A 130,395-nucleotide genomic window follows, 5' to 3' on the forward strand; every position below is an offset into this window, starting at 1 on the left:
TTAGGTTCTTCTTTTGGGAGACCTGGTGGAAAATGAGCCAGTGACTTTATTTCCTATATACAATAGAATTTCATATATATATGAAATATATGAAATATATGAAATATATGAAATATATGTATATATATACATCTGAGGGGTGCAAGGAGACATTGGGAAGTTCTGGCCCAGCATGCGCAGGCAAAGCCCCCAGGTTTTATATTTTGCACACACCTCTCACTTCTGGCAAAGTACCTCCAGCAGGCCTCCTGACTCTCCTCACTGCACTTCCCATAGAATGCACCAGATGCAAAGACACCTGGCTCAAGGGGACCTTAAGTGCACTCCCAAAATTTCCAATGGCTCCCATTGGACTAACTGGGGAGTGGAAAGGGGAAGATTCAGGACCTGAATGGCCAGCATAGCCAGAAATGGGGCAAGCAAAATCTGTTCCCCCATTTCCCCTCATCTGCTTCTCAACAGCCTCTTTTCCTGCCCCTCTCTCCCTCCTGCAGCAAGAGGCACCCTCCCTCTCCCTGTGTCTCTGCACACCCACCTCCATCATATTACTTCACTTCCTCTGTCTTCCTCTGTCTTCTGTCCATTTCTCTACTCCCTGCTCCACTCTGTTTCTCTCCCTCTGATTTCAGTTGGGCTTTGCCAATTCTTCTCCATCTCAGTCTTTCTCTAACTCACATCTTGTTTCTGTTCTCCCCCGTCCACCTCCACTGCTCAGAGCAGTCCTGCAGAGGGAGAGGTGTGGGGTCTCCTGTCTCCCCAAAGAGGCTGGTCTGGGATGAAACAACCCTGTGGGGAGGTGGGGAGGTGGTCAGTGAGTGATTTTTAGGGTGACTTTGTGTCTCTCTTGTTTTAAGTACAATGAACGTATTCCATGCAACCATCTTCTTCACAGGAGCACTTACAACTGCTGCTGCAGGTGCCTGGTCACCTGGCATCCTCTGTGGGGATTGGCTTCACAGCCTGCAGCACAGCCCTGAGCATCCTCACCAGAGACACATGTTTGTCCTTTAGGGTGGATCCAATTTTTTTAAAACTGCCAAGTTTTTTTTCTGAGTCTGTAGAATAAAGTGAGAACCCAGCTGGGAACCAGTATTTCCAGTTAACATAAGGTGAGTGTGAGAAGACACAGTGGAGGATGTGTCCTCTTCCAAAATGGCTCTGAAAAGTCATTCTGAAGGGGCAGTTTGCAGGATGTGACAGAAGGAGTCATTCCTGGTGTTTGCTGGAGCCCCAGTTTAATATTCCTGTCTGTGAAAAACAGGTAGTAGTGCTCCCAGGAGCATTCCCAGCCTGGTACTGGAGGGTGAGGCCTGCATTTTCCTGAGATACTCAGTCCAAAGGTCCTGCCCTTGGGGGTCTTATAGACACCCTCCCTGCAACTAATATGCAGAATTACCTGGTGACACTCAGCTCAGACCAACAAGTGCAAAGTACCAAGGCAAATTCAGAATCAGATCCAGTTAGTTGATTAGGGAAAGCTACCTGGAAGAGGACTGTTATGAGTGGGATGTAGAAGGAGAAACCCAACAGGGCATGGGATGGAGGAGGAAAAGAGGAAGAGAACCTTTCTCTGTTGTTTCTGAAGCAAAATGAGCAAAACTTAAGCCAGGCAGGAGAGAGCTTCGCTTGCCTGGAATAAACAGTTCTATTGGGGAACCAGCAAGAAGGGGAATAGAGGCAAGCAGATGTGGACAGCCAGGCTGGGTTTGTGTGTCTCTATTCTCACATGCCAGAGAACAGGGCCTTGTCTTCTCCTCTTTTGGGATGCTTTCCTTCCCCCTGAGGTGGTTTCACAGGGGGAGTCTAAAGAATGGACACTGAGAGGTGTTGAAAGTTTGAGATCAAACAGGAGAGGGAGGCCTCGGGGGATAGGACAGCAAACTAGGATTCTGATGTGTATCTCTTACCTACAAGCTGTGTAATCCTTTTTGAGAGTGCCATGGCTGAGGAAGGAAATAATCATCTCCTTCCTGGAGCTGAGGGTTAGAGGGGAATTAACCTCCTAATGTTTAGATCTTTTATTCTCTTATGTGAGGCACATCATCTGGATTTCAATCCAACGGGCAAAGAAATAACAGCAAAGAGAAGACTTACCTTTTTCTGTTTGGGGTGTGTGTGTGTTTCTCTGTTTTTAGCATTTACCTACTGTAGCTCTAAGGAAATCCTTTCCAGAGTGTCTGATGAATTTGTTTTGCTGAAATTAAACCCATCTCTTTAGTGGAGGTAGTTTCTGAAGCTCAGGATCTGGTTCACTCTTTCATAAAAGATGTGTGTCTGTGGGGGAGGAAGAGGGTAAACTTGGAGAAGAAGTTTAATTACCCAGTTCCTGGTTTTAATTACATGTAAATCCTGGACACACTGAAATTTATTAAACTTCTAATTGTCCATGGGAGTGGGATAGACCTGGTGGGTGTTGCTCTCTTGTCTTCTCTGCAAGACTTTTCTGGAAGTTTCCCTCTTCACTCACCCTCCCTCCTGCTCCTAAAGAGACTCCTTGGGTTCTGGATATAACCAAACATCTTACCTCTGAGACCTTCAAATGTGGCTGGCAGGGATGGAGGCAGAGAGAAAAATTCCCTTTAGATTGCTTGTGTTAATGTTCTTAGGGTCTCCCCTGGCCCTGAGAGGAGCTGGGGAGCTAGTCTTTGCAGAGTCCCAGGAAAGCCTGGGGAAGAAGGCAGGGTCCAGATTGCCATGCTAAGTCTCAGGTCTTCACACACATGTTTGTTTGCTTCATTGCTTTTCCCTTGAAACCTAGATTCAAGCATGTATACTGGCCTGAAGGTTTCTAAACTCTGCCTCAGTTTCCCCTTTTGTAGGCTGCATATGCATATTTTGGGGGGTTCTTTAGCGAAAAGCTGCTTGAAGGCATTGATGGTGATGCTCAGAAGGTGATTACATTGTTGACTCAAATTAATTGACCATCACTAATACATTATTTGCTTATATTTTGCATGGTGCTTATTTAGCTCTCAATGCAGACATAGTCCCAGTCCTTACCCTCTCCTCCCTCTTCTCCATGTGATCCCTAACCTTTCTGTTCCCAGCACTTTCTCCAGACCTTGTCAGCCTGGCTTGCCTGCCTGCCTCTGTTTCTCTTTCTCCTTGCCCCCCACTTTCCTTTGCACTAGTTGTGTCAGGCTGCATTCACTTTGAAACATTTAGGGCTGATCTTTAGGGTCTTTTGATTGCAGCATTGTGGAGGACATGGTAGGGAAAGCAATTTGCATATCCATGTAGGGGTCTCTGGGATCCCCAGGTGGCACAGGGAGGGAGCAGGGGGCAGCAATGGCAGCAACTTCATCCTGTGAGCTTTATGGGTGCACCCCTCACCCAGCAGCACCTGAAAAGGGACCAGGCTCAGCAGAAAGACAGGTGGTATGGAAGAGGATCCCAAAGCAGGAAATTCTCTAGGCAAGGACTGTTTTCCTTTATTTCCTCTAGCACAAGCTGAATATGTTATTCAGTTACAATGTGCTAAGAACGTTGAGTGAGTGTCTCTGGAAATCCCTGTTGGTAAACCTTAAGCCAGTTCCCTTTTAGTTTTATTCCCGGAGTGATGGGAAACAGGTGAGGGAGCAGGGGTGGATGGTGGTGGTAGAGGAAACTAGTAGGAGATTTCTCAGTGGGCCATTGGGGGTTGCTTCTGTCAGTGTTTAAAGGGCTGCTGAGGAGGCTCTTTAGCTGGATCAGGGACTGGCCTCCAAATTACCACAGGCTGGACTCCACTTAGCTCCCCACATTCTCCTCCTGCCAACCAGTACAACCTCTATACCCAGGAGTCTGGAGAATTTATTTACTTCTAAATTCACATCTTGCTGCCACAAAGTCTCCAACAAAGTCCCAATTAAGCCCTCACTCCACCAACTCACCCAGATATGGCCCCACTAGTCTTCCATTCCCCACCTCCTGCTTTCCTTCTGAATTCTGTCTAATCCAACTCCTTCACTATTTCTCAACCTGCTGGTGTTCCCCTAAATGCCCAGCCTACCCAAGGGCCCTATCTCTAGAGGGCCCCTGCCAAGCTCCACTTCAAGTGCTGACTCTGCTTAGCCAAGCCTTTCCCTGTCCCTGGGTTTGGCTTGCACTTTCTTCTCAGGTCTTTCTCCTTTGAGAAATAAAAAGCTCATGGGTAAGTGATTTCTCATTTTTATAGAGTTGACAAGGAAACTAACACAGAGCCAGAGAGGAAAAAAGACTGGGCTTGGAGTTCTGCTATGGGGGTTGCATATTTCATGGCTGACTTTGCTTTGGGGGGTATAGATAGACCAGAAGCCCTGCAAATTTGGGAAAAGCAGGTAGGTTTGCTGGGGTCAGAGTGATTTGGAGGCCTACACTCAGCTCTCCTGAGGAAAATATGAGCTAGGAGAGGTTATTCTTTGGCACTTCTCCTACTTAGTCCTTCCCACCTCTTTGCCCTGCCCTCCTTCCTGGCCTTTCCTTCCTGTTATGGTACAGAGCTTGCTTTATTCATCTTTGTCTTTCCCACAGGGTCCAGCACATAGTATGCTTAGACATGTTCTTTGAATGAAGATTCTTTCATCTGGCTCTGCTGCCTCCTTCATGTTTTGACACACTTTCTCACTTGAGATTCTGAAAGTCTCTATATCATATCTTCTTAGGGAGGATATTGGTGTGGACTTTGCAGAATATCAGATCCAGTTTTATAAGGTGGTCCACCATCACCAGAGAGGAGTTGAAGATATTCTTCCCTCATGCTAAAGGAGCAAGTTATCTATTTCTTACAGCTATGAAGGTATCTCTGTGCCTTTCTTATCTAATTTTAAAAAAGTTGTGGTAGGATTGATTATAAGCCAGGTCAGGCTGTAGGAGGAAAGATTACCAAGATCCCCTGGGGTGTGGCTGCCTACTGGTCTTTAAAACACTGTATGAAGACTTGTCTGAGTTCCCAAGTATATTGTAAATGAGCCAGGGCTAAATAAACCTTGAAACTTGATGGCTCTGTTCTTTCTCTTGGAATCTATCAATTTTATGTACATGAATTTATTAATTTATAAAACCTTGGTGGAGAAGCCTGAAATAGGTCTGGCTTCCTGGGTCTCCAACAGGCCATTTGTTCTTATCAAAGTACATATTTGCAACTCTTTAATCTAAGGCCTTAGGGTCTTAAACTCTTCTCCACCCTTCTCTGCTCCCAAGACCATGTACACTGTGGGCAGTACTCCAACACCAGAAGCCCAGACAATGCTTATCCATGCATGACACCTATTTTATTGCTTATATGTGCCAAATGTTGATTTCAAGGTTGTCTTTCTCTTGCCCTCTAGAGTTTCTTGGGAATGATTCTCCATTATCAATTAATATGTGTTATATGCCCTCAAATGCAGATTCATTTTAACCTTAGTTTAAGCAAAATCATGTGGAAAGTCCAGTATCTTTAACCAAGTATATTTCAAATTGATAAATATGATTTTTGGATTATATCTTTTGGTTTATCCTTGTCCCTTTTTTCTTTTATTAGCACAGAAATCACAAAGCAAAGTGGGGATTAAAAAGAACTAGTGAAGAGGGATAAAGAATATTCCTTAAGAATTGGTGCCCAATGTTCTTTGTGTAGACTATGTTGCCTGAGCTGGGGTGAGGCAGATGGATCTTGGTGGAAAAGCCATATTGATCTATATTTGGGTAAGAACTCAGGACATTGTGGCATAATACAACTTTAATATGACTCAGATGATCTGTTCTCTTTCCTACAGCAAAACAAACACAACAATTAACTTTCCAAGGCAGATGGTAGTGGTATAGAACAGCTACCTAGGGCTATGACAGGAACCAAGCACACTCTGGTGAGAGAGGACACAAGAAAGAGACAGCCAAGTAATTTCATGGGAGGACAGAAGGACACAGTTAAATATATGAAGGAAGATAACCAGGGACATAGTCGGCCTTTCCTAAGATACATTATGTGTAGCATATTACTGAAGGTGTATATTGGGAGGAGGTACATGGCAGAAGGAGCCATGAGCTCCAACAATCCCTAGCTGCAATTCTAAATGTGGAGACGGGGTATAGTGATGGATGGGGCACTGAATGGATTTCTAGAATATGTGCTGACAAGGAAAGGAAGGACTTGAGGGGGCAAACAAAACTGTTTGCAAGGCTTCTTGGGAAAAAAAGGAGCATGGATCAGTGTTCATTGTAGACAAAGGCCGTCATATGTTATAGTTTGGAAAATAAGGTGGACAGGATTTCCTTCTACTGCTTTCTCCTGAGGATTTTTATTAGGTGTTCATTGTTGGCAAGATTCAGGGTTAAGAAAAGGGAGTTGAAAATCATAGGGGGAAATAGGGAGGAAACTGATTTTCACTGTTGACATCAATGTATCACATCACTTTCTAATCCCTTAATTGCACATCTTTCCTGGTTTTTCCCAGCCTTTTCTGATTCGTGTTTGAAAAATGTCATTTTTATTTTTTTCTGGTAGCCCATCTAGTTTCTGAAGGTCTCTAGATGCAGAAGCTTATGCTTTTCTGACTTGTCGGGTTGATCATCATGTTTTGATGTGATGATAGAAATGTTAAGAATTTCCAAACTGGATTCTGACTTAAAATAAAGATGTAAATGTGTCAAATCATGAGTGACAAGTTTTGCATTTCCCTGTCTTCTCTGAAATTATGCCAGAGGGACTAGGAAAAACCACCTTGTTCACAACCATACCAGAATGATACTAGATAATATGGAGTCTATACAGCCTCTAAAGAAAAGCTGGCTACCTGATTGTTTACCCAAATAATGGTGTAATGATACTAGTGTAGAGTGTGAGTATAGCAAGAACTCTATAGATATTGTGAGAAGGAAGCAAAAATGTTTTGGTCCACATTTACATAGATTTTGGTCAACATTTCAGTGGATGGATTTGGTCTATACACAGTTGGTGTGAAACATGAAGTTTACATCAGGATGGGTTTTTACTGACTTGGAATTCAGCCTCTGCCAGACTGGGAATGAATTTGAGAGGTGTAGGGCTCGGGGTGGTCATGTAGGTAGGAGAGCTGGAGGAGGTGACTGTGTTTCCTCTTGGTCTAAGGAGCAGACAGTTTGGGGGCTGCCATGCCTTCAAGTCTTGGTTAGTAATATTTACTTATAGAATTAGGGTTTCTAGTCTCATTGACAGACATGAAGCAGGTCCTACCCTAGAGTGACTTTATTTTAGAAGGGGAGACAAAGCCTTCTTCCAAGTAACATGCAAACAGAATATAGTACAAAGTAAGATCATGGGTGGGAGGATGCCTGGTAAGTGGTCTATTTGGTGAGGTTGTTCTCAAAAGACCCCTAGTATACAAGTTTGGATATTTATTTTCTTTACTATAAGCTGAATTTGGTTAGTCCAGCTTTCTTTCCAACTTTTCAGGGTAGCTATCTGACTTTTACTTCTCCTTCCCTAGGGGAGAATTTACATATTTATTATTACTGCAATGATATTTCTCTCTTTTCCTTTCCTTTACAGACCATGGTTGAGAATAATAATAATAATTATATTTTTATAATATATTATATTTAACTGGATCTGTCTAGTTGGGTAAACTGAATTTACTGATTCAAGGTGTGGGTGGAGCTTGTTTTGTGTTTTTGGTGGGGGGCATGGAAGAAAGGCATAGATACGCTGTATTTATTGGGTAATGTCCAAAGTTGAAGATGTAGCTTGAACCATGTTTTGCTGGGAAACAGTTATACACAATGCCAAGGTGGGGATATCCATGCAAGCTTCATCATCCATGCAACTTTCTCAAGCTGACCCATGGAGTATACAGAAAGATACTCACTAGTTTTACCAACCTGGAAAATTAGGTCCTTACTACTCTTACTACTACTCTTTCCATCAACTAGGAAGATATCTGGGATGTTGACATGCCTTTGCCTTGACTATTCATTTCTGACTTAGGAATACCCTTCCTCATTTATACTTTATGTATTTTTTTTAACTTATTTTGGCAGGTGGGTAAGTATTGATGAAATGCCCTTAGTTGTATGTTCCCAGAGAGGACTATTTTGTATTTGCCACCATTGTGCACTGTGTGTAACTGACTGTGTGATGATTTGGGGGTAATGGTGGTGGTGTATATTATTTATGGGAGGTAAAAATGTTGATTTTGCTTGAGTTCTTTTGCACAAAGAATCACTGTGGTGCCTGAATTTTATAATTTGGAATTTGCCTTTATTTTCTTTTACATGTAGTTGAAATCTTATCTTTAATAGATTGAATCCAGTCTTTCACACTTAGAAACTTTTTGTGGTTTTTACTTGAGGGATCTTCCAATAGCTCATGTTAGACCCAACCCAAAGTACACAGAACCATTCTGTGTAGTTATTTACAGATAGTACAGGAAAATTATGATAAATACAGAAAATTATTTTCTCTGGAAGCTTATATTATAAGGGCATTTCAGGGATACTTCCTTATCTTCCTGAAACAAGAGAAGTCCTATTCTAGACACCATTTAATCCTTTGACTATGGTATCCCTCCTCCCTTCTTCAGGCTACCTTTAAATGAAGCCACTGCAGTTTGAGTATCATGTTATGTTGCCTAATGACAAAGCTTTAGGTGACTTATTTTACAAATAAAGTAAAACAGTGGAAGTAATAAAACTCTGGATTGTCTGTTCAGTTGTGACATGTTCAGGGAGAAGACACTGGAGGAAATCATGTATCTCACAGATATTGTACTTTATCCAGATGAGTGGGTTTCTTCGTTTATACTTTTACTCTGTTGTGATGAAAGAGACCTAGACCTCAGTTCTTGTGTCAGATCTCTGATATCACCAAAGTGGGCTACAGAGTGTGGGGTACTTCCTTGGCTGTAGCCCAGTAACTCTTTGTACCTCAGGTTTTAGCTGGGGAAGGAAATGCAAGCTGAAAGCATTATCAAGCAGAAGTTCTGCTCCTCACAACACTCCCACCCCCACTTATTACTTCTGCCCTCTTCTCTACCTGAGTGTTCTTGTGCAAAGTTCTAGGCCTGTGAGTTATGCCACTGGACATTAATGAGGGGAGAGTAGGAGGCAAGGAAGGAATACTGGAAAGACCAGATATCTATCTATAGGTGTGACCAGAAGCTTCCAGAAGGAAAGTCATGCTGGACAGGGTTTGAAAAAGAACGTGTTCTAGGCAGAGAGGGACAGATTATATGAGGGCTAATGTCAATGCCAGCAACATGTGCAAGTGTTGGCAAAGATTTGTCCTGTTCATGAAAAGAGCCACAGAAAAGTTTAATAGTAGGAGTAAGTGATAGAACAACAGTGAAAATAAAGACTTATAAATACAATGTTAAAAGTTTCAACTTAATAGAGAACAGAAAATTGCAAGTCTGTTGGGAGAGAGAGAGAGAGAGAGAGAGAGAGAGAGAGTTCGTGCATGTGCACGTGCGCACGCTCACGAGTGTCTTTTTAAGACTTGAGAAAAGTGTCATTTTCCAGAAGGAGGGTAGAGAATACCCACACTTCAGGTATCTAATGCAGTGTAGTGATCAGGAAGGATGTAATTTAGGTCTTTATCCTGCTTTAAGGGCAGTACTCTCTGATGGCTGCTTAGTGAATCTGAGTGAGAGCTGATAGGATCTCTGTTTAGAATTACCAATTTTATGGACAGGAGGGTGGACCAGGGAGTGTGCAGGAAGCTGGCCCTGGATATGCTGTATTTGCAAAGTGTAGGAACATACTAGATAGAGGTCTGTTGTGGACAAGGTGCTAAAAGTCTAAGGGACTTCGTATCATCTGAATTGAATTGAAGGCTAGTTTGGCTATCCCCCAAAATCTGAAACCAATGATTTCAGTTGGAATTTCTTAGATTTGTTCTAAACTTTTTATGGAATTTCTCTAATAAAGTCAGGATCCTTTGAGTCTTCTTTGTCAACCCTTTATTTCTGGACATATTTGGTGTTTCCCTTTGAAACTGAAATAGGAAGGCAATCCTTTATCTTCTCTGTTTATCTTCCTATGCTACTAGCATGTTCAGAATACTGATTATTCCTTATTTCAAGTCCATATTCATTAATAAGTTTAAAACAATAATGACAAAATCATAAAATACACAAAGATATCTGTGTTGATGCCTGATGTCCATTCTTCTTTGTGCTTATTTCTACGGATGATTAATAAATACTAACAATGTTCTAGGTGCTGTGAGCTCAGAGCTGGCCACAGACATGGCTCACAATGGGGAACACTGATGTCCATTTTTTTTTTTAACGTTTATTTATTTTTGAGACAGAGAGAGACATAGCATGAGCAGGGGAGGGTCAGAGAGAGAGGGAGACACAGAATCTGAAACGGGCTCCAGGCTCTGAGCTGTCAGCACAGAGCCCGACGCGGGGCTCGAACTCACGGACTGTGAGATCATGACCTGAGCCGAAGTCAGCCGCTTAACCGACTGAGCCACCCAGGCGCCCCTTCATTTTTATATGTTCTACTAGGTTAGGTCTCTAGTTGTCAATGACAACCAAACAAGAATGATCAATCAGACATAACTGAAGTCCTTTTCACTAGAATCACCCTCCTATTTTAGATCTGGAATAGGGTTAATCATACTTTGGAGTGGCATGAAAGCTGAAATTTTTCTGGTACTTGTTCTTCTGAATTAAGAATAAAAAGGAGATGTCTGTTCTCTGGAAAACATTCCCATTCTGCTTGTGATTGGCAGCTAAGTCTGGGGAGCAAATGGCCAAATGAATTAGGAGGCTTGAAAAGATGTTTTGTTAGGGCCACCTGGGTGGCTCAGTTGGTTAAGCGTGTGACTTTTGGTTTCAGCTTAGGTCATGATCTCATGGTTCCTGAGTTCAAACCTCACGTTGTGATCTTCACTGACAGTGCAGAGCCTGCTTGGCATTCTCTCTCGCTCTCTTTCTCTCTCTCTCAAAATAAATAAACTTTTAAAAAGATGTTTTGTTAAACCATCCTCATTAAACTGGCACCATCTGCCTTCCTACCCTCTTTTGTCCCAGTTGGAGCTGTCCTTTTTGACAGATGTTTCCTAATGGTGTGGGCCAGCAGCAACCGGAAGCCTCAGTGATGGCTGAAGTTTGGGAAGGCCAAATCTGTAGGTATTTAGCTGTCAGGAATATTACAACCATCTTCTTACCATTTGGGTCCCATTTTAGAAAATGTCTGCTCCCCACCCCCATCTTCCTTTACACAATAAGAGTAAAGGTTTCATTTTCTTCTTTACCACTCCCTAACTGTACTGAAGATTGTTCTTTTTCTTCCTAAGAATGAGGCAGTGACCAGAAAAGATTTAGAATAGAATGGTGAAAGAATAATATGATGAAAGTATTCCTATGAGGATGACTTCTATTTCCTGTTGAGATCCATTATCCTATAATTCCACTAAAAGCCAAGCAAAAGGAGACGGGCTAACGTTGTGGGCAGGAATTACAATTAGCTATTAAATCATATCTGGGAACTACTGGGGTAGGTATAGCAATTCTTTGAAATCTTTCTTGGCATCCAAAAGGACAATCCAAAGACATTTTGGCCCTAGATTAAATTAAGTTTGGATTTTATCAGGACAATGTTTATTTGGAGATTTTAGTTTTGATGGTCCCACTACTTCCAGTTCTGGCTCATCAATATCTATTTGTGAGGAAAAGAAAGACGTTAGCAGAGGGTAGCCTTGGAGCAAATAAAAGAGCATGGCTCAAATACTCCTTTTATAGCAATTGCTATAAAATTCAAATTCAATTTCTAGCTCTCCTTTTTACTGGCTATATGAGTTTGGGACAGTTATCTAAACTGTCTATAAAGTGGAATAATTATGCTTATGTCATTGGGGTGACATGGGGGATAAATGAAATAACATATGTGCCTTACCTGCAGCTCAAAAAATTCTGGTTCACTTTCACCCCCCTCTTAACGCATCCCTAAATCTTGCACATATACCTGGTACTAATACTTGCCAGATACCATTTTTCTCTTCTTCCAGTTTCTTCCCATGTTCCCAAATATCTCTAGAATTGAAGTCTAGGGCCCTGGTTTATTAGTTTGTGTTAATCCCACAAAATGATAATAAGAATATGGAATTTTTATAACTGTACTAACATGAACCATGGTTGTGGTTACTTTTAAGGTTTTTTGGCTGGCTGACAATTTTGGTTATAAAGCAAAGTCAAAAGAGTTCTATCTTCCATCCACTCCTTTGATCTAAAGTTTCTGATTTGGGGCTAGATCATTCTGGGTGGAATGATCCAACCAAAATGATGGCAAGTTTGTTTATAAAGAGTATTTAGGGGAGGAGAATCCATAACCTTTACTGCTGGGATATTCTTATTTTCCTCATATCTTTTTGGTTTGAAAAAATATGAAAACTACATAAAATTGCAAGAATAGAATATTTAATACCCATTTATTTTTCACCAGGATTGACCAAGTGTTTTAATATTTTCCCACTACTTCCTCCCTCCAATGTGTGTGTTTGTGTTTGTGTGCTTGTGTGTATAAGATATGGTCCATATTCTAAGTATACTAATTGTCTGATTTTTTTATAGCAAAATATTTCTCCCTGATGCAGATGCAGCTCAGGGTTCTGCATTACGTTTCATTGTCATGTCTCTTTATTCTCCATTAATCTGCAACAGTTCCTCAGACTGTCATTCCTAATATTAACAGTTTTGAACAGCATGGGTCAGTTGTTTTATAGAAAGTCAACTTACTGAGGAAAGTTCTTTTGTAGACTGATCATTTTATCATTAGGTTCAGGTTACACATTTTGGGCAAGAATATTATATACAAATATTCTTAATGATAATGAGTGCCATGCAGGCAGGGAACACATCTTTTTCCTCCCTATTGTGTTCCTCCCTATTGTGTTCCTCCGTATTTGTGTTTCCTCCCTATTGTGTTCCAGTCCCAATTCCCTAGGACTGGCCTTTAAAAGGTGCTTAATATTTTTGAATGGATGAATGTGTCAGTGAATGAATGAATGAATGACGTAAGATGTACACTGCCATTAAGGTCTATTATTTTTCTACTTGAGAGGAGGAAGAACACCCTTCTCCTATATCCTAGTCCCATTTTTACTGTACATGTTTGAAGGCTTAAAGGTAACCCAGGACCTCTGTCAAGATCCACAGAGAAAGGAAATGAGATGGGACTATAAGGTGAGGCAAGCTGTAAAGTCTCTTTACCCCGGGGGTGGGTGATAATCATAATATTTTGAGAGTGGACAATGAATAAGATGGTTTTTAGATGGAAAGAAACACAGGACACAGAAGCTAGGAATACATGGTATGTTTCCTTGCCGAAAGAAATTAGTCATTTGGATTTCAAGATTTTATTATACTTTCCTCCCCTAACTCCCATTTGAAAATATAGAATGCCATTATGTAAATTGATTTCTGTCTCTTTTCCTTTACCAGAAGGACAACCCCACAATTCTCTCCTTCTCCACCATCCATCCCCATCCCTACTCACACACAGAAGTCTGTATCTTATAGCATTTATAAAAAGTGGTTGGGCGGTGATTCTCTCCAGATTATTTGTTGTTGGGAAACTGTAGAACTCCTTGGAATACTCATATGGATGTAGAGATTTTATCTCTGTCACCCAGGGGAAGTGAGATTATGAGAAGTACTCTTTACTTCTCAGAAATGTGTTTTCAGGCTTCCCTTGGGGCCCTTTCTCCAGCTCTGAGCATCTCAGAAATTTCTGACAGTCCTTTCTGAGGCATATGGGCCTTGGGATTGAATTCACCTATTTAATTCTGCAAGGCTTCAGAGTGCCTGATGTATATGGTTCTTATCCCCCTTCTGAGACTCTACCTACCCTTGTCTTTGTAATCATTAATATCATCAGTTCCAAGAAAACACCCTTTATCTCCATGTCAACTCTTCATCATCCTGAATTATAGTGGGAATAATCTAAAATAGTGAAAGGTACTAAAGTGACTTAGTTTTCAGTGGTGGAGTCCTGCCTAGAGATAATCCATAAAGTGAAAGTCTTCAGGGAAAGCAATCTGCCATTGTCCTCCCCCATGGGTGGCTGTATGGCATCTCTGCTTTGGCATCTAGAGAGGGAGGCAGAGGCAAGAACACAGCTTGTTCAGGCCTCATTGTGTTATCAGAGGCACCAGGCATCTATTGAGAGCTCTGCAAAACTTATCTCCATGACTTGTTTTCAAACTCTGGAGGAGGGCTTTCCTTATTAGAGTATCCAATACTTAGTTCAAAAACACCAATCTGTAGAAAACTTGTGAAACTATAATTTTTTCTAGGGTTTCCATCTCACCCAGAGTAACAGCCAAAGTTCTCACAGTGACTCTCAGACCCTACAGAAGGATCTGGCTTCCTGCTTTTTCTCTGACCTCATCCCTTACTGCTTCCCCCTCATTCACTCTGTCCTGGCCCCACAGACCTCCTTACTATCCTCAAAAATAGCCACGTACCACTTCACACCCATTAGGATGATTGATATAAAAAAAAAAAAAAAACAGAGGATAACAAGAGTTGGCAAGCATATGTAGAAATTGGGATGCTTGTGCATTGTTAGTGGGAATGTAAAATTGTGTAGCCACTGTGGAAAAAAGTATTGTGGGTTACAAAAAAACTACATATACACTTCTGGGTATATATCTCACAGAATTTAAAGGAGGAACTCAAAAAAACATCTGTATACCCGTATTCGTAACACCATTATTCACAACAGCTAAAGGTGAAACATCCACATGACCATCAGTGGATGGATGGATAAACAAGATGTGGGATATACAGACAATGGAATATTATGCAGCCTGGAAGAGGAGGGACATTCTGACATATGCTATAAAATGGATGAACCTTGAAGACGTAATGTTAAATGAAATAAGCTGGTCACAAAAGTACAAATTGAATGATTCTACTTATATGAGGTATCCAGAGTAGTCAAATTCATGAAGACAGAAAGCGCACAGAGACAGAAAGTACAGGAGCTACAGGGAGTTACTGTTTAGTGGGTACAGAGTTTCAGGTGAGGAAGATTAACAAGTTTTGGAGATGGATGGTGGTGATGGTTACACAAAAGTGTGAAGGTGAGGCTCTCTTGGACCATCCATTTTAAAATTACCACCTACTCTGAACACATCCTAGCCTTTGCTTTGCTTCCATTTTTTTTATCTGATTTTGTTAACTAATCCCTTTTACCATTGGGTAAGAGACATGGCCCCAGTGTTCATGGTGGCTTTTCTCTGTTTACTTTTCTTATGTATTCTGGACTGTTTCCAGTTTAGAAGTGTTGGTGTGCACAGACACTACATTATTATTATTTAAAGTTCTCACCCTCAACTCAAACCCCTACTGTTGTTCATGACTGCCCCCTATCAGAGTTGTAGGGTTGCTGAGTTAGAAGTTCAGAACCTCTGGGGAAGCTAAGCTATAAAAAAAGCTGTATACTTGTTTGTTTATTTGGGAGCCACTGGTTTGATTGGTTCCAGAGTTTTTGTTGTCTGGAAATTCTAAGTAGGACAAGAGAATTTACATACTTTGAGATCAGGAAGGAGCTGTGCTTGGATACAAAGGGTTTGATATAATCTCTGGAGAGGAATGTTGCATTTAAAGTCCACTTCTCCAAAACTTTGAGCACTTGAAAATAATTATTTAACATCCTCTGTAGCCTTCCTCTAAAGTCTTATCAAACTTCTAGCAAAGCAACTGATATCTAAACTATCTTTGAGGCTATTCAGGAGAAGCCACAAGGCCAACATACTGATTGGCAAAAGTGTTAATGCACAAGCATGGGAAACAGTGGGACTTACTGACTTTAAAATTTTTTTGAAAAGGAAAGGTCTAGAGTGAAGGCAGTACCCTTCCTAGAGACAGAGGAATGAACACAATGACCCTCCAGGACAAAGGAGAGCAGGTGAGGCTGGCTGGGAAAGTAAGACAGCCTGCAATTTACTGGGTATATATTGTTAGATTTAGCAGGCGTTCTTTTTGGCCATTTGTGATGGATATTTTGTTTTGGAGTTTTTAAGGAGCTCAGAAACTGAGATAAACACAGAGAAGAAGTAGAAAGAGAGAGCCAGGGGTATTTTGGAATTCATACAAGCTGAATTCATGTCCCCTGCCCCCTGCTCTGTATTTCTTTAAGCACATCCCCTGTGTAAGCACCTTCTTAGGGAGGGATTGTTTATTAATTAAAGTAAGATTCACAGACACAGAACCCACATTAGGAAATGTCCTCAGGGAATGCACTTGAAATAGATGATGGTGCCTGTTCTAGTTTATTTACAACTTACACCTTTGTTTGGCCCATTCTATCTTTCCAAGCAAACAAACAAACAAACCTTCTAGGAATCTCAAGATATATTAGTCATTCAATACATCTCTATATGCATTTTCTCTGTCCCAAATGCCTCTTAAGTTTCCTTGCTACAATTATGAGAAGATCCTTATCCTGGGTAGTGAGAGTTAGAAGGGGAGTGTGGAATTCAGAAGGAGGTATATGGATCCTGGCCCTTCCCTCCCAAAGTTTTCGGGAATTTAAGTGACACACCCAGGACACCAGCAGATAGAAAGGGGAAATGTTTCACATGAGCAGCAGGATGCCCTGTAAGTGTTAGTGGGAAGAGGAGGAAGGTTGGAGATGGGGCTCAATCATGATGGCTTAGAAAAGGCCGCCTAGATGTTGAGATGGGGGAGGTTGTAGAATAGGTTTGAGAAAAGCTAGAGCATCAAGACTGGACAGAAAGGAGAAGGGAGGACATCCCTGGCAGGACAGGCACTTAGTCAGGCCAAAGGCTCAACCCAGGAAGGGTAAGTCAGGATGTGAGTAACTGAGTTAGGAAGGAGGTGATGGACCTGAGGGTTGGGAGAGAATTAGGATGGGGCTCTGACAGCTGAGTCAGAGTCTGGACTGAATAAAAACCATTAGAATAACCACAGATTACTGCACAGAGAGAGGGCATTTCTGAAGATTGGTTGTGAAAACAGTGATTCTCTGTGTTGTTATAAACTGGATTTGTGATAGTCTCTCTCAGGATTCCCAATAATGGGTTTGCTTTCTCTTCTGTAAGCTTGCTTGCTTATTTTTTTTTTTCTGCTTGTTGGTGTCATAAAATATGATTATTTATTCCCAGATGTTTTGTTCTTTAGATTATTTCTCTGATATCTTCATAGTTTGTCTGTAGTCCACTTTTGCTCATATTTAGTAAAAGTGGGAAGAGCACAAGGACAACCCTGCACAACACAGCTGAAGGAAACAGAAATTATCAAAAACATTGCCCCTCTCCAACCCTTCCATTCAGATGGTCCTCCTCTGGCATTCCTCCTTAAAGTCCATGGATGGACTTCAGAAGAGTGTAGGACACTTTTTTGAGGTGACCAACCTCAAGGGGTGTGTGATTCAACAAATGAGAGGAACCACTCTTGTGTCTTTGTTAGGAGGTAGGTGGCTCCCCAGAGGGAGAAACATGGTACAAGCATCCTTAGTGCCCAGAAAGGAGCCTCCAGAGACAGTTGAAGGAGCTGATGGAGAAAGAAGAATTGGGAAAAGGGAAATGGGTTCAGAGGGAACTGGTAAGAGGGGTGTCCTGTCTTCCCTTATTCTCTACCCTCTTTCTAGCAGGCATTCTTTCTCTGTGTTCACCATGTCCTGACGATTACAGGATTCTGGTTCCCCTTGAATTTAATTCTATTGAGAGCCTGCTCACAGTGTTATCTCATGCAATTCCTTTGTCGAACCTGAAGTGCACAGAGTGGAAACAACCCTCCTTCAGTCATGGGCTTTTAGCACCATTGCTTCCTGTCAGGCACCTTTACAAAGCATTTTATTTTCCCCTTTCATCCTGATCTCTATTCTCATTTTCTCTCCTCACAGTGGGTGTGTGTGTGGGGGGGAATTACTGTCCTGTATTTAACAAATGATCTTCCAATATATGCTCTACATGTATATTTAGATACATTCATCCACTCAACAACAGTTGCAGATGCGAGGAATACAGCCAGGAGCAAATTTTTTTTTTTTTTTAAAGTCATGTTTTCATGGAGCTTACATTCTTTTGAAGTGAGACAAATCATGAACAAATAAGCAAGACATTTAGTACTTTGGGCAATGGTATGTGTTATAGAAAAAAGAGCAGGGGGATAAGGTATGTTATGTGTGATAAGGAGCAGATTGCAGTTTTATATGGGGTGATTAAGAAGGTCATGCTACACATGTCCTATTTCACTAAATGCAGTGAAGTGAGCAGCCATGTGGATATGTGGGCTATAAGTGCTGCAGTTATAGGGGACATCAAGTACAAAAGCCCTGAGGTAGGGTATCGCCTGGTATGTTAGGAGGCCAGAAGGTTAGGAGACCAGTGGCTAGAGAAAAATGAATGGGAAGAGAGAAACAGAGGCTGAGAGGTAGCTGGGTCAGTGACCAATACTGTAGGACTTTGTAGGCCATTGTAAATGCAGACATTGGCTTTTACTCTGAATAAAAGGGAAACCAATGGAAGGTTTTGAGCAGAGGAATGATGTGATATTTTTAACAGATATGTGTGTATCCTTGACAATTATACAGCATTTTTGTCTGTTTTATAAATGTGCATAAATGGCATTGTGCTTTACACCTCATCCTGCTTTTACTTTTTCTACTTGTCGTTGTTTCTGAGAGGTACCCATGTTGTTAAATGTAAATCTACTTTATTATTTCTGACTTCTGTGCAGCATCTCATTGTGCACATACCACACATTTTATTCATATATCCCTCTAGTAACAGATGCTGGCATAGCTCCAACTACTTGCTGCCACTAATAGTCCTGTGATGAACATGCTCGTATGAGCCTCCTTATGGACTCAGGAGAGAGTTCCTTGGAGTGTTTACCTCAGAGAGGGATTGTAGGGTGGAAGGGTGTGTACATTCTTAACTCCAATAAGATTGTGTTTCAGGATGGTGGCCCCAGTGACACTTCCACTAATGGTGCATGATAGTTTGTATCCTCTCATCAAATTCTCATGTTGATCCAATAAAAGTAAGTTTCCTCATGGATGAGGAAACTGAGGCTTAGAGAGATTAAGCAAATTACCTTGTTTCTATAGTCAAGCAGAAGATCCAGGGCTCATATCCAAAATCTCTAACATAATGTTCATTGCTCTTCCCTCTCTAGTACCCAGCATTGATTGCCTCTTCCAGAAATAAGATGAGGCACCTATGATTACAGATTATTATTATTATTATTATTATTATTATTATTATTATATTAAAGCCTTACATTTTTCAATGCCTTCTCTAACGCAGTAAGCCTAGGACCCCCAAGTGATTAGCAACAGCATGTATGAGGGTATCTAATTAGTGTCCTTAGAGTTTCAAGGCAAAATATATGGAATAAAACCATATTCATTGTCTCACGATGGCTAGCTAACAGGCTTGAGTTTTAGTGGATGATTTTGAAGATAGACATATGCAAAGACTAATTTATTTTCAAAGCTTGAAGACTTTATAGCAGATTTTCATATTAAATATTTGGTAGATTATATTAAGTACATAGTGTTTGCTAGGCACTGAACTAAGTATTTTATACTCATAATTTTATTTACTACTCACAATTATCCTATGCAGTATTTGCTTTTATTCCCATTTGATTGATGTGGAAACTAAAGCCCCTGGAGGTGAACTAATTTGTCCAGAGTCACCTGGTATGAGGTTGAGTTGTGATTTGCACCTGAGAAGTTTACATTCAGAGTCTTACTCCTAACTACTAAACTGTGCTGCCTTTTTGTGAAGAAAGCTTTTAGAATCTCTTCGCTTTCAAATTGAGAACCAGTTCTTCTCAGCTGGGTGGTTGAGACCAGTCATGGGAAGTGGACAAGAATCTCCAGAGTGAGAGGATATGACATTTGAAAATGTCCCCAGGTGTCTTCATTATGCCTCCCTCTGTCTCCCGAAGTCAGAACCTCTGCCTTAGGACATCCCACCTAGATTATAGGACCTGAGCATAATGCCTTCAGAAAAGTAGGGATTCTCTACCTGGGCATGAGTTGTTCATTGCCTGTAACCCAAGGTAGCATGATATTTTTAAACAAGTGTCATCAAAGGCAAATGACCTATGTGTGGCTTATACTTGCCATGAATGATATACAGTCAAGGTTTTATCACTGGTGGTTTTCCCTTCACACTTTTGATTTTGCTTGCCTTCTATAAGGAAAGTAATACCATTTAAATTTTTTACCTGAGCCAGGTTTATAAAGGTTGCTTGCCTACAAAGTATGTATCTCAAAGTCAAGTAGATAGCAATTATAGATTTTGTGTTCTTTCAGGTTTCTCTTCTCAGTTTGTACATGTTCAACAAAATATGTATTGAGTACCTAACTCACAGTCTAATGGAGTTAGGCAGCTGAGCTGGAATTTTGACATATTAGGAAAAATGGCACACGGAGTAACCCTAGTATTATGAGAGCACACAGGAAGGGCAGCATAAGGGTCTGGGGAAGCTTCCTGGGGAAGCAACATCTGAGCTGGGAACTGAAAGAGAAGTGGGGGTTAGCCATGTGAAGGGGACAAGAGGGCATTACAGGCAGGGAACAGGGTGAGTGTGGAATTTCGCAACTGGGAAATTGTGCAGGAACTTGGCAAGGGACGAGGCTGGAGGGATCAGCACAAGTCAGATGATGAAGGAAGGAAGGATTATGAAGGAAAGGCAGTGGGAATCGCTGAAGTGTTGAAGCCTGGGGGTAGGTGGGAGATACGTCAATCACATTTATACTGTAGAAAGTTCCATGAGTGAACAATTGATCCTCCTTATCTATCTCGTGAGCTTGTTGGTAAATCATAACGTTGGAGCTGGTGGGCAGCACAGAAGGAGTTTAGATGGATTTGTAGACAGAAGGTCAGACCCATAAGTCAAGGGTTCCTTTTGATAATCTGTAGAAGAGACTTTTCCATTTTGATTTGATCTTTCCATCTTTAGAAACCTCTGACATTTGCCAAAATTCTCTTAAAACCAAAGCCTGAGTAGGGAGGAGAGAGGGGGCTGCATGGCTTTGTTTTTTTCTGTTCTGCATTACTCATTCCTGGGACATTGCTGTGAATTGTTCACCTGAAGCCTTGTTCTGCTTGAGGAGGGGCCATTTGAATAGCAGCAACAAAGAAAAGGAAAAGAGGAACCAGATATTTGGCATATTCAGACAACGGTTTGAGTGAGTTAAAAACCCCTTGTGAAAACTTAATAGGGAGTTTTAAGTGAGTGTTTTAATACAAGCTCCTAGAGCAGGCAGGGTCTCCAAGCTGCTGGAAGCTGACATCACAGATGAGGCAAAGTGGTTATAGAGCAGTGTGGACAATGAGGAGAATGTCTGCAGAAGTGAACCCACTTTCCTGGAACCCAGAGAGGGAGGAGACAGAGGAATTGTTTGGTTGTGAGCTACTGAGCTAGGTGACTTACTTCTTCTCTCCCTACCCATCATAGTCTCATAGACCATGGTTTATAAAACTTATAAAACTTTACTTAAAACTTTACTACAACTTATAAAAGTTGTAGTAAATTTTGCCTTGTTGCTTTGGGTGAGGGTTAATTAATGTCAGCATTCATAAAACCACCTTTCTGGCTCTTCTCCCTACTTAGTAATGGACCCTTGATTGGCTGCTGCACCTATATCTCCAGTGTTTCCTCACCAGGCAGCCTTGTCCTCTGATTCTTGCTGGTAGTTATGAAGGCCATGCCTCTTTCTCCCTCTTCCTCTCTTCTCACAGCGCCCCCTGTGGGCCTAGATGGGTAAAGTGAAGGATTGGACTGTACATTCTTTGCCATCAGTACAACTAAATGGATGATGCAGAATGAGGAGAAAAGGGGGCAAAGTGCCATCTGACCTTGGGTAGCTTATGTTGGGGCTAAGGGTTTTAAGACTGGGGACCAATATTTGTATTTTAAACTCAGGTGATATTTAAAAATGGGTCTTTAGTTGAGGCCCTCTAGTTTGTGAATTAATGTGTCATAACTCATGCTCAAGCACTGTGCAAACATCCCACATGTAATTATGCACAATAAATTCATGTTCTGTTGTGTCTTACAGCTTTATTTGTTTGTTTGTTTGTTTAGAGAGCATGAGTGAATGAGGCACAGAGGGAGAGAGAGAGAGAGAGAATCTTAAGCCAACTCCATGTCCAGCATGGAGCCTGATGCAGGGCTCGATCTCACAACTGTGAGATAATGACCTAAGCCAAAATCAGAAGTCAGATGCTTAACTCATGAAGCCACCCACGTGCCCCTCTTATAGCTTAATCAGTACATGAAGCTGCATGAGTTAGATGAACCCAAAGGGGCTGGCGTCATGTGGTGTATAAAATAACAGAACGTTGGGAAGTATTTGGCACTTCTTTTGTGGTGGGGGGAGGGAAACAGGGTTGATTTGTCTATGATGTCCTTTGGTGTCGCTCTCTGCAATATCTGTGCTGCAACAGGTGCTATGGGACTTTTGGTCTTTGGTTGGTTGGTTGGAAATGGGTTCAGTAAATAGTTATTGTTTACTTAGGCATTGTGGAGGGACAGCACATACCAGAAGAAATACAGCGTAGCAGCTTTGAAGCCTGAGAAGCTAAACTCAGCAGCCCCAAACCATAAGCTTAACTCAGCCTCACTGAAGATGATACCAGACTCTGTACCCCCTGGACTTGCTACAGCTCTCTGATCCTACAATCCTCTTCAGTTCCAGCCAGAATGCTGCATCGGACACTTCGCAGATTTGGTCAAATGCTGGTACGCAGATGTATGCTGGAGGAAAAGAAAACTGAACCTACCCCTCTCAGATGCCTAAGCACTTTGGATTTAGTGGCCCTGGGTATAGACTACACTCTGGGTGCAGGTGTGTATTTCCTGGCTGGCGAAGTGGCCAGCAATCAAGCAGGACCAGCCACTGTGATCCGCTTTTTGGTGGCTGGCCTATCTTGTGCATTGGCTGGGCTGTGCTATGCAGAGTTTGCTGTCCGGGTTCCCTATTCTGGCTCTGCATATCTCTACAGCTATGTCACTATAGGTGAACTCTGGGCTTTCATCACTGGCTGGAACTTCATCCTTTCCTATGTTGCTGGCACAGCCAGTGTAGCTCGGGCATGGACAAGAGCTTTTGACTACCTGATTGGGAACCAGATCTCTCAGACCCTGCATGAGAGTATCTTACTGCATGTTCAATAGGTACTTGCAGAATATCCAGACTTCTTTGCTATGGGTCTGGTGTTGTTGCTCACTGGAGTGCTGGCTCTGAGGGCTAGGGAGTCAGTACTGTTTACCAAAATGATCACATTGGTGAGGCTTTTGATTCTTGTCTTTGTCATCATCTCTGGCTTCATTAAAGGGGACCTGCACAACTGGAAGCTCACAGAAGAGGACTACGTAAAGGCTGGACTCAATGACACCTCAAGCTTGGGCCCTCTGGGCTATGGAGGATTTGTGCCTTTTGGCTTTGAGGGGATTCTCCGTGGAGCAGCTACCTGTTTCTATGCATTTATAGGTTTTGACAATATTGTTACCAGAGCTGAGGAAGCCCAGAATCCCCAGCGTTCCATCTTCATGGGCATTGTGATTTCACTGTTTATCTGCTTTTTGATGTATTTTTGTGTCACTTCAGCACTTACACTTATGGTGCCTTACTACCAGCTCCAACCTGGGATCCCTTTGCCTGAGGCATTTCTATATATTGGCTGGGACCCTGCCTGCTATGTTGTGGCTATTGGAGCTCTCTGTACTCTTTTCACTACAATCTTGAATGATATGTTCTCTGCACGTTGGGTGATCTCTGTGATGGCAAAGGATGGCCTCCTGTTCCATGTCCTTGCCAGGACCCACACCAGCAGACATATCCCCATTGTGGCCACTGTGGTCTTGGGCATTATGGCAGCAGTCATTGCATTCTTCTTTGAACTCATTCATCTTGTGGAATTCATGTCCATTGGGACCCTGTTTACTCACTCCCTGGTAGCTATTTGTATCCTCATCCTCAGGTATAAGCCTGAGGTGAAGAATGGGGGAAATGAAGCAGAGGTGCAGGAGGAGAATGGACCTGCAGCAGAGCAGCTGACTCTACAGGAACTACTTTTCACAGGCAGCTCCTCCCCCACTCCACTCTCTGGCTGGGTTGTCTATGTTTGCTCCTCACTGCTTGTTCTGCTGCTCACTCTTCTTTGCCTGGTGCTGGCCCAGTGGCCAGTTCTGCTTTCTGGAGACCCAGTGTGGATTTCAGTGGTTGTGGTGCTCCTGGTGCTCATCATTGGGATCACTGGTGTCATCTGGAGACAGCCACAGAGCTCCAGTCGCCTTCCCTTTAAGGTCCCTGCTCTGCCTCTCCTCCCACTACTGAGCATCTTTGTGAATGTTTGCCTTATGATGCAGATGACAGCTGACACCTGGGCCCGATTTGGTGTCTCCATGCTGATTGGGTTTGCTATCTACTTCAGCTATGGGATCCAGCACAGCCGAGTCGCTAACCCCACTTAAGTTAGCACCAAAACTATAGACCTTGAACTCAGCAGTGCCAATACATATTGAGTTTTACATCACCACACCTAAATGCAGTCTTGTCCCTGCACGATTTTGGAGAGTACTCTTGAGTGCATGGAAAGCTAGGACTCCCATGGGATGTTGGTGAGGGAATACTAATAGAGTTCTGTACTTATTGTGGAGTGAAGGATGTGTCTTTGCTCTCTCTCTCTCTGTCTCTGTCTCTCTTTCTTTTTACTTGTCTACTTTACGGTTGTGTCTATAGCTGCTCACTGGCCTTACTGGCTTTAAAAAAATATATTATTAAAATAAACTAGAAAAGTGTTTTTGTTTTCTTTGAGTAAATATTCAGTAGTGATATTACTGGACTATATGGTAATTCTATTTTTAATTTTTTTAGGAACCTGCACACTACTTTCCCTAGAAACTGCACCAATTTACATTCCCACCAACAGTGCATGATAGTTTTTTTTCTCCACATTCTCACCAACACTTATTATTTCTTATCTTTTTTCTTTTAGCCAGTCTGACAAAGTAAGTGATATCTCATTGCAGTTTTAATTTGTGTTTCCCTGGTGATTAGTGATGATGAGTATCTTTTCGTGTGTCTGTTGGTCTTTGTCCATTTTATAAATGGATTTTTTGATGTTGAGTTGTATAAGTTCTTTATATATTTTGGATATTAACCCTACTGGATATATCATTTGCAAATATCCACTCGTACTCAGTAAGTAGCCATTTTGTTTTGTGTATGGTTTTCTTTGCTGTGCAAAAGCTTCTTCTTTACATGAATAAGACAAGATATATATACCTTTATGTTTATTGTAACATTACATAAAATAGCCAGGATATGAAAATAACCCAATTGTCCATTAATATATATATGGTAGAAAATACTCAGCCATTGAAAAAATGAAATGTTGCCATTTACAACAACATGGATGGACCTAGAAGGTGTAATGCTAAGTGAAACAAATCCAACAGAGAAAGATAAATACTATATGATTTCACTCATATGTGGAATTTAAGTAATAAAAAATATCTTGGGGCGCTTGGGTGGCTCAGTCAGTTAAGTACCCCACTGCAGCTCAGTTCACATTCTCACAGTTCATGGGTTTGAGCCCTGCATTGGGCTCTGTACTGACAGAACCTGGAGCCTAATTCAGATTCTGTGTCTCCCTCTGTCTTTGCCCCTACCCCCGTTCATGCTCTGCCTCTCTCTCTCAAAAATTAAATAAACATTTAAAAAAGAGTACACTTATCTTTATGATTACTCAGAAATTTATGGAATTGCTGAATCCTTATATTGTACACCTGAGAATAATATAATGACACTATATGTTAATTATACTTCAATTAATAACATAAAGGAAACTAGAAAAAATACAAAAATAAAGATGAAATATGGCCCCTGCCTTTAAGGAGTTTATATTCTTTTTTTTTTAAAGTTTATTTATTTATTTTGAGATAAAGAGAGAGAACAAGTAGGGAAGGGAAGAAGCAGGGGGACAGAGGATCCGAAGCAGGGTCTATGCTGACAGCAGAGAGCCTGATACGGGACTCAAACTCATAAGCCGTGAGATCATGACCTGAGCTGAAGTCAGACACTTACCCTAAATCTATCCAGCCACTCCAAGAGCTTATATTCTAATACAAAGGGTAAAGTATACCTGTAACACAAAGTATAAAGCTATCATAAGTAATACACAAATAAAGTGTCTTGGGAATTCAGAGTGGAGGGTGATCATTTGTGGCTGGCACAGTAATGAGAGTTGATTGGTGAAATCAGAGAAATCTTTGTAAATGAATGATATTTGGGTTATCCCTCTCCAAAGATAGGATTTTGCCACACATGGGTACTAGGGAGAGATTGTAGGCAGACATAATGACACTAGGAGAATGAGGCAATGTTTGTTCAGACTCCACTGAGAAGGCTATGTAGCTTGACCCTTTGCAGTGGGCGGGAGGGGAGTGGGCATGCAACAGAACCCACACAGGTGGATTGGAGCCAGGGCTTTCCTTTAAGCACAAAGCACTTTGGCTTTAAACCCACTACCCATGGTGTAAAGCCCTGGGGTTTGTTCCTCTACTTGGCTATTTCTGTATTCTTGAAATTTGCAGTTTCTCTACAGTTGTCTGCTTTGGTCCACCTGCTCAGAAAGTGCACAGCTGAGAGCCAAGTATCCTGGGTTCTGGTCTTGTTTCTACCACTAACTAGCAATGTGACCTTGAGCAAGCCACTCAGTACCTGCATTCTGCTCAATAAAAAACAAAAAACAAAAACAAAAAACAAAAAACCCTGCATTTCTCCCTCCTATGTCTGGAACCAACTGATACCCAAGACATAAGTGAATAAACTGTCAGCTTTAGATATGAAACCTGATTGGCTTGCTAGTCCTGCATCACTAAATTAGGCAGACTTAGTCCTCATCATAAGCGGCGCTGAGTACCTTCTGCCTCCCACCACAGGAGAAAATCTGCTTTTCTTCTGTGAGCAATGTAGAATACATGTGTCCAGTGGGCTGATTGGTTCTGGATTAAAAAAAAAAATTAAACCCAAGAACTGGGAAGGGGCTGAGCTGGGCATGCTCAGTGCTGTCTCTTCAACCCACTAATCAAAGCCACAGTGAAAGATGGTGGGTGGAGAGAAGCCAGGAATAGCAGTCTGCACAATGGTGCTCAAACTTCAACTGGTGTCAGCTCACCTGGAGGGCTTGTGAAACACACATTGCTGGGCTCCTCCTCTAGCATTTGGAATTCAGTAGGCCTGGGTGGGGTCTTCTCCAGGGACCTCACACTGAAGACCAAGACTCCAGCTTGTCCATGTGTAAAGATGAAGCCATTGAAATATGGTCCCCTTTGAACATTTACTTCATTTCATGAAAAATTTAGATTAAAATACCATCATTAATGCTTTCACAGTGGGGAAAGCATAGTGAACCATTTCACAATGTATATGCTTATCCAATCACCACAATGTACCCTTTAAATATCTTATAATTTTATATGTCAATTATACTTCAGTAAAGCTGAAATAAAAAAAAAAAGAAAATACCACAGTTATCTGTGTGTCTATATTTTCCTTATTTTTTTTTTCCTGATCATAGGTAAGGAGTGTATCTTGTTCACTTCCCCAAAGCATCACTCAGGACCAGGCACATAATGAGAAATGAATTGTTAAATTGAATTAACTCTCACATTTTTCTTTGGTATAGAATACTGTCCTTCCTTTCAGGCTAGCATTGTGCCTCTCCTTTAAAACAATCTTCTGGGAGACTTCATTGACAAACAGCCTTTCTCTCAATCCAGAACAATATATCTAGACCTGTACCTAGGTCTGTACCTAGATACATCTAGAACTGTACCCAGGCACTTCTAGTTTTGCTTTGTGTGGCTCAGCCTGAGTTCTGGTTACTGTCCTGTCCGATTCATCAGAGTGGAGTCTTGTTCAGGGCAAGGAGTAGTTTCTCCCCTTCCTGTAGACCCAACAGTAAGAACAGTGTTGTTCATTCAAAGAGCAACATGGAAAATACAAGGCTATCTCAGGAGAAAGGCTGATTGGGCCTTCCCTGGTCCTGCTCTGTATATTCCCATGGGATGTGGGGAGGGTCCAGAAGTAGCAAATTCATAGAAGGCCCAACCAAATTTACCTGACTCCAGGGACTCCCAGAAGAGGAGACCAACTTCAACATGGGCACAACAGGCATCTTTTCTTGACAGAGGTTTATGGTTGGCATAGGAGGGCCAGTGTTTCTCTATTTGTGTGTGGGTCCTGCCCTGGAAGGGAGGGATATGAAGCTACTTTCTTACTTGTGGAATTTCTCATATTCTCACAGGGAGTAGGTGCCTCCAGGGAAGGCTGTAGAGGCAGGATTATTATATATTTACCAACTCCTTTAGATGCTTTTTTAAGAGACTTGTGCAAAAACCTTGTGAGAGAATCTAAGATTCTTTGGGGAGAGAAAATTGACACCCCCAAATGGGGTGGAAAATGAACTTAAATTAGTAACTGGATAGAGATGGAGACATCATTACTTTGGAAGGGAAGGTATGAGTAGAAACTGAGAAAGAGGTATTGGTTGAGAGACACTATCTGGAGGAGGATGCCTATAGAGCAATTTGGAAAATAAAATATGGATAAGTGAGTTGGAAAAGAAATGGGACAATAATTCTAGGGTACATGGATCTTTAGGACTCATTAAAGAATGACACACTTGTGAGGGATGTATTTATTCACATTTGGAGGGAATTTATGGCCCCGATTTGTATTGTGGTTTGTGCCATGGAGTGAGATTCCCAAATCAGGATGGGATGAGTTATGATTGTCTTTGCCATCTAGAGGACAGACAGAAGGGTGTGAATAGATGGACTTCTCCTGGGAGGCAGTTATAGCACCGGTTACAGTCATCTAGATCCTTGCTCTTCAATGTATGGCAATGGACCAGCTGTGTGGGTGTCACCTGGGAGCTTGTTAGAAATGCAGAATCTTAGGCCCCAACCAGATCTACAGAATCAGAATCTACATTTTTAACAAGATCCAAAGTGTTTTGTATGCCCTTTTGGGTGTGAGTAGTACTGGCCTTAGATGATGGATGATAGGTGTCTGACCTCAGATGAGTACTCTGAAAGTTCTGAAAACTTTGGAATTGGGAACATAAGATGAGGGGTCTAGGTTGGGGAAATTGAATTTGGGGAAGAGGGAGACATGTGGGCCCTGGCTGCCCTCCTATCCCCAGGTCTCTCAAACCAGTCACTGTGCCAGGTTTGGCACTCTGCCCACTTTGGGAAAATGCCTGCCATGCTTATGCTGGAGTCTTCCTGGTCCTCAGGGGCTCCCCTGGGGCAAGTGTTGGGTAGGTCAGGACAGCTGTCAATCCTGTTTCCCCTACTTCATATGATGGCCTGAAAGGGATGGGGGAGGTCATATCAGTCATGCCCCACCTCAGGGTTGTACTGTCCCTTAGTCAAAAGCATGATAACGCAATGACACTAACTGAGGAGGCTATGGAGGTTGGGGAATTGAAATAGGAGTTCTTAACTATCTGTCCTGGAAATTAGGATAATTTAATTTTTCAAAATCTTAAAGAGAAACCCAATGACTGAAAAAGGGTTTAAACTCGTGCAGGGACAAAACTAATTCTTTTTAAGAGATCTTTTGATGATTTTTAATGGGCTAATAACAAACTATATGAGACCTATAATTACAGAGACCCAGAGCAATAAGCAATGGAACAATGTTACCTGGTGGGCATTTCAGAATTTTCTTAAGTTTTTCAGGGTTTGTGTACCTCATTCCCAATCAGAACGAGTGATAAAGAGGCCAACATAGAAGGAAAACAGATTGAGACTGAACACAAGGAAGAATTTTCTGAGATTAGAGGGTGACAGGAGAGATGGGAGGGAGCAGGCTCTCTAGTCGTGTGCATGGCTGTGTCACTTGGGTTTCAAATGCCTCAGATGGGCTCTTGCCCAGAAACAGAGAAATGCACCAAATGAAGTTTCAAAATGTTTTTTTTATCCAAAGAATTCTCCAGTCAACTCCTAAAATGAAAGGCCGGGGTGAATGTGTGATGTATGTAAGGCAGTGAGGCATGGGGCTGATGAATGACAGAAGGAAAAATTATTAGAGCATTTAAATCTGCTGAAAATTTTAAAACAGGGCTTGGATTTAGGAAAATAAATTGCATGTTAGGGCTCAAATAAGAGTTTTAGGTTTCCATGTCCTTTATCTCTCCATGTGTTTATCTTGTCTCATTGATGAGATTTAAAAGCCCCTAAGGGAAAAGAAAAACTCTTTTATGTATTACCTCTTCATATCTCCATGCCCACAAAATGATGAAGATAATAGCTCCATGTGCTGAGTACTATGTCCTATACTTTTTTACAAACACTTTTTGTGATCACCTATTTAATACAAAAGTTGTATAAGGTGAGTATTGTTATGCTATATGTTCTGTTATAGCACAATCTTTTAATGAAGTATAAAACATCTTCACCAATAGACCAAAGTGTCTTCAGTTTCTCTGCAACAAGAAGCCAAAGCAAATAAACCTCCAGCAGGGTGGTGGGTACTCTGCAAGGACTGGAGGAGAATCCCACTGGGAGAAGGCGAAGACAGACAGCACTTCAGAAGCAGTCATAGCCTGGGAGGAATATAGGAAATAATGCCTGTGGCAGGGATACCAAGGGTGTTTGTGGGTGTTTGTGGGTCCTTGGAGGGTCCCAGGAAGGTGACGGTAAGACCTCCAGAGCCACTTCCCACTCAGCTGAGTCCTGATTCTGGAAGGGAGCTGAGAAGGCCACCTGAGCAGCAGAGGAAGGGGTGTGATTCCTGCTCCCCTTAGCCCAGGCACCTGCTGGGTGTGCCCATCTGGGTGGGGGCGGGCTGGGCTGCTTCCCAACTGTGAGCGCAGAATCTAATGGGGTTTCATCTGAGGAATTGTTTATATTCCAGGGGACACACTCTCTCTTCCACATCTGCTTAGCATAGCAAGTGCTGTCCTATAACTCTCCTGCACTGTCTGTTCATAAACAATGTCTTGGAATTGGAGTAATACACAGAAATTAATGATGACTTTCCTTGGGATGGCTCCCTGGGGGATTATTAACCCTTCAGTCCATGTGATGTGCAGGCCCAGTGCAGACATTTAGGCCATGGTCAGCCCCATTAATGGTTATTAAGGAAACTGCAACCTGCAAATGGGTGCCAGATGAAATAGAGCAGGAGAGGCAGGGGCCAGTGTTGGGGTGGTGAGTTGAATGGAGCTGGCCAAGTTGGAGATCATGCCTCCTGAGGTGTGCACCACTGAGGGTCTGAGGCTGAAAGAGACTGGGTTTCTGTTTCAGGGCCAGAAGGACTGGAAGGGTGTTGGGGAGATGATCAGCACAGAGTTTGGGAGGATGGAATGGGGTCACTTTCTGTGGGTGGATACTTTGCTGATGAAAGCTTTACCTGTCTTTTAATATTCAAAGAATTATTAGGTAAATTTTATTAATTCCACCTTACTTGTGATGAAACTGAGGCTCAGAGAGATTGTATCAAGGGCTCAAGGTAATACAGCATATTAAAAGGCAAAGCAGGATGTGAACTCAGGTCCTTGAATCCTGAGCTTTTGTTGTTTCCACTCTACCATGGCCAGAAGTTGTCTTTAATGTGTCTGCCTCAGCTTCAGGCCTGGGGATGGGGGCAGGAGGTGAGGTGGGGAATGGAAGGTAGAGGCCCAAAAGTGTTTGTTGTGTGCACGAATGTATTATCTCTACAGGTTCTGCTTCCATGGTTGGGCCCAGGTCCTAGAGATTCTGTAGCAGGAAGAGCAAAGGAATTCCAGTGTGGACCAGGAAACTGGAAATGGGTTTCCTGTGGGTTTCCCTCCTTTTCCTGAACATTCTAGGCCACTGGAATCTAAAGGACTGGTCTTGGGGGGGTTCCGGAAGATGGCGGCGTAGGAGGACGCGGGGCTCACAGCGCGTCCTGCCGATCACTTAGATTCCACCTACACCTGCCTAAAGAACCCAGAAAACCGCCAGAGGATTAGCAGAAGGGAGTCTCCGGAGTCAAGCGCAGACGAGAGGCCCACGGAAGAGGGTAGGAAGGGCGGGGAGGCGGTGCGCGCTCCACGGACTGGCGGGAGGGAGCCGGGGCAGAGGGGCGGCTCGCCGGCCAAGCAGAGCCCCCGAGTCTGGCTGGCAAAAGCGGAGGGGCCGGACAGACTGTGTTCCGACAGCAAGCGCGACTTAGCGTCTGGGAGGTCATAAGTTAACAGCTCTGCTCGGAAAGCGGGAAGGCTGGAGGACAAAGGGAGGGAGAGCTGCTGAGCCCCCGGACGGCAGAGCTCAGCTTGGTGGGGAACAAAGGCGCCAGCGCCATCTCCCCCGCCCATCCCCCAGCCAAAATCCCAAAGGGAACCAGTTCCTGCCAGAGAACTTGCTCGCTCCGCGCAAACACCCAACTCTGTGCTTCTGCGGAGCCAAACCTCCGGCAGCGGATCTGACTCCCTCCCGCTGCCACAGGGCTCCTCCTGAAGTGGATCACCTAAGGAGAAGCGAGCTAAGCCTGCCCCTCCAGCCCCCGTGCACCTTGCCTACCCACCCCAGCTAATACGCCAGATCCCCAGCAACACAAGCCTGGCAGTGTGCAAGTAGCCCAGACGGGACACGCCACCCCACAGTGAATCCCGCCCCTAGGAGAGGGGAAGAGAAGGCACACACCAGTCTGACTGTGGCCCCATCAGTGGGCTGGGGGCAGACATCGGTCGGACTGCGGCCCCGCCCACTAACTCCAGTTATACACCACAGCACAGGGGAAGTGCACTGCAGGTCCTCACCACGCCAGGGACTCTCCAAAATGACCAAACGGAAGAATTCCCCTCAGAAGAATCTCCAGGAAATAACAACAGCTAATGAACTGATCAAAAAGGATTTAAATAATATAACAGAAAGTGAATTTAGAATAATAGTCATAAAATTAATCGCTGGGCTTGAAAACAGTATACAGGACAGCAGAGAATCTCTTGCCACAAAGATCGAGGGACTAAGGAACAGTCACGAGGAGTTGAAAAACGCTTTAAACGAATTGCAAAACAAAATGGAATCCACGATGGCTCGGCTTGAAGAGGCAGAGGAGAGAATAGGTGAACTAGAAGATAAAGTTATGGAGAAAGAGGAAGCTGAAAGAAAGAGAGATAAAAAAATCCAGGAGTATGAGGGGAAAATTAGAGAACTAAGTGATACACTAAAAAAAAATAATATACGCATAATTGGTATCCCAGAGGAGGAAGAGAGAGGGAAGGGTGCTGAAGGGGTACTTGAACAAATTATAGCTGAGAACTTCCCTGAACTGGGGAAGGAAAAAGGCATTGAAATCCAAGAGGCACAGAGAACTCCCTTCAGACGTAACTTGAATCGATCTTCTGCACGACATATCATAGTGAAACTGGCAAAATACAAGGATAAAGAGAAAATTCTGAAAGCAGCAAGGGATAAACGTGCCCTCACATATAAAGGGAGACCTATAAGACTCGTGACTGATCTCTCCTTTGAAACTTGGCAGGCCAGAAAGGCTTGGCACGATATCTACAGTGTGCTAAACAGAAAAAATATGCAGCCGAGAATCCTTTATCCAGCAAGTCTGTCATTTAGAATAGAAGGAGAGATAAAGGTCTTCCCAAACAAACAAAAACTGAAGGAATTTGTCACCACGAAACCAGCCCTACCAGAGATCCTAAGGGGGATCCTGTGAGACAAAGTACCAGAGACATCACTACAAGCATAAAACATACAGACATCACAATGACTCTAAACCCATATCTTTCTATAATAACACTGAATGTAAATGGATTAAATGCGCCAACCAAAAGACATAGGGTATCAGAATGGATAAAAAAACAAGACCCATCTATTTGCTGTCTACAAGAGACTCATTTTAGATCTGAGGACACCTTTAGATTGAGAGTGAGGGGATGGAGAACTATTTATCATGCTCCTGGAAGCCAAAAGAAAGCTGGAGTAGCCATACTTATATCAGACAAACTAGACTTTAAATTAAAGGCTGTAACAAGAGATGAAGAAGGGCATTATATAATAATCACAGGGTCTATCCACCAGGAAGAGCTAACTATTATAAATGTCTATGCGCCAAATACCCGAGCCCCCAGATATATAAAACAATTACTCATAAACATAAGCAACCTTATTGATAAGAATGTGGTCATTGCAGGGGACTTTAACACCCCACTTACAGAAATGGATAGATCATCTAGACACACAGTCAATAAAGAAACAAGGGCCCTGAATGATACATTGGATCAGATGGACTTGACAGATATATTTAGAACTCTGCATCCCAAAGCAACAGAATATACTTTCTTCTCGAGTGCACATGGAACATTCTCCAAGATAGATCATATACTGGGTCACAAAACAGCCCTTCATAAGTTTACAAGAATTGAAATTATACCATGCATACTTTCAGACCACAATGCTATGAAGCTTGAAATCAACCACAGGAAAAAGTCTGGAAAACCTCCAAAAGCATGGAGGTTAAAGAACACCCTACTAACGAATGAGTGGGTCAACCAGGCAATTAGAGAAGAAATTAAAACATATATGGAAACAAACGAAAATGAAAATACAACAATCCAAACGCTTTGGGATGCAGCGAAGGCAGTCCTGAGAGGAAAATACATTGCAATCCAGGCCTATCTCAAGAAACAAGAAAAATCCCAAATACAAAATCTAACAGCACACCTAAAGGAAATAGAAGCAGAACAGCAAAGGCAGCCTAAACCCAGCAGAAGAAGAGAAATCATAAAGATCAGAGCAGAAATAAACAATATAGAATCTAAAAAAACTGTAGAGCAGATCAATGAAACCAAGAGTTGGTTTTTTGAAAAAATAAACAAAATTGACAAACCTCTAGCCAGGCTTCTCAAAAAGAAAAGGGAGATGACCCAAATAGATAAAATCATGAATGAAAATGGAATGATTACAACCAATCCCTCAGAGATACAAACAATTATCAGGGAATACTATGAAAAATTATATGCCAGCAAATTGGACAACCTGGAAGAAATGGACAAATTTCTAAACACCCACACTCTTCCAAAACTCAATCAGGAGGAAATAGAAAGCTTGAACAGACCCATAACCAGCAAAGAAATTGAATCGGTTATCAAAAATCTCCCAACAAATAAGAGTCCAGGACCAGATGGCTTCCCAGGGGAGTTCTACCAGACATTTAAAGCAGAGATAATACCTATCCTTCTCAAGCTATTCCAAGAAATAGAAAGGGAAGGAAAACTTCCAGACTCATTCTATGAAGCCAGTATTACTTTGATTCCTAAACCAGACAGAGACCCAGTAAAAAAAGAGAACTACAGGCCAATATCCCTGATGAATATGGATGCAAAAATTCTTAATAAGATACTAGCAAATCGAATTCAACAGCATATAAAAAGAATTATTCACCATGATCAAGTGGGATTCATTCCTGGGATGCAGGGCTGGTTCAACATTCGCAAATCGATCAACGTGATACATCACATTAACAAAAAAAAAGAGAAGAACCATATGATCCTGTCAATCGATGCAGAAAAGGCCTTTGACAAAATCCAGCACCCTTTCTTAATAAAAACCCTTGAGAAAGTCGGGATAGAAGGAACATACTTAAAGATCATAAAGGCCATTTATGAAAAGCCCACAGCTAACATCATCCTCAACGGGGAAAAACTGAGAGCTTTTTCCCTGAGATCAGGAACACGACAGGGATGCCCACTGTCACCGCTGCTGTTTAATATAGTGCTGGAAGTTCTAGCATCAGCAATCAGACAACAAAAGGAAATCAAAGGCATCAAAATTGGCAAAGATGAAGTCAAGCTTTCGCTTTTTGCAGATGACATGATATTATACATGGAAAATCCGACAGACTCCACCAAAAGTCTGCTAGAACTGATACATGAATTCAGCAAAGTTGCAGGATACAAAATCAATGTGCAGAAATCAGTTGCATTCTTATACACTAACAATGAAGCAACGGAAAGACAAATGAAGAAACTGATCCCATTCACAATTGCACCAAGAAGCATAAAATACCTAGGAATAAATCTAACCAAAGATGTAAAAGATCTGTATGCTGAAAACTATAGAAAGCTTATGCAGGTAATTGAAGAAGATATAAAGAAATGGAAAGACATTCCCTGCTCATGGATTGGAAGAATAAATATTGTCAAAATGTCAATACTACCCAAAGCTATCTACACATTCAATGCAATCCCAATCAAAATTGCACCAGCATTCTTCTCGAAACTAGAACAAGCAATCCTAAAATTCATATGGAACCACAAAAGGCCCCGAATAGCCAAAGTAATTTTGAAGAAGAAGACCAAAGCAGGAGGCATCACAATCCCAGACTTTAGCCTCTACTACAAAGCTGTCATCATCAAGACAGCATGGTATTGGCATAAAAACAGACACATAGACCAATGGAATAGAATAGAAACCCCAGAACTAGACCCACAAACGTATGGCCAACTCCTCTTTGACAAAGCAGGAAAGAACATCCAATGGAAAAAAGACAGTCTCTTTAACAAATGGTGCTGGGAGAACTGGACAGCAACATGCAGAAGGTTGAAACTAGACCACTTTCTCACACCATTCACAAAAATAAACTCAAAATGGATAAAGGACCTGAATGTGAGACAGGAAACCATCAAAACCTTAGAGGAGAAAGCAGGAAAAGACCTCTCTGACCTCAGCCGTAGCAATCTCTTACTCGGCACATCCCCAAAGGCAAGGGAATTAAAAGCAAAAGTGAATTACTGGGACCTTATGAAGATAAAAAGCTTCTGCACAGCAAAGGAAACAACCAACGAAACTAAAAGGCAACCAACGGAATGGGAAAAGATATTTGCAAATGACACATCGGACAAAGGGCTAGTATCCAAAATCTATAAAGAGCTCATCAAACTCCACACCCGAAAAACAAATAACCCAGTGAAGAAATGGGCAGAAAACATGAATAGACACTTCTCTAAAGAAGACATCCGGATGGCCAACAGGCACATGAAAAGATGTTCAACGTCGCTCCTTATCAGGGAAATACAAATCAAAACCACACTCAGATACCACCTCACGCCAGTCAGAGTGGCCAAAATGAAGAAATCAGGAGACTATAGATGCTGGAGAGGATGTGGAGAAACAGGAACCCTCTTGCACTGTTGGTGGGAATGCAAATTGGTGCAGCCGCTCTGGAAAGCAGTGTGGAGGTTCCTCAGAAAATTAAAAATAGACCTACCCTATGACCCAGCAATAGCACTGCTAGGAATTTATCCAAGGGATACAGGAGTACTGATGCATAGGGGCACCTGTACCCCAATGTTTATAGCGGCACTCTCAACAATAGCCAAATTATGGAAAGAGCCTAAATGTCCATCAACTGATGAATGGATAAAGAAATTGTGGTTTATATACACAATGGAATACTACGTGGCAATGAGAAAAAATGAAATATGGCCTTTTGTAGCAACATGGATGGAACTGGAGAGTGTGATGCTAAGTGAAATAAGCCATACAGAGAAAGACAGATACCATATGGTTTCACTCTTATGTGGATCCTGAGAAACATAACAGAAACCCATGGGGGAGGGGAAGGAAAAAAAAAAAAAAAAAAAAAAAAAAAAGAGGTTAGAGTGGGAGAGAGCCAAAGCATTAGAGACTGTTAAAAACTGAGAACAAATTGAGGGTTGATGGGGGGTGGGAGGGAGGGCAGGGTGGGTGATGGGTATTGAGGAGGGCACCTTTTGGGATGAGCACTGGGTGTTGTATGGAAACCAATTTGACAGTAAATTTCATATATTAAAAAATAAAAAAATAAAAAAATAAAAAAATAAAATAAACTTATCCTCTCTAAAAAAAAAAAATAAATAAAAATAAAGGACTGGTCTTTGGATCCTAAAAAGGAATACAGTGGCATGTATGCACACGTGTGTTGTTTAAGTGTTCGAGTATGTATATGTTTATGTGTGAAGCCTGTCTATAAATGTATGAGTTTGTGAGAAAAGTGTCTTTGTGTTGCATACATGTGAGTATGTTTCTGACATACGAGAGCGTATATGTGTATAGTTGAGGTTATGTGTGTGTATGTATGAGTATGAGCATCTGTGTGTGTGCATGTGCAGGTGTGCATCTGTGTGTGTGTGTGTGTGTGTGTGTGTGTGTGTGTGTGTGTGGTCCCAGGGGAGCCTGAACTCAGAGGTGAAGATACCTTTGACTTGTGCAAACTTCCAGCACGTTTCAGGCTGTGTTATGGGGTAGGGTGAGGTGGGAGGGCAGAACAGGAAGGCTCTTAGTGCTTGGGGTGTGGAGATTGGGTAGCCCGAACAGTGAGTGTCTCTGCCCTGCCAGGCACAGGGGTATGGCATCAGGGTCCCAGATCAGAGGCTGGGTGGAGACTAGGTCCTGAGGCCTTCAATCAGGGCTTGCATTGGAAGAGCTCAAAGGTCTTGCTCTGACCAGGGAGGGCCATGAAGATATTGGGCCAGGGTGGGAGGGTGGCCAGACAGTGGATAGTTCAGGCCTACTCTCTTTACCTGTCCCTACCCCCAGTTCTAGGGAAAGATCTAACCAGGGTGGTATTCCTACCTCTAGGCTCCACCCATTCTGCCTGAGGCCTTAGAGTCCCCAGAAGTCTTTGTGTACCACCTTCTGAGGCTGGGATGACCACAGTCACAGAGAAAACTGTTGTCTCTAGTCAGTACTACCAGACAGGTCCAAACCAAGTCCTTGTCTCTTGGAGTCTTCTGGGAAGACCCATGTATGCAGTCTTATTGAATTTCACACAAGCTGAGCTTTCAGACCCCTTGTGCTGGGAAGTTCTTGATGGGTTTAACTCAAATCCTCTTGTTGAAATTAGTGCCTCATAGGCCCAGGCCACATTTGTGAAATTGAACTCTGACACCTGCACCCACAAGCCTGGGAATAGTTTCTTCTCGATAGGGAAGTGGGTCCAGAGTATAGGGACACTGAAAGGATATGGGGCTACAGCTGGTGGATCACAGATGGGTCAGTCCTTTCCTGGGCAGGGGGGCCATGATCAACAGGGCAGATTCAGAGAAGGGAGTCCTGAAACCACCAGTTTTCCCTCTGTTTCCCCTGTCACTCCAAACTATGCCAGGAGAAATGGAAACAGAGGCTGTGGTAGGAGGGACCAGATTCAAACAGGGGAAAAACTTCCCTGTTTGCAGTTTTGAGGAGCTCTGGAAACACAGGAAAAGAACAAATTATGAATGAAGGAAAGCTCCTCTTGCAGCTCAAAGTAGGAAGAGAGGGGCAGGGGCTGTGGGACTCAGGGGTAGAGGGGTGTGTGTGCTGAGGGTGAGGGTGTGCACAGCATAGTGTTGTGGGCATTTCAGGTCCCAAAGACAATAAGGGATGCCAGTGGAAAGGGCTGCAGGAGGGTTTTCCTGAAATGAAAATCCATGGGTTCTTGGTGGAGCCAAAGACTCCCCCAGCCTATCTCTGCACCCAGGGCCCAGGGCTGGCTCTGCAGGGAAAGCTATTCTCTGCTGCCCTCTTGTGGCCCATGAGCCCTTGCAGGTCACTGCTGAGAAGGTTCCCATCAAGTCCCTAGAGCTGCACCCCTGCCCACCCACCCCCCAGTGGAAATTCCTTATATAACAAAAAGGTATCTTTGATCATCCAACTACATCTTTCCTCCCACCTCTGCTGGTTTCATGAGGCACTCAGAACCTCCTTAAGGCTGGGATAGTCTTCCTGAGATTTCACTCTCTGTGCCATTGCCTGAAGTATTCGCTTCTGCTTTTGTTGAAGTGCAGTGGACACATGGGCTGAAATCAAGATATTAAACAGGGAGAACAATTTCTCTTCTTCCTTTGGTTCAATGTACATCCTCAGTTTCCCAGAGTCTTTGGGAGTTTTCAAAGAAAGATGGCACGGATAGTGACCTTCCTGGAGAAAATGGGTCTGGAGCAGACCAGTCTTCTGTGAGTTTCCACCTGAACTCACTCCATCAGACTCAGCAGGGAGATGGATTGGCAGAAGCCAGGAGTCGAGAGACAGGGATGCTGGAGGGAGATGGAATATTTGACAGATGCTAACAGGACTCCTTATCTGCTAGTTCTGGAGTCCCCTCCCACCCACCAGTCTGCCCTTGACCCTCCCCTTCTAGTGCTCAGTGTTCATTAGTGACTGCCTGTCTTTGGGGAGACACCAAGGGAGCTAAGTTGCCCCCTGGAAAGGGAGAGAGGATGAGGGAGAAACACTGAGTAAATGATGGAGGAGGGGGTCTGGAATGACTGGGAATTGAGCTGGGGCCCCATGATCACTGGGGTGCTTAGAAGGCTTGACAGGGAAACTGTCCTGGGGACAGATACTGAGGTTCAAGGGGTGAGATAGTTGGGAGGACTGTGAGAAGAAATATTTAAAGGGACTGAGTTTCACTGGTTTGAGTGCTTATTTTGGGAGACCTAGATAATAAGAACCAATGACTTTATTGAGAGCTTCCTATGTACAAGAATGGTTACAGGTCATGAGGGAATAAAAGAGAGACACACATATTTTCTGTTCCCCTTCCTGTAGTAAAAGACATGCCGCATACCCTCCCTGGACCTGATGCCCCATGTGCATGTGTGAGGTTTGTAAGGAGCCACTGGGCAGTTCTGGTCAGGGATGCAGAGGCAAAGCTCCCAGGCTTACTGTTCTGCACACCCCACACTCTTTAGGCAAAGCACTTTCAGCGGACCTCAAGCCTCTCCTTGTCTCTCTCTTTTATTTAGGTACAATGAACTTATTCCACACAAACATCTTCTTCACTGGAGCACTTACAACTGCTGCTGCAGGTGTCTGGTCACCTGGCATCCTCTGTGGGGATCGCCTTCACAGCCTGCAGCACAGCTCTAAGCATCCTCACCAGAGACACATGTTTGTCCTTTAGGGTGGATCTAATTTTTGAGAATTGCAAAGTTTTCTCAGAGGCTGGAGAATAAGCTGAGGACCCCGCTGGGAAGCAGTATTTCCAGTTAAAAACCAGGTTAATGTGGGAAGACACAGTAGATGATGTGCCTTCCTCCAAAATGGCTCTGAAAGGTCATTCAAAGGAGATACTTGCAGCATGTGACACAGGGAGACATTTCTGGTGGCTGCTGGAGCCCAGATTAATGTTCCTGTCTGTGATATCAGGTAGTAGGGCTCCCTTCCCAGCCTGGTGCTGGAGGGTGAGGCCTACATTTGCCTGAAATACTTGCTTAAATGGTCCTGCCCTTGGGCAGCTTATGTTTCCCTCCCTGCCAGCTAATACGCAAAGTTACCTTTGAGTGGTGACACTCACCCAGTACAGACCAACAAGTGCAAAGGACAAGGGCACATTCAGAATCAGAGTCAGTTAGTTCATCAGGGAAGGCTGCCTGGAGGAGGGGACTCATGGGTGGGTGTAGAAGGAGAAATGCAACAGGACATGGGGCAGAGGAGGAAAAGAAGAAGAGAACCTCTCTCTGTTACTTGTGAAGCAGGATGAGCAAACCATAAGGCAGGCAGGACACAGCTTTGCTGGCCTGGATAAACAGTTGGATTGGGGAACCAGAGTGAAGGGGAATGGAGACAGGCAGATTTTGACAGCCAGGCTGGATGTTCTGAATTTTCTAGGAGAGGTATTGTGGCCCGCTGGAGGGTATCCAGAGATGTATTTTGCATGTCTTCTGTGTGTGTGTGTGTGTGTGTGTGTGTTAGAGGGCAAGATGTATATGCAGGTAGTTTTGTGCCAAGTGGCTTTGTGACCTAGGCTCTTGTCTTTCCATCTGTGTGGATGCATGAAATAGAGGGCAGCATATGTGCAAAGGTGTGTGTTGTGTATGTGTGTCTCTGTGTCTGTCTGTCTGTCTGCAGTAGTGGCACCTGGCAGGAGCCCTGGCTGCCCAAGTATCATTATCTCTTCTCTTCCTTCATCTGTCCTTCACTAAGGTCATGACAAGGAGGCAAACAGTAAAATAGCAAGCTGTTATTTTCAGCTGTGGTCACTGGTCTTTGCCCCAGCTCCCTTCCACAGGGGCTCTTCTGGCCTTGCCAGAATTCCAGTGTGGTTGTTTCCTCCTCTCCCTTCTTGTTGTGAATCTGCAGGCATTGCCTTCTGGGTCTCATCTCTTCCAGGACTCCCCTGGGTGTGTGGGTGGGGAGTGGTGAAGCAGGAGGTCTTGGGCTGAGTTGGAATCTCAGTTACTCCCCATGTAGTCTCTTCACCTGGACCCACTCACTTGTAAAAGGTGAGAAATAATTGCAGGGGCATAATTATTTCTAGGGGCAAAAAATAATTCATGGGACTGTGGTGAGAATTAGTGCTGTGGTAAAGATGCGACACACTCAGCACATAGTATGTGTTCAATAAATATTAGCTCTTATTTTTTGCCCTTCATCAAACTGTTCCCCTGTCTCCTTAGCCTGGTGTAAAAAGGATTTTTAAAAGAGAGAAGAACCAAAGTAATTGACTGCATAAACCAAAACTGACTATCAGGAATTTCATATGGTTCAGCCTAACGAGTGCTCTAAACTCTGAACACAGGAAATGCCCGTGAGTGTGGACAAGAAGGGAGGGTGGGGACTGGACTGAACCAGAACACAGGAAACCATGTGATTTCTGCACTGGACCCCAGGGAGGATGGAAGCTGCCCAAAGTCCATCCTACATTCATCCTGTGGTGGCAGAGCTGGCTGCCCTCTATCCTTGCAGTCATGGGTCTGTGTCCGCTGGGGCTACAGAGGGTGTGGAAGTCAGCTCCCCATGTACTCTCATCTCCGGACAGGATCTGGACTCCTGGAGCCTCATATCCACATATTCCTTTCCCCTCTCTGCAAGTCAGGTGCGCTTGCACGCGAGCACACACACATACACACACACACACACGCACATGCACACACACAAATACACAGGTGTCCTGGGAATTCTAAAGGAAAGCACTGTTCCACTAGAGATTGATTCCCTCCAGCTGCCTGCTTCCCTGATACTAAACCTCACAGGGCAGTGTAGGCTTAGATGATGTCCCCACTTGGGTTTCTTACTCAGTTCCCTCCTTTCCCCTAGGGGGCAGAATCAGTGAATCGCACACTCTACCCTCTATATGTGTGCTGGGCACTGAGGGGAGACCCAGAGGGAGGAGCAGGTGCCCTGCCCTGGGGGAGCTCCTGGCAGGTGGAGATGAGGCCGAGAACCAAACAGAAAGGCATACAGCTCTGGGAGCTCCCTCAGCAAATGTTTGTGAGCTGAGTGGTCAAGGACTACTAAACAAAGCCCTATGACTTAGGTGATGGATGACTATCAATACCAAAAGAGGCAAGATGAAGGAAGGCACAGAACTGCAGAAGGTTTACTAGGAGACAAGGAGAATGATACTCATTTAGTTAGCAAGGAGCAGGAAAATGGAGAGGAGAGGATCAGATAAGTCAGAGCTCTCAGTAAGTGCAAGATCTTTTGGTAGAGAATGTGAACCTTGGAGACAGATGAGGAGGAAATATGCAGGTGTGCATGTGTGTGTGGGGGTGGTGGTGCATGTGTTAGGGAATGTGTGTTAGGGAGGTAGAGGGATGGGGGAGACAGGGTCTGCTCTCTGTGGGGTAGCAATGTAAAATATACCATGGTTATAACTCCACCGAGACCCCGGGCTGGGTGGACAAGATGCTGAGAAGCTAGGCTGATGTCACTGGCCCTGATGTGTCCTCATGTTCTGTGAGGCTGGCTGAGCCTGGACTGTATAGGCTAGTGAGCCATGGCTGGGGGAAGACAACTGCCAGGGCCTAGACAGGTGGGGAAGAGGCCACTGGGGGTCAGGAGACAGAAAGAAGGAAAGGGAGACATAATGGGGTGTGGAGGGGTAATGGTAAGACTGAGGCTTTGAGACCTTTATCCTGGTTATCCCCTCATCCACCCCTTCCATGGACTGAATTCTGAATTTTAAAGCTAAAGGAACTTCAGTAAATGATCTGGTTTAGCCTTTCATATTCAGAGGGTAAGGTATGACTTCCCCACTTCCCAGATGAGGCCTCAACTTGGCCAAGCTCTCCTGGGCAGAACATGCTGAGAAGGGCCCGAGGAGGCAGGTCTTTTGCCCTCTGGGGGTCACTTCTCCCTCACACAACAGGTTCCAAGCCTGGCTGCTTCCCAGGGCAGAACCTGCAGGAGGGGGCACCACAGTGCAGTCATTTGATTCTTTGCTCAGCCCCTTACCAGCTCTGTGACTTGAGGCAAGTTCCTTAACCTCTCTGCCTTAGTTGTGTCATGTGTAAAATAGCCACACTAAAACCTGCTCCTGTAGCCTGGTATTGAGGATAACATGAGATTTATGCCAAAGAGCTGTGCATAGTTGTAAAGATGTACATATCTAAATGCATTAGGCATTTTAAACCATCCTCATGCTCATCTTCGATATCTTCTCAGCTGATTCTCTCCATTCCTGCTGAGCAGATCAGTCTCCTGTCTTCCAAATCCTTCACACACCCACTCTCTAAATCTGGCATTTCCTTCCCTCTGATCTTGCCTTGTACTCTCCATCTCTGTTTCCATCCTCCTTTCCAGAGTTCCCTCAGTCCTCAACAGATCTGGCTACACTCTATTAACTTATATGCTTTTCTCTCCCCAAGGTTTCTTGTCTTGTATGTCTCTCTTCTCACATCCAAGAGAACAGGACCCTGTCTTCTCCTCCCTTGGGCTGCTTTCCCTCCACCTGGGCTGGGCTCACAGGGTGAGTCCAAAGAGGGACCCTGAGGGGTTGAGAGGTTGAGATCCAATGGGAGAGGGAGGCCTCAGGGGATAGGACAGCAAACTAGGCTTCTGCATGTGGGCTTTTACATACAGGCTGTGTAATCCTTCTTCAGAAGATTTGCTATGACTGAGGGAGGGAAACAATCATCTCCCTCCTTGAGCTAAGGGTTAGACACTAATTAACTCCCTACTATTTAGAGAGACAATATTTGGTTCCCTGATGTGGGACACATCATCTGGAGGTCCATCCCACAGGCAGTATAGGAAGGTCTTTCTTTTTCTATTTAGGTGCTGTGTGTGTGTGTGTGTGTGTGTGTCTGGTTTTAGCATTTACCAACCCTACCTCTAAGGATATTCTTTCTAAAGTGTATCCTAAATTTCTTTTGCTGAAATTAATCCCATCTTTCTAGAGAAGACAAATGCTGATGTCCAGGATCTGGTTCAGTGTGTTTCATAAAAGATGTATGTTCATGGGGGAGGGAGAGGGTAAAGGGTAGAACATGGAGAAAAAATATAATTGCCCAACTCCTGGCTTTAAATGCATGGAGCCCTGGACATCATAAAATTTATTAAACTTCTATGTGCCCATGGGGTGGGATGGAGCTGGTGGTTTTTGCTCCCTGGTCTTCTCTGCAGGACTTTTCTAGAAGGTTCCCTGTCTCCCCTCCCTCCTGATGCTAAAGAGACTCCTAGGGCTCTAGCTATAACCAGGCTTCGGGCCTCTGGGACCCTCAAATGTGGCTGACAGGGAAGGCGGGGGAGAGAGAGTAATTCCCCTTTAGATTGCTTGAGTTAATGTTCTTAGGGTCTCCTATGGCCCTGAGACGAGCTGGGGAGCTAGTCTTTGTAAAGCCCCAGGAAAGCCTTGGGGAAATGGTAGAGTCCAGCTTGCCATTAAACTCTTAGGTCTTTACAAATTTGGCTGGTCGCTTTATCACTGTTTCCTTGAAACCTAGATTCAGGCATGTACACTGGCTTCAAGGTCGCTAATCTCTGCCTCAGTTTCTCCTTTTGTGAGTTTTATATGTATATTTTGGGAGGGCCTTTAGTGAAAAGCTGCTTGAAGGCATTGATGGTGACACCTCAGAAGGTGGCTATATTGTTGACCCCAAATTAATGGACAGTCACTAGTATGTTATTTTGCTTATACGTTGCATGGTGCTTATTTAGCTCTCAATGCAGACATAGTCCCGATTCTTACCCTCTCCTCCCTCTTCCCCATGTGATTCCAAACCAATCTGTCCCCAGCACTTTCTCCAGAGCTTGTCAGCCCCTCTTGCCTGCTTGCCTCTGCTTCGCTTTCTTCTTGGCCTCCACTCCCTCATTCACGCTCTGTGCCAGGCTGCATTAACCATGAAACATTTAGCACTGCGCTTCAGGAATCTTTTGACTGTGGCATTTGGGGGGAGATGGTAGGGGAAGTAGTGTCATATCCATATAGGGGTCTCTGGGATCACTGTTTGACACTGGGAAGGAGCCTGGGGCATGATGGCAGCAACTTCACCTTGTCAGCTTTCTGGGCACATCCACCACCTAGCAGCACCTGAGAGGGGACCAGCTCAGCATGGAGCCAGGTGAAATGGAAGAGGATCATAAAGCCAATATATGTCCCCCTCCCTGACCTGGCTCTCTCCTCCTGTTCCATACCAGCCTCCTTCTCTCTCTTTGTCTTCTCCCCTCCCCACCGCCAACCCATAGCCCTCTCTTCTTCCTTCCTACTTTGCCTCCTTCACCTTCATCTCTTTCAGGCAGATCTGTCTGTCTGTCTATCTGTCTGTGTCTCTGACTCCAAACAGTTTTTGATCTGAGATTTTCCAGGACTGAGTCTGCCATCAACTCTTCCTTCTGACTGTCTCCCTCCCTGCTTCCCTCCCCCAGACTCAGATCCATGTTCCCTCTCTTATCCTCCCTTCCATCTCTCTTCCTTGCTTCTCTTATCTCTGTGTCTTTCAGACTCTTCCCCTGTGTCTGCCTCACACCTTTGCCTCCTCTCCTCTCCCCTCTTCCCACACCTTCAGGTTCAGTTACTTCATGTAAAATCACCTGGGTGGGCTCCAACTGTCAGGCCCCCATTCTGTTCCTTTCTCCAGGAGAGACTTATGCCCCCAACTCTGAACCCTCTGCATTCATCCCCCACCCCACCCCTACCCCCAGCCTTGGGACAGTTCTGTCCCTTTCTTTGTTATTTTACTTTAAAATTTATTGTAATGGGTCAAAGCAAAAGAAGGCAGTGAAGGATGGGAACATGCAGGGGATACAGGAAGGCAATGACATTGTGGGGCCACAGCTTCTGTCCCAGGGGAGGGAGATGAGAACAGTCCAGAGCTGCAATTGGGCTGGGAGAGGGATGGGGACAAGGTGGCTGCATCCCCCCACTTCTAGGAAGCACCTGTAGTCCCTGGATCCCCCCAGTTTAGCCTGTACACTGAAATTCCATGTCCTTTCCTGCCTCTCACCCTGCTTGCTCCTTCTTTTTCTCCTCTTGACTTGTTTTACTGTAACAGATTTTCAAGTAGGAAAATGTTCAGGGCCTGACCCCAAACAATCCTACCATATGAAGGCAAAACCTTTGCCTTACCTGCTTCTTTCACCTTCTCCAGTCTCACGTATTCTGGTCTCCGGGGCAGAATCTTTGATTCCCCTCCTTCCACTTGTCCAACCCGCCAAAAAAACAAAAGCACCAACTTCCCAGGGAAAGGCAGTAGACAATAGTGGGGGGTGGAAGGAGGAGAGTAAGGACAATCAAGGAGAGACTCACACATCACTGGAGGCAGGGCAGGGGAGAGTACAAGGAGGAAAAGGGGTGAGGGTAGTAGCCACTCCTTTCCTCTGTCACCACTGCCCACAATCCTGTGGGCTTCAACACAACTGAGGATACAGGTGGGTGGGGTCAGGTCTGATAGGGAGGAGAGAGGAGAAGGAGAAACAAATCATTAAAACTTAGCGAGACCAAGTTAAGATGGTGGAGTAGCATGGAGACCCTGAGCTTGTCTCATCCCTGAAACGCAGCTAGATCAGCACTGAACCATTTTTTGCACACTCAGGATTAACACAAAAATCTTAAGATCTTAGGATTAACACAAAAATCTGCATAACTTGAACCACAAAACTTGGCAGGTATGAAGTGTGGAGAGGTGAACTGGGGGAGAGAGAAACCTGGGGGAGTAGGGAGCTGTTTTTGTGGAGAGAGGACAGAGAAAGGAAAGAGTGCAGTGCATCAGGAGACTGCAGAAAAGCCTCGCCAAGCATGTCATTTCACAGGTGGGCTTCTCCCAGATGTGCTTTCTCAAAGCAGTCCTAGTCACTGTCCACCAAAGGACTCTCCGCTGCCCCTCACCCACGTCTCCCCTTCCCTGCCAACTCTGCTCAATTGGCAACTCTCAGGTGGCTCAGGGCACCACAGTGGGCATCTCCATAGCACCTGAGGGGACCCCGCCAGCCTTGGCTGTCACTGTGGATGCCCTCCTGCCTCTGGAGGTTGTAGCCATCTGGAACTCCTTTGCAGAAAGGGTGCACATGTAGGGCCCCTTTCTCTTTGTCTTCTCCCAGACAGATGCAATCCAGGCTTGGGCGACCATTGAGGTTGGGTCTACAAGGCCAAGGGTGCAGAGACAGCAGCCTGGGGTTGTGGGTATGTACACAAGTGGGGGCTTCAGAGCTGTTGTGTCCACTGTGGAGGCAGTGGTCAGGCCGGGGCACCACAGCAAAGGCAAGAGTGATGGTGGAAGACTCCTTGGCAGCATCGAGAAATGGCAACAAGTCCACCTGGAAGGGCTTGGCCACCAAAGGTGATGCATGGATACATATCCAGGCTGAGGACCCCTGGTAGCCTGTGAGAGGGAGGGAAGGAGGGTGCCTGGACCAGTTTTTTCATTACCTGCTGATTGTATGGAGGCCCTGGCATTCCCCACACCACCACCCCCTGCCACCTACTCTCTACCCAGCAGGTAGTGAATAGCACAGGGAGAATGGAAAAGATTGCCTTGGGACTAGATGCAAGGAAAGGGAGACTCTTCCCCTGCACCTTCCCTTCTTTCCCTCAAGCAGATGCACATCTGGGAAAAATTTCAGCTTGAAGCAGGGGAAGACATCCTAGGACTGTTGGAATAGATGCAAATCAAACACATAGATGCCCCTCCCCTACTGTTCTGTCATGACAGGCATCCTTCCAGTTCCTGCCTATTTCCTTTGCCTCTAGGAATTCTGGCTCCATAGTCTTGGCTGGGCCTCTCATCCACTACCCAGCATAGTACCTGGAACAAAGGAGGTGCTCCGTTAGTGCCCTTGTCCCATACCTACTGGAGATGTGTTAGGGCAGGGTCAATGTAATTTGTAGGTTTTCCTCAGTTGGAGGTTCTTCCTTACAAATGGAACAATTCTTTCTGTTCCAATTTCAATGTGCTGTCTTAGTATAGGTAGTAAATACTCTGTCCCTTTAGGGACCTGCCACTGCCCTTCTCTCCCCTCCCTGAAACTACACCCAAGTCTTTAAGGAATCTACTTTAGGGTTTAGAGGACTCTCAGCACTATCAAGCAGCAGCAGTAGTGCCCTGTTTCCCTGAGGTACAAGGCTTCTTGGGTCTATCACTTGTGCATTCATCCCTCTGTCTCTAAGTACCTTCTTTGTCTCTGAGAGTCTTGCCTCTGTTTGAAGATTAATGTTCTGGGAATAAGGAGGAACCTTTCTTTGGTCATTGTTCAGGGTCTTACAACCCTATGTTTTGAATGTCTAGAGCATGAAGCTCTGTACCCTGGGACTATATCTTTGTCCTTACTTCCTCTAGCACAATGCTCAATGCATACTCAGTTAGAATGTGCTATAAACACTGAATGACTGTATCAGTAAATCCTTTGTGGTGAAGCTCAAGCCAGTTCCCTTTTAGTTTTATTTCTGGAATGATGGGAAACTAGGTGAGTGGGTGGATATGGATGGCATAGATGGGAGTGTTTGAGGAACCTGTGGATAAGAGTGTTTGACGAACATAATAGGAGATCCTGTGAGAGGTGGCTGGTGGAGGAGGGGTGCTTCTATCCTGTTTAAAGGACTGCTGAGTGGACTCTAACTGGATCTTGGACTGGCTTCCCAATTACCACAGGCTTGGCTCCAACTGGCTCTCTACAATCTCCTCCTGCAAACCACCACTTCCTCCATATGCAGGACTCTGTGAAGGTTGTTTATTTCTAAATTCACATCTGGCTGTCACAGTCTGCAACAAAGTCCCATTTAAGCCCTCAGTCCACCTCCTCACCTGTGCAGGGCCCCACTAGTCTTCCATTGCCCACCTCCAGATTTCCTCCCAGATTCCAGTTAAGGAATCTCCTTTACCCTTTCCCACCCTTCCCAGGCCCTGGCCTCTCCAAATCCTTACCTCCCCAAGGGCCCAGCCTCCTTAGAGCCCTGCCTCCACAGAGGCCCCACCTCCCCAGTGCCTGACATCTCCAGGGCCACGACTCCCCGACTCCCCGTGGGCACAGCTGCACTTAACTCCCAAGCCTGACTCTACTTGGCCAAGTTCTTACCTTTCCCTGGGTTTGGCTTGCACTTTCTCATCAGGTCTTTCTCCTCTGAGGTAGGAAAATTCCATTGGTAAGTGACTTTTTTGTGTTTATACAGTTGGCAAAAAAAAAACTGAGATGGAGCCAGAGAGGAAGAAAGCTGACCTTGGAGTACTGCTGGCTGTCTATGCCCTGTGGGTTTGAGCAGAAAGTATTTCATGGCTGGACTGTGGACTGAGGGGGCAGACCAGAAGTCTTTCAAATTTGGGAAGGGCAAACAGGTTTGTTGGGGTCAGAGTGATTTGAAAGCCTACACTCTGTTCTCTTCCAGACCAAAAATGTTCTCAGCTCTGTTGAGGAAAATATGAGGGAAGGTTATTCTTTGGTGTTTCCTCTCCAGAGTCCTTCCCACTTCTTTGCCCTGCCCTCCTTCTTGGCCTTTCCTTTATGACCTGGTGCAGGGCTTGATTTATCAGTTTTGTCTTTCCCACTGAGCCAAGGACATAGTATCCTTAGACATGTTCTTTAAATGAATGAAGATTCTTCCACCTGGCTCTGCTGCCTCCTTCTTGCTTTGCCACACTTTCTCACAGGAGATTCTGAAAGTCTCTGTATCATATCTTTTTAGGGAAGACAGTGGAATGGACTTTGTAGAATAGCAGGTCTAGTTTGATAAAGTGGTCTATCATCAAGAGGGAGTACTTCTTTCTCCATGCTTAAGGAGCTAAATATCTATTTTTTTTAATTGCTGAACATATCTCACTGCCTCTCTTATCTAAGTCAGAAAGGTGGTAGGGATTGATTATAGGCCACGGCGGCTGTAGGAGACTAGATTATCAAGTTCCACTGGGGTGTGGCTGCCTAGTGATCTTTAAAACTGTATGAAGGCTCATCTGAGTTCCCAAGCATATTGTTATGAACAGTGCTAAATAAACCTTGAAAACTGAAGGCTCTGTTTTTTTTTTTCTTTTGGAATCTATGAATTTTATATTCATGATAGGCATATTAATTAATAAGGATTGGAAGAGAAGTTGAAAATAGGTCTGACTTACTGGGTCTCCAAGAGGCAGTTTGTTCTTATCACAAAATCTATTTGTAACTCCTCAAGGCCCTTGGAGTCTTAAACTGTTCTCCACCCTCCCCCACTCCCCAATGTCATGTATACTGTGGGCAGTACTCCAACACCAGAATCCCAGACAACACTTATCTATGCATAAAGCCTGTTTTATGGATTAAATGTGGCAAATATTGATTCCTAGGTTGTCTTTCTTTTACCTTCTAGAATTTCTTGGGCAACTTTTCTCCATTATCAGTGGGTACGTGGTAAGTGCTTCCAGAAAGCAGATTCATTTTAACCTTAGTTTAAGCAAAATCATGTGTAGAGGCAAATATCCTTCACCAAGTATATTGCAAATTGATGACTATTATTTTTGGATTATAGTTTTTGGTTTATCCTCTTCCTTTTTTTTTCTTTTTTCATCACAGAAATCACAAAACAGATTGGAGTTTAGAAAAAACTAGGGAAGAGGGATAAAGATTATCCCTTAAGGCTGGTGGCTGTCACTCTGTTGTACATTATGTTTCCTGACCTGGGGTGAGGCAGATGGATCTTGGCAGAGAAGTCATACTGATCTATATTTGGATAAGAACTCAGGACTCTGAGATATGATACAACTTACATATGACCCAGATGATCTGGTGTCTTCCCTTCAACAAAACAAAACAACTTTCCAACGGAGCTGGTGGTAGTGTGGAGCAGATACCTAGGGTTATAAGAAGAACCAAGCACACTCTGGTGAGAGAGACAGAGAGAAAGACAGCTGAGTCCTTACATGAAAGGAGAGAACACATTTAAAGATAAGAAAGATACCAGAGAGATAGTAGGCCTTTCCAAAGCCACCTTGTGTGCAGTATATTACTGAGGGTGAATATTGGGAGGAGGTACATGGAAGAAGGAGCCATAGGCTCTGACCACTCAAAACTGCTAGTCTGAAAGTGGAGCCACAGTGTAGTGATGGATTGGACACTGCATGGATTTCTAGATTCTCTTCTTACAAGGAAAGCAAGGATGGGGGGGGCAAAATATAGCTATTTAACAAAGCTTCTTGATAAAAATGAGTGTGTATCAGGGCTCATTGTAAACAATGGCCATCCTATGTTACAATTGTAGTTTGGAAAATAAGGTGGACAGGAATATGGATTTCCTTCTAATACTTTCTCCTGAGGACTTTTATTAGGTGTCAACAGGATTCAGGGTTGAGGAAAAGGAAGTAGAAAATCACAAGAAGTAGAGAAGAAATTGATTTTCACTGTTGACATCAATACATCATATCATTTTCTAATCCCTTATTGCACACCCTTCCTGAATTTCCCCTGGTCTCCTTAGGATTCTTGTTTGGAAAATCTCATTCTGATTCTTCCTGGTATCTCATCTAGTTTCTGAAAACCTCTAGAAGCAGAGGCTCAGTATTTTCTAATTTATCAAGATGATCATCTTGTTTTGGTGGGATAGAGAAATGTTAAGAATTTCCCAAACTGTGGGGCACCTGGGTGTCTCAGTCAGTTAAGCATCCAACTCTTGGTTTCGACTCAGGTCCTGATCTCATGGTTTTGTGAGTTTGAGCCCTGCATTGGGCACTGCGCTAGCAGTGTGGAGCCTGCTCATTATTTTCTCTCTCCCGATGTCTCTCTCTACCCCTCACCTGCTCGTGCTGTCTCTGTCTCTCTCAAAGAAAATAGGTAAATAAACAAAAAGAATTTTGAAAACTGGATTCTGCCTGAAACTAGCCTATATGAGTGAAAACATGAGTGATTAATGTTGCATTTAATGCAGTTATTCCAAAGGGACTAAGAAAGGGTGTCTTGTTCACAACTACCCCAGAAAGATACTAGAGAATGTAGAGTCTATACAGCCTGTAGAGAAGGTCTGGCTATCTGATTGTGTACCCAAATAATTATTCATTGATACTAGTGTTGTGTCTGCATGTAACAGGGACCCCATGGGTATTGTGGGAATGAAGCAAAGATTATTTGGTCTACATCTAAATAGATTTTAGTCTACATTTGGGTGGAGGAATTTGGTCTACATACAATTGGTGTGGAGTGTCTTAGTCTGCATCAAGATGGGTTTTCACTGACTTGAAATTCATACTTTTCCTGACTGGGATGTCATTTGAGAAGTGTAGTGCTGGGAGTGTTGGGGTAGGTAGGTGAGTTAGAAGAGGTGGCTGAGTTTCCTCTTTATCTAATGAGCAAGCCATTCGAAAGCTTCCATGCCTTCGAGCTCAAATCTTGGTTGCACCTATTAATATTTTACTTGGACTTCAGTTCTCGTGTCAGATCTCTGACATCGCCAAACTGGGCCATAGAGCCTGGGGTACTTCCTTGGCCGAGGCCAAGTAACTCTTTGTATCTCAGATATCAGCTGGGAAAGGAAAGTCAAGCTGAAAGCATCATGAGCCAAAAACTCTGTCCCTGGGTTCCACCTTACCATCTACAACTCCTACCATATTCCTTAACTGGGTGTTGTCTAAGGGCAAAATTCTAGGCCAGTGAGTTACACCACTGGACATTAGTGACAGGACAGCAGGGGGCAAGGAGAGCATACTGGATAGATAAGATACTTATCTGTAGGTTGCCAAGAGAAGCTTCTGGAAGGAAGCTCATGTTGAACAGGGTTTGGAAAGAGTGTGTTGTGGACACAGAGGGACAGCCTGTGTGAGGGCTGATGTTAATGCTAGCATGATGTGCATGCATGATGAAAGAATAGTCCTGTTGAAGCAGGAGCCACAGAAAAGTTTAATTGGAGTAAGTGATAGAAGAACAGTGAAAAGAAAGACGTAGAAGTATGATCTTAGAAGTTTGGACTTAATAGAGAATAGAAAACTATACATCTGGAGAGAGAGAGAGTATGTGTCGTGTGTGTGTGTGTGTGTGTGTGTGTGTGTGTGTGTCTTTTTAAGACATGAGGAAAGTGTCATTTTCCATAAAGAGGGTAGAGAGCACTCATACTTCAGTAATCTGGGTGCAATGCAGTGGTCAGTAAGAAGGTGATTTGGGGCTTTATTCTGCTTCAAGGGCAATATTTTATGATGGCTGCTGGGTGAATGTGAGTGAGAGCTGAGAGAATCTCGTTATTCAAGTTACCAATATGGACAAGGAGGGTGGACCAGGGAGTATGGCAGGAGGTACACTATTTGCAAACCATAAAAACCTACTAGATCGAGGTCTAGTGTGGACAAGGTGCTAAGTGCACCTTGTGACTTCATGTCAACTGAATTGAATTGAGGGCTAAGTTTGTGATCCCCAAATGTCTGAAACCAATGAGTTCAGCTGGAATTTCTCACTTCCAATTTTTTATGGAATTTCCCTGAATAAAAAAGTCAGGATCCTTAGATGCTTTGTCAATCCTCTTGTTTCTAGACATATTTGGGGTTTTCTTCCTTCTTAAACTAAAATAGAAAGGCAATCCTTTATCTTCTGTGTTGATCTTCCTATACTAATAGAATGTTCAGAATGCCTACTGCTCCTTATTTCAAGTCCATATTCATTTATAAGTTTAAAAAAATAATGAGGAAATCCAAAAATAGACAGAGGTGTGTAGTAATGCCTGATATGCAGTGGTCTTTGTTCTTATTTCCATGGATGATTAATAAATACTAACAATATTCTAGGTGCCATGAGCTCTGAGCTGCTCACAGACATGGGTAACAATGGGGAACACTCATGCCCATATATAATATATATATAATACTAGGGCAGTCTCTAGTTTTCAACCACAATCAAGCCGGAATGATCACTCTGACATAGCTGAAGCCCTTTTATCAGCATCTCTCTGCCATTTTAGCTCTGGAAAGGATTAATCACATTTTGGATTGACTAGTGAGCTGACATTTTTATGGTACTGGTTCTGCTGGGTTTTGCCATTCTCTGGTGAACATTCTCAATCTGCTTGTGATTGGAAGCCAAGTCTGGGGAGCAAATGGCCAAGTGAACTAGGAAGCTTAAAAAGATGTTTTGTTAAACCATCCTGCTTAAACTGGCACCATCTGCCTTCCTACCCTCATCTGTTCCAGTCGGGGCTGTCGTCATTTGTGGCAGATGTTCTGTGGCGGTGTGTACCAGCAGCATTTGGAAACCTAGAGTGAGACTGAGGTTTGGGAAGCCCAAACTGGAGATTTTTATGTTGTCAGGGAAATTGCAACCATCTTCCTGCCTTTAGGCTACCATTTTAGAAAATGTCTGCTCCCCATCCCCATCTTCCTTTACACAATGAGAATCAAGGTTTCATTTTCTTCTTTAGCAGACCCTACCTGCACCGAAGATAGTTCTTTTTCTCAAGAATTAGGTAGTGACTGGGGTGCCTGGGTGGTTCAATGGGTTAAGCATCTGAGTCTTGTTTTGGCCCTAATCATGATCTCATGGTTTGTGAGTTCAAGTCCTGCATTGGACTCTGTACCAACCTTGAGTAGCTTCTTGGGATTGTCTCGCTCTCTCTTTCTCTCTGTTTCTCTCAAAATAAATTAATAAACTTAAAAAAAATAAAAAAAAGAATGAGGTAGTGACTAGAAAATATTTGGAATGGAATGATGAAACGAGTCTCAGAAGGGGACTTTTATATTTGGCATCTAGAAACCTACTATCCTATATTTCTACTAAAAGCCAAGCAAAAGGAGATGGGCTAATGTTGTGAGCAGAAATTATAATTAGTTGTAAAATCATATCTGGGAACTATTGAAATAGCTATGGTGATGCTTTGGCATCTTTCTTGGCAGCTAAAAAGATAGTCTGGAGACATTTTGGCCCTATATTAGGTTTGGATTTTAGCAAGACCTGGCCACATATCACTTTCAGATTTAATGATCTCAGTACCTCCATTTCTGGCCCATCAGTATATATTCGGGAGGAAAGGGAAGACATTAGCAGAAGGTGACCTTGGCATAAATAAAACAACCGGCTCAAATACTGCTTGGATAGCTATGCTGTACAGTCTTCACTCTTTGTGGAGGTAGGGTGCTGCAGTAGAAAGAACATGGTTTCTGAAGTAACAAAAACCCAATTTTAAATTCCAGCTTTTCTTTGTACTGACTAAATGAGCTTGGGACAGTTGTCTAACCTCTCAGTCAGTAAAGTGGAATAATAACACTTTTTTATTGGACTGTTATGGGGGTTAAATGAAATAACATGTACATTACTTTTAGCTTAACAAATTTTGTTCTCCTTCACCACACTCTTTATGTATCCCTAGGTCTTGCATATACCTCGTACCCCTATTTGCCAGATACAATTTTTTCTCTGCCTTCAGCTTCTGCACATGTTCCCAAATGCCTCTATGGTTGAATTCTATGGCCTTGGTTTACTAGTGATCCCACAAAATGATAATAAGAGTATGGAATTTTTATAACTGTATTAACATGAGCCAAGGTTGTGTTTCTTTTCAGGTATTTTTGCTTGTTGACAATTTTGGTGAAAATCAAAGATAAATTAATTTTACCTGCACCCACTCTTCTAATCTAAAGTTCCTGATCTGGTACTAGGTCATTCTCGGTGGGGTTTTGTTCCAGCCAAAAGTGATGGCAAGCTTGTTTATAAAGGGCATTCAGGGAAGGAGAATTCATAACATTTACTAGTGGAACACTCTACTTTTCCTCCTACATTGTTTAGTTGGAAAAATATACAACCTACAGCAAACTGCAAGGATAGTACAATTAACACTCTTTTAGCTTTCACCAAGATTGAGCAATTGTTAATATTTTCCCACATTTGCTTGCTCTGTCCAATGTATGTGTGTGTGTATGAAATATGATCCATATTCAACATTTACTAATTGTCCAATTTTTTATACTAAAATGTTTCTCCCTGATCCAAATGCAGTCCAGTGATCTACACTGCATTTCATTGTCATGTCTCTTTATTCTCCTTTAATCTGCAACAGTTCCTCAGACTGTCATTCCTGACATTGAAAGTTTTAAACAGCACAGGTCATTTGTTTTCTAGAAAGTCAACTTCCTGTATAAAGTTGTTTTGTAGACTGACCTTTTTTATATATTTTTTTATTTATTGACAGAGAGAGAGAGAGAGAGAGAGAGAGAGAGAGGATGAGTGGGGGAGGGGCAGAGAGAGGGGGGAGATAGAATCCCAAGCAGGCTCCCCGCTATAAGCAGCAGAGCCTGATGTAGAGCTCAATGTCACAAACCATGAGGCAATGACCTGAGTCAAAATCAAAAGTGGGATACTTAACTAACTGAGTCACCCAGATGCCCCTATAGACTGGTCACTTTTATCATTAGATTCAGATTACACATTTTGGGCAAGAATATGATATAAGAACATTGTGAAAGACAATGAGTGCCATGTAAGAAGGGAACATGTCTTTTTCCTCACCATTGTTTTTTGTAGCACCAAGCACTAGGACTGGCTTTTAGAAGGTGTTTGGGGCAGTGTCTGGGTCGCTCAGTCAGGTAAGCATCAACTCTTGGTTTTGACTCAGGTCATGAACTCATGGTTTGGGAGTTTGAGCCCTGCCTCAGGCTCTGTGCTAACAGCATGGAGACTGCTTGGGATTCTCTCTGCCCTCCTCCACTCGCTCTCATGAGCTTGCTCTTGTGTTCTCTCTCTCTCTCTCTCAAAACTCTTAAAAAATAGAAGGTGCTTAATATTTATTGAATGAATGAATATTTAAGACTTTCACGTCACTTTGCTACTTGAGGAGAGGAGGAAGAGCAGCCTTCTCCTATATCCTAGTTCCATTTTAATTATACATGTTTGAAGGCTTAAAGGTAACCCAGGAAACAAAAGGACAGTATAGTATAATTCCACTTATATGAGGTACCTAGCCTAGTCAAGTTTATAGAGACAAAAAGTAGAATGGTGGTGTGCAGGGTCTGCTCAGAGGGGAGAATGGGGAGTTACTGTTAAATGGGTGCAGAGTTTGACCTGAGGAAGTTGAACAAGTTCTAGACCTGATGGTGATGATGGTTGCACAACAGTGTGAAGGTGAAGCTGTCTTGGATCCCCATTTTATAATCACAACACCCCTTCTGAGTACATCCTAACCTTTTCTTGCTTCCCTTTTCTCTATAGCACTGATTGAAAATCCAACACAATCTATATTCATATTACTTATTTGTTTATTGTTTGCTTCCTACTGCAAGATATATGCAACATGAATGCAGGGATATTTGTGTTTTCCTTCGCTTTATGTGCATAGCTCAATAAATGGGATCAGTATATTTGTTGAATGAATAAAAGAAGGACTATGATTGAACACAAACTTCTAGAGAAGGCACAAACAGAAAGAGAAAATGGGAAGGTTCCATTTTGCATTTGGATTTGTTAACTAATTTCTTCTACCTTTGGATATGAGACTCAGACCCAGTGTCATAGTAGTTTTGTCCTGTTTACCTTTTCATATGTATTCTGACCTGTTTCCACTGTGGAAGTGTTGATGTACTCATGCACCACACTCACTATTAATTAAAGCTCCCACTCCAAACTCAGAGCTTCTACACTTGTATTCCTGACTGCCCCCTACTTCATTCCAGGTCTGCTGAGTTAGAAGTTTGGAAACTCTGGGGAAGCTCAACTATCCAAGAAACTTTATACTTGTTGGGGTGCCACTGGCTTGATTGGCTCCAGAGTTTTCATTGTCTTGATATTGAAGAAGGCCGAGAGAATTTATATACTTTGGGAACAGGAAGGAGCTGTGCTTGGATACAGAGGGATTGATATAATCCCTGGAGATGCTTCATTTAAATTCCATTTCTCTGAAACTCTGAGAACTTGAAAATAATTATTTAACAGCCTCATTAGGTTTCCTCCGAGGCAGGGTTAGGAGACCAGAATGGTTAGGAGGCCAGTGACTACAGAAAAATGAATGGGAAGAGAAAGAAACAGAGGCTGAGAGGTAGCTGGGTCAGTGATAAATACTGTGGTACTTTGTAGGCCATTGTAAATGCAGACTTTGGCTCAAATCCTGAATAAAAAGGAAACCAGTGGAATGTTTTGAGCAAATGATCTGACATTCTTAATAGATATATGTATATCCTTGACAAATATACTCATTTTGGCAGGTTTTAAAATGAACATAAGTGGCATTGTGCTATACACTTCATCATTCTTTTACTTTTCCCACCTAACATTGTTTCTTAGCTCTACCCATGTTTCTTCCTGTAAATCTACTTTATTATTCTGAGTGCTGTGCAGTATTTAATTGTGCATATATGACACATTTTACTTCTATATCCCTCTAGTAACAGACTCTGGCATAGCTTCCAACTTCCTGCTACCACAAATAGTCCTGTGATGAATATGCTCATAAGGACCTCCTTATTAATTCAGGAGTTTCCTTGGAGTGTTCACCTTGTAGAGGGATTGTGGGGTGAGAGGGTGTGTGCATTCTTAATTCCACTAAGACTGTGCTTCAGAATGGTGACCCCAGTTACACTCCCACCAGGAGTGTGTGATAGTTTGTATCTTCTTATCCAATTCTCACATTGGTTCAGTAAGAGAAGTCAAGTAAATTTCCTTGTAGATGCGGAAACTGAGGCTTAGAGAGATTAAGCAAATTACCCTAGTTTACGTAGTCAAGCAGAACCAGGGCTCAAATTCAAAATTTCTGACATAATGTTTATTGCTCACACCACTGTAGTACCCATCACTACCTCTTCCAGAAATAAGATGAGACATCTGCAGGTAAAGATACTATTGTCATTGTTCTTGTTGTAGTGGTGATTGTTGTTGTTGTTGTTGTTGTTGTTGTTGTTGTTGTTGTATTTGAGCCTTGAATTTTCAATGTGTGGTCTAACTCAGTAACCCTAGGCCCCACAAGTATTTAGCACCAAGGAATAAGGCTAGAGAAATAATCACGGGTCAGATGATGAAGGGAAGGAAGGACTAGGAAGGAAGGGCAGTGGGGCATCAGTGAAGGGTCTGAAGCCTGGCGTTGGTGGGGGCGGGGGGTGGGTACATCAATCACATTCATAGAGCAGAAAATATTCCATGAATTAAGAAGTTATTCTCCTTATCTATCTTGCATGCTCGTTAGTAAATCATAACATTGGAACTGGTGGGTGGCAAATAAGGAACCTAGATGGATTTGTAAACAGAAGGTCTGAACTGTAACCCAAGGGTTCCTTTTGATCATCTACAGAGAAGACTTTTCAATTTTAACTTGACCTTTCTCTCTTTAGAAGCCTCTGACATTTCTTTAAATTCTTTCAAAACTAAAGCCCGAATATGGAGGAGAGCGTGGGCTATGTGACTTTTTTCCCTCTGTTCTCCAGAGCCTTTTTCGGGGCATTGTTGTCAATTGTTCATCCAAAGCTTTGTTTTCCTTGTGGAGCTGATCATTTGAACAGCAGCAAGGGAGTAGGGGAAAAGAAGAACCACATGCAGCGTTCATTCATTAAGAATGTATATTTGTTATATTCAGACCATGGTATGAATGAGTTAAAAATAACTCTTTGTGAAAAATTAGTATGGAGTTCCAAGTGAGTATTTTAATACAAGCTCATAAAGCAGGGCAGCTTGCTGCTCTCCCGGTCTCCAGGCTGCTGGAAGCTGACATCACAGATGGTGCAGGGTGTTTATTGAGCACAGGGTAGCCAGTGAGGAGACTGTCTGCAGAAGTGAGCTCATCTTCTCTCCTAGAAGTCAGACAGGAGGAGACAGAAGGAATTGTTTTGATTGTGAGCTACTTCTTTCCTCTCTACACATCACACTTTCACAATTGTAGACATACAACCGTAGTGAACTTTTTCCTGGTTGCTATGGGTAAAGTTCATTTAAGGTCAGAATGCATGCACACACACACACACACACACACACACACACACAAAGGCTGTTTTGGCTCTTCTCCCTTCTTAGTAATGGACCTTTGGTTGAATGCTGCACCTATTTCTCCAGTGTTTTCTTATCAGACAGCCTGTTCTTTTTCTTCTTGCAGGTAGTTATGAAGGCCTTGCCTCTTTCTCCCTCTTCCTCCCTTTTTGCAGTGTCCTGTGGGCCTAGGTGTATAAAGGGAAGGGTTGGACTGTACTTTCTTTGCCATCAGTACAACTAAACAGTTGATGCAGAATGAGGAGAAAGGGAACCAAAGTGACATCCAAACTTGCTACTGATTTCAGGGCTAAGAGTTTAAAGACCAGGAGACCAAATTTGTATTTTAAATTCAGATGATATTTTAAAAAATGGTTCTGTAATTGCAACAAGGTCCACTAGTCTATAATTAATGTGTCATAACTCGAACTCAAGCACCACGCAAACATCCCACGTGTGGATTATTGCACATTATATGCATTCCTTCTTGTGTCTTACAGCTTAATTAGTACATGAAGCTACATCAGTTAGGGGAACCCAAATGGGAAGATATCATGTGGTGTGTAAAAAGGGAGAATGTTGGGAGGTATTCAACCCTTTTTTCTGGGAGGAGAAAGCAGGGTTGATTTTTCTATGATGTCTTTTGTGTCAGTTTCTGTGATATTTGTGCTGCAACAAGTGACAAGGGATTTCTGAGCTTTGGTCGGTTGGTTGAACACCTTTGTTCAGTAAATATTTATTGTTTTTCTAGGCTTTAAGGAGGGATAGCACATAGAAGAAAAAATATGAAGCAGTAGCTGTGAAGCCTGAGCAATGGAACCTGGCAGCCCCAACCCAACTCAGTTTAACTCAGCCTCATCAAACCTGATCCCAGACTCATGGCACCTGAACTTGCTGCAGCTCTCTGATCCCAGAATCCTCTTCAATTCCAGCTAGAATGTTGTGTCTGGCACTTCGCAGATTTGGTCAAAAGCTGGTACGCAGACATATGCTGAAGGAATACGCGGCCGATATGGGCCCTGACAGAAGACTGACCACCCTAGATTTAGTGGCCCTGGGTGTGAGCTGCACAGTGGGTGTAGGTATATATATACTGCCTGGTGAGGTGGCTAGAGATAAAGCAGGACCATCCATCGTGATCTGCTTGTTGGTGGCCGGCCTATCTTCTGTGTTGTCTGGGCTGTGCTATGCAGAGTTTGGTGTCCAGGTTTCCTATTCTGGCTCTTCATATCTCTACAGCTACGTCACTCTAGGTGAACTCTGGGCTTTCATCACTGGCTGGAACCTCATCATCTTCTTTGTTGCTCATACAGCCACTGTGGCCCGGGCTTGGACCTTAGCTTTCGACAATCTGCTTGGGAACCAGATATCTCAGACCCTGCATGAGAGCATCTCACCAAATGTTTCCCAGGTCCTTGGAGAAATTCTAGGATTCATTGTTGTGGGCCTTGTGTTGTTGCTCATGGAATTGTTGATTCTGAGGAGTAGTTGGATTTTCCTGGTTTCCAAAGTGGTCATATTGGTGAAACTTTTGACCCTCAGTTTTGTCATCATTGCTGGCTTCATTAAGGGGGACCTGCACAACTGGAAGCTCACAGAAGAGGACTACGTAAAGGCTGGACTCAATGACACCTCAAGCTTAGGCCCTCTGGGCTATGGAGGATTTGTGCCTTTTGGCTTCAAGGGGATTCTCCGTGGAGCAGCTACCTGTTTCTACTCATTTATAGGTTTCACTATTATTGTTACCAGAGTCGAAGAAGCCCGAAATCCCCAGTATTCTGTCCCCATGGGCATTGTTATTTCACTGTTCATCTGCTTTTTGATGTATTTTGGTGTCTCTTCAGCACTTACACTTATGGTGCCTTACTACCAGCTCCAACCTGGGAGCACCTTGCCTGAGGCATTTCTCCATGTTGGCTGGGCCCATGCCTGCTATGTTGTAACTTTTGGATTCCTCTGTAGTCTTTCCATCAGCATCTTTGGCTTTATGTTCCCCATACGTAATCTGATATACATGATGACACAGGATGGGCTCCTGTTCCCTGTCCTTGCCAGGATCCAAACTGGCACAGACACCCCCATCGTGGCCACTGTGATGTTGAGCATTATTGCAGCCATCATGGCCTTCTTCTTTAGACTCACTGATCTTGTGGACCTCATGTCAGTTGGGGCCCTGCTAGCTTACTCTTTGCTGGCTACTTGTGTTCTCATCATCAGGTATCAGCCTCAGAGGAGGACTGGAGGAAATGAAGCAGAGGTGCAGGAGGAGAATGGACCTGCAGCAGAGAAGCTGACTCTACAGGGACTACTTTTTCCAGGCGGCTCCACCCCCACTCCACTCTCTGGCCAGGTTGTCTATGTTTGCTCCTCACTGCTTGTTCTGCTGCTCACTCTTCTTTGCCTGGTGCTGGCCCAGTGGCCAGTTCTGCTTTCTGGAGACCCAGTGTGGATTTCAGTGGTTGTGGTGCTCCTGGTGCTCATCATTGGGATCACTGGTGTCATCTGGAGACAGCCGCAGAACTCCAGTCCCCTTTACTTTAAGGTCCCTGCTCTGCCTCTCCTCCCACTACTGACCATCTTTGTGAATGTTTGCCTTATGATGCAGATGACAGCTGACACCTGGGCCCTGTTTGGTGTCTGGATGCTGATTGGGTTTGCTATCTACTTCAGCTATGGGATCCAGCACAGCCTGGTCAATTAATCCCACTTCAATTAAGGTCAGAAGTGTACACCTTGAACTCATTAGTGCCAGTACAGATTTGGCTTGGCATCATCACACGTGAGTGCAGTCAGGTCCCCCTGCATAATATGGAGAGTACTCCTGAGCACATGGAAACCTGGGCCTCCATGGAATGGTGGTAGGGGAAAGAGCTCTGTGTGTATTGTGTAGTGAAGAATGTGTCTTCTCCTATTTTTTTCTTTTTTTTTACTTGTGTACTTTTCAATTGTGTCTGTACTGCATACTGACTTTAAACAAGTTATTATTAAAAGAAACTAGAAAAAATGTTTTTGTTTTCTTTGGGTAAATATCCAATAGCAGAAATACTGGATCATATGGTAGTTCTATATTTAATTTTCTGAGGAATTTCCATACTGATTTCCATAATGACAGCAACAATTTACATTCCCACCAACAGTACATGAGGGTTCCTTTTTCTCCATATCCACACTAACACGTTATTTCTTGTTTATTTTTATTTTAGCCATTCTGACAGGTGTAAAGTGATATCTCATTGTGGTTCTAATTTATACTCCCTGATGATTTGTGATGCTGAGCATTTTCATGTGTCTGTTTGTCATCTAGTATCTCTTCTTTGGAAAATATTTATTTAGGTTCTCTGTCTACTTTTTAATGGATTATTTGGCCTTTTGGTTTTGAGTTGTGTAAGTTCTTTATATATTTTAGATATTAACCCCTTATTAGATATATCATGTGTCCTGTGGCTAATTTGGTTTTGGATAAAAGAAGAAACCCAAGAAAAAAAGTGAAAGGGACTGAGCTGGGAATGCTCAGTGCTGTATCTTTAACTCACTAAAGTCACAGTGAAGGGGGTGGAGAAAGGCAAGGAATAGTCCTTTGCTTAGTGGTGCTCAAACTTCAGTGGGTGTCACCTCACCTGGAGGGCTTGTGGAAACACAGATTGCTGTGCCCAGCCTCCAGCTTTTGGAATTCAGTAGGTCTAGGTGGGACCCAGAACTTGTACTTCTAAGGAGTTCCCAGGTGTTGTTGATACTGCTGGTCCAGGGACCACGCACAGAAAACCAAAGCTCCAGCTGAAGCCCCTCCACATATAAAGATGAAGTGAGAGAAACCAAGGTACCCTTTGAACACTTACCTTCATTTAATGAAATAATCAGATTAAAATACCATCACTAATCCTTTCACAATGGAGAAATCATAGTGAATAATTGCATAATGTTTATGTTATCAAATCACCACCACAATGTACATGTTAAAAACCTAACAATTTTATATATCAGTTATAAATCAATAAAGCTGAAATTAAAAAAAAAAAAAAAGAAATACCACAGGTATCTGTGTATCTTTGTTTTCTGTATATTGTTCCTGATTTGAGATGACAGGTAAGGAGTGTTTCTTGTTCACACCCCCAGAGCATCCAGCTGGGACCAGGCACATAAGCAGCATTAATAAATTCATGTTAAATTGAATCGAGTCTTACACATTTCCTTGGTACAGAAAATTCTCCTTCCTTTCAGGCTAGCACTGTGATACTCCTTTAACTATCTTCAGAAAGACTTCCTTAACAAAGTATTTCTCTCCATGCTGAACTTTAAAACAGTATCTAGATCTGTACCCAGCATCTAGAACTGTACCCAGGCATGTCTAGTTTTGCCTTTGTGTGACTATGTCTGAGTTCTCATGACTGTCCTGTCTGTTCCATCAGAGTAGAATCTTGCTCAGGGCAAGGAGTAGGTTTTTCCCTTCCTGTAGACCCAATAGTGAAGAACAAGATTGTTGATTCAAAGAGGAACAGAGAAAATACAGCCCTGGGGCAGGAGAATGCTTGACATAACTCTGCCTGTTCCTGCTCCATTCACTCCCATGGAATGTGGGGAGGGGATGTAAAACTATTAGAAGTCTCAGCCAGTTCTACCTGACTCCAAGGACTCCCTGAAGATGAGACTGGCTCTGCCATGGGCACAAAAGGAATCTTTCTTGAAGCAGTTTTACAGTTGGCATAGAAGGGCCAGTGGCTTTCTATTGTATTTATGTATGGGGCCTGCTCTGGGCAGGAGGGATAGAAAGCTGCTTTCTTACTTGTAGAATTTCTCATCTTCCCAACAGGGAGTAGATGACTGCCTGCTAGAGGCAGAATTACCCATATACTTACTAAATGCTTTAGATCTTTTTTTGAGAGACTGGTACAAAAATCTCATGAGAGAATCTAAGATGCTTTGGGGAGAGAGATTGTACACCCCAAACTGGGGAGAAGAACAAACTGAAATATGAGGCATTAGTGATTAGATAGGTAGTGAGGCATCATTACTTTGGAAGGGAAAGTACAAGTAGAAACTGAAAAAGATGTATTGGTCAAGAGGATGCACATGAAGGAATTTGGGAAAGAGGGATAAGTAAGTTATAAAAGAAATGGGACAGTATTCTGAGCTACATGGACCTTTAAGACATGAAAGAATAAGACTCTTGTGAGGGATGTGTGTTTCCACACTTGAGGGGAATTTATGAGCCAGGTTTACGTTGTGTATTGTGTCATGGAGTGAGATTCATCAGGAAGGGATCAGGCATGATTCTCATTGCCATCTGGAGGACAAAAGACAGACGGATGTGGACAGATAAACTCTTTGTGGAAGATAGTTGTAGCAACTGCTACAGTCATGTAGATCCTGGTCTTCAAAATATGGTCCATGGACGAATAATGTGTGTGTCACCTGGGAGCTTGTTATAAATGCAGAATCTCAGGCCCAACCCAGACCTACTGAATCAGAATCTGCATTTTTAACAGGCTCCCAGATGATGTCTATGTTCTTTCAGGTTTGAGAAGCACTGACCTTAGATGATTGATGACAGATGTCTGGTCTCAGATGAGCACTATGGAAGGTCTGAAAACTTTGGAATTGGGAGCACAAGAGGAGGGACCTAGACTGAGAAAATTGAATTTGGGGAAGAGGGAAAAGTGTGGGCCTTGGCTGTCCTCCTGTCCCCAGGCCTTCCACACTAATCATTGTGCCAGGGTTTGGCACTCTTCCCACTTTGAGAAAATGCCTGCTGTGCCCATGCTGGAGTCTGCCTGGCCCTCAGGGCTCCTCTGGGGCAAGAACTGGTGGGTCAGGACCGCTGCCAATTCTGTTTCCCCTACTTCATATGATGGCCTGAAAAGGACTGGGGAGATCATAGTAGTCATGATCGGCCTCAGGGTTGTACTGTCCCTTCATCAAATGAGTGATAACTTAATGACTATAATTGAGGAGGCCATGGAGGTTGGAGGATTGAAATAGGAGTTCTTAACTATCCTTAACTATGCCTAACCCTAATTAGGGTACTTTCTTCTATTAAAACTTTAAGAGAATACCAATGAATGACTCCATGAGGGGTTATGCTCTGGTACGGACCAAGTTAAAGATTTTAAGGGATCTTTTGATGATTTTTAACCAGTTAATAACAAACTATATGAGAGGTATAATTACAGAGACCCAGACCAATAGGCAATGCAACAATGTTCCCAGGTGTGCATTTCAGAATAGTCTTAAGCTTTTGAGAGTTTGTGTACCTCATTCCCAATCAGAATCAGTGATAAAGAGAGGCCAATATTTTAAGGAAAACAGATTGACATTGGACATAAGGAAGAATTTCTGAGATTACAGAGTGACCAGGGAAGACGGGAGGGAGTAGGCTCTCTGTCCATGCACATGGCTGTCTCACTTGGGTTTGGGATGTCTCAGATGATCTCCTTCCCAGAAATAGGGAAGTGTACAAAATGAATTCTCAAAATCTTTTTTATCCCAAGAATTCTCTGGTCAACTTTTTTTAAAAAATTTGTTTATGTTTTATTTATTTTTGAGATCAAGAGAGACAGAGCATGAGCAGGGCAGGGGCAGAGAGAGAGGGGAAGACACAGAATCTGAAATAGTCTCCAGGCTCTGAGGTGTCAGCACAGAGCCTGACGTGGGGCTCAAACACACAGACTGTGAGATCATGAACTGAGCCGAAGTTGGACGCTCAACCGACTGAGCCACTCAGGTGTCCCTCCAGTCAACTTCTTAAATGAAAGACAGGTGTAACTGTGTAGTTTATGTAAGGTGGTATAGCATGGGAATAATAAAAGAAGAAAAAAAAAGCAATCTTATTAGAGCATTGAAATCTGCTAAAAATTGTAAAACAGAGCTTGGATTTCGGATAATAAGTTACATGTTATGGCTCAAATAAAAGTATTAGGTTTTCATATACTCCTCTCCATGTGTTTATCTTGTCTCATTGATGAGATTTAAAAACCTCACAGGGAAAAGAAAATCTCTTTTATGTATTACTTCTTTACATATCCAATACCCACAACGTGATGATGAAAATATGGCTATCATTTCCTGACTACTATGCCCTATACTTTGTTCCAAACATTTTACATAATCACCTATTTAATACAAAAGTTAAATGAGTTGAGTCCCATTATGCTCATTTTTTTTTAAGTTTAAAGTAACGCTGAGAGAAATGCAAAGTGCAATGAAGCAACTTCTGGAAAGTGAGTAGTGTAGCTAGGATTTGCACCAAGTTGGAGGAAACCTCATACCACTAGTCCCTGAGCTATACTCTGCACTGAGTAGCAGCTCAAGAGATATGTGATCACTGAAACTTGATGGCATAGAGATAATTGAAAGACAGTGGGTAGTTCCAAACAGTGAATGATGAAAAAACAATTTCTATTTGCTTTGTGGCCTGTAGTTAGAGAGACACTTCATGTCACATGCAAGCTTATAGTCACACATTCTCTCATTCACCTTTACTGTGCCCCATCCTGTAATCAGGAGTTGGAAAAAGGGAGAGGCTGGGTGTATTATACTCATAAAGCACCACATTGAAAGTCGTGTGTGCTGCTTATATGGACATATGATACTGAATTTGAGTAGAAATATTCACCAAGGATATTCACATATTTTTTAGAATATTTGGGTATGATATGTGCATGTGTATGTTCGTGCATGCAAGCACGTGTGTGTGTTTGTGTGCACACAAATGCTGAAGGACTTCATCCAGCTATAAGGAACTAGCTGCCTTCTTTCCCTGATCCTGCTTTGTGTGTTTGCACCTAACCCGATATTTAATTTTCATCCCCTTTCAAGAGAACCTCAATGAGTTTTCATTCTGGGAAGTTTATGGCAAAGATGGTGGGCTGCTTTGGAGCCCCTATAAATCTACAATCAGTAGTGGTTTGAAAGAAGAAAAAAGAAAAAGAGAAACAGCCTCCACAATGCAATCCCCTCCTGTCTTTTACTTTCTAGCCTAATACACAGCTGCCCTTGTATGTACACCACTCATGTAACCAGCTCTTGTCTCCTAGAACCCCTCATGGAAAGTACTAAGAGAAGACATTTTATTTACTTCTTTGGTACCAAGTGGGAATTTCCATTTGAGCCATCCCAGAAAGAGCAGAATTAAAAATTATACTAATTAAGGATTCTAGAGTTGAGATTGTGAGAAACTGGTTATTTGTGGAACTAACTTCATAGAAAGCAATGAGCTTTGACAAAAGCAAGGTTGATAAGAGAAGTTGAGTGTCTCTGTTTACTTCTTTAGAAAACCTGCAGCAAAGCTCCTGGAAGCAGAAGGCAGGATGATCTGCACGTGGTGTGAAGGCAGAGGCAGCACAGGAACCCGCTCTCCCAAGTGGGTGGGAAAGATGCTGGTCCTTGTCTCACGGAGTCAAAGAATGCATCTCGTGGTCGAAAAAGAGTGAGTAAAGCTATAGAGTTTATTGAGGGAAAGTATAAAGTTCTCAAGAGTGAGAGGGGTCCCGACTGGGTAGCCACCAAGGATTTCTGTCTCTGACTTTTTATTGGGACATTATCAGAAAGTTTGTGAGACTCCACACATGGCACCTAGCCCAGGCAGGTCTGGAATACGTTTATCCTTTTTGTTTTTTGTTTTTGTTTTTTTCCAAATCCCATGGCTTTTTCAACTTCCCACTTGCAGCTGCAGCCTGCCTCCCTGAGGATCCCTTATCTCTCCCTGCCTAATGTTAACCCTTTCCCCACTCATTCCTCCCTCTGGAATAGGGCCCCTGACTGCTGTCAGGGAACAGGGATGATGACCACTCTGGCTTCTTCAAACTGACAAGGGACTGTGTAGGGGTACGGTAGTCAGAGTCTACCCAAGGGTTGGTCGAGTGGTCCACAGGATGGTTCCACAGGAAGGTTGGCAGGCATAAGGTGGCACAAACATTGGCAGACACAAAGAGAAAGACACGAAGATTATATTGACCAATAAGATGCCATCTTTAAGATACTGTCCTCAGTTTCCAAACCAGTTAAACAATCCAGGAGAGACTCTGACTTTGTCCAGTTGTGCCCAAATGTCATCTATCAGTTGTGAGACTTTATGGGAATTACTGGTTATACTGAAACAACACATGTGAGGGAATCTCTCACAACACAGGTGATGGAAGATCAGTAAGTAATCAATGGAGCTCAATTATCCAAGAGTCCTTCCCTAAATTCACTTAATTTTTTGATTTAAAGAATTTAATGCTTGTGAGGTGTCATTTAGAGTTCTGCTGAGTAAGCAGACAGTTTGCTTTATTTCTAGGTGTTAAACTTTTCTTTTAAATTTTTTTTCAACGTTTTTTATTTATTTTTGGGACAGAGAGAGACAGAGCATGAACGGGGGAGGGGCAGAGAGAGAGGGAGACACAGAATCGGAAACAGGCTCCAGGCTCCGAGCCATCAGCCCAAAGCCTGACGCAGGGCTCGAACTCACGGACCGCGAGATCGTGACCTGGCTGAAGTCGGACGCTTAACCGACTGCGCCACCCAGGCGCCCCCTAGGTGTTAAACTTTTCCAAGGGCCAGGAGTCATACCAGAGAAAGAGCCAATGCAGTTGGTTACCATTATTACTTTGCAAATTTTTAGGTAAACCAAACCTGGGTATTATTTTATAAAACAGAGCTTTCATTACATTTTGTGCCTTTTTTGTTTTGCAGGTGAAGGCCTGTACCCAATTAGTAAAAATATCAACTCATACCAACAGATGTTGGAACCCCTTTGACCTTTGCATATGAGTGAAATCAAAATGTCAGTCTTCCTTTGGATAGGTTCCAATTCCTTGATTACCTTGGAGAGCAAGTCTGTGGTTGAGAGGATTGTTTCTAATACAAACTTCACAGGCTGATACTTCTTGTTGAACTGTCCTTAACAAAATTTTCCCAGTAAACATCCTTTGGGCCATTTGATAAGTTTTATCCCTCCCTAAATGAAAGGCTGAATGTAGTGCTTAATGATCATCCAGCTTTGTGAGCTAGGTAACAATAATTGCCCTGTTCTGTTTGTAACTATCCTGAGGGCTGAATACAGTGTCCATGTGTCAGACCCCAGTTCATTTCCTTAGGAGAGTAGGTGGGATTGAGTCCTCTAATTGATATAGTGGGCGAGATATTTTCCTGAGCCCTGGTATCCACAGCCTACAAGATACCGTAATTCTAAAACTCCACACAATTGTTCATCTGTCCTCAGGCTAGTAATGCTATAGTCTCTAATTCAGTTATAATGCCCCTTCCTAGCAAGGGAGTGTGGCTCTCTGGCATTATCAAGAAAGAGTGAGAAAAAGTTAGGTTTCCCCATATACATCCCAGAGGCTGAGAGAAAAATTTAGTCATAAGTTTTCTGGAGATGTTTCTAATTGTTATGCTGCATTTGGATAGTTGGCCTGGAGTGGAAAGGAGGACAGAAAAGGTGTCTCCATTATTAAGAAGTAAATCAACTGGTTTTTCTTCTACATCCAGAGTTACCCAAGGCTCTGGGTTTCCAATGGACAGTTGGTTTAGGGGAACCACCATGAAGAGCCCCAGGCTCCATCATCCCCTTTCAGGGACACTGGTTATCTGAGCCCTCAAAGATAGAGGGCCCAAAGGGCAAACTTAAAGTGACTGTATACACATAGGGGCATTGCTTGTGGGGCTTTGACTTCCGTTGTCTCTTCTGAGGACATTTTTCTTTCCAATACCCTGAATGGCTACATAAATGGAATTTTGTGTCAGGACCTCGGGGAGTCTCATCTGACATAGTACGTAAGGCTGTGACTAAGGCCTCTGATTTATTCTTAAGTTGTAATATTCCAGAGTCCTTCCAGGCAAATGCCAATTTTTGTATCTTCCTCTGAATATTTAGAGCTGATTGAGTGACAAATTTGTCCTTTAAAATTGTCTCAGTCTCAGGGGTGTCAGGGGAGATAGACACCCTTTGTCCTTAATGAGAACCTCCTTCAACCTCTCCAGGAAGGCCATTGGGCTCTCATTCTCTGTTTGTAAAATACTGGCTAATTCGGCATAATTTAAGGTTTAACCTTAGACCTCCTTAATTTCTCCAAAACACGAGCTTGGAAGTGGTGACAATACCATTCCTCAATGGGATGGTCATAATCCCAATTAGGATCTTGGGATGGAACTACCTAGGCCCCAATAGGAAACTGGAAATTCCCTATAGGACCTCCAGTCCCATGATAATTAATGAGTTGCTCATCCCCCTATCTTCCAGCTGCTGCCAGAACCCCTTGCTTCTCTATCTCATTAAGAGTCTGTTTTAACAAAAACATTATATCTTTCCAGGTGAACACAAAAGCATATATAATATTTTGAAAAGTCTCTATATACTTATTGGGATCATCATAAAATTTGCCTAGATCTCCTTTTATCTGTCTTAAATTGTGTAATGAAAAAGGTACTGGTAATCTTATCATAGTGGTACCTCTTTGTGTCCCTCCTTCGGGCATTCCATCTTCTTGTAGGGGAAACATGCCTGTTACATTATGGGAAGGGCCTGGATAAGGTGGGCAGCAGGGAGCAGATGTGCACATTTTTAAGTCTGGATATATAGACCGAGGACCCAAGGGGAAGGAGGTGGAGGTGAAAGACGACCCTCCTTCTTCTCTAGGTCTGCTTTGGTACAGGCAAAGGGCCCTTAATTGTTTCCCCTCCTGACTGCTGGACTTTGGAGAGTTGCCATTAAGTCAGGATTGACCTTACATTGCTCATACCTACCTCGATTTTTTCTTAAGGTCCAAAAACACTGAACGTAGGGGACTTTTCCCCATTTCCCCCTCATGTTTGCAAAACAAGTCCAATTGTAGGATAGTATTATGATTGATACTTCCCTCTAGCAGGCAGTTTGTACTGGGGCCAAGCCTCAGTGCAAAAGAAAAAGAGTTGCTGTTTCTTCAGGGTTTGTGGATCAAAATCTTCCCAGTTTTTCAGAATGTACCCCAAAGGAGTATTGGCCTTGGTTGGGGACTTGCCCTTCTATAGGAAAAAGGAGGAAAAGGTGTCTTATATCTTAACTCTTATAGCTGGCCAGGAGAAACCTCATCTCCTGGCCCCACATTTTGGCTGGCTATGTTACTGTCAGCCAAAAGCCCTGTCAGTCTTGTGAGGTGCTGGGAGTAGTCACTCTTACCCAGGCTTGATCCTACCTTCAAGAGCTGACCAGTCTTTTCAATTTCTCCTACCTCTCTGTTTCCCACCTGCAGGACTTTGAGGGTATTCACTGTGACCAAGCAAGACTCCCCCAGTTGTAGAAGGATGCACTAATTTTATTTTGCCCCAACAGTAATTCTCTTCACAAATATATTTCAAAAGGCTGGCAAAAACCATGTTTTGCAAGGAAAAATCTGCCACTGAGGGGTGCAAAAAGGGCCAAAATTGAGGTTTATTCTTCTGCCTTTTTCAGCAATACCCACATAAATATGTTCCAGCCCATGTGGATATCCATTTTAGAATATCTAGTTTGTTACAAATAGGCATACCCTGGGCTAAGTGTAGCAAAATGGCTCCCACGTATCCCAGTAAAAGCCCTTCTTCATATGCTATCCATTCCTCATATGGCACAGGCACCCATTCTTTTGCTAAGCAAAAACACCACAATGTGGAGAATTCGGAGGTCTGCAGCAAGGACATTGCCATGGTCTCCCAGTCTTAAGATCCAAGGAGGGGCAATTTCAACCAAGGCTTGAGCAAAACAACTCAAAAGGGTTTGCTGTCCTGCCCCTTTGGTTAAAATCATAGTTCTTTCCATCTTTTAGGACAGACAAAAGAGGAAAAAAAAACCTTTGTTTACCTCTTTTTTTTTTTTATCGAAAACAGACCAACGATTCAAGAAAACTTTGTCTTTTTAAGAGTAAAGCAGAATTTTAATCTTATAGCAGTATCTTTTAAATCCATTTATTTTAACCTTAGTTCTGATCACACATAAAATTCCTTTACAAAGATTTCCCTTCACAAATCATCTATAACTTTTCTTTACTTTCATATTTTGACCTAAGCCCCTTTTCTACATACAACCAGTCTAATTTAGGACAAAATTACTTTTTTTTAACCTTTGACAAAAATGTATTCCCATTCCTTATATCTTTCTTACATATCTCCTACTTTTCCACATACAGAATTACTTTCCTAATTTCCATCAGTCTTAATTACAATTAGCAGAATTTTAACTTAGAAACCTTAGCCTCCAGTGAAAACTAAGTAGTAACCAATTGTGAACTGTTACATCATATATTTTTTATATGGCAAACTTATAAATCAATTAAGCATAAAGCACGTCTTTCAACAGATTTAAGTATCCTTAGTTTTTCTGCCATAAACCAAAACCACAAACCTGCTTTTAGTAAGCAATGGTTCAGCATTCCATTTGATTTAGAAAAGGCCTAAATGTCCAATAAATTCAATACAGTTTATCATCCAAGCAAAATGTTAAAGTTTCAGGTTACCAAAGACCCTGAAAGCTATGTTAACAATTACTCATGAAAACTTTGAGACAGACAAAATTACCATTATTTTGAGTCACTTTTTGTTGACAAATTGTAACAGAGATATTCATGAGCTTATTTGACCTTCATAAACCTAGGTAGAAAAAGTTTTATATATGTAATGCTGATAACTCTAAAGACATGTCTATCTTAATTAAACCAACAAATGTTAATTAGTCTAAATACAGAATACGTTCCACCTGTGTCCAACTAAAAGTCAATCAACTTGCTCACCATTGTTAATTTTTACCTAGGGCACCAGTGAAGAAATCTAAAGTGGGAGGTGTAAACTAAGGTCGTGTTCTTTGCTCCTTGACAGTGAGGGGAGGAGGAGGAGCCCATGGTGCTGGAGGCATCCAGATAGTATAGGAGGAGTCAGTTATGGAGGCTGCACCCATGGTGGTGCAGAAACAGGAGAAGGGAAGGGAAGGCAGTAGAGGTGAGGTACCATCAAGAAGCGGGGGCAGATAAAAGGCCCAATGGCAGAGAAAGAGTTCTCCTGGTATTAAAGCTTGTCAGCTAGGACAGATGAGCCAACAAGTGGAATTAGGCCATGTCAGGCCAGAGAAGACAGGGAAGTTCCCTGAAGCAAAAGGAGTTTCCGTGTCTGCTTGGGAATATTCCTTAAAGTCCCTGGCCTGAGGCAGACTAACCAGAGACAGCTGGCTCTAATCATCATAATCATTAACCCAGGGAATGAATGAGGGAGAAGCCCGCACATACAACTAGATTAACCAGAGTGTACTAGGAGAAACAGTGAGAGTATTAGAGTCCCCTTCATTAGGGATGGCCTGTGTTTTCTTCAGCAACCTAGATTAGGTTTTGGAACATTTCTGTGTGTTGATCAGGGTTGTCTGCAACTTTGCCCAGGTCCTTTTTATTTGCTTAGAATATTGCAGGGAAAATGGAACATGGACCTTCGTGGGGCCAAATTCACATTTCAGTCAATGGATACATTGAATGTGCCTTCCTTTCAGGGAAAAGATTTCTTCTCCCTTAGAAATCCTGGATAAGGAGGACATGAGGGTTTAACAGGTGGCCTTTCCTGAGGAGAGGCCTCAGGAGGCAAGACTGTAAGTACTCGCTCTTCTGTATCTCTTGAAGAGGCTGGGAGGTTGGCATCTATAAGTCTTACATAAGTCTGTCTGGTCCTGTAACGCAAAGACCTGTACATAGGGAACTTCTGACCATTTACCCTCTCTTCTACAATATAGATCTAACTGTAAGATAGTACTGTACTGAATACTTCCCTCAAGAGGCCAGGATTCTCGGGGCGCCTGGGTGGCTCAGTCGGTTAAGGGTCCGACTTCAGCTCAGGCCATGATTTCACCGTCCATGAGTTTGAGCCCCACGTCGGGCTCTGTGCTGACAGTTCAGATCCTGGAGCTTGTTTCTGATTCTGTGTCTCCCTCTCTCTCTGACCCTCCCACGTTCACGCTCTGTCTCTCTGTGTCTTAAAAATAAATAAACGTTAAAAAAAATTTAAAGAGGCCAGGATTCTCCATCCTCCAGAAGATACTGAGGCCAAGCCTGGGAGAAAAAAAAAAAAAAAAAAAAAAAAACTTCATGCACTTCTTTTTGATCATTTGTATATCAAATCATTTCCAATTTCTCAGAACATGTTCCAGAGGAGTACCCACAGAGAATGGTTTGTTTCCCATCTTGTGATGCAGGTAGGAGTCAAGAACCTCAAGAACCTCTGTACCTGTTATATTAGAGAAGTGACTATGAAGGCATCCCAACATATTAGCTCTCCCCTTTAGAATCAAGACATCCCTTGATCTGCCTTCCCCAGGGTGAGAGAATGGCCTGACACCTTGGGTTGAAGAAGGATTGGGCCAGTGGAAGTAGCCATTGTGACCCACTGCTTCAGCCCATACACAACCCTTCTTCTCTCCTCTGGATCCTTCTAAATCTCTTAAATCTTTTTTTAATTTTTCTTTTAATGTTTGGGAGGAGCAGACTGCAAGCAGGGGATAAGCAGAGAGACAGGGAAAGACAGAATCAGAATCAGAATCAGTCTCCAGGCTCTGAGCTGTCACCACCAAGCCCGACATGGGGCTCGAACCCACAAACTGTGAGATCATGAGCTGAGCTGAAGTCAGAGGCTTAACCAACTAAGCCACTCAGGTGCCCCTAAATCTCTTAAATCTTAAGGAGTTTGGTAAGGTTAGTGAATCAAGGCTTGTTATTTATAAAGATTATGGGTGCAAGCAAACCTGGGGTGACTATGAAGGAGGCTTCCCTGGGCCATGGCCCCCAGGGCTGGTCTCCATTCTTTTACATCTCAGGTGTCCAGTGGAAACCATAGGGCAGGTGCAGAGCACTTGCATTGCCAGTCCTTATGTGCGTCCCCCAGATGAACCTTTCATGTAACCATGGAGGCCCCTGATGACCTCATTCTTTGGAGCTCCCTTGATTGAGCCCTCATTTCTTGGTCGTACTAATTTGCTCACACCCCCAACCCATGGAATCTAGCCCATAACTCAATTATTTCTTCACCTCACCCCCAAGCATCTTTCCTTCCTGGATGCCTGATGTCCCATCAGCCAACAGGTCCCAATTATTAAGGTTCCCACTGCTATTGTGCACAAAGGCACTGGTGGTAGATCTGTGCTCCTGTTTTTAATGTCCAAAACCCAGGGGATACAGAGGGATGAATCTGCTGATATTTGAAGCCTAGAATCCTGGCCACATTTAAGCCTGAGTTGTGTCTGACTGAAAAACATATCTCACCAAACAAGTCCCTAATTGCTGGAGCATATTGATCATCAGGACTTGGAAAGGTTTTAAAAGCCATTTAAGAAGGATAGGTGAAGAAAGAATAAGCAACAGCAGAAAACGGAACTAGTTGGCATTAGGCCAACGTTCGCCTTTCACAAGGGGGGATTGACTAAACCTTTACCCAGCAGCTTGTCACCTGAAACTTAAGACCTGCAGCTGTGCTACCTGCTTTTAACTGGCTCACACGTGCCTGGTTTTGAGAGTCTTGGTAAGGAGAGCCTCTGTTCAAAAAGGGAAAGGAAAGAGTCTGCTGTTACCCTCTGATGATTACCAAGTTTTGGCACCAAAATATTTGTTTCAGGAGCGTGGGAGAGACACTGGTCCTTGTGTCATGGAGTTGAAGAATGAATCTCGAAGACAACAGAGAGTGAGCAAAGCAATAGAGTTTATTGAGGGAAAGCATAAAACTCTCAAGAGTGAGAGGCGTCCTGACTGCGTAGCCGCTTAGGTTTCTGTGTCTCACTTTTTATTGGGACGTTATCAGAAAGTTTTTGAGACTCCACGCATGGCACCTAGATCAGGCAAGTCTGAAGTACGTTCATCTTTTTTGTTTTTGTTTTTGTTCTCTTTTTCCCAACCCCCACGGCTTCTTCACCTTCCCACTTTCAGCTGCAGCCTGCCTCTTTGAGGGTCCCTTATCTCTTCCTAATGAAACCCTTTCCCAACTCACCAGTACTTGGGAGAGTTTTTTATGAGGGATTTTTATAACAAACTTTATATCTGACATTTTACAGCACCCCTTGTCCAGAGAAGGAGGGATTACAGATATTTATTGACATATAGTGTCAGAATATGGAGGAAAATTGACTAGGGAGATGGAAAGAGAAGGGGGTTCTTCCTTTCCCAGGTATGCAAATGACCTGACTTAGTTTGTGTAGTATATGCTTTTCTGTGCTTTGTGGTCTTCTAAGTAATGAGATTAAGAAATCCTATCATTGTTAATAAAGACCTCAGTGGAGGGGAAAGACGAGATGAGAGACAATTAGATGGAAGCATAATGGGTACCCTATCCCATATGAACCTTACACCCCTTCAAGAAGATCAGGTGCAAGATAAGTGCAGATAAGTGAAAGCTGGGAGCAGAGATCTAGGCACTGGCTCCTGTATTCTGTATTCAAAGCCTCCAGCTTCTGCAGTTTTACCTTGAATATCCTGGTCCTTTCATTTTACTCTCTCATGATGAACAGAAATTCAAAATCAAATGATGCCCAAAGTCAGGAAATCTTTCCAAACAGCTATGTCTTTTCCTTGAAATTCTGTCCTCCCAATCTCTGACTAGTTAAAATCTACACAGTCATCATGGTCCAGTTGTTACTTCCTGCCCACGCCTTCCTGAATTTTCTGCACCAGAAGCAATTTCTTTCCTTTAACCTCCTCTACTCCTTTCTGTCAGTTGTACCATAGCTGTCTCTCCACACACCATCTTCAGTTGTAGTTACCCTGTATCTTCCCTTTCTCTCTCACTCAACTGTAAACTTCTGGAGTGGAGACACTGTGCCCCGTATATTTTTATATTCTCTCCATGGTCCTTAACATAGACCTAAGGAATTGTTAAATAACTTTCATGTGTGGTATACAGTTGCAGAGGAAGAGGCCATGGGTAGAGATGTAGAAGTAGGGGCATTATGAGAATTGATTAAGGATATTATTGTTAATATAGGTCTGGACATGATACACTCAGGAATAGGTCATATTATAAGTAAATTTTTACCCCACCAGTATATTTACTCCCATATATTTATTCACCATTCATTCTTTCTCTCACTCAAATATAGAGCTTTTCTTAGTGGGAAATAAACAATAAGAAAACACTTAAATAATTACAGTGTGATAAACACCTGAAGGAAATAAATTGAGTCTATTGATAAAGAATAAAAGGGAGTTTTCATTAGAGATGGAAGTTAGGAAAGGCTTTCATGGTCATGGTCATATATTTATCATCCTATCATTATGAGTTAATTCAATTTCCTATTTGAAGGGCAATAATAATAAAACCAATAACAGAATGAGAAGAACGACCTTGCTAATGGGGGGGGGGGGAGCGGGAGGGGCGTGTTTGTTAAACTAACCTTAGGATGAGTTCCATCTCTGGTCCATCTTCCCAACCTTTCCCCTGCCTTGGGCAGAGGGGAAGTCAGGACCCTCCCCTTGCCTCAGGATGGATCCTGCCCTCTCTTCTCCAGACTAGGAGTTGGCAAGCAAAACAGGTGTTAAGAGCTCTGATCTTACTAGAGACCTGGAAACAGATCAAGGTAGAGACCTTTGAAATAAGGCCCAAGGATATGAGAATCTAGGGAAGAGATGGAGACAGAGATACACAAACAGAGAGGCAGACCGCTGTCACAGAGACTCCCTTTCACCCCCCACCTCAGTCTCAGTGTGTTCTGGGCTCTGTACTCCTTGGGTGAGTTGGTCAGGGCTTGTGGGCTTTGGGGGGAGAGAAAGACATCCTCTGAGTGTCTTAGAGATAACTCCCTCCACCCTTGCAGTCATTCCTGGATTCCTGTCCAAGGTTGAAGACAACCAAGCCTCTGAGGAGCAGACAGTCAGCTGACCTCCCAGCAGCTTCAACACCAGGGTCTTCTTTTGACTACTTTCCTGCCACCTTCCTGCCAGCACAGGTTAGTAGCATTAGTTTCTGTCTCTTGCAGGGCAGTAGTCACATTAGGAAAGGCTTGAGAGTGGATAAGAGAAATCTGAGACTGGTACCTGGAGCTTTCACACCTTCACTGAGCCCCATTTCCTGTTGATATAATATGTTTTGGTTGGTAGCTCAAGAGTAAATTTTCCCCTTCTCACAAAAGCCATGACATCCTTGGTAGAGTTGGAGATAATTCCTTATACATTTCACTCCCTGTACTCTTGCTTCTTCAGTCTTTTGATTCTCCCCCTGCAATCTCTCCCTCCCTCCTCCCATCCTTGTCACTACTCTCCTCCCCCTGACAGGTCAGTTCTTCCTGCCTTCTTTCTGGATCATTTCACTTAGGTTTCCTCTCAACCTTCATCTATGATTCCAACTTTGAAGAGATGGGAAAATGAGTTTTAAGGGCACCATTTGTGAGGGAGTAGGCTTTTTTTTTTAATATTTATTTATTTTTGAGAGAGGGAGAGAGAGACAGAACGTGAGTGGGAGAAGGACAGAGAGAGAAAGATACACAGAATCCAAAGCATGCTCCAGTCTCCCAGCTGTCAGCAAAAAGTGTGACATGGGGCTGAAACCCACAAACTGTGAGATCATGACCTAAGCCGAAGTTGGAAGCTTATTCAACTGAGTCACCCAAGTGCCCTGAGGGAGTGGACTTTGAACACAGCAAGAGGCATGGTAGTCAGACATCAGGAAGAATCTGATAGTCACTGACAAAGTGGCCTAAGTGCCTCCTGATGCATCTTCCCTGATAATGGGGCTTATGTACACATGACAGAGACTTTAAAAAATGGTTAGATTAAGGGGCCAAGAAGCCCTCTTTGCCTGATGTCTAGTCTTAACAATATTATAATTATGAAGAATCACTGGAAGTGGGAGAAGATTTGTCTGGAGATATGGGAATCCCAAAGTGCATCTTCTATCCAGTAATAAGGAGAGTGGGCCCATGTACTACTTCCACATGTTCACAGTTAACCCCATGGAGAGGGGTATGTTTGGGCTTTTATGGAACAATTTTGTTATCCAAGCCACATAGAACTCCTTTAAGGTGATAGTTGAATTATATAATTTCTTCCTATTATTGAGTTATATAATATATCTTATTGTTATGTTGTTTAAGTAAGCCTATAAGGTCCTGTTTTTATTTTCACACAATAACAAGGATGAATATTGCCTATACATGAGCCACTGTGGCAAATTCTCTGATGTTCAACATCACTCATCATTAGGGAAATACAAATCAAAACCATAATGAGTTACCACCTCACACCTGTCAGAATGGCTAAAATTAACAACTCAGGAAACAACAGATGCTGGTAAGGATGCAGAGAAACAGGAACCCTTTCGCACTGCTGGTAGGAATGCAAACTGGTGTAGCAACTCTGGAAAACAGCATGGGAGTTCCTTGAAAAATTAAAAATAGAGCTACTCTACCACCCAGCAATTGCACAGCAGGTATTTATCCAAAGGATACAAAAATGCTGATTCTAAGGGGCACGTGCTCCCCAATGTTTATAGCAGCACTATCAACAATAGCCAAATTATGGAAAGAGCCCAAGCGTCCATCGACTAATAAGTGGATAAAGAAGATGTGGCATATGTATATATACAAAGGGATACTACTCATCAGTCAAAAAGAATGAAATCTTACCATTGCCAAAAATGTGGATAGAAGTAGAGTTTATTATGGTAAGTGAAATATTTCAGTCAGAGAAAGATAAATATCATATGATTTCAGTCATTTGTGGAAAACAAGAAACAAAACACATGAATATAGGGGAAGGAAAAGAAAAAGAAAATAAGAACAGAGAGGGAGGCAAACCATAAAAGACTCTTAAATACAGAGAACAAACTGAGCATTGCTAGAGGGGTGTTGGGTGGAGGGATGGGCTAAACAGGCGATGGTCCTGAAGGAGGACCATTGTTGGGATGAGCACTGGGTGTTATATGTAAGTTATGAATCACTAAATTCTAGTCATGAAACTATTATTATACTGCATGTTAACTAACTTGGATTTAAATAAAATTAAAAAAAAAATAAAGGTGTCCTCTTGGACTTTTTTTGGGAACAGAAGGAGTACTCTCATCTTTATTGGCAGCCAGCTTGGGTCTGGAATCGGGAGTGAGGTTCCCGAAGACAAAGTAGTCTAGGCAGCTACAAGGACAGATCCATCAGATTCCATCCCCAAGACCAACTAACTTGGAATAGCTAATGTACTGAGGCAGTCCAACCTACTAGTGTTGGAAACAAAGGAGGGAGCCCTGGCCAGCTACTGGCCAACTGTTCTACTTTGGGATGCTCAGGGAACGGGATGCTGCAAGGGATTTGGTTTTTGGCTGACTTGCCAAAATTTGTTACCAAAACTCAAATTCACCTGTCCATTGTTCCAAAAGCCAATATTTAAGAGAGGAATTTTGATTCAAAAGGAATATGAGTTTTATTCAGGATACCAGCCAACTGGGGAGAAGGGGAACTCTTGTCCAAAGGCCAACTCTGTAAGGACTCTGCCTGCCCAGGGTTTATAGAAAGATCTGAGGGCAGTCAATCAGTAAAGGCAGTATAGTAGTCCCTAATATTTCTTGATTACCTGCAGACTTGGTGGTGCCAGAAACAGATGTTATCTCATCTCAGTGGTAAGAGGTTGTGCAAGGGGGTCTGGTTTCTGTTTCATGATGTGCAGAAGGATTCTGTTCTTTTCTAGGAAAGGATGCATGATCTATAGGTATACAAAGAAGGGTTAGTTGGTGAATTATGTGGGCTCAGGGTGCTTGCTAAATCTTAAAGACTAGGAGGTCAGTTTTCCCTGGGACAGCTCCCTTAGGGGTGATAAGCATTTTGTGTCCTTTTGATGCATGAGATCAGTGCTCCATTGTGAACATGTGGTCGATGGTCAGCAGTATTAAAGGTTAATATGGAAGAATCAACCTGCAAATGGGCGAGAGGCATGATGGACCAGAAGAGGCAGGAAAGGCAGGGTTGGGGCAGCCTGCCAAGTCAGAGATCACGTTTCCCTAAGTGTATTCAACTGAAGGTCTGAGGCTGAAGGAGACTAGGTTTCTGTGTCAGGGATAGCAGGACTGCAAAGGTATTGGGGAGATGCTCACCATGGGTACTGGGGACTGAAATGGGGTTGCTTTCGACAGGTGGACATATTGCTAATGGAAGGTTTAACTGTCTTTTAATCCTCATGGAATTATTAGGTAAATTTTATTAATACCACATTACAGGTGATGAAACTGAGGTTCAGAGAGGCAATGTCAAGTGTCCAAGATAACACATCATATTAAGAGGCAAAGGCAGGATTTGAACTCAGGTCCTTGGGTCCTGAGCTCTTTTTCTTTCCACCACAGCACTGGGCAGAGAGTCTTACTCTTTTATGTGTCTGCCTAAGGTTCAGACCTGTCTGGGAGTGGGAGATGAGGTGGGAGGTAGCAGGCAGGTATTCTAAAATGTTTCTTATATGAAGGAATGAATTATCTGTGCAGGTTCACCATTCATGGTATGGGCCAGAGTCCTAGAAACTCTGTGGCAGGAATGGGAATATAGCAAAGGAGTTCCAGTGTGGCCCAGGAAACTGGAAACAGGTTTCCTGTGGGTCCCCAGGCTTTTCCTAGACATTCTATATCTCTAGAATCTAGAGGGCTGGGCTCTGGATTCTTAGAAGAAGGAATAGAATGGTTTGTATGTGTGCAGTGTGATGAGTGTATAAGAGTGTATACATTTGTGTGTGCATGCCTATGTAAATGTATGAGTTTGTGATCGTATGTCTTTGTGTTACATACATATGAGAATGTTTGTGATGTATGGGTATGTATATGTGTGTATTTTAAGGGTATGTGTCTGTGTATATGCATGAGTGTGAGCATTTGTGTGTGTGCATTTGCATGTGGGCATGTGCATATGTGTGTGTACTCTCCCAGGGGAACCTGAATACTCATAGCTGAAGATGTCTTTGATGTGGTTTGTGCAAATTTCCAGCAGGTTTAAGGCTGTGGTATGGGGTAGAGGAGGTGGGAGGCCAGAAGAGAAAGGCTGTCTGTGCTTCGGGAGTAGGGGCTTGGGTAGCCTGAGCAGTAGGTGCCTCTGTCCTGCCAGGCACAGGGGGATGGCATCAGGGTCCCAGCTCTGAGTCTGGTTGGAGACTGTGTCCTGAAGCCTTCACACAGGGTTTGCATTGGAAGAGCTCAGAGGCCCTGCTCTGACCGGGAGGGCCATAAAGAGGTGGGGCCAGGATGGGAAGGTGCCAGATAGTGGAGGGTTCAGGCCTACTCTCTCCCCCCAACTCCACCTCCAGGATTTGGGAATGATGTAACCAGGCTGCACTTCCTAACTCTAAGCTCCACCCATTCTGCCTGAGGGCCTTAGAGTCCCCAGAAGTCTCTGTGTGCCACTTCCTGAGGCTCGGATGATGAGAATCACAGTGAAGACTTATATTTCTAGTCAGTATTACTAAGACAGGGCCAAACCAAGTCCTTGTCTATTGGAGTCCTCTGGGAAGGCCATATATTCATTCTTGCTCTATTTCACACAAGCTGAGTCTTACAACCCCTTGTGCTGCGAATTTCTTACTGAGTCTAAGTCAAATCTGCTTCTTGCACTTTGTGGCCTATAAGCTCAACCAGAATTTATGTGGTTGAAACCTAACACCCTCATCCCCAAGCATGGAAGTAGTTTCTTCTAGATAAGGAAGTGGGTCAGAGTGTAGGGACACTGAGAGGATGTGGGGCTAAAGCTGGTGGATCACAGATGGGTCAGACCTTTCTGGGCAGGAAGGCCATGATCAAAGAGACAGATTCACAGAAGGGAGCTCAGAGACCACCAATTTTCCCTCTGTTTTCCCCTGTCACTCCAAGCTGTGCCAGGGCAAATGGGAAACACAGGCTGAGGAAGGAAGGACTAAGATTAGAATGGGGAAAGTGCTTCCCTGTGTGTAGCTTTGAGGAACCTCTGGAAACACAGGGAAAAGAGCAAATTGTGAACAGAAGTTCCTGTTGCAGTTCAAGAAGTAGGAAGAGAATGGCAGGGGCTGTGGGACTCTGAGGGGCAGAGGGGTATGTGTGCTGAGGGTGAGGGTGTGCACAGCACGGTGTTTGTGGTGTACGTGTCTGTGCTCCATGGTTAACAGTCCTGTGTGCACCAGTCATGTATGTAAACATATCACATGGGGGAAGGGTACAGCTTTGACATCAGTTTTATACACCAAGGGTTGTGAGCAGGCTTCCCACTGGGGACTACAAAGTATGTTTTTCCTGTTAGGAGCAGCAGTCAGCACAAATGAGAAGACCCCTGTATTGGGAATCAAGAAAACTTGGGTTCCAGTTCAGGGTCTAGTTATCAGCTGTGACACTGTAAAGCATCATCTCTTTCAACTGGGATGTCATCAGCTGTACAGTCATAAAGGAAAAGTCATTCTGTGTTTGAGACCAGAAAAGGGAAGGGGGCTAGAGTGAGTGAAGGCATTTCAGGGCCCAAAGGCAATAAGATATGTCAATGGAAAGGGCTTCAGGAGAGGTTTCCTGAATTCAGAAATTTGTAGGTTCTTGTGGGAGTCATCCCCCAGCCTGGGCAGCCCAGCCCTATAACAGCACCCAGGACCCAGAGCTGGCTCTGCAGGGAGAGCTGTTCTCTGCCACCCTCTTGTGGCTTCTGAGCTCTTCACAGGTCGCTCCTGGAAAGGTTCCCTCAAGTTCTTAGGAAAGAGTCCCTCACACCCTGGTGGAAATTGTGTAACAGAGGTGATCTTTATTTGTTCAAGACCATCATTCTCAGCCATCTCCTCTTGTTTTTGGAAGCACTCAGGACCTCCTTAAGGCTGGGACTGTCTTCCTGAGATTTAACCCTCTTTGCCCTCTCAAGTTTCAAGCTCTGCTTTTGGGCAGGTGTGATGGAGAGAAGAGGCTGAGATCAGGATACGGAGTGAAGATAGCAATTTCTCTTGCTCCTTGGGTTCCATGTACAACCTCAGCTTCACAGAGTCAACAGGAGTTTTCAAAGAAATACTGTAGGAATAGTTATAGTCCTGGAGAAATGGCTTTGGACCTGACCAGGCACTATGAGTCTAGACATCAGTAAATTTGAGCCAGGAGACAAGAGGCAGGGATGCTGGAGGGAGATGGCATATTTGACAGATGCTGATGGGATTCCTTATCTGCTAGCTCTGGAACCCCCTCCCACCCACCAGGCTGCCCTTGACCCTCCCCTTCTAGTACTCAGTGCTCATTAGTGACTACCTGTCTTTGGAGAGACACCCAGGGGGCCAAGTGCGATTGGATAGGCAAGGGGGAGAGGAGGAGAGAGGGGCATCATGTTAGTGATGGAGGAGGAAGAGTTGGAATAACTGGGATTTAACCTAGGGTCCCATGATCACTGGGTGCTTGGAAAGCTTGGTAAAGGGAAACTGTCCTGGGGGCAGATACTGAATTGCTGGAGGTGAGTGAGTGAGAGTGGAAGTCAGAAGGAATAATGAAAGAGATTGAGTTCCCCTGTTTTAGGTATTTTAGGTGCTTATTGTGGGAGACCTGGTGAAATAAAATCTTTATTTTAACTTTAACAGCTTCCTATGTACAAGAAGGGTTACAGGTGCCATGAGGGGATGAAAAAGGGACACACACTTTGTTACTCTTCCCATTTTTGAAGACCAGCCCTATCTCCTTTCTGACTCATTGCCCGCATGTGCCTGTCTGAGGGGTACAAGGAGCTGCTGGCAGTTCTGGTCTAGCATGCAGAGGAAAAGCTCCCAGTCTTTCTGTTCTGCATACCCCAGGCCCCTCCTGCAAAGCACCTCCAGGGGGTCTCCCACCTCTCCTCACTCTTCTTCTCACAGAATACTCCAGACAAACAGATACCTGGCCTAGGAGGACTTTGAATGCCCTCCCAGAATTTCCAGTGGGTCCTGTGGACTGACTGGGGAGTGGACAGGGAAGCCCCAGGTCCTGACTGACCAGCACAGTAGGCATGGAGACAACCCAAATCTGGAGTCTTGGAGAATGTTCTGTGAGGAGCAGAGTGCCGCAGTCTGAGCCTGCTCTGCATCATTCCAGCCTTCCATCTCCACACAAAGGGTCACTCACTTTATCACCTCTGCACTTTCCACATCAGCTCACCTCAGGACTCAGGGCAGCACTGGAGGGGATGGGAGAGAGAAGAGGGTAAACAGATGCATCTGTCAGATGCAAGGTCATTGAGAAGGAGATGCTTGCAGCATGTGGCAGAGGGAGACATTCCTGGTGGCTGCTGGAGCCCATATTAATTTTTGGTCTGTCTGTGAAAACCAGGTAGTGGTGCTCTCAGGAGCACTCCCAGCATGGTACTGGAGGGTGAGGCCTGTATTTGCCTGAAATTCTTAGTCAAATTGTACTGCCCTTAGGGAGATTACAGTTCCCTCCCTGCCAACAAATATGCAAAGTTACCTGGTGACACTCACCCAGCACATACCAACAACTGCAAAGGACAAAGGCACATTCAGAATCAGGGCCAGCTAGTTTATCAGGGAAGGCTGCCTGGAGGAGGGGGTCAAGAGCAGGGTATAGAAGGAGAAACCCAATAGGGCATGGGATGGAGGAGGAAAAGAGGAAGAGAACTTCTCTCTGTGTTGCTTCTGAAGCAGGATGAGCAAACCATAAGCCAGAAAGGAGACAGCTTTGCTGATCTGGAACAAGTACTTGGATTGGGGAACCAGCATGAAGGGGTATAGAGAGGTGTAGATCTTACGGCCAGGCTGGGTGTTCTGAATTTGCTGAGAGAGGTTGGGACCCACTGGAGGAATCCCTGATATGTGTTAAGCAGTGAAGTGTATGCACACAATTGTCTGGAGCAGTGTGTACCCAAGTTTGCATGTCTTCTGTGTGTGTGTTGTGGAGGGGAGAGGGAATGTACATCCAGGTAGCTGTGTGCCCCAGGCTCTTGTCTTTCCATCTGCGTGGGTGATTGACCTGTTGGTATGTCTGAGCACCTTTACTCACTGTGTCTCCATATGATCATGTGTGAATGGTACCTAAGTTAATTTTGTGTATTTTATTTGGCTGCATGTGGTGGAGAGCAGCATATGTACAAGGGTGTGTGTTGTGTATGTGTATGTGTGCACGTGCCTGTGTAAAAAGTGAGGCTGGCTGGGAGCCCTGACTACCCAAACATCACCTTCTGTCTCTCTCCTCCACTGGCTCCATCTACCCTGGCTACGGTCATGACAAGGATGCAAAGAGCAAAATGGCAATGTGCTATGCACAGGGAGACCAGAAACATGGTAAACCATGAACAGACTTCTTTCGGGGGAGAAACCTGCATGAAGAATTATAGGGCCAACAGACAGACACACAGTCCTGCAGGCCCAGGCTGCTCCTCAGACATATACATTCATCTGCATGTACACTCTCAGGCACCCAAGGCCTATCAACCACAGGACACAACAGACATTGTCTCATAACCTCCCTCTCCCTACCCCTCCTCTGAGCCCTGTGGCCCTGTCTTCCATGAACTTTAAATTCCTGCCAGGGTTTGAAGCTATGAGGCTGAGTTCACTTACTTGGACCTCAGAGCCAGTCATCAGACAATTGCTTCTTTTGCCATGGAAAGGTGTGTGTGTGTGTGTGTGTGTGTGTGCGCGCGCGCGCGTGTGTGTGTGAGATTATGGGTGTGCTCCCTCATTCACTTCTTCCCCAGTCCTGCAATCACCACCGGTCCCCCCTTCTCACCCTGGGTGCTGCTAACTCAGACTCACCTCTATGTGCTCTGCATCTACTCTGGGTTCCTCTATTTGCAATAGTCCCACAACTCTTCTACTCCCTCCTACTTTCCAACTTTCCCTTGGACATTATCTTTCTCCATGCTTCTGCTATCACAGCATCCCAGGGGCACACTGTGTGCAGTTTATCTTGCCCTTCTGCTCTGTCTACACCCACATTGGCCTTCCCTTGCATGTCCTGCTTCCACCCTCCTGCACCCTGCCTGTTGCCACCACCTCCCAATCTACGTCCCAACACTCCCTGTGTTTCTGCCTCTGTGTGTTCTTTCTTGAACTAGCCCTTTTCCCACTTGATTTCAGGTATGGTCTCTGGTTTTTGCCACCACCCTTTCCATGGGGGCTCTTCTGGCCCCTCCAGAGTTCCATTTTGGCCTGTTTCCACCTCCCCCTTCCTTTTGTGTAGCTGCAGGCATTGCCTTCTGGCTCCCAGTCTCTGCCAGGACTCCCCTGGTTGTGGGGGGCAGTGGTGAAGCAGGAGGTCCCAGGCTGAGCTGGAATCCCAGCCCTGTTCCTCCCCATGTAACCTCTTCACCTGGACTCACTCACCTGTAAAATGTGGGAAATAAATGCAGGGGCTGCAGAAACTAATCCCTGGGACTGTAGTGAGAACTAGTGCTGTGGTAAGGATGTAACATACTCAGTACATAGTATGCAATCAATGCATATTAGCTCTTATTATTTTCCTTCCTCAGTATGCTCCCCTGTTTCCTTAGCCTGGAGTCAAAAATGTTTAGAAGAGAAGGAACTAAGTAAGAGACTCTATGAGCCAAAACCAAGTATCAGGAATTTAATATGGTTTAGCCTAACAAGTGCCCTAAGCTCTGAACACAGGAAATGCCCATGAGTGTGGACAAGAAGGGAGGGTAAGGACTGGACTGAACCACAGAACACAGAAAACCATGTGAATTGTGCACTGGATGGAGCAAATTCCAACCCAGGGAGGATGGAGGCTGCCCAAAGTCCAGCCTCCATTCATCCTGTGGTGGCACTGTTGACCACCTTCTGTCCCTGTGGTCATGGGGCTGTGTGTGCTGGGGCTGCAGAGGGTCTGGGAATCCAGCTCCTGAAATACTCTCACCTCCAGAAGGGTCTGGACTCCTGGAACTTCAGGCTTGCCTCTTCCTCTCCCCTCCCTGCATGTCAGGTACACACAGACACACACACACACACACACAAAGACACACACACACACACACACACACACACACACACACACACACACATGCTCTGGGATCTCTAAAGGAAAGCACTGTCCCACTAGAGATGGATTCCCTCCAGTTGCCTGCTTCCCTGACACTAAACCTCATAGGGCAGTGTAGGCTTAGATGATGTCCTTGCTTGGGTTTCTTCCTCAGTTCCCTCCTTTCTTCTAGGGAGAAGAATCAGTGAGTCACACTCTACCCTCTATATGTGTGTTGGGCACTGAGGGGAGACCCAGAGGGAGGAGCAGGATCTCTGTCCTGCAGGAGCTCCTGCACCTGGGAGGATGAGGCTGAGAACCAAGACAGAAAGGCACAGAGCTCTGGGTGCTCCCTCACCAAATGTTTGTGAACTGAGTGGGTCAAGGGCAACTGGACCAGGCCCTGTGACTTAGATGATGGATGACTGTCAATGACCTAAGAAGGAATATGGAGGAAAACACAGAATTCTAGAAAATTTCCTAGGAGACAAGGAGAATGATACTCATCTAGTTAGCAAGGAGCAGGAAAATGGAGAGGAGAGGATCAGATAAGTCAGAGCTCTCAGGAAGGGCATGATCTTGAGGTAGGGAATCTGAACCTTAGATACAGATGAGGAGGGAATGTCCAGGTGTGAGTGTGTGTGTGTGTGTGTGTGTGTGTGTGTGTGTGTGTGTTAGGGAATGTGTGTTAGTGAGGCAGAGAGATGGAGGAAACAGGGTCAGAGTGCTTGGGCTGAGATGACCTAGAGGGCCACCCCTCCAGGGATGGGATGTGACAGGGGAGCAGAGGTGGTGGGGATGTGGGGCAGCAATGTAAAAATATACCATTGTTGTAGCTCCATGGTGACCCTGGGCTGGGTAGACAAGATGCTGGGAAGCTAGGCTAATATCTCTGGCTGTGATGTGTCCTTACATGCTGTGAGGATGACTGAGCCTGGACTGCATAGGCTAGTGAGCCATGGCTGGGGGGAAACAGTGGCCAGGGCCTAGACAGGTGGGGAAGAGGCCCCTGGAGGTTAAGAGACAGAAAGAGGGAGAAGAATACAGGGATGGGGTTAGGTAGGAGTAATGGGAAGACTGGAGGCTTTGAGAACTTTATCCTGACTATCCCCTTTACCCACACCCTCCATGGATTGAATTATGTTTTAAAGCTCAGAGATCTTCAATCAATAATCTGGTTTAGCCTTTAATCTGCAATGGTAAGGTATGATTTCCCCACTTCCCAGATGTGGGAAATTTGGCCAAGCTCTCCTGGGCAGAACATGCTTGAGAAGAACCCCAGGAGGCAGGTCTTTTGCCCACTGGGGGTCACTTCTCCCTCGCACACAAGGCCCTAAGCTTGACTGCTTCCCAGGGAAGAACCTCCAGGAGGGGTCACCACAGTGCAGTCATTTGATTCTTTGCTCTGCCCTTAACAGCTCTGTGACTTGATGCAAGTTACTTAACCTCTCCGTGCCTTAGTTTCATTATCTGTAAAATAGCAGCACTAATACCGCTTCTGTAGCCTATTATTGAGGATAACATGAGATTTATGCAAAACACCTGTATATAGTTGTAAAGATTTATGAATCTAAGTGTACTAGCCATTTTAAACCATCCTCATTCTCATCTTTGATATCTTCTCAGCTTACTCTCTTCAAGCCTGCTGAGTATATCAGCCTCTCACCTACCAAGCCTTTTATATCCCTCTGCCTCTAAATCTGACATTTCTTTCACTTTGATCTTGCTTTGTAGTCTCAGTCTCTATTTCCATCCTCCTTTCCATAGGTCCCTGAGTACTAAAAGGATCTCGCTACACTCTATTAACTTACATGGTATTTCCCCCCAAGGTTTTGTGTCTTGTGTGTCTCTGTTCCCAGAGAACAGAGCCCTGTCTTCTCTCCTCCTTTGGGATGCTTTCCTTCTCCCTGGGTGGGTTGACAGGGTAAGTCCAAAGAATGGACACTGAAAGGTGCTGGAAGGTTGAGATAAAACAGGAGAAGGAGGCCTTGGGGGATCAGACAACAAACTAGGCATCTGCATGTGGGCTCTTACCTACAGGTTGTGTAATCCTTCTTCATAATGTTTGCCATGACTGGGGAGGGAAACAATCATCTCCCTCCTGGAGCTAGGCTTAGAGGGGAATTAGTTTCCTACTATTTGGAAAGAAACTACATTTTGTTCCCTGATTGGGACACATCATCTGGAGGTCCATTACACAAAGAAAGAAGCTGTCAAGAGATGGCTTTCTTTTTCCTGTTTGGGTTGTGTGTGTAGATGTGTATATGTGTGGGTGTTTCTCCCATTCTACCATTTACCAATCCTAACTCTAAGGGAATCCTTTCAAAAGTGTATTCTTAATTTCTTTTCCTGAAATTAAGCCCATGTCTCTAGTAGAGGAAGTTTCCGAAGTCCAGGATCTGGTTCAGTGTGTTTCATAAATGATGTGTGTCCATGGAGGTGGGGGAGGGTAAAGGGTAGAACTTGGAGAAGAAATGTAATTACTCAGCTCCTGGATTTAATTTCATGGAAGCCCTGGACATTCTGAAGTTTATTAAACTTCTAGGAGTCCATGGGGGATGGGATGGACCTGGTGGGTTTTTCTTCCATGTCTTTTCTGGAGGACTTTTCTAGAAGGTTCCCTCTCTACCCTCACTCCCCCTGCTTCTAGAGACTCCTTGGGCTCTGGTCAGATTTCTGGCCTCTGGGACCTTCAAATGTGGCTGGCAGGGACTGGAGTGGGGGAACAATTTCCCTTTAGATTGTTTAAGTTAATGTTCTTAGGTTTTCCACTGGACCTGAGAGGAGCTGGGGGAGCTAGTCTTTGCAGAGCCCCAGGAAAGCCTGGGGTGAAAAGGTAGGGTCCAACTTGCTATGCTAAGTCTTAGGTCTTCACACACTAGGCTGGTTGCTTTATCACTGTTCCCTTGAAACCTAGATTCAAGCATGTACACTGGCCCCAAGGTCTTTAATCTCTGCCTCAGTTTCTTCTTTTGTGGGTTGCATGTATATATTTGTGGGAGCCCTTTAGTGAGGAGCTACTTGAAGGCATTGATCATGACTTCTCAGAAAGTGTCTACAATGTTGAACCCAAATTAATGGACAGTCACTAGTAAGTTATTTTCCTTATACTGTGCATGGTGTGTATTTAGCTGTCAGTGCAGACACAGGAGGAGATGTGAGTGGAGAAACTAAAAGGCATACTGGGTGAAACCCATAAAGATGTGATGGGAAGAGAGACCCTCAGAGACTGAGGGAGGGAAGCCAGGAGGGAGATGGATAGAAGGAAGAGCTGATGGCAGACACTGTCCTGGAGAATCTCAGACCACAAAACATGTGGTCTAATAGGTCAGATAGACAGATGATAGGCCCACAAACAGACATATCTTCCTGACAGAAATAAAGGTAAAGGAGGCAAAGTAGGAAGGAAGAAGACAGGGCTACAAGGAGGAGGTGGGAGGGCGGAAGACAAAGAGAGAGAAGGAGGCAGGTGTGGAGCAGGAGAAGGGAGCCAGGCCAGGGAGGGGGACATATATTTGCTTTATGACCCTCTTCCATCTCACCTGGTCCCTGCTGAGCCTGGTCCCCTCTCAGGTGCTGCTGGGTGGTGGGTGTGCCCAGGAAGCTGACAGGGTGAAGTTGCTGCTATAGCAACAACCTAGGAGTCGAGTACCAACCTGGGGATCCCAGAGGCCCCTACATGGATATGAAAACTTCCTCCCTTACCCTTTCCCCCAAAATGCTGTAGTCAAAACAGACCTGAAGCACAGCTGAAATTTCTGAGAGTCAATGCAGCATGGCACAACCAGTGCAAGGGTAGTGGGGGCCGAGGAGAAAGAGAAACAGAGGCAGACAGGAAGCCAGGCTGACAAGCTCTGGAGAAAGTGCTGGGGACAGACTGGTTAGGGATCACATGGAGAAGAGTGAGGAGAGGGTAAGGACTGGGACAATGTCTGCATTGAGAGCAAAATAAGCACCATGTAAAGTATAACAAAATAATTTACTAATGACTGTCCATTAATGTGGGATCAACAATGTAGAAATAATTGAGCAGTCACAATCAATGCCTTCAAGCAGCCCTCCACTAAAAGGCCCCCACATATATATACATATTAAACCTATAAAAAGAGAGACCGAGGCAGAGAATGGAGACCTCTACCAAGCAGGCAGTGAATAGCACCGGGAAAAAGGGGAAGGGATTGATCTTGGGACCAAATACAAGGATAAACAGACTCTCCCTTTGTATCTGTCCTTCTTTCCCTCAAGCAGATGCGCATCTGGTAAAATCCCAGCTTGTAGCAGGGGAAGACAGCCTAGGATTTTTGGAGCAGACACAAATGAAATCCCCAGGTGCCCTTCCCCTTCTGATCTGTCATGACAGCCATCCTTCCAATTCCTGCATGTTTCCTTTGCCTCTAGAAATTTTGGCTCTGTAGTCCTGGCTGGGCCTCTCATCTACTACCAAGCATAGCACCTGGAATAAGTGAGGTAGTCAATTAGTGCCTTCGTTCCATGTCTACTGAAGATGAGTTAGGGCAGGGTCAATGTGATTTTTATATTTTCCTTAGTTGGAGGTTCTTCCTGACATCTGGAGCAATTCTTTCTGCTCCTATTTTAATGCTCTGTCTTAGTTTAGTTAGTATAGACTCTGTCCCTTTAGGAACCTGCTGCAACACTTCTCTCCCCTCCCTCCACCTCCATCCCAATCTTTAAGCAACCTAATTTAGGCTTTAATGGAATCTCAGCACTATTAAGTAGAGTCAGTGGTGCTTCTTTTTCTTTGTCTGAAGTCTTGTTGGGTCCATCACTTGTGCATTCAGCCCTCAGTCTTTAAGTAGGCCCCTCCTTCTCCATCATTGAGAAGTGTTGCTTCTTTTTGAGGATTAACATTCTGGGAATGGGGTGGCACTTTCCTTTTGTAACTGTTTCAGGGTCTTGAAAGGTCTGTGTTTTGATTGTCTAGAGCAGAAAGCTCTCTGGGCAGGGATTATATCTTTTTCTTTACTTCTTCTAGCACAATGCTCAACACATATGTGGTTAGAATATGCTATGAATGCTAAGTGATTATCTCAGGAAATCCCTCCTGGTGAAGCTTAAGCCAGTTCCCTTTTAGCTTTATTTCTGGAATGATGGGAAATATGGGTGAGGGGTAGGGATGGATGGTGCTGGTAGAGAAGACTGGTAGGAGTTTCTGGAAGAGGCTGCTGGTGGGTGCTTCTATCCTTGTTTAAAGAACTGCTGAGTAGGATCTTTAGCTGGATCTGCAACTGGCCTCCAAATCACCACAGCCTAGGCTCCACACAGTTCCCCACACCTTCTTCCAGACAACCAGGACCTCCTGCATTCCCAGGACCCAGGAAATCCTGTTTACTTCTAAATTCACATCTTGCTGCCAAAAAGTCTCCAACAAAATCCCATTTAATCCCTCAGTCCACCTTCTTCAGCCTTTCCTACTATGCCCTTGCCCTTGCCTCCTGGGGGCCCCACCTCCTCAGTGACTCCACCTCCTGTTCACCCCAACTCCTTGAGAGCCCAGCTAAGCTTCACTCCAAGTCCTGACTCTAATGGCCAAGCTCTTACCTCTCCTTGGGTTTGGATTGCACTTTCTTCTCAGGTCTCTCTCCTCTGAGGCAGAAACAGCCAATAGGTAAGTGATTTCTCATGTTTATACAGTTGGCAAGAAAACTAAGAGCAAGAGAGGAAGAAGGCTGAACTCGGGGTGTGGCTGGCTGTTTAGCCCTGTGGGGTTTGATCAGAGTGTCTTTCATGACACCAGAACTAGACTTTGGATTGGAAGTTGCAGACCAGAGGCCTTGGGAGTTTGGGAAAGGCAGGTAGATTTGCTGGGGTCAGAGTGATTTGGAGGCCTACACTCTGTTCTCCTCCAGACCAGAAATATTCTCAGGTCTGCTGAGGAAAATATTCCTCAGGGGAGGTTATTCTTTGCGTTTTCTCTCCAGAGTCTTTCTCACCTCTTTGCCCTTCCCTCCTTCCTGGCCTTTCCTTTCTGACCTGTAGCAGAGCTTGCCCTATTCAGCTTTGTCTTTCCCACAGGGCCCAGCACATAGTATGCTTAGACATGTTCTTTGAATGAATGAAGGTTCTTCCACCTGGCTCTGCTGCCTCACTTTCTCGTGGAAATTCTGAAAGTCTCTATATCATATCTTCTTAGGGAGGACATTGGTGTGGACTCTGCAGAATAGCAGGTCCAGTTTGATAAGGTGGTCCACCATCACCAGAAAGGATTTGAGGGTCTTCCTCCTCCATGCTGAAGGAGCTAGATATCTATTTTTACAGCTGCAAAGGTAACTCTCTGCCTCTTGTATCTAATTTTAAAAAGTTGTGGTGGGGATTGATTATAGGCCAGATCAGGCTATAGGCGGCAAGATTACCAAGTTCCCCTAGGGTGTGGCTGCCTAGTGGTCTTTAAAACACTGGGTCTCCAACAGGCAGTTTGCTGTTATCATGAAACATATTTGCAACTCTTTAATTCGAAGGCCTTTGGAGTCTTCAACTGTTCTCCAACCCCACACCTTCCCACCACCAAGTACACTGTGGGCTGTACCCCAACACCAAAAGCCCAGACAACATTTATCCATGTGCAACACATGTTTTGTTGATTATATGTGTCAAATGTTTATTTCTAGGTTGTCTTCCTCTTGCCCTTTAGCCACTGTTTCACAACTCCTCTTCATTGTCAGTTGATACATGTTATGTGCTTCAAGAGGGCACATTCATTTTAACCTTAGTTTAAGCAAAATCATGTGGAAGGTCCAATTTCCTTCACCAAGTATATTCCAAATTGATAAAAAATTATTTTTACAAGACATTATTTTGGTTTATCCACATCCCTTTTCTCTTTTATTATTACATAAATCCCAAAGCAGACTGGAGATTAGAAACAATTAGGGAAGAGGGATAAAGAGTATCCCTTAAAAACTGGTAGCAGAAGCTGGTTGTTTTAGATTCTACTGCCTGAGCTTAGGTGAGGCAGACAGATCTTGGTGGAGTAGTCATATTGATAAGTATTTGGATAAAAACTCAGGACTTTGAGGCATGATAAAATTTTCATTTGACTCAGAGGATCTGATGTCTTTCCTACAAAACAACAACAACAACAACAACAACAACAACAACAACAACAACAGTTAACTTTCCAGGGAGATGGTGGCGGTGTGGAGCAGCTACCTAGGGCTGTGAGAGGAACCAAGCACAGTCTGCTGAGAGAGAACAGAGAGAAAGAGACAGCTGAGTCCTTACACAGGAGGACAGAAGGACACACTTAAAGGTATGAAGGGAAGATAACCAGAGAGATAGTTGGCCTTTCTTAAGCCACTTTGTGTGCAGTGTATCACTGAAGGTGTATATTGGGAGGAAGTACATGGAAGACGGAGCCATGGGTTCTGACCACTCACAAATGCTAGTAAATGTAGAGAGAGAGTATACTGATGGATGGGACACTGGATGTATTGCTAGATTCTTAGCTTAAAAGAAACAAAGAATTTGGCAGGGAAAGAAAAGCTGTTTAGCAAGACTTGGAAAAAAATAATGTGGATCACTGATCATTATAGACAAAGGCCATCATACATTACAGTTGTGGACTGGAAAATAAGGTGGACAGGCACATAGATTTCCTTCTACTGCTTTCTCCTGAGGACTTTTATTAGGTGTTCTGACAGAATTTGGGATTGGGAAAAGTGTAGATAATCATAGGGGGAAGTAGAGAAGAAATAGATTTTCACTGCTGACATCAATGTGTCACCTGTAAATGTGTCAAATCTTGAATGAGAGACATTGCAGTTAACTTTGTCTTCTCTGTAGTTTTCCCAGAGGGACTAAGAAAAAATGCCTTGTTCATAACCATCCCAGAATGATACTGAAAAATATGGAGTCTACACAGCGTCCAAAGAAACCCTGGCTACCTGACTGTTTACCCAAATAGTGGTGCAATGATACTAGTGTGCTGTTTGTATGTAGCAGGGACTCCGTAGGTATTATGGGAGGAAGCAAAAATGTTTTGGTCTACATGTATATAGATTTTGGGCTAAATTTGTGTGGATAGATTTGGTTTACATACAGTTGGTCTGCATGTTTGTGCGTGTTTGTCTGCATCAGGATGCATTTCACTGACTTGGAATTCAGCCTCTGCCAGACTGGGATGGGAGTTGAGAGGTGTAGGGCTGGGGGTGGTAGGGTAGGTAAGTGAGTTGAAGGAGGTGGTTGTTTCCTGGGCAGACAGTTTCGGGACAGCCATTCCTTCAAGTTCAAGTCTTCTTTGAACCTAGAAATATTCACTTGCAGAATAAGGTTTCTAGCCTCATTGAGAAAGCACATGATAACCTAAGGAGTTTTTATTTTAGAAAGGGAGACAAAGGCTTCTTCCCGGTAATATGCAAACAGAATACAGTACAATGTAAGACCATATATGGGAGGATGCCTGTTAAATGATCCATTTGGTGAGGTTGTTCTCGGAAGACACCTGGGAAGTAAGTTTGGATATTTATTTTCTTTAGTATGAGCCGAATTAGGGTACTTCAGCTTTGTTTCCAATGTTTCCAAGAAGCTAGCTGACCTTTACTTTTCTTTCCTCAGGGAAGAAGTTACACATTTATTACTACTGCAGGGGTTTTTCTCCTCTTTCCTTTTCCCCACAGACCAAGACTGAGAACTTTATTATTATTATTATTATTATTATTATTATTATTATTATTCTTTAGTATCTAGATCAGTACTAATTATCTGTAGCAAATATTGTACTGGATATGTCTAGTTGGTAAAACTGGATTTACTGGTTTAAGGTGTGGTAGAGTTTATTTTGTGTTTTTGGTGGGGGCATGAAAGGACTGTCTAAAAGAGACTCTATTTATTGGATCATACCCCAAGCTGAAGATGTAGCCTGAACTGATGTTTTCTTGTCAAACAGTTATCCACAATGCCAAGATGGGCTAATTCCCCACTCTTGCATGTGGCGTTATCAGGCTGACCCACACTGCACAGAAGATAATCCTTATTCTCACCACACCGGAAAATGATGTCTTTACTACTCTTACCTTCCATCAATTATGAGTTCATCTGAGATCTTGACATGTCCTTGCCTTGACTATTGACTTCTAATTTAGAAATATCCTTCTTGTTTCATAGTTTATGTATCTTTATTTTATTGGCTGATGGGGATGTATTCATGAAATACCCTAAATGTTAAATTCCCAGAGAGGAATTATCTATTTATCATCATTGTCTTGCACTGTGTATAACTGAGTGTATGATGATTTGGGGGTAATTGTGGTGGTGTTGATAATTTAGGGGGAAGAAAAATGTTGCTTTTGCTTGAGTTCTTTTGCACAAAGAATCAGTGTGGAGCCTGAGTTTTGTAATTTGGAATTTGCCTTTGTATTCATTTATACTTAGTTGAAATCTGATCTTTAATAGATTGAATCCAGTCTTTCTTAATTAGAAATATGTTTTTTTTTTGTTTCTACTTGAGGGACCATCCAATTTCTCATTTTTTACCCAACCCAAAGTACCCCAAACCCATCTGTCTAGTTATTTACAGACAGCACAGGAAAATGGTAGCAAATACAGAAAATTCTTTTCTCTGGGAGCTTAAGATATAAGATCATTTCATGGTCCTATCCTCCTAAACCAAGTGAAATACTAGTCTATCTTCATTCAGTCAATTGACCATTCCTCCTTTCTGCAAGCTAGCCTTAAATGTAGTTATTGGATTTTGAGTATCCTGTCATGTTCCTTACTGCTAAAGCATTAAGTGACTTATTTTCCAAATAAAGTAAAGCATGTAAGTAACAACACACCTCATTGTCCACCGTTCAGTTGTCACATATCAAGGGGATAACACTGGAGCAAATCATAAATGTCACTTTACCTCAGTAAACTCAGGTTACTTACTTTGTACTTTCACTGTCTTGTGGTGATAGATATCTCCAAACTGGGCTGTAAATGGTGGGGTACTTCCTTGGTTGTGATGAGTTACTTCTTTATACCTCAGGCTTCAGGTGGGGAAAGAAAGACAAGCTGAGTATCATCAGGCAGAAGCTCTTCTCCTCTGCTCCACCCCATAACCTACTATTCCTGCCATCTCCCCTAACTGGGTGTCCACCAAGGCAAAATTCTAGGTCAGCGAGTTATTCCACTGGGTATTAATGAGGGGAGAGCAGGAGACAAGGAAAGCATACTGGAAATATCAGTTATGTATCTGCAGATGTGACCAGACAAATTAGCAGAAGGAGGGTCATGTTGGACAGAGTTGGGATAGAGTAAGTTCTATTCAAGAAAGGGCAATCTGTGTGAGGGCTGATGTTAATGTCCTGTGTATGGAAAGACTTGTCTTAATTCATGCAGGAGCCACAGAAAAGCTAATAGTAAGACTAAGTGGTAGAAGAACAGTGAAAAGAAAGCCTTGGAAATATAATATTAGAAGTTTATATTTAATAGAGGGCAGGAAACAACTGGTCTGGCTGTGAGTGTGTGGGGGTGTGGGGGTGTCTTTTTAAGAGTTGACAAAAAGTGTCATTTTCCAGAAGGAGGGTAGAGAGTACTCACACTTCAGTTATCTGGTACAGTGTAGTGGTTGTGAAGAATGTGATTTAGGCTTTATCCTGCTTCAAGGGCAGCTTGAATGTCTACTGAGTGAATATGAGTGAGAGATGAGAGGATCTCATTGTTTAGAGTTACCCATTTTATGGATCAGGATGGTGGAACAGGGAGTATGGCAGGAGGCTGGCCCTTGATATGCTATATTTGCAATGCGTAGAAACACACTAAATAGAGGTCTAGAATGGACAAGGTGCAAAATGTCTAAGTGATTTCATGTCACCTCACTTGAACAGAAGGCTAGAGTGGTGATCCCAAAATATCAGTAACCAATGATTCAGCTGCAATTTCTTAGACTTGTTCCAAGTTTGTATGTAGTTTCCCTGAATAAAGTCAGGGTCCTTAAAGGCTGCTCTGTCAATCCTCTTCTTCTGCACATATTTGGGGTTTGCTTCCTTAGAAACTACAACAGAAAGACAATCCTCTATCTTCTCTGTTGATCATCCTATACTAATAGTATGTTTATAATACCAATATTCTTTTTCCAAGTCCATATTTCTTAATAAGTTTTAAAAATAATGATGAGGGCCAAAAAATGGATAAAGAAGTCTGTAATGACACCTGATTTCCACTGGTTTTGTGCTTATTTCCATGGGTGATTAATAAATTTTTGTTTTCAGTTTTTTAATGTTTTTTACTTATTTTTGAGAGGGAGAGAGAGAGAATGAGCGGTGGAGGGACAGAGAGACGGGGGTGGGGGGACACAGAATTCAAAGCTAACTCCAGACTCTGAGCTATCAGCACAGATCCCAACGCAGGGCTTGAACCCACGAACCTTGAGATCAAGACCTGAGCCAGAATCGGATGCTTAACCAACCGAGCCACCTAGGCGCCTGGATGATTAATAAATATTAACAACTCTATAGATGCTGTGAGCTCAGGGCTGATCACAGACATGGGTCACAATGGGGAACACTAATGCCCAGGAAGGTGTCTTATATTTGGCATCTAGGGGTCTACTATACTATATTTTACTAGAAGCCAAGCAAAAGGGGATGAGCTAAAGCTCTGGGGAGGAATTACACTTAGCTGTAAAATCATATCTGGGAACTATTGGAATGGCTACGGGGATGCTTTGGAATCTTTCTTGGCATCTAAAAGGATAGTGTGGAGACACTTTGGCCCTAGATTAGGTTTGGAGTTTAGCATGACATTGTTCAGATAGAGCTTTGAGGTTTAATGACCCCAGTACTTCTAGCTCTGGCCCATCAGTATGTATTTGGGAGGAAAGGGAAAACATCAGCAGGTTTCTTAGGCACAAAGATAAGAACTAGCTCAAATATTCCTTAAATAGCCACACCCTAGAGTCTTGACTCTTTGTGGAGATAGGGTGCTGCAGTAGAGAAACAAGGTCTTTGAAGTAACAAAGAACCAAGTTCAAATTCCAGCTCTTCTTTGGACTGGTTATATGAGCTTGGGACAATTGTCTAGCCACTCAGTATGTAAAGTGGAATAATAATACTTATTTCATTGGGTTGTTATGGAGGTTAAATGAAATAACATCTATGCATCACTTGCAGCTCAACAACTTCTGGCTCACTTTCACCACTCTCTCCATGTATCCCTAAATCTTAAACATTTACCTGGTACCCCTATTTGCCCGATACCATTGTTCTCTGCCTCCAGCCTCTGCAGATGTTTCCCAGCACCTCTAGGGTTCATAACTGTGCTAACATGAGCCAAGGTTGTGATTTCTTTCCAAACATTTTTGCTTGGTGACAATTTTGACTGTAAATCAAAGACAAGGGAATTCTGTCTTCCTGCCCAATCCTCTGATCTAAAGTTCCTGTTTGGGGGCTAGATCATTCTGGATGGGGTTTTGTTCCAACCAAGTGATGGTAAGCTTGTTTATAAAGGGCAAGAAAGTAAGGTAAGAGAGTAAGAGAGGGTAAGAGAGTCCATAACCTTTACTATTGTGATATTCTTATTTTTCTCCTTCCATTTTTGTTTGACAATTATCAACCCTACAGAAAGTTGTAAGAATAATATAATTAACACCCATTATCTTTCACCAAGATTGACCAGTTGTTAATATTTTGCCACATTTGCTTATTTTCTCCAATGTTTGTATGTGTGCACATGTGCATGTATACATGATATATGATCCATATCCAAAGTTTACAACTTGTCCAATTTTTTTATAGTAAAATGTTTTTACCTAATCCAGCTGCAGTCCCAGGTTCTGCATTGCATTTCATTGTCATGCCTCTTTATTCTCCTTTAAATTGCAACAGTTCCTCATACTGTCATTCCTGACATGGACAATTTTGATATTCAGCAGGAATATTGTATAAGAACATTGTTAATAACAATGAGTGCCATGTAGGCAGGGAAATGTCTTTTTCCTCCATATTGTGTTGGTACCATCAAACATTAGGACAGGTATTTAAAGGGTGTTTAACTATTTTTGAATGATCAAATAAATGAGTGACCTAAAATTTTCACTGTCACTTAGATCTATTATTTTTATACTTGAGGAGAGGAGGAAGAGCAGCCTTCTCCTATATCTGAGTCCCATTTTTATTATACATGTTTGAAGGCTTAAAGGTAACCCAGTACATCTGTAATGATCCAACAGAGAAGGGAAATGAGATTGGGACTGTGGCATAGGCAAACTGTGGAGTCTCTTTACCCTGGGGGCGGGTAGTGATCATAATGAGTTGAGAGTGGATGATGAATAAGGTGGTTGTCAACTGAAAAGAAACATAGCACACAGGACCTAGGAGTACATAGCCTGTTTCCTTGATGAGAGAAATTAGTTATTACATTTCTACAATATACTTCCCTCTATACTATACTTCTTACTTCCCCTGCCCCCATTTGAATCATAAGAATGTCATAGTGAAAATTGATTCCAGTCTCTCCTCCTTTCCCAGCATGGACAATCCCATAATTCTCTCCTTCTCTACCATCAATCTCCCCACTACCAACACACAAGTTTATATTTTCTAACATTTATAAATGGTGCTTTGGCAGCCATTCTCTCCAGATTATTTGTTGTTGAGAAGCTGTATACCTATTTGGACTTCTCATTGGGATATAGAAGCTTTCATCCTTGTGGCCCAGAGCTAGTGAGGTCATGGGAGGTACTCTTTGCTTCTCTGAAATGTGGTTTCAGGTTTCTCTTTGGGGCCTTCTCTCTCTCCACAAATGCATCTCAGACTTTTTTGACAGTCCTTCCTGAGGCATCTTGGGCTTTGGACTGGATCCATCTATTTAATTTTGCAAGGCTTGTGAGTATCTGATGCATATGGTTCCTGCTCCCCTTTCTGAGTCTCGCTACCCCTGTCTTTGAAGTCCTAATTTCACCAGATTCCAGATCCACAATAATGGTGGGAATAACCTGAAATAGTGAATGACACTAACATAAATTTTGTTTGATTTTTAAGTGATGGGGTCCTGCCTAGAGATAATCCAGAAAGCAGAAAGTGAACAGCTTCAGTGAAAGCAATCCATCATGTTACTGCCCCATGGGTGGCCATATGGCATGTCTGCTTTGGTGTCTAAGAGGGAAGCAGAGGCAAGAACACATCTTGTTCAGCCCTCAATGTGTTACCAGAAACAACAAAGATCTGTTGAGAACTCCACAAAACTTCCCTCCACGTCTTGTCTTCAAACTCTGGAGGAGGTTTTTCCTTGGTTTTAAAACCCAATACTTAGCTCACAGAACATGAAAATCAGTAGGCAGCATGTGACACTATCGGTTCCCATCACACCCAGAGTAACAGCCAAAGTCCTCACAGTGACTCTCAGACCCTATATGAAGGATCTGACTTCCTGCTCTCTCTCTGACCTCATCCCCTACTGCTTCCCCCTCACTTGACTCTGTCCTGGCCCCACAGGCCTCCTTGTTATTTCTCAAAAATAGCCACTTAGTACCACCTTATACCCATTAGGATGGCTACTAGCCCAAAGGATAACGAGTGCTGGGGAAGATGTGGAAAAATTGGGACACTTGTGCATTACTGGTGAGAATGTAAAATAGAACAGTCGCTGTGGAAAACAGTATTGTGATTTCTCAAAAAATTACCTATACAATTACCATATGATCCAGCATTCCACTTCTGGGTATATATCCCAAGGAATTGAAAGCAGGGACTCAAAAAGATATTTGTACACCCGTATTCATAACAGCCTTATTCTCAATAGTTAAAGGTGACACAAATCACATGCCCACCAGTGGATGGATAGATAAACAAGATGTAGGATATACACACAATGGAATCTTATTCAGCCTGAAGAGGAAGGACATTCTGATATGAGCTACAACATGAAGATATTGTGCTAAATGAAATAACCCGGTCACAAAAGAGCAATATTATATAATTCTACTCATAGGAGGTACCTGTAGTAGTCAAATTAATAGAGACAGAAAGTAGAATGTTGGTTGCCAGGGGCTGTGGGGAGGGAAGAATGGGGAGTTTAATGGGTACAGAGTTTCAGCTAAGGAAGATGAACAAGTTCTGGAGATGGATGGTGGTGATGGTTGCACAACAGTGTGAAGGTGAGGCTCTCTTGGATCCCCATTTTATAATGACAACACCCACTCTGAGCACATCATAACCTTTTCTTGCTTCCCTTTTCTCCGCAACACTGATTGCAAATATAACACAATATATATTCATATTACTTATCTATTTATTGTTTGCTTCCTACTGCAGGAATGTAAGCAACTTGAGGTGAAGGATGTTTGTGTTTTAAGGAGGATGAGAGAATTTACATACTTTGGGATCAGAAATAAGCTGTGCTTAGATACAGAGGGATTGATATAATCTCTGGAGATGTTGAATTTAAAGTCCACTTCTCTGAAACTTTGAGAACTTGAAAATAATTATTTAACAGTCTCAGTATCCTTCCTCACAGGTCTTCATCAAACTTGTAACAAAATAGCTGGTATCCAAAATATCTTTGTATGTATTTGGGAGAAGCCACAAGGCCAACTTCCTGATTGGCAGGAGTGTTAACACCCAACCATGGGAAAGAACCAGTGGAACTTACTGCACTGGAAAAATGTTTTGAAAAGGAAAGGTACAGAGTGAGGGCAGTACCCTTCTAGAGACAGAGGAATAAGCACAGTGACCCTCCAGGACAAAGGAAAGTGGGTGGGGCTGGCTGGAAAAGCAAGAGGGCCTTAATTTAGTGGGTGAATATTAGATTTGACGGGAGTTTTTCTGGGATGGAACTTTGTTTTGGAATTTGAAAGGAGTTCAGAGACCAAGAAAGGCAGGGAGGACTGAGTAAATGGGGAGCTAGGGGCATTATGGAATTCAAAGAAGCTGGCTTTATTTTTTCTGGCCTCTCTCTGCATTTCTCTAAGAATCTTTCCTGAGATAACACCTCCTTTGGGAGAGACTGTTTCCTAGTGAAATCGACATTCACAGACCCAAGACCCTCATTAGGAAATATCCGAAGGAAACACTGTTGGAATAGATGATGCATGATCTGGTCTCCTGTTTCTACCTGGGACTGGCTCTTTCTCTCTTTCCAATGGAAAATAAAATCCTACTTCTAGGAATCTCAAGATATAGTAGTCAATCAATCAATCAATAAATTCATTTTATCTGTCAAATTCCTCTTTTAGTTGCTTGGTACAATTATGAGTAGATCCTTGTCCTAGGTAGTGAGAGTTGAAGGTGGATCCTGGTGCTGCTCTCTGGCAGTTTTTAGACTATAAAGAAATTTAAGTGTCACACTCAGGACACCAGCAGGTAGAAATGGAAAATTAGTTTTAACTGAGCATCATGATTGGCTGTAAGTGCTGATGGGAGGGGCAGAAGGTTGGAGACGGGTATCAGTCAGGATGGCTTAAGAAAGGCTTCCTAGACACAAGGGGTAAAGTTGTAGATTAATGTTGAAAAGAGCTAGAGCATCAAGACTGGACAGAAAGGAGTGAGGAAGACATCCCTGGAAGGGAGGGTACTTACTCAGGTGAGGGCTCATCTCAGGAAGGGTAAGTCAGGATATAAGAAGCTGAGTTAGGAAAGAGGTGGTAGTCCTGAGGGTAGGGGGAGAATTAGGGGGCGGTCTCTGACAGCTTAGTCAGAGAGTCTGAACTGAATATAAACTATTGAAATAATCATAGATTATTGCACGGAGAGAGGGCATTTCTGAACATGATGTTTGAAGACGATGTTTCTCTGTGTTATTATAAGCTGTATTTGTGGTAGTCTTTCTCATGATTCCCAATCATAGGTTTGCTTTCTCTTCTATAGGTTTGCTTGTTCATTTGTTTGTTCTGTCTGCTTTTATTGGAGTCATAAAACATGATTATCTACTCCCAGATATTTTGTTCTCTGGGTTGCTTCTCTAGTATCTTCATACTTGATCTGTAGCCCCCTGTCTCTCTTTAGTAAATATGGAAAAAGCACAAGGACCACTCTGCACAACACATTTGAAGGGAAAAAAAATTATCAAAAGCATTACCCATCTACACCCCTGCCATGCAGATGGTCCTCCTCTGGGATTCCTACTCATGATCCATGGATGGACTTCAGAAGAGTGTAGGACATTTTTTTGAGGTGACCAACCTCAGAGGGGCCTGTGATTCAATAAATGTCAATAACTACTGTTGTGTCTTTGTTGGGAGGTTGGTGGCTGGAGACAGGTCCCCAGAGAGAGAAACGTGGTACAAGCATCCTTAGTGACCAATAAGGAGCCTCCAGAAACAATTGAAGGAGCTGAAGGAGAAAGAGGAATCGGGAAAAGGGAAAAGTGTTTGGAGAGAATTGGTAGGAGGGGTGCCGGATACCCTTTATTCTCCACCCTCTTTCTAGCAGGCATTTCTTCTCTGTATTCTCCATGTTCTGATGATTATAGGATCCAGTTGCCCTTCATTTTAAATCTATTGAGTGCCCACCATTTTCAGACTCTGAACCAGGTCCTCTCACAACATCACCTCATGCAATTCTTTTGTTCAACCTGAAGTGCACAGAGTGGAGTCAACCCCTCCCTCAGTCATGGACTCTTAGCACCATCGCCCCCTGTCAGGCACTGTATCAATGCATTTTATTTTCCCCTTTCATCCTGATCTCTAATCTCATTTCCTCTCTTCACTGGAGACACATGCTTTAGTGTATTCAATGAATGCTCCTCCAATCCATGCTCTATACATTTATTTAGATACATTCATCCACGCAATGAATTCAGAGTGGTGATTATGTGTCAGGCTCAGTTGTAAGTGCAGAGAATACAGCCAGGAGCAAAATAATAATAATAAAAAGTTCCTGCTTTCATGGAGCTTATATTCTTTTGCAGTGAGATAATCATGAACAAATAAATAGGTAAAATTTATAGTATGTTAAATAGGGATAAGTGATGGGGGGGGGGTAAGGTACATTGTGAAGTTTTTTATGTGGTGATTAAGGAAGGCATTGCTACACAGTTTTGTGCTATTTCATGAAATGCCATTAAGGAAGCAACCATGTGGATATCTGGGCCAGAAGTGGTACAGTTATAGGAGACAACTAGTGCAAAGGCCCTAAGGTGAGGGCTTGCCTGGTATGTTAGGAAACCAGAATTCTTAGGAGGCCAGTAGCGTGAGGAAAATGGGAAGAGAGAGAGAAACAGAGGCTGAGAAGTAGCTGGGTCAGTGACAAATACTCTAGGACTTTGTAGGCCATTGTAAGTACAGACTTTGGCTCCCACTCTGAATAAAAAGGGAAACCAATGAAAGCTTTTGAGCAGAGAAATAATGTGACATTTTTAATATGTATATATATGTATGTATATATATATACATATGTATGTATACATACATATGTATGTATATATATGTATACATACATATGTATGTATATATATGTATCCTTGACAAATATACACATTTTTTGGCTGTTCTTTAAATTTACATAAGTGATATTGTGCTATACACTTCATCCTGCTTTTGCTTTTGCTTCCTAACACTCTTTTTGAGATATACCCATGTTGCTGTATGTAAATCTACTGTATGATTTCTGACTGCTGTGTAGTATTTCATTGTGCACACACAGCACATTTTACTTATGTATCCCTCTAGTAACAGATGCTGGCATAGCTTCCAACTCCCTGCTACCACAAACAGTCCTGCATTGAACGTGTTCATATTGGCTTCCTTATAGACTCAGGAGAGAGGTTCCTTTGGGTGTTACCTTGTAGAGGGATTGTGTGTGTGTGTGGGTGGGGGGGGGTGTACATTCTTAATTCCGCTAAGATTGTGCTTCAGGATGGTGGCCCAGTTACACTCCCACCAGGAGTACATGATAGTTTGTATCTTCTCATGGAATTCTCATTTTGATCCAGTAAGGGAAGTGAAGTAAGGGTTCTTGTGGATGAGGAAATCTGGGTTTAGAGGGATTAAGCAGAAGAGATTATATAGTCAAGCAGAAGAAACAAGGCTCAAATCCAAAGATTTGACATAATGTTAATTGCTCTTACCTCTATAGTACTCAGCCCTGCCTCTCCCAGAAATGAGATGCGGCATCTGTAAGCAAGGATGATATTATTATTATTATTATTATTATTATTATTATTATTATTATTTTCAACTCCTTCATTTTTTGATGCCTGGTATAACTCAGTAAGCCTAGATCCCCCACGTGTTTAGCACCAGCATGTATGAGTGTGTCTAATTAGAGTCCTTTGAGGTTCAAGGCAAAATATATAGAATAAAACATTTATTTTTTTCCTTTTATTTATACTGTTTTCATATATATAAGTTTAAATTTTAAATCTTAAGTCTTTCCACATCTCCTTTGTGGTTTCTCTATTCCAAATAATTCTTTTTTTAAATATAACTTCTTATCATATTGGTTTCCATACAACACCCAGTGCTCATCCCAACAGATGTTCTCCTTAATGCCCATCACCCACTTTCCCCTCTCCCCCACCCCCCATCAACCCTCAGTTTGTTCTCAGTATTTAAGAGTCACTTATGGTTTGCCTCCTTCCCTCTCTGTAACTTTTTTCCCCCTTCTCCTCCCCCATGATCTTCTGTTAAATTTCTCAGGATCCACATATGAGTGAAAACATATGGTATCTGTCTTTCTCTGCCTGACTTATTTCACTTAGCATAATACTATCCAGTTCTAGCCACATTAATACAAATGGCCATATTTCATTCTTTCTCATTGCCAAGTAGTATTCCATTGTATATATAAACCACATCTTCTTTATCCATTCGTCAGCTACTCCACACATCTCCAAAGGCAGGCAAATTAAAAGCAAACATGAACTATTGGGACCTCATCGAGATAAAAAGCTTCTGCTCTGCAAAAGAATAAAACTTGTAATTGTCTCATGACAGCTAGCTCACAGGCTTGAGTTGTAGTGGGTGATTTTGAAGCTATATATCTATAAAGACTAATTGATTTTCAAAGTTTGGAAGCTTTGGGTCAGATTTCCATATTAAACATTAGGTAGATTATATTAAGTACATGTTGTTTGCTAGGCACTGAGGTAAGTACTTTGCAGGCATCATTTCACTTACTCCTCACAATTACCCTACGAGGCATTTACTTTCATTTTTACTTGACTGTTGTGGAAACTAAGTCCCCAGGAGGTGAACTACTTTGTCCAAAGTCATCTGGTATAAGTTGAGTTGCGATTTGAACCTGAACAGTCTACCTGCAGAGCCTTAACTCCTAACTACCAAACTGTGCTGACTTCCTGTAAAGGAAACTTGTAGAATCTCTTCCCTTTGAAATTGAGGACAATTTCTTTTCATTTTGGGGTGATTTAGAGCAGTCATGGGAACTACAGGGCTAATTGGACAAGAATCTCCAGAGACAGGATATGAAATTTGAAGATGTCACCAGGTACCTTCATTATGCCTCCCTCTGTCCCCCAAAGTGAGAACCTTTGCCTAAGGACGTGCTACCTAGATTGTAGGGCCTGAGCATGATGCCTTCAAAAAAGTAGGGCATTGGTGGTTGGTTGCCTGTAACCCAAGGCAGCCCGGTAGTTTTAAACAAGTGTCCTCAAAGGCAAACTATTCTTTATCACCTATGTGTGGCTTATACCTGCCGTGAACAATGTGAAGATCAGGGTTTTATCACAGGTAGATTTTGCTTCACACTTTTCATTTTGATTGACTTCTACAAGGAAGGTAATACCATTTATATCTTTACCTGAGCCAGGTGCATAAAGGTTGCTTGGCTACCAAGTATGTATCTCAAACTCAAGTAGATAGGAATTCTGGGTTATTTGCTCTTTCAGGCTTCTCTTCTCAGTTTGTACGTTTGTTCAACAAATATTTATTGAGCCAACTCACAGTCTATTGGAGGAGACAGGCAGCTGAACTGGAATTCTGACACATCAGAATAAATGGAATATGGGGGGAAACCCAGGTGCTATGAAAGCACACCAGAAGGGCAGCATAAGGGTCAGGGGAGACTTCTGGGGAAGCAACTTCTGAGCTGGGAACTGAAAGAGAATTGGGGGTTAGTATGTGAAGTGCTAATAGGGCATTAGAGGCAAGGGAACGGGGTGGATATGGGATTTTGCAGCTGGAATAGGAAGTGAGAAGGGAAAGAGGCTGGAGGAATAAGTAAGGGTCAGATGATGTAGGAAGGAAAGACTATGAAGGAAGGAAGCGCAGTGGGGAAGCACTGAAGGGTTTGAAGCTTGGACATGAGTGGGGACACATCAATCACATTCATAGTGTGGAAAGTTCCTTGAGTTAATTGACCTTCCTTATTTGTCTCAGGTGTTTGTTGGTAAATCATAACATTGGAACTGGTGAATGGCACATAAAGAGTCTAGATAGATTTGTAGAAAGAAGGTCTGACCCATAATCCAAGGGGTCCTCTTGATCATCTATAGAGATTTTTTTTAAGTTTGACCTGGTCTTTCTCTCTTTTGAAACCTCTGACAACATTTCCTAAAATTCTCTCAAAACTAAAACCTGAGGGGCGCCTGGCTAGCTCAGTCATTTCAGCGTCCAACTCTTTATTTCAGTTCAGGTCATAATCCCAGGACTGCATTGGGCACCAGTCTGAACATGGAACCTGCTTAAGATTCTCTCTGTCTGCCCCTTTCCCCTGATCCTGCTCTCTCTCTCTTAAAAATAAAAATAAATAAAGAAAAATAAAGAAAACACAAAGCCTAAGTAGGGAGGAGAGTGGGGGCTCCATCACTTTGTTTTCTCTGTTTTCCACTAGTTATTTATAGGACATTCCTCTGAATTGTTCAACTAAAACCTTGTTCTGCTTTAGGAGGGGGACATTTGAATAGCAGCTGGGGGAGGGGAGGAGGAAACACATGCAGGATTTGTTCATTAAGAAAATATAATTGATATATTCAGATGATACTTTAAGCCAGTTAAAAATAACTCCTTGTGGAACTTAATAGGGAGTTACAAGCTCACAGAACAGGGCAGATTCTGCTGCAGGATGCCAGCAGCTGACATCACAGATGGTTCAAGGTGTTTATAGAGCACAGTGTGGTCAGTGAGGAGACTTTCTGCAGAAGTGAGCTCACCTTCTTGCCTGGAACCCAGAGAGGGAAGAGACAGAAGGAATTGTTTTGGTTGTGAGCTACTGAGCTAGGTGAATTACTTTTTTTCTCTCTACCTATCACACTCTCATAATAACTGTGAACATAACTGTAGTGAATTTTTGTCTGGTTGCTTTGGGTGAGTTTCATTGAATGTCAGAATTCACAAAATGGCCTTTCTGGTTCTTCTCCCTTCTTAGTAATGGACACTTGGTTGGCTGCTTCACCCATTTCTCCAGTGTTTCCTCACCAGACAGTCTGTAGCTCTCCTTTTTGCAGGTAGTTATAAAGGCCCTACCCCTTTTTCCCTTTTCTCTTTTCACTGTACCGTGGTGGCCAGGTGGGTAAAGGAAGGGTTGGGCTGTACATTCTTTGTCATCAATACAGCTAAATGGTAATGCAGAATGAGGATAAAGGGGGCCAAAGTGACATGTGACCTTGGAATCTGATTTGGGGGCTAAGGGTTTTAAGACCATGGGACCAATATTTATATTTATACTCATGATATTTCAAAAATGGTTCTGTAATTGCAATAAGACCCTCCATTCTGTGAATAAATGTGTCATAACTCATGCCTAAGCACCAAGCAAACATCTTGCATGTGAATTATTGTGCAATAAATTCATGCCCTGATGTGTTTTACAGCTTAATTAGTACATGAAGTTACATTAAGTTGACAAACCAAAATGGAATTATGCCATGTATTATGTAAAATAAGAGAATGTTGGGAGATATTTGGCAGTTTTTCTGGGTGGAAAGCAGGGTTGATTTTTCTATGATGTCCTTTTGTGTCAGTTTCTCTGATATTCAGGCTGTATCAGGTGACATGCGACTTCTGAACTTTGGTTTGTTAGTTGAACACCATTCTTCAGTAAATATTGTTTACCATGTCTTAGGCATTATGGAGGGATAGCGCATAGCAGAAGAAATATGAAGCAGCATCACTGAAGTCTGAGCAACCAGCTGCAACATCCCCAACCCAACCCAGCTTACCTCAGTGTCACGGAACCTGATCTGAGACTTACGGCTCCCTGCTCTCATCACAGCTCTCAGATCCTAGAATCTACTCCAATTCCAGCTAGAATGTTGTGTCAAGCACTTTGCAGATTTGGTCAAAAGCTGGTACGCAGATGTACACTGGAACAACCTGTGGCTGAGACTGCCAGAAGCCTGACCACTCTGGATATAGTGGCCCTGGGTATGGACTATACAATGAATATAATTGTGTATATCCTGCCTGGTGAAGTGGCTAGAGATAAAGCAGGACCATCCATTGTGATCTGCTTCTTGGTGGCTGGCCTAACTTCAGTGTTGACTGGGCTGACCTATGCAGAGATTAGTTCCACATTCTGGCTCTTCATATCTCTACAGCTATGTCACTGTAGGTGAACTCGGGGCTTTCATCACTGTCTGGAACCTCCTCCTCATAAATCCTGTCTATGTAAGCATTGTGACCCAAGCCTGGATCTTAGTTTTTGACAATGTTTTTGGAAACCAGATATTTCAGATGCTGCATGACAGCATCTCACTAAATGTTTCCCGTGTTTTTGCAGATGTTCTAGTCTTCTTTGTTGTGTTCCTTGTGTTGTTATTCATAGGATTTCTGACTTGGAAGATTAGGCAGCTTCCTGTTGTTACCAAACTGTTCACATTGATGAAAATTATTGTTCTCATTTTTGTCATCATTGCTGGCTTCATTAAGGGGGACCTGCACAACTGGCAGCTCACAGAAGAGGACTACGTAAAGGCTGGACTCAATGACACCTCTGGCTTGGGCCCCCTGGGGTCTGGAGGATTTATGCCTTTTGGCTTCCAGGGGATTCTCCGTGGAGCAGCTACCTATCTCTATACATTTGTGGGTTTCACTTTTATTATTACCAGAGTTGAAGAAGCCAAGAATCCCCAACATTCCATCCTCAGGGGCATTGTGATTTCACTGTTCATCTGTCTTTTGGTGTATTTTGGTGTCTTTTCAGCACTTACACTCATGGTGCCTTACTACCAGCTTCAACGTGGGAGCACCTTGCCTGAGGCATTTCTCCATATTGGCTTGGCCCCTGCCTACTATGTTGTAGCTTTTGGATTCCTCTGTCTTTCTATCAACTCCTTTGACTTTATATTCCCCATACAACTGGTGATACATATGATGACACAGGATGGCCTCCTATTCCCTGTCCTTGCCAGGATCCAAACTGGCACAAACATCCCCATTGTGGCCACTGTGATCTTTGGCATTATTGCACTAGTCATAGTATTCTTCTTTGGACTCACTGATCTTCTGGGCTTCATGTCACTTGGGTGCCTGCTAGCTTTCTCTCTGCTGGTTTTTGGTGTTCTCATTGTCAGGTATCAGCCTGAGATGCATAATGGGGGAAATGAAGCAGAGGTGCAGGATGGGAATAGAGAAGTTGCAGCAGAGAAGCTGACTCTACAGGGATTACTTTTTCCAGGCAGCTCCATCCCCACTCCACTCTCTGGCCAGGTTGTCTATATTTGCTCCTCACTGCTTGTTCTGCTGATCATTCTTCTTTGCCTGGTGCTGGCCCAGTGGCCAGTTCTGCTTTCTGGAGACCCTGTGTGGATTTCAGTGGTTGTGGTGCTCCTGGTGCTCATCACTGGGCTCACTGGGGTCATCTGGAGACAGCCTCAGAGCTCCACTCCCCTTTACTTTAAGGTCCCTGGTCTGCCTTTCCTCTCAGTACTGAGCATCTTCATGAATGTTTACCTTATGATGCAGATGACAGCTGGCACCTGGGCTATACTTGGTGTCTGGATGCTGATTGGGTTTGCTATCTACTTCAGCTATGGAATCCAGCACCGCCTGGTCAATTAACCTTACTTAAGACCAAAACTGTGGACCTTGAACTCAGCAGTGCCAGTACATATTTGGTTTGACATCATCACACCCTAATGCAGTCTTCCTGGTCTTCTTGTACTGGTCTTCCTGTACAATAATGGAACATACTCTTGAGTGCATGGAAAGCTAGGCCTCCCACAGAATGTTAGTGGAGGAACACTAATAGGACTTTGTATTTATTACATAGTGAAGGATTTGTCTTTGCTTTTTCTCCTTTTTTAAATTTTGTCTACTTTTTAATTGTGTCTGTAGCTGCTTACTGGATTTTAAAAAGTTCTTATTAAAAGATCTAGAAAATTGGTGCCCGGGTTGCTCAGGCAGTTGAGTGTCTGACTCTTGATATAAACTCAGGTCATGATCTCATGGTTCAAGTCCCACGTTAGGTTCTTCACTGACAGCACAGAGTCTGCTTAGGATTCTCTTTCTCTCCCTCTCTCTCTGCCCCTCCCCTGCTTGTGTTCTCTCTCTCTCTCTCAAAATAAAAACTAAAACACATTTTAAAAAGGAGCAGTTACCATATGTTTTCACTCTTATGTGGATCCTAAGAAACTTAACAGAAGACCATGGGAGAGGGGAAGGGAAAAAAAGTTAGAGAGGGAGGGAGCTAAACCATAAAAGACTGTTAAAAACTGAAAACAATCTGAGGGTTGATGGGGGGTGGGAGGGAGGGGATGATGGGTGATGGATATTGAGGAGGGCACCTGTTGGGGTGAGCACTGGGTGTTGTATGGAAACCAATTTGACAATAAGTTTCATATGAAAAAATAATAATAATAAATAAAAAGGAGCTAGAAAAAATTTGTTTTCTTTCTGTTAATACCCAATAGTGGAAATACTGGATCATATGATAGTTCTATTTTTAACTTCTTGAGGAACTTCTATAGTAATTTCCATAGTGGGTGCACCAATTTACATTCCCACCCACTAAGCATAAGAGTTCCTTTTTCTCTACATTCTCACCAGTACTTGTGATTTCTCGTCTTTTTTATTTTAGCCATTATGATAGATGTAAAGTGATACCTCATTATAGGTCTAATTTATATTTCCCTGGTGATTAGTGATGCTGAGCATCTTTTCATGTGTCTGTTGCCCATCTGGTATGTCTCCTTTGGAGAAACATTTATACAGGTCCACTGCCCATTTTGTAGTGGTTTATACTTTTTTTGGTGTTGAGTTATACAAGGTGTTTATTTTGTCCATTAACCCCTTATTAGGTATATCATTTGCAATATCTTCCCCCATTAGGTTGTTCGCCTTTTTGTTTGGTTGATGGTTTCCTTTGCTGTACAAAAGTTTTTATTTACATGAATCCAAAAAGATATATGCACTCCTATCTTTATTGTAGCATTATTTAAAATAGCCAGGATATGGAAGCAACCCAAGTGTCCACTGATGATGAATGATGAAGAAGATGTGGTGTGGGTATGTGTGTGTGCGTGCGTGTGTGTGTGTGGAATATAATCAACAATAAAAAAGAATGAAATCTTGCCATTTGTAACATGGATGGACCTTGTTGTTATAATATTAAGTGGAATAAGTTACAGAAACACAAATATCAAATTATTTCACTCATATGTGTACTTAAGAAATAGAACAAACAAACATACATAGAAAGAGACAAATGAAAAAAACACCTCAGGTTCTGTTTTATTTTTTTTTTTTGAGAGAGAGAGAGTGCAAGTGCTGGTGAGGAAGAGAGAGAATATTTTCTTTTAATGTTAATTTGTTTTTGAGAGAAAGAGAGAGAAAGACAGAACATGAGTGGGAGAGGGGAAGAGAGAGGGAGAGAGAATCTCAAGCAGGCTCCACACTCAGCACGGAGCCCAACACAGGGCTTGATCCCACAATGCTGGGATCATGGCCTGAGCCTAAATCAAGAGTTGGACGCTCAACCTACTGAGCTACCCAGGTGCACCAACCATCACAGACTTGTAAATACAAGGAACAAACTGGTGGTTGCCAAAGGGGAGATGGGTGGTGGGTAGGTGAAATAGATGAAGAGAATTAAGAACGCATTTATCTTCATGAGGCTGGAGATATGTATAGAATTGTTGAATCATTATATTGTACATCTGAGAAAAATATAACAATGCTCTATGTTAATTATACTTCAATAAAAAATAAAACAAACTGGAAAAAGACCAAGAAAATTATGAAATATGATCACTGCCTTTAAGGAGCTTATATTCTAATATAAGGGGTAAAGCATAGCTGTAACACAAAGTAGAAAATATTGTCATGAGTAATAGCAAAAAAATGTGTCCTGGGAATTCAAAGTGGATGATGATCATTTGTGGTTGACACAATGGTGAGAGTTGATTGGTGAAATCAGAGAAGACTTTGTAGAGGAATGTCATTTGAGTTGGCTCCCTCCAAGCACAAGTAAGGTTTTCTACATATGGGCGACATATGACATATAGAGATTCTAGGCAGAGAGAGCAGCACTGGGAAGAGCACAGGAAAATGAAGCAGTGTTCAGAATACACTGAGCAGGCTATGTAGCTTGACCCTTGGCTGTGTGAGGGTGGATTGGAAACAGAGATTTCCTCTGACCACAAAGCACTTTGGCTTTGAACCCACTGCCCATGCTGAAAATCCCTGGGGTTGGTTTTTCTACTTAGCCATATCTACGTTCTTGGTCCTAAAGTCTTCTGTATTATTGTCTGCTTTGGTCCAACTGCTCAGAAAGTGCACAGCTGAGAACCAGGTGTTCTGCGTTCTGGTCGGTAATATTTCCACCACTAACTGGCAATGTGATCTTGAGCAAGCCACTCCTTTCCTTCAATGTTCTGCTTATTTATCTGTAACACAGGAAGTCATAACTGATCATTTCTAAAGTTCCATTTACTTAAACAATTCTAGGATTTCCTCTGGTTCTTCTTTCCTGTTGTTCTCTACACTAGGTCTCTCTACTGCATGCGATCTGAACACACATCCTGACCACATTTCACTACAATCCATTGTTAGAGCTATAGAGGTCCAATAAATAATCCCCTTTTCCCCCTCCTATGTTTGGAACCAATTGATAATCAAGACATAGACACAGATAATTAAACCATCAGCTTTAGATCTGCAAGCTAATTGGCATGCTAGCCCTGCATCACTCACACAGACTGACATACTCCTCATCATAAGTAGTGCTGAGCAACCCCTGCCTCCCAACACAGAAGAGTACTTATATTAGATTTTCTTGTGTATGAGCAAGTTGGGAAGCATGTGTCCTATGGGCAAGTTTGTTCTGCACAAAAAATGAAAACCAATAACATAATGAAAGGGACTGAGCTGAGCATGCACACTGCTACCTCTTTAACTCACTGATCAAAGTCACAGTGAAAGACTGCGTGGAGACAGGCCAAGAATATTACACTGTTCAATAGTGCTCAAACTTTAGCAGGTGTCACCTCACCTGGAGGGCTTGTGAAAACACAGATTGTTGGGCCCAGCTCCCAGTGTTTGGAATTCCGCAGGTCTTGGTGGGCCCTAGAACTTGTATTTCTAACAAGTTCCTAGGTGATGCTGATGCTGCTGGTCCAAAGCTCCCTCTGAAACCCCTCCAAATGTAAAGATGAAGTGAGGGAAATAAAGGCACACTTTGAACACTTACCTTCATTTAATGAAACATTTACATTAATATACCATCATGAATCCTTTCACAGTGGGAAATTCATAATCATTTCACAATGTATATGTATATCAAATTATCCCAATTTACACATTAAGTATCTTATAATTTTATATGTTAATTAAACCTCAATAAAGCTGAAATAAAAAATAAAATACCACAGATATTGTGTGTCTTTACTTTCTTTATTTTGTTTCTGAGATTATAGATCTTTAGTAAGGAGTGTTTCTTATCACTTCCCTAAGCATCCAGCTGGAGGCCAGGAACATAAGGAGCATTTAATAATTCATGTTAGATTGAATGGAGCCTTACACATTTCTTGGTACAGAAAATTCTCCTTCCTTCCAGGCTAGCATGTGCTACTCCTTTAAAACTATCTTCTTGGAGATTTCCTTAACAAACAGCATTTTTCTCCAGTGCTAGATCTAGATCCGTATCTAGCATCTAGAGCTGTACTCAGGCACTTGTAGTTTTGGCTTTCTGCTGCTATGCCTGAGTTCTGGTGATTGTCCTGTCTGTTCCATCACAGTAGAGTCTTGCTCAGGGCAAGGAGTAGGTCCTCCCCTCCTCTAGACCAAACAGTAAGAGCAGTGTTGTTCATTCAAAAAGCAACAAGTACAATACAGCCCTGGGAAAGGAGAATTCCTGGCATGAACCTGCCCTGGTCATGCTCCATTTATTCCCATGCGATGTGGGGAGGGGATGGAAACAGTGAAACTGTTAAAAGGCCCGACCTGCTCTACCTGATTCCAAGGAATGCCTGAAGAAGAGCCTGGCTGCAGCATGGGCATAACGGGCATCCTTGTTGAAGCAGTCAGAGTTCTAAGGTTGGCATAAAAGGGCCTGCGGTTTTCTATTGTATTTGTGTATGGGGCCTGCCCTGGGAGGGATAGCTTGGAAACTACTTTCCTACTTGCAGAATTTCTCATGTTCCCTACAGGGAGTAAGTGACCCCAGGGAAGTGTTCAGGACTACTAACATACTTACCAACTCGTTTAGATGCATTTTTGAGAAGCTAGTGCAAAAACCTTGTGAGAGCATTAAGATTCTTTGGGGAGAGAATTTACACTGTAAATGAAGAGACAGATGGACTTGAATAGGAGAAATTAGTAACTAGATAGGGATTGAGGCATCATTACTTTGGAAAGGAAGATATAAGTAGCAACTGAGAAAGAGGTGTTAGTCAAGAGACACTTCCTTGGGGAACGGTGTCTATGGAACAGTTTGAGTAATAAAAGAGGGACAGGTGAATTGGAAAAGAAATGGGACAGTAATTCTAAGCTACATAGACCTTTAAGACTCATGAAAGAATGAGACTGTTGTGGGCCTATGGAACAATTTGGGTAATAAAAGAGGGATAAGTAAATTGGAAAAGAAAAGGTCCATGTAATTCTACGCTGCATGGACCTTTGAGAGTCATAAAAGATGAGACTGTCATGAGGGATGTGTGTTTTCACATTTGAAGGAAATTTATGAGCCAGGTTTGTATTGTGTATTGTGCCATGGAGTGAGAATCTTGAATCAGGAAGGAACGAGATATGATTCTCATTGCCATCTGGAGGATAGAGAGAAGGATGTGGACAGATAGACTCTTCCTTGGAGACAGTTGTCACACCTGCTACTCTCATCTATATCCTTGCTCTTCAAAGTGTGGTCCATGGACCAGTAATGTGGGTGTCACCTCAGGGTTTGTAGAAATGGAGAATCTCAGGCCCCAACCCAGACATACTGAACCAGAATTTTCATTCTTAACAGGCTCCCAAGTGATTTGTATGCTCTTTCAGGTGTGAGAAGCACTGGCCTTTAGGTGATTGATGATGGGTGTCTGGCCTCATATAAGCATTGTGAAAGGTCTGAAAACGTTGGAATTGGGAGCCTAGGCTGGGGAAATTGAATTTGGTAAAGATAGAGAAGTGTGGGCCCTGGCTGCCCTCCGGACCCCAGGCCTCCCACACCAATCACTGGGCCAGAGTTTGGCACTCTGACCACTTTGGGAAAGTGTGCATGCTGGAGTCTGCCTGGTCCTCAGGGGCTCCCCCTGGGGAAAGCATTGGGTGGGTCAGGACAAATGTGAATTCTGTTACCCCTACATCTTATGATGACCTGAAAGGGACTGGGGAAGACATATTACTCATTCTCCACCTCAGGGTTGTACTGGCCATTAAGAAAATGAGTGATAATGTGATGATACTAACTGAGGATACCATGGAGGTTGGGGAATTGGAATAGGAGTTCTTTATCTTTCCTGGAAATTAGGATACTGTCATATTTCAAAACTTTAATTAGAAAACAGATGACTGAATAAGGTTTTATATTTTTGTATGGACCAAATTAATGCTTTTAAAGGAATATTTTGATAAATTTTAATGGGTTAATAACAAAATATATGAAACCTAAAATTCCAGACACCTGGACTGATAGGCAATGGAATCATGTTACCAGGTGGGCATTTTAGAATTGTCTTCAGCTATTGAGGTTTTATGTACCTAGTCCCCAATCAGAATGGGTCATAAAGAGAGGCTAATCCTGAAGGAAAACAGATTGAGATTGAACATAAGGAAGAATTTTCTTAAATTAGTGGGTGACCAGGGGAGATGAAAGGGTGCAGCCTCTCTGGCTATGTGCAAGGCTCTCTCACATGTCTTTTCAATGCCTCAGATGGGCTCCTTCCCAGAAACAGGGAAATGTACAAAATGAAATCTCAAAATCATTATTATCCCTAGAATTCTCCAGTCAGTTCCAGAAGTGAAAGGCTGGGATGTATGTGTGATTGATGTAAGGTGGTGAGGCATTGGGTTGATGAGTGACAGAAGGAAAAACACAATCTTATTAGAGAATTGAAATCTACTAATTTTTTTTTATTTTTGAAATTTACATCCAAATTAGTATATAGTGCAATGATTTCAGAAGTAAGATTCCTTAGTTCCCCTTACCCATTTAGCCCATGCCCCCCTCCCACAACCCCTCTAGTAACCCTCAGTTTGTTCTCCATATTTATGAGTCTCTTCTGTTTTGTCCCGCTCCCTGTTTTTATATTCTTTTTGCTTCCCTTCCCTTATGTTCATCTGTTTTGTCTCTTAAAGTCCTCATATGAGTGAATTCACATGATTTTTGTCTTTCTCTGAATGACTAGTTTCACTTAGCAAAATACCCTCCAGTTCCATCTATGTAGTGGCAAATGGCAAGACTTCATTCTTTTTGATTGCCGAGTAATACTCCATTGTATATATATACCACATCTTCTTTAGCTATTCATCCATTGATGGACATTTGGGCTCTTTCCATACTTTGGCTATTGTTGATAGTGCTGCTATCAACATGGGGGTGCATGTGTCCCTTCAAAACAGCACACCTGTATCCCATGGATAAATGCCTAGTAGTGCAATTTCTGGGTCATAGGGTAGTTCTATTTTTAGTTTTTGGAGGAACCTCCATACTGTTTTCCAGAGTGGCTGAACCAGCTTGCATGCCCACCAACAATGCAAAAGAGATCCTCTTTCTCCGTGTCGTCACCAACATCTGTTGTTGCCTGAGTTGTTAGCCATTCTGACAGGTTTGAGGTGGTATCTCATTGTGGTTTTGAGTTGTATTTCCCTGGTGATGAGCGATGTTGAGCATTTTCTCATGTGTTGGTTGGCCATCTGGATGTCTTCCTTGGAGAAGTGTCTATTCATCTCTTTTGCTCATTTCTTCACTGGATTATTTGGTGTTTGGGTGTTGAGTTTGATAAGTTCTTTATAGATTTTGGAAACTAACCCTTTATCTGATATGTCATTTGCAAATATCTTCTCCCATTCTGTGAGTTGCCTTTTAGTTTTGCTGATTGTTTCCTTCGCTGTGCCGAAGGTTTTTATTTTGATGAGATCCCAGTAGTTCACTTTTGCTTTTGTTTCTCTTGCCTCCAGAGATGTATTGAGTAAGAATTTGCTGCGGCAAGATCAAAGAGGTTTTTGCCTGCTTTCTCCTTGAGGATTTTAATGGCTTCCTGTCTTACATTGTGGTCTTTCATCCATTTTGAGTTTATTTTTGTGTGTGGTGTAAGAAAGTGGTCCAAGTTCATTCTTCTGCATGTCTCTGTCCAGTTTTCCCAGCGCCACTTGCTGAAGAGACTGCCTTTATTCCATTGGGTATTCTTTTCTGCTTTGTCAAAGATTAGTTGGCCATATGTTTGTGGGTCCCTTTCTGGGTTCTCTATTCTGTTCCATTGATCTGAGTGTCTGTTCTTGTGCCAGTACCATACTGTCTTGATGATTACAGCTTTGTAGTATAGCTTGAAGTCTGGGATTGTGATGCCTCCTGCTTTGGTTTGCTTTTTCAAGATTTCTTTGGCTATTCAGGGTCTTTTCTGGTTCCATACAAATTGTAGAATTATTTGGTGTAGCTCTGTGAAGAATGCTGTTGTTACTTTGATAGGGATTGCTTTGAATATATAGATTGCTTTCGGTAGTATCAACATTTTAACAATATTTGCTCTTTCTATCCAGGAGCATGGAATCTTTTTTTCCGTTTTGGGTGTGTGTGTGTGTGTGTGTGTGTGTGTGTGTGTGTGTGTGTGTGTCTTCTTCCATTTCTTTCATAAACTTTCTATAGTTTTCAGTGTATAGATTTTTCACACTTTGGTTAGATTTATTCCTAGGTATTTGATGGGTTTTGGTGCAACTGTAAATGGAATTGATTCCTTGATTTCTCTTTCTGTTGATTCATTGTGTAGGAATGCCCCCAATTTCTGTGCATTGATTTCATATCCTGCAACTTTGCTGAATTCATGAAACAATTCTAGCATTTTTTTGGTGGAATCTTTTAGGTTTTCCATATAGAGTATCATGTCATCTGCAAAGACTGAAAGTTGACCTCCTCATGGCTGATTTGGATGCCTTTTATTTCTTTGTGTTTTCTGATTGAAGAGGCTAGGACTTCCAATACTATTTTGAATAACAGTGGCAAGAATGGACATCCTTGTCTTGTTCCTGACCTTAGGAAGAAAGCTCTCAGTTTTGCCCCATTAAGGATAATATTAGCTTTGGGTTGTTCATATATGGCTTGTATGATCTTGAGATTTGATCCTTCTATCCCTCTTCCTTGAGGGCTTTTATCAAGAAAGGATGCTGTATTTTGTCAAATGCTTTCTCTGCACATATTGAGAAGATAATATGGTTCTTGCCCTTTCTTTTATTGATGGGATGAATCATATTGATTGTTTTGTGGATATTGAACCAGCCCTACATCCCAGGTATAGATCCTACTTGGTCGTGGTGAATAATTTTTTTAATATATTGTTGGATACGGTTGGCTAATATCTTGTCGAGGATTTTTGCATCCATATTCATCAGGGAAATTGGTCTATAGTTCTTTTTAGTGGGGTCTCTATCTGGTTTTGGAATCAAGGTAATGCTGGCTTCATAGAAAGAGTTTGGAAGTTTTCCTTCAATTTCTATTTTTTGGAACAGTTTCAAGAGAATAGGTGTTAACTCTTCCTTAAATGTTTGGCAGAATTCCCCTGGAAAGCCATCTGGCCCTGGACTCTTGTTTTTTGGCAGATTTTTGATTACTAATTCAATTTCCTTACTGGTTATGGGTCTGTTCAAATTTTCTGTTTCTTCCTGTTTCAGTTTTGGTAGTGTATATGTTTCTAGGAATTTATCCATTTCTTCCAGATTGCCCATTTTATCGGCATGTAGTTGCTCATAATATTCTCTTATTTTTGTTTTTATTTCTGCTGTCTTGGTTATGATCTCTCCTCTTTCATTCTTGTTTTTTTTTTTTTTTTGGGGGGGGGGCGGTCTTTTCCTTTTTCTTTTTGATCAAGCTGGCTAATGGTTTATCAATTTTGTTAGTTCTTTCAAAGAACTAGCTTCTGATTTCATTGATCTGTTCTACTGTTTTGTTTGTTTGTTTGTTTGTTTGTTTCAATAGCATTAACTTCTGCTCTAATCTTTATTATTTCCTATCTTCTGCTGGTTTTCAGTTTTATTTCCTGTTCTTTTTCAGCTCTTTAAGGCATAAGGTTAGGTTGTGTATCTGAGATCTTTCTTCCTTCTTTAGGAAGGCCTGGATTGTTATATACTTTCCTCTTATTTATGACCGCCTTTGCTGTGTCCCAGAGGTTTGGGGTTGTGGTGTTATCATTTTCATTGACTTCCACATACTTTCTTTTAATATAAAATTTATCGTCAAATTGGTTTCCATACAACACCCAGTGCTCATCCCAACAGGAGCCCTCCTCAATGCCCATCACCCACCCACCCCCTCCCTCCCACCCCCCATCAACCCTCAGTTTGTTCTCAGTTTTTAAGAGTCTCTTATGCTTTGGCTGTGTCCCTTCCCTTTTTCTTCCTTCCCCTCCCCCATGGTCTTCTGTTAACTTTCTCAGGATCCACATAAGAGTGAAAACATATGGTATATGTCTTTGTCTGTATGACTTATTTCACTTAGCATAACACTCTCCAGTTCCATCCACGTTGCTACAAAAGGCCATATTTCATTCTTTCTCATTGCCAAGTAGTATTCCATTGTGTATATAACCACAATTTCTTTATCCATTCATCAGTTGATGGACATTTGGGCTCTTTCCATAATTTGGCTATTGTTGAAAGTGCTGTTATAAACATTGGGGTACAAGTGCCCCTATGCATCAGTACTCCTGTATCCCTTGGGTAAATTCCTAGCAGTGCTATTGCTATAGTCATAGGGTAGACCTATTTTTAATTTTTTGAGGAACCTCCATACTGTTTTCCAGAGTGGCTACACCAGTTTGCATTCCCATCAACAGTGCAAGAGGATTCCCATTTCTCCACATCCTTGCCAGCATCTTTAGTCTCCAGATTTGTTCATTTTAGCCACTCTGACTGGTGTGAGCCACTCTCAGTGTGGTTTTGATTTGTATTTCCCTGATAAGGAGTGACATTGAGCATCTTTTCATGTGCCTGTTGGTCATCTGGATGTCTTCTTTAGAGAAGTGTCTATTCATGTTTTCTGCCCATTTCTTCACTGGATTATTTGTTTTTTGGGTGTGGAGTTTGGTGAGTTCTTTATAGATTTTGGATACTAGCCCTTTGTCTCATATGTCGTTTGCAAATATCTTTTCCCATTCTGTCTGTTGCCTTTTAGTCTTGTTGATTGTTTCCTTTGCAGTGCATAAATTTTTGTTTTCATGAGGTCCCAATAGTTCATTTTTGTTTTTAATTCCCTTGCCTCTGGGGATGTGTCAAGTAAGAAATTGCTGCGGCTGAGGTCCGAAAGGTTTTTTCCTGCTTTCTCCTCTAGGGTTTTGATGGTTTCCTTTCTCACATTCAGGTCCTTTATCCATTTTGAGTTTATTTTTGTAAGTGGTGTAAGAAAGTGGTCTAGTTTCAATCTTCTGCATGTTGCTGTCCCGTTCTCCCAGCACCATTTGTTACAGAGACTGTCTTTTTTCCATTGGATATTCTTCCCTGCTTTGTCAAAGATTAGTTGGCCATATATTTGTGGGTTCAATTCTGGTGTAACTATTCTATTCCATTGGTCTTTGTGGCTGTTTTTGTGCCAATACCATCCCGTCTTGATGATTACAGCTTTGTAGTAGAGGCTAAAGTCTGGGATTGTGATGCCTCCCGCTTTGGTCTTCTTCTTCAATATTACTTTGGCTATTCGGGGTTTTTGTGGTTCCATACAAATTTTAGGATTGTTTGTCCTAGCTTCGAAAAGAATACTGGTGCAATTTTGATTTGGATTGCATTGACTGTGTAGATAGCTTTGGGTAGTATTGACATTTTAACAATATTTATTCTTCCATCCCATGAGCATGGAATGTTTTTCGTTTCTTGATATCTTCTTCCATTTCCTTCATAAGCTTTGTATAGTTTTCAGCATAGATCTTTTACATCTTTTGTTAGGTTTATTCCTAGGTATTTTATGGTTCTTGGTGCAATTGTGAATGGTATCTGTTTCTTTATTTGTCTTTCTGTTGTTTCATTTTTAGTGTATAAGAATGCAACTGATTTTCGTACATTCATTTTTGTATCCTGCGACTTTGCTGAATTCATGTATCAGTTCTAGCAGACTTTTGGTGGAGTCTATCAGGTTTTCCATGTATAATATCATGTCATCTGCAAAAAGTGAAAGTTTGACTTCACCTTTGCCAATTTTGATGCCTTTGATTTCCTTCTATTGTCTGATTGCTGATGCTAGCACTTCCAATACTATGTTAAACAACAGTGTTGAGATTAGACCCCCTGTCATGTTCCTGATCTCAGGGGGAAGCCTCTCAATTTTTCCCCATTGAGGATGATATTTGCTGTGGGCTTTTCATAAATGGCTTTTATGCTTTTTCTGCATCGACTGACAGGACCATGTGGTGCTTTTCTTTTCTTTTATTAATGTGATGTATCACATTGATTGATTTGCAAATGTTGAACCAGCTCGGCAGCCCAGGAATGAATCCCACTTGGTCATGGTTAATAATTCTTTTTATATGCTGTTGAATTCGATTTGCTAGTATCTTGTTGAGAATTTTTGCATCCATATTTTTTTTCAATATATGAAATTTATTGTCAAATTGGTTTCCATACAACACCCAGTGCTCATCCCAACAGGAGCCCTCCTCAATACCCATCACCCACCCTCCCCTCCCTCCCAACCCCATCAACCCTCAGTTTGTTATCAGTTTTTAAGATTGCATCCATATTTTTAAGGGATATTGGCCTGTAGTTCTCTCTCTCTCTCTCTCTCTCTCTCTCTCTCTCTCTCTCTCTCTCATGGTTTTTTTTGTTTGTTTGTTTGTTTGTTTGTTTTGCTGGGTCTCTGGTTTGGGAATCAAAGTAATGCTGGCTTCATAGAATGAGTCTGGAAGTTTTCCTTCCGTTTCTATTTTTGGTAACAGCTTGAGAAGATAGGTATTATCTCCACTTTAAATGTCTGGTGGAATTCCGCAGGGAAGCCTTCTGGTCCTGGACTCTTATTTGTTAGGAGTTTTTTGATAACTGATTGAATTTCTTCACTGGTTATGGGTTTGTTCAACTCTATTTCTTCGTGTTTGAGTTTTGAAATTGTGTGGGTGCTTAGGAATTTGTCCATTTCTTCCAGGTTGTTCAGTTTGTTGACATATAGTTTTTCATAGTATTTCCTGATAACTGCTTGTATTTCTGAGGGATTCGTTATAATAATTCCATTTTCATTCATGATTTTATCCATTTGTGTCCCCTCCCTTTTGTTTTTGAGAAGGCTGGCTAGAGGTTTTGTTTATTTTTTCAAATTTTGTTTATTTTTTGAATTTTATTTATTTTTTCAGAAAACCAACTCTTGGTTTCCTTGATCTGCTCTACAGTTTCTTTAGATTCTATATTGTTTATTTCTGCTCTGATTTTTATTGTTTCTCTTCTGCTGCTGGGTTTGGTGTGTCTTTGCTGTTCTACTTCTATTTCCTTTAGGTGTGCTGTTAGATTTTGTATTTGGGATTTTTCTTATTTCTTGAGCTAGGCCTGGATTGCAATGTATTTTCCTCTCAGGACTGCCTTCGCTGCATCCTAAAGCTTTTGGATTATTGTATTTGCATTTTAATTTGTTTATATATTTTTTAATTTCTTCTCTAATTGCCTGGTTGACCCATTCATTCTTTAGTAGGTTGTTCTTTAACCTCCATGCTTTTGGAGATTTTCCAGACTTTTTCCTGTGGTTGATTTCAAGCTTCATAGCATTGTGGTCTGAAAGTGTGCATGGTATGATCTTAATTCTCTTATACTTATTAAGGGCTGTTTTGTGACCCAGTATGTGATCTACCTTGGAGAATATTCCATGTGCACTTGAGAAGAAAGTAGATTCTGTTGCTTTGGGATGCAGAGTTCTAAATATATCTGTCAAGTCCATCTGATCCAATGTATCGTTCAGGACTCTTGTTTCTTTATTTATCCTGTATCTAGATGATCTATCCATTATTGTAAGTGGGGTATTAAAGTCCCCTGCAATTACCACATTCTTATCAATAAGGTTGCTTATGTTTGTGATTGTTTTATATATTTGGGGGCTCCCATATTCGGCGCATACACATTTATAATTGTTAGCTCTTCCTGATGGATAGACCCTGTAATTACTATATAATACCCTTTTTCATCTCTTGTTACAGCCTTTAATTTAAAGTCTAGTTTGTTTGATATAAGTATGGCTACTCCAGCTTTATTTTGACTTCCAGTAGCATGATAGATATTTCTATCTATCGGATAGAATAGAATAGAATAGAATAGTCAGATGCTTAACCGACCAAGCCACCCAGGTGCCCCCATCCCCTTGCTTTCAATCTGAAGGTGTTCTCAGGTCTAAAATGAGTCTCTTGTAGACAGCAAATAGATGGGTCTTGCTTTTTTATCCATTCTGATACCCTATGTTTTTTGGTTGGAGCATTTAGTCCATTTACATTCGGTACTATGATTGAAAGATATGGGTTTAGAGCCATTGTGATGTCTGTAGGTTTCATGCTTGTAGTGATATCTCTGGTACTTTGTGGTCCTTGCAACATTTCACTCACAGAATCCCCCTTAGGATCTCTTGTAGGGCTGGTTTAGTGGCGATGAACGCCTTCAATTTTTGTTTGTTTGGGAAAACCTTTCTCTCTCCTTCTATTCTGAATGACAGACTTGCTGGATAAAGAATTTTCAGCTGCATATTTTTTCTGTTCATCCCATTGAAGATTTCCTGCCATTCCTTTCTGGCCTGCCAAGTTTCAGTAGATAGGTTTGCCACTAGTCTTATGGGTCTTCCTTTGTAAGTTAGAGCCTGTTTATCCCTAGCTGCTTTCAGAATTTTCTCTTTATCCTTGTATTTTGCCAGTTTCACTATGATATGTCATGCAGAAGATTGATACAAGTTACGTCTGAAGGGAGTTCCCTGTGTTTCTTGGGTTTCAATGCCTTTTTCCTTCCCCAGATCAGGGAAGTTCTCAGCTATGATTTGTTCAAGTACACCTTCAGCCCCTTTCTCTCTCTCTTCTTTTTCTTGAATTCCTATGATATGGATATTTTCCATTTGATTGCATCACTTAATTCTCTAATTCTCCCCTCATACTCCTGGATTTTTTTTATCTCTCTTTTCCTCAGCTTCCTCTTTTTCCATAATTTTATCTTCTAATTCACTATTCTCTCCTCTGCCTCTTCAGTCCGTGCTATGGCCACCTCCATTTTATTTTGTACTTCATTTATAGCATTTTTAGCTCCTCATGACTATTTCTTAGTCCCTTGATCTCTGTATCAATAGATTCTCTGCTGTCCTCTATGATTTTTTCAAGCCCAGTGATTAATTTTATGACTATTATTCTAAATTCTTATTCCATTATATTGCTTAAATCGTTTTTGATCAATTCCTTAGCTGTCACTACTTCCTGGAGTTTCTTTTGAGATTTCTTCTGTTTTGTCATTTTGGGTAGTCCCTGCAGTGGCTCCAAACTGCAAGGCACTTCCCTTGTGCTGTCTCAAGTAACTTGTGTTGGTGGGCGGGGACACAGTCACACTGGATGTCTGTCCCCAGCCCACCTCTGGGGCCACAGTCAGACTGGTATGTATCTTATCTTCTCTCCCAGGGGCAGGACTCACTGTGGAGTGGTGTAGCCCCTGTCTGGGCTACTTGCACACTGCCAGGCTTGTGGTGCTGCTTCACTGGGATCTGGCATATTAACCAGGGTGGATCTGCAAGGTGCACAGGGGTGGAAGAGGTAGGCTTAGCTCACTTTGCCATAGGTGGTCCCCTGCAGGAGGGGCCCTGCAGCACTGGGAGGAAGGCAGACCCCTTGGAGGGATGGATCCACAGAAGCACAGCATTGAGTGTTTTCAGGGTGCAAACAAGTTCGGTGATGGAACTGCTTTCCTTTAGGATTTCGGCTGGGGGATTGGAGAGGGATATGGTGCTTACTAGCACCTTTGTTCCCACTGAGCTGAGCTCTGTCTTCTGGAACTCAGCATCTCTCCCTCCTGGTGCCCTCTCATCCTCCCCAGTCTCCGAGAGCAGAGCTGTTGACTTTTAACATTCCAGATGTTAAATCCCGCTAGCTGTCAGAACTCAAGCAGTCCAGAGCCTCCACTTTTGCAAGCCAGACT

At 42.8% G+C, this 130,395-nt stretch overlaps 3 protein-coding genes across 5 annotated transcripts; all 3 read left to right on the plus strand.

Annotated features, from left to right (window-relative positions):
• Nucleotides 1-4,038: 4,038 nt before the first annotated feature.
• On the plus strand, nt 4,039-64,218 carry LOC109268704 (cationic amino acid transporter 3-like). Of its 3 annotated transcripts, none has more exons than XM_053895267.1 (2): nt 4,039-4,132; nt 61,720-64,218. In XM_053895267.1, the coding sequence occupies exon 2, from the start codon at nt 61,906-61,908 to the stop codon at nt 63,667-63,669; it is 1,764 nt and encodes a 587-aa protein (XP_053751242.1). In that variant the 5' UTR covers nt 4,039-4,132; nt 61,720-61,905; the 3' UTR covers nt 63,670-64,218. The 3 variants fall into 3 exon arrangements, with proteins under 3 accessions (XP_053751242.1, XP_053751243.1, XP_053751241.1); XM_053895268.1 differs by lacking the exon at nt 4,039-4,132 and adding an exon at nt 50,120-50,224; XM_053895266.1 differs by lacking the exon at nt 4,039-4,132 and adding an exon at nt 50,126-50,241.
• On the plus strand, nt 4,048-25,132 carry LOC109268703 (cationic amino acid transporter 3-like). Its single transcript, XM_053895265.1, is given in 3 exon segments — nt 4,048-4,132; nt 4,623-4,756; nt 22,438-25,132. A coding segment is annotated over 1 exon segment (1,773 nt). The 5' UTR covers nt 4,048-4,132; nt 4,623-4,756; nt 22,438-22,622; the 3' UTR covers nt 24,396-25,132.
• Nucleotides 64,219-112,943: 48,725 nt separating the features above from the next.
• On the plus strand, nt 112,944-114,743 carry LOC109268702 (cationic amino acid transporter 3-like). The gene is given in 2 exon segments (XM_053895293.1): nt 112,944-113,197; nt 113,199-114,743. Coding segments are annotated over 2 exon segments (1,749 nt in total). The 3' UTR covers nt 114,694-114,743.
• Nucleotides 114,744-130,395: the final 15,652 nt, after the last annotated feature.

This window comes from Panthera pardus, unplaced genomic scaffold (assembly GCF_024362965.1).
Source record: "Panthera pardus isolate Hobbes unplaced genomic scaffold, ASM2436296v1 HiC_scaffold_6, whole genome shotgun sequence".
NCBI classification, from domain to species: Eukaryota; Metazoa; Chordata; class Mammalia; order Carnivora; family Felidae; genus Panthera; species Panthera pardus.

Coding starts and splice junctions, on each gene's coding strand:
- LOC109268704 (XM_053895267.1), top strand. CDS start 61,906: ATGTTGTGTCTGGCACTTCGCAGATTTGGTCAAAAGCTGGTACGCAGA.